General features: G+C 43.8%; 3 protein-coding genes across 6 annotated transcripts; all 3 read left to right on the forward strand.

Moving 5' to 3' along the window:
• Window positions 1–383: 383 nt before the first annotated feature.
• LOC120943991 (intelectin-1-like) lies at window positions 384–37,022 on the forward strand. 4 transcript variants are annotated; one of them, XM_040357710.1, is made up of 8 exons: window positions 384–443; window positions 7,193–7,278; window positions 17,181–17,342; window positions 17,677–17,924; window positions 18,291–18,449; window positions 19,102–19,222; window positions 31,168–31,274; window positions 36,503–37,022. In XM_040357710.1, exons 2-8 carry the CDS (start codon window positions 7,215–7,217, stop codon window positions 36,653–36,655), a joined length of 1,014 nt encoding a protein of 337 aa, XP_040213644.1. In that variant the 5' UTR covers window positions 384–443; window positions 7,193–7,214; the 3' UTR covers window positions 36,656–37,022. The 4 variants fall into 4 exon arrangements, with proteins under 4 accessions (XP_040213644.1, XP_040213645.1, XP_040213646.1 ...); XM_040357711.1 differs by having other exon boundaries at window positions 413–443; window positions 7,182–7,278; XM_040357712.1 differs by lacking the exon at window positions 384–443 and adding an exon at window positions 4,680–4,711.
• Window positions 37,023–39,414: 2,392 nt separating this feature from the next.
• LOC120943992 (acetylcholine receptor subunit alpha-1-A-like) lies at window positions 39,415–72,501 on the forward strand. Its single transcript, XM_040357714.1, has 9 exons — window positions 39,415–39,719; window positions 53,573–53,718; window positions 60,268–60,312; window positions 62,173–62,282; window positions 63,755–63,950; window positions 65,892–66,129; window positions 68,292–68,515; window positions 69,530–69,769; window positions 72,141–72,501. The coding sequence occupies exons 1-9, from the start codon at window positions 39,680–39,682 to the stop codon at window positions 72,270–72,272; spliced, it is 1,371 nt and encodes a 456-aa protein (XP_040213648.1). The 5' UTR covers window positions 39,415–39,679; the 3' UTR covers window positions 72,273–72,501.
• Window positions 72,502–87,828: 15,327 nt separating this feature from the next.
• Window positions 87,829–130,312, forward strand: LOC120943993 (acetylcholine receptor subunit alpha-1-B-like). The gene is made up of 9 exons (XM_040357715.1): window positions 87,829–88,046; window positions 94,073–94,230; window positions 94,317–94,361; window positions 98,228–98,337; window positions 104,828–105,023; window positions 108,521–108,758; window positions 111,392–111,615; window positions 114,031–114,270; window positions 129,406–130,312. The coding sequence occupies exons 1-9, from the start codon at window positions 88,004–88,006 to the stop codon at window positions 129,535–129,537; spliced, it is 1,386 nt and encodes a 461-aa protein (XP_040213649.1). The 5' UTR covers window positions 87,829–88,003; the 3' UTR covers window positions 129,538–130,312.
• The last annotated feature ends 13,867 nt before the right edge of the window (window positions 130,313–144,179 follow it).

Below are 144,179 nucleotides of genomic sequence, written 5' to 3' on the forward strand. Positions count from 1 at the left end.
TTTTTTTGTTTATAGCACAAAAAATAACCGCAGAGGTGATCAAATACCACCAAATGAAAGCTCTATTTGTGGGGGAAAAAGGACGCCGATTTTGTTTGGGAGCCACGTCGCATAACCGCGCAATTGTCAGTTAAAGCGACGCAGTGCCGAATCGCAAAAAATGGCCCGGTCATTGGGCAGCCAAATCCTCCGGGGGTGAAGTGGTTAATGGTGCAGTAGACCCTGAATTTGTACCTACTTTTTAAAGGTATTCCAATGTATATACCTAAATATATAGAGCGTAAATAGGAATGTCCTTACAACAGCAGTTATGCAACAATGGTTTCTTAATCATCATGTTAATGAACACAAGGAATTTGGTGTTCATTTACAAGTTGTTGTGTCATACTGGAAATATCAGACAGATATAACAAGGCTTTCATGTAAGCAAGCAATATCAGCAGGTAAATCAATTCATTCTCTTTTTTCTTCTTTCAAATTATATTTTTTTGTTAACATGTCTTTGCTTCTCTCTTTGGTCGGGATCTTTAGATTACGCTGTGGAGTTTTTGGTATAACAGATTTCAGTTCATGAAAACTTTGACCTGATCTAGATATTCTCAGTGTTATATCTGCCAATTCAGCATGATAAGCTTTGTATTTTCAATGAGTTTGTTTTGGGGGTTAATTTAGATTTTGTTATGTTGGATATCTTCAGGGTAAGTAGAAGCTTACATTTGGGGGTCATTAAAGGAGTTGTAAAGGAAAATGTTTTTTTACTTTAATGCAATCTATGCATTAAGGTGAAAAAACATCTGATGCTGCTGCCCCCCCCCCCGAGCCCCCCTTATACTTACCTGACCCCTCGAAAGTCCAGCGCGGTCCCAGGATCCTCTTCGCCGCTCAGCCTGGCCGCTGATTGGCTAGAGCGGATGGATTGAGAGCAGCACAGCCATTGGCTGTGACGCGGCACGCCAAGGGGCTGGGGCCGAGTGATACAGTGAGCGGCTATGGGCGCTCGCTGTATCACGGGAGTGCGCCCGCAATTAGTGACCACCATGCGAGCTCTCGCATGACTGTGGTGACTAATTGCGGGGAGGACCAGAGACAGCCGCCGAGGGACCCCAGAAGACGTGGATAGGGGCCACTCTGTGCAAAACGAACTGCACAGTGGAGGTAAGTATAACATGTTTGTTATTTTAAAAAAATAAAAAAAATTCCTTTAGTAACCCTTTAAGGATATGGAATATGTTTTGTAAGGATAGGTTAAGAGTATGTTTAAATTATATTTTAGGGTTGAGAGATTGCTAAAACGGTATTAAACCAAAAACAAAAATGTATTATAATGCAACATTGCACCTATTCTTCAGTGTGGCGATTGCATTTGTCTTCTTTTTTTTTTTTTAAATCCTTCTTTCTTTTATGTTCACCTAGTGATCTGGCCAGTAGGTCTGTTATTTTCAACAGAGAAACTTGTTCAGCAAAAGTAGCAGTTAGAGCAGGGGTCTCCAAACTTTTGAAACAAAGGACCAGTTTTGTGATCTTAAGACTTTAGGAGGGCCGAATTGTGGCCAGCGGAGATGGCAAATGTCTCAACATTGGTGACAATAAATATGGCCTCAAGGTTGGTCTCAGTAGGAGGTGAAGTAGTGCCCCTTTCAGGAGGAATAGTATCTCATCATTGGTATCAGTGGAAGAAATAGTGCCCCCTTGTTGGTGTCAATGGAATGAATAGTGCCCCATATCAGTTGGAGGAATAGTGCCCCAAGGGCCGGATAAAGGCTAGTAAAGGGCCACACCTTGCCCTCGGGCCGCAGTTTAGAGACCCCTGAGTTCGATTTTTGAGACAAATTAACACTGACAAGGGTTGTTACAATGGTCAGCTTTCATAAATTTATATAAAACCTTTATTCTAAAAGGAAAAAAAAAATACTGTTGCTGTAACTGCCTGTAACGGGATGGCCCGTGGAACCCAGAATCTCTTGTAAAGTATGAGATACCCTTGCTTCAGCTCCCCATGCACCCCTTATGTCTAAATCACCCTATTTCCATTAGGGGCATAGCATGTCTGAGAAAATATATCTTGGACTACTTCAAATGGGACAGTAATATTCATTAAAGCGGTTGTAAACCCGCATCAAAACATTTTTTTTTCTCCTGCAAGGCAAAAGTCATAATGAGCTAATATGCACCGCATATTAGCTCATTATCAAATACTTACCTCGGAACGAGGTGTGTAGAACTTACCTGGTTCACGCCGAGCGAGAAATCATCTTGACTCGGCGTGTCTTCCGGGTATCGCCGCTCCAGCGCTGTGATTGGCTGGAGCGGCGATGACGTCACTCCCGCGTGTGCGCGCGGGAGATTTAAATTCGGCAAGGTCCGGCGGCTGCCGGTCCTTTAGCCGAGGATCCCCCCTGCGCATGCGCCGCTGCAATCAGCGGCGCATTGCGAGGGGAATATCTCCTAAACCCGTGCAGGTTTAGGAGATATTCTTTATACCTACAGGTAAGCCTTGTTATAGGCTTACCTGTAGGTAAAAGTAAAAAAAGTGGATTTACAACCACTTTAACAATATCTCTCAAGAAATATGAAGATGTTATCTCCTGTACACTGTGAGGTCTATGCCCAGGAAGTATAACTCCTTATTTGGGCATTTCTAGGAAGTTCAATGTAACAGGCCGACCATCTATTGCTTAACAATGCTAAGGTGACCAGATTTTTTAAATGAAATCCGGGGACATTTTTTTTATTTTTTTTATTGGCAAATGGTAAACTATTTAACCACTTAAGGACCGCCTCCTGCACATATACGTCGGCAGAATGGCACAGCTGGGCACATGTACCAGGCCATTTTTTGCGATACGACACTGACAGTTGCAAAGTCATACGATGCTGTACTCAAAATGTATGTCCATTTTTTCCCCACAAATAGAGCTTTCTTTTGGAGGTATCTGATCACTTCTGCGGTTTTCATTTTTTGCTCTATAAACAAAAAAATACTTAAATATTTTTTTTTTACTTTGTGCTATAAAACATACCCATTAAAAAATCGAATTTCTTCATCAATTTAGGCCAATATGTATTTCTTTTGGTAAAAAATTCCAATAAGCATACTGTATATTGATTGGTTTACGCAAAAGTTATAGCGTCTACAAACTATGGGAGAGATTTGTGGAATTTTTATTTATTTATTTATTCTACTAGTAATGGCTAGGAATGAGCCGAACACCCCCCCCCCCCCCCCCCCCGGTTCGGTTCGCACCAGAACCTGTGAACGGACCGAAAGTTTGCGCGAACTTTAGAACCCCATTAAAGTCTATGGGACTCGAACGTTCGAAATCAAAAGTGCTAATATTAAAGGCTAATTTGACAGTTATTGTCCTAAATAGGGGTTGGGGACCCGGGTCTTGCCCCAGGGAGCATGTATCAATGCAAAAAAAAAGTTTTAAAAACTCTTTTTTCGGGAGCAGTGATTTTAATGATGCTGAAAGTGAAAAAAAAATGGTGAAATATTTATTTTAAATATTGTACCTGCTGGGTGTCTATAGTATGCCTGTGAAGTGGCACGTGTTTCCCGTGTTTAGAACTGTCCCTGTAAAACATGACATTTCTATAGGAAAAAAAGTCATTTAAAACTGCTTGCGGCTTCAATGTAATGTCTGGTCCCTGCAATATGGATGAACATCATTGAGAAAAATGGCTTGTATGGATATTAAGAGGGAACCCCACACCCAAATTAAAAAAAGGAAAGGCGTGGGGCCCCCAGGCCCTATATACTCTGAACAGCAGTATACAGGCGGTGCAAACAAGACAGGGAGTGGTATTAGTATGAGAACACCAGCAATTGTAGTCAGGTAGATTTAGGTGGACACTGTGCAGAGGACACAGTACAATAAGTGAAAATACTGCAGCTAGCACAATCACCTGTCAGTATATTAGGAAGAGAATACAGGAACTGATCTAGCTAAACTGAATACAGTGTATAAATGTGTGTGTATGTATGTGTATATATATATATATATATATATATATATATATATATATATATATATATATACCTGGGATGCATCCTCTACATACTGTAACTGCAGCTAACTGACTGGCCTGCCTGCTCTATCCAATTCAATTGAAATGACACTGTCTCTCTCTCTCTCTCTCTCTCTCTCTCTGTCTTTCACCACTGCCGCAACACACGCAGGTGGCCTTATATAGTGTGGGGTGTGTACTATACCCCCTGAGACATAATTGGCCAAAGCCACCCTGGCTTTGGCCAATTATGGCTCTCTTAGCTTACGGTGCTGTGATTGGCCAAGCATGCGGGTCATAGTGCATGCTTAGCCAATCATCAGCCAGCAATGCACTGCGATGCTGCAGTGAATTATGGGCCGTGACGCGCCACTTCAATTTGGCGCGAACGGCCCATAATGTTTGAAATTCTGCGAACGGCCGAACAGATGATGTTCGAGTCGAAGATGGGTTCGACTTGAACTCGAAGCTCATCCCTAGTAATGGCAGTGATCAGTGACTTTTATTAAAAGGTATTCCAATGTATATACCTAAATATAGAGCGTAAATAGGAATGTCCTTACAACAGCAGTTATGCAACAATGGTTTCTTAATCATCATGTTAATGAACACAAGGAATTTGGTGTTCATTTACAAGTTGTTGTCATACTGGAAATATCAGACAGATGTAACAGGGCTTCAAGTAAGTAAGCAATATCAGCAGGTAAGAAATACATTTATTCTCTCCTTTTTCTTCTTTCAAATTATATTTTTTTGTTAACATGTCTTTGCTTCTCTCTTTGGTCGGGATCTTTAGATTACGCTGTGGAGTTTTTGGTATAACAGATTTTAGTTCACGAAAACTTTGACCTGATCTAGATATTCTCAGTGTTATATCTGCCAATTCAGCATGATAAGCTTTTTATTTTCAATGAGTTTGTTTTGGGGGTTAATTTAGATTTTGTTTATTGGATATTTTCAGGGAAAGAAGAAGCTTACATTTGGGGGGTCATTAAAGCGGTAGTTCACCCTCACTTACATCATTTTTCCATCGAGACAGGCATTGTAGCGCGAGCTACAGTATGCCTGTCCCGATTTTTTTACCCCCGTACTCACTGTGTACTTGTACATTAAAGATTTCTGCTCCCGCGGGGAATGGGCGTGCCTATGGAGAGGGAGGATGATTGACGGCCGGCCCTGGCACGTCACTCTCCCCGAAGACAGCCGGAGTAGGTCTCGGCTCTTCACGGCGCCTGCGCACAGGCTATGCGCAGGCCCCGTGAAGAGCCAAGCCTATTTCGGCTATTTCCGGAGAAGCGTGACGCGCCAGAGCCGGCCGTCAATCATCCTTCGTCTCCATAGGCACGCCCATTCCCCGAGGGGAGTCGGCATCTTCGATGTACGAGTACAAGGTGAGTACGGGGATAAAAAAATCGGGACAGGCATACTGTAGCTCGCGCTACAATGCCTGATTTTATGGTATAAGAAATTTTTTTTTTTTTTTTGCGTTTATAGGGTGAACCCCCGCTTTAAGGATATGGAATATGTTTTGTAAGGATAGGTTAAGGGTATGTTTAAAGGGTATGTTAGGTTTAAGAGTTATGTTTTGAGAGATTAGGCTAAAACGGTATTAAACCAAAAACAAAAATGTATTATAGCAGGGCTCGACAAAATCCGGTTGCAATTGCGACAAGAAATTGTGACCTCGCGCCCGCCAGTAATTGAGGCCTGCGGCTTTGCGGCCTTCACAGAAGGAAGCTTAGGCCGCAAAGCTATGGACTCAATTACCGATCGCGTAGGGCGGGGGAGGTGGGGGCACACGGAGACACAGGATCCGGTGTCTCCGTGCGCCCCCGCCGCGCCCGTCAGTAATTTAGGCTGCGGCTTTGCAGCCTTCTGCAGGCCTGCAGGCCTTCTGTGATCTGGCACCATCTTGTGGTGGCCGTTTGGCATTACAAGTAAAACAGTTCTAGCAGTTCTAATGTGTTTTTTCACTGTTTTCACTGCCATCTCCTTCCCTCTAATTTAGAACCCCCAAACATTATATATATTTTCTATTCTAACACCCTAGAGAATAAAATGGCGGTCATTGCAATACTTTCTTTCACACCGTATTTGCGCAGCGGTTTAATAAAAAAATAAGACAACAGTAAAGTTAGCCCAATTTTTTTATATTGTGAAAGATAATGTTACGCCGAGTAAATTGATACCCAACATGTCACTCTTCAAAATTGCGTCCGCTCGTGGAATGGCGACAAACTTTTACCCTTTAAAATCTCCATAGGCGACGTTTAAAAAATTCTACAGGTTGCATGTTTTGAGTTACAGAGGAGGTCTAGGGCTAGAATTATTACTCTCACTCTAACGATCGCGGCGATACCTCACATGTGTGGTTTGAATACCGTTTACATATGCGGACGCAGGCGCTACTCACATATGTGTTCGCTTCTGCGCGCGAGCTTGGCGGGACGGGACGCGTTTTCTGGCTCCTAACTTTTTTAGCTGGCTCCAAGATTCCAAGCAAATTTGTCAAACCCTGATTATAGGGCCAGTTCACACCAGATGCAGTTCTGTGCGCTTTTTTTCTGCACAAAATGCATGCACAGGGAAAACTGCATTTACAGCTCTCATGCTCTGTGTGAGAGATGAGTGGAGGAAAGGGACAAAATGCATGTTGAAATTCTGCAGAGAAACCGCTGCTTCCAGAGGACTACGGACCTTCTCTAAAGCATACAAGCAGGGGACAGGCTTTTTAAATTGGGCTGTGGCAGCTTTCTAAAGAAAATTAACCGTAATGCCTCGTACACACGATCGGAATTTCCGACAACAAATGTTTGATGTGCGCTTTTGGTCGGATATTCCGACTGTGTGTATGCTTCATTAGACATTTGCTGTCGGAATTTCCGACAACAAATGTTTGAGAGCTGGTTCTCAATTTTTCCAACAACAAAAGTTCTTGTTGACAATTCCGATCGTGTGTATGCAATTCCCGGAGCACAAAAAAACATGCATGCTCTGAATCAAGCAGAAGAGCCGCACTGGCTATTGAACTTCATGAACTCATTTAATTGAGCTTTAAGGAAATGTAAACATTCCTGATCCCAAGCATTTTGTGTAACAAACCTCAAAACTGGCTCTATGCATGTATCCATGTAATATATGTGTATGTATTTAAAGCATTTTATTTGTTATAGTTAATTTATAGTTACAGCACTGCCAGATGAAAGATGTTGCTGCACGTTTTGGTTTTCTTTGGCCTGCTAGTTACTGAGGGACAGTCTGCTGCTTGTGGTAAGTACATATTAAAGTCCTTTAACCAGAATACAAATACTATAACTGCAATCCAATTTCCATGCATTTAGACGTTTTGCGGGCGCTGCATTAAGTGGACCAATCAGCTGTAATGCACCTTAATGCATGAAAAAATAGGTAATGCTGCATTTTTTGCTGCACAAAGCACCACAACACACATTGTGATAGTGTGAACAGGCCCTAAACTGTATTTAATAACCATGTTTTTCCTTTATTTTTGATTGAAGTGTGAAAGTGTAAAAAAAAAAAAAAAAATCACTGAGGTTTTTATTGCTGTCACTGCTCCAGATAACCTCTGTTACCAAGTGAGAGAAATTGTAAACTACAGGAGGTGAGGGGAAATATTCAATGTGGGACATTTGTCCATAAACTTCTGTCTACAAGGGGATTTTTCTTCACTTTGGTGAGATGACCTCTTACATCCTTTTGTATGTCCAGCATAGAAAGTGAAGGTAGATCTCTCACATGTGTTTTAATTATTTTCCATTTTAAATTTTAATTAATAGCAGGGGTCTCCAAACTTTATAAACAAATGGGCTGGTTTACGGTCCTGAAGACATTAGGGGGCTTGACTGTGGCCATTGGGGGTAGAAAAGGTCCTGACATCAGTGGGGGAAAAAAATAAAGTTTTCAAGTTTCAGTGGAAGTAATTGCACCCCATCTTTGTTGGTAGTGGGAGGAATTATGCCCCATCATTGATGTCATTGGACCCCCATTGTTGGTGTCATTGGAAGGAATTGCACCCCATCATTGGTGTCAGTGAGAGAAATTGTGCACCTTCGCTAGTGTCATTGTGAGGCATTTTGCCCCCTTTATTGGTGTCAGTGGGGGGGAATTATGCCCCATTGTTGGTATCAGTGGATCAAATAGTGCTCCAAGAGCCAGATAAATGCAAGCAAAGGGTCGTATCTGTCCCCCAGGCCTCAGTTTGGAAACCACTGACTTAAAGTAAATAGAAAACTGTATTGATGTTAGATACACCTTAAAGCTGAAGTTTAGCTAAAAAAAAAAATTCTCTACAACTTTAGTTACATTTCTGTAGAAAGCTTCACTACAATGCTGCCCTGTCCTCTTCCGGATGCTGAACTTCTGGGACTGTGGGGGTTGATAACTGCAGGTCTCCGTGCTGAGCTGCACAAATGACTTCTTCACACGGTTGTTTACATGCAACAAGCGAATTCTTGCAGCTGGAATGACTGGGGCATGTGAACAGCAGTGGCTGCTCAGCCTATTTAATCACTTAAGGTCTGCCCTATAGCAGTTTTACTGCCACAGGGCGGAACCTGTGTGCCGGATCACGTATCTTGCAGGTCCCCACACAAGACTTTCCAAGAACCCAGGAAAAGTCTGATCTTTCCTCCTTTGCAGGGCTCTCCTGGCTCCTGTTCACCCCTCTGCAGAATGGCACTTCCCTGGACTACAATTCCCATGTTCCATTACAGCCGCATCATCAGTTCCCTTGCCGCTCACAGGCTCTACTGTTGCCAGAAGGAGGGGAGGGTGAGCTGGGAAATCCACACACAACCCACAGTTAAGGCGGCGGGTGAAGGAGGAAAGCAGAGACAGAGATCACAACCTGCTCCTCCAGCTGGTGGGCTGTACCCGGCTACACTGAAAATTGTGTGGGCCTGTAAAACGGTGACAAACCTCAGCACCCAAAATTGACCACAGGCGGTGCTTTAAAGCCTCCACAGGTTATCAGTTCTCTGCTCAGTTAGACCCCTTCTAACAAGCTCTCAGGTCAGTTAGACCCCTTCAGGAAGATAGTGGGGAAGTTCTGGGAGCCCTGGGGTGATCTAGAAGGCCTGTCAGTACCAGTAAAAAAAAGTACATAAGTTCAAGCATCTTATAGTCATGGCTGTATAACCACTTGTCTACCAATGGCAGCTGGTAAAGCAAGTATTTTTTTTTTTTTTTTTCAGAAATGTTTTATTAAACAAATCAGCATTACAAAACACTTATCAGTAGGAATAACTTAGCCTATAGCTTATTTTAAATGACAGCTGGTAGCAAGGGCTTTTAAAACAAAACACCAGTCAGTCTGTTGGGAGTGATTTGGCCACCCAATCACTTCTACACCACCTAGACTCCTTATACTTCCTGTTGTGTTTATAGGACACAAGTGAAGGAAAATCTGTCGAAGGGGACACAAAAGAACCCCAACAGGGGTTTTATCCCTTCTGTACTCTATCTAAAAGCAAAAACCTTTGGGCTTTATGTATTCTTAAAACAGAAAATTGAGTTCAATACAGAAGACATTCAGGGATATGCTCTCTGCACTGGAGCAAGCTGGCACCAAATAATTAAAGGTGTTACTGAGTAACTTTGACTTTGTTAAAACATTACTACAGGGGGCGTGGCTTAGCTATGGAGTCCTCGTCCACCGCCGCATCTACAGCGCTGTTAGGGGAAGATACAGCCACCGGAACACCGGCAGCTTTGTCACAGGGACGGCGAGCGCTCTCCCAGCAATCGAGAGCAGATAGGACCCGGCAGGAGCAGCTCCATGCTAGAATCTCCTATTACGCAAACTGAACTTGAGATTACGGTGAAGTCCTTGCCTAACGGGAAGAGCCCCGGTCCCGATGGGTTTACCAAAGCTTATTACAAAATGTTCTTGCCTCTGCTGTCTGGGTCGATGTGCAGCTACTTCAACTCTATAGCAGATAGCAACGCAATCCCTAGTGAGGCTCTCTTGGCCCATATCTCAGTAATCCCCAAAGACGGGAAGGACCCTGCTCTGCCCCAAAGCTATAGGCCCATATCCCTCCTTAATGTGGATATAAAAATTTGGGCTAAGATCCTTGCGTCTAGACTTAAATATCTAATCCCACTCATCGTCCACCCGGACCAGACAGGGTTTGTCACAGGCCGTGAAGCTAGGGACAACTCCATCAGGACAATCCACCTTATCTATAAACAAGGAAAGAAGTGCGCTACTATCAAAGCATCAAAGAAAAAATGCAAAATTACAAAATGCAAAATTAAATAAAAATTAATTAAGTGAAAAAGAATAAAATGATTTTTGGCTATAAATTAAAGTCCTATGAAAAAAATCCACAGGCGGTGCAAACAATTAGTGAATAAGTCCTATCAAGAGACAACTGATTCTCAGGAATCTTGGGCTCTTCACAACCACATGCTGCTATGGAGACATCAACAGGCAGGTAACATATATCCCAAAGAGACAAATGATGGCCACTTACCAGAAGGATGTACCCACAAGGGGTCAGGCACTCAAAAGGGGTGTAGCTCCGTGGGTCCCGGGAGATGTTTAAATGCTGTCTTCCTGGAGACTCAGGTATGCAGATATCCCGTTCCTTGTGCTCCAGGGTATAGCAAGAAAAGCTCCTTGTGCTCAAGCAATGTGTGGGATTAAAAGGAGAAGAGGAAGATCTTCATGGTGCAGTAGGTTAGTTTAAAAGTTTATTTATGGAGTTTGATACTGACAAATTGTTAAAATTATTCCACACTGCATGCATAAATCCTCACATAACAAAAAGCCGGATAACAGCGTGTGTAATAGCTGTCGGCTGCGATGCAGACTGAACAGCTGATGAGCGTGGTGACGTCTACAGATGCTAAGCTCCACCCGACGCGGCGTTTCGTCCAAACGGGCTTCTGAGTGACACTGGGAAACCTCTCAAAACGGAAGTCTTCACAATGTCCTCATATAGTAACCAACAGATCCATCTCTACTGAATCCCACTCTGCCAAAGATTGACAGAAGGCACTGTTAAATTGCAAACATGCAGAGAATATAATCTGTGAGAAAACATATGATCTATAATCAAGACACATGATATTACACACATGCTAAAACACAACATTGTTCATAAGGATTCAAAAAGGAATTGATATAGCAAATGGGTGTGCATATATACAAAACCTCCATCTTGAAATAAAATTGTATTAAAAAATTAAAACATCCATTATGAAACATATTGAAATATTATAGAAAAATATATCGAAAATTCATCCAATGGAGCCCCTCGTACGAATTTAGGGGGAGATATGACAAAAACCTGATGGAATGCCCCCGTAATGTGCCTTTACAATCCACCTTATCCACTGGGCACGTACTTCTCTTGACCCCCCCCCCCACCTGATCCTGTCCACCGATGCGGAGAAGGCCTTCGATCGGGTGGGCTGGACCTACTTACGCGCTGTACTGGAGGCTCTGAGTTTGCGTACGCATATGTTAGCCTGGATCATGGCCCTGAACTCGGATCCGAGTGCTCAGGTCAGGGTCAGGGTCAATGGCTTTCTCTCCCCTAGATTCTCGATCAGAAATGGCACGAGGCAGGGATGCCCTCTTTCGCCAATTTTGTTTGCCCTGGTGCTGGAACCATTCTTACGCACTGTTGGGGCGAACATCGTTAATAAAGGACTGAAGGTGGGTCCAACGGAGCATAAACTCTTGGCGTACGCCGATGACGTGCTCTTCCACCTGACACACCCCCTGATCTCTCTGCCTAATCTGATGCGAGAACTCCAACTCTTTGGGTCACTCTCTAATTTCAAGATTAATTTTGCTAAGTCAGAGATACTACCTATCCAGTTACCCCCCTCTTTGTCCAGTAGTCTGCAAATTGCCTTCCCATTCACCTGGGCTAAATCGTCCCTGAAATATTTGGGTATATGGCTGGCTGATAGGTTTGACACTCTATACTCAAATAACTTCTCTTCCCTGCTGGCGGCTGTAAAGACTGATTTGGCCCTGTGGACTAAGACAGCTTTCACTTGGACAGGGAGACTCAATATCATAAGAATAAATATCCTCCCACGCATATTGTTTTATATGCAGATGATACCCATGTCCCTACCCAGGAGTTTTTTTGCACAAATGTCTAGTATGGTGTCGGCCTTTGTCTGGAATAATAAGAGGTAGAGAATTGCGCTAAGACTGTTAAGCCGTCCAAGAGAAGCAGGGTGTTTAGGCCTCCCAGATATACAAAAGTATTATAGGGCCATCGTCCTTCAGAGGATACTTAACTGGCGCTTCCACGCTAAATCCAAATTATGGGTCTCCCTAGAAAAATATATGGCTGGTAGAAACTTGTCTTGCCCCGTGGTTGGCCCGGGAGCACAGGGGGCTGTCTGATTTTGCCTCTCCACTGACGGTCCAGGCTCTTTGTTCCTGGGACCGCTTCAATGCTACGTTACAGCTGGCCCCTCCTGTGTCCCCACTGGCTCCATTGGGAGGCTACCTATGGTTCCAGCCTGGAGAACAGACAGCCTTTTTTGGCCCTTGGGTGGACGATGGCAGTGCTAATTGTGGTAAACTCATGCGGGACGGTAAGCTGTTCCCCTTGGAGACCCTCCGAGCCCGGACTGGGAGTTTTATAATGGACTTTTGGCGCTATAGGCAACTCCATTTTTTTAGGATTCGGGGCGACACCATACGGGATATCTCCACTCTCACGCCATTCGAACGCCTCTTTATAGCAGAAGAACCGACCCCACATATGATCTCAAAACTTTATCGCCTGCTTGGTTCCACTGCATCAGTAGTGAAGCCCACATACATCAGGGCCTGGGAACGAGACTTAGAGACGGATTTTCCCCCTACCCAATTGTCCCCTCTTTATCAACTTACTCGCTCTAGCTCTATCAATTCTAAGATGCAGGAATTGAACTACAAAATATTAATGCGCTGGTACCGGGTCCTGGCAGACCTAGCCAGAATTTACCCAATCCACGTCCGATCATTGCTGGAGGGGGTGTGGTCTCAGGGGCACTCTTCTGCATATTTGGTGGGAATGCCCGGCGATTAGACCCAGATTAAAGAGATTACGGGGCATAGACATCTCTCTCTCTCTCCGGTCCACTTCCTGCTACACATTCCTCCCATTCCAGTGAGCCAGTAGAAGAAAAGTGTGCTGCCTTACCTGTTGAATGCAGCTAAACGGCTACTTCCCATATATTGGAAGCGACAGCAAACTCCAGGTCGGGAGAAGTGGCGCTACAAGGTGGGTGACATCAGGGATGCGGAGGACTGGATTGCCACCTGTAGGGGTGCCTGGGACTGCTTCTCTGCTACTTGGTCGACCTGGGATGCACATGTTTTGGATCGAGGCCATGTGTCTACCAGTTTAGACATGGCCCTGTTGGAGCTCGCGGAGCCGTCCCTTAAGGGGCGGCCTCGGGGTCCTCATGCGGGAGCTGAGGGCTGATGCCCAGGGATATCACGCAGTTGTTTAGCTGATGGTGGGAGTTGGAACGAGTGGTCCTTTTTTCTTTTAGCTACCGAGTATGTGGCGATATGCTAACGGGGTTTGGAGTGGTGGCAGAGCTGGACGCGGGATTTCAGGTATGTTCTAGCCTTTCCTTTCCCTCTTCCTCTCCCCCCCCCCCCCCCTCTTTTATTTTATTTTTTTATTTTTTATGTGTTTCTATCTGCCATGGCCGTCTGTCCCGGGGCGGTCCACCTGCTGTGTGACGGGTGTTATGCGGGCTGGCTCGGTGGACTTAGGTAATAGGCCATCATAGGATTCCCGGGTCAGTTCCGGGGTCTGACGCTTTTGTGTGACCGTGGTGTGGGGGCCTTGGCCTGGGGGGATCTGGGTGGGTTGCGGGGGGAGGTCAGCTGGAGGCGTGTAGTCGCCCCCCTCACCTCGTGCCCGCTTGGCTCGCCCCTGGCTTTGAGGGCTCTGGCTGTCGTCTGTGTGTAGTCCGGGGAGCCGGTCGGCCTGCGCGTGCACCTGATTACTCCTCCTTGGAGGACAACTTAGCCCCACCCCCTTGTTGTGGGGGTGGAGGCCTCGCTACCGGCCTGTTACCTGAATACTGCACCTCCTATGTCTTTGGCTGTTTAACAGTTTTTTTCTTTTCATGTGATTGTCATTTCTGTTTTCTTTTTATTTCATTATTGTGGTATAGCAAAAAAAAAAGGATTGACCGGTGCACTGTTTGACCTCTACCTTTTTCAATTGTATACTGAGATGTGTTGCCTTGTCTTTCATAAATAAAGATTTTACAAAAAAAAACATTACTACAGTGTAGTTTGTACAACAAAAAAAATTGTCTTCACTAGAGCATGCTATAAATTAAAGTTTAACTAAAGGCAAACCTTTTCTTTCTTTGTTTTGGATAGAGTGGAGATGGATTAGAACACCCGTCAGGCTTTATTTCCATCTGTGCCCCAGTTTTCACTGAAAGTGAAACTAAAATTAAATTCCAAATTTTGTCTCTAAAAGAGGAATAGAAGGGAAATTTTTTAATTGGGTCACTAGCTTTTGGGACCCTGGATGCAACCAGGATTCCTCTCACTTTGGTGGGATTTCCCCTCACTTCTTGTTTGGTATAAGCTAGAAAATGAAGGGAAAATTTGCCAAAAGGGACATAGATGAAAAAAAAAACTCCATTCCTCTATCCAAAATGAAAAAAATGTTTTTCTTTTAGTTACAGTAGAACTATAGGCTAAACTTTTTTTTTTTCATTTTGGATGGAGTAAGGGAGGGTTATAACCTGGCTTATTTGTTGCCATCTTTACCCCATTGGGGAGATTTACCTTCACTTTCTGTTCTATAGTCAAAGCAGGAATTGAGAGGAAATCCACAAGGCCAACAGTACTAGTGGAAGGATTGGAAGGATTACCCTCTCACTTTTCTGGGGAACAACTACAAATTTGGGATTTTCTTTTACTTTCACTTTCAATGATAATGATAAACAGAACAAACAGAGTGAATGAATCTCCCTAACAGGGGCAAAGACAGAAATAAAAACTGACAGGTGCTCTAATCCCTGTCCAGTCTCTCCAAAAAAAAAAAAAAAAAAACCCACACGTTTTGCTTTCGGTTATACTTTAGCTTTCCATATGATTGTTATATGGTCAGGAAATATCAAACTTGAAAATGAAACAGTGAGATGAATAGAGAGAGCTCTGCCTATCTGTTACATCTAGACCATAGGTGTCAAACACAAGGCCCGCGGGCCTAATCCGGCCATCCAGGCCATTTCATGTGACCCTCGCACCTCTCCTGCAGCTGCAGGAGAGCTCCAGCCCTCCTCCAGACCCTTAATTTCTGTTTTTAAGCAATGCATCCAGCTTCTACCCAGCAGCAGCATTAGGAAAGGGGGGTGCACTGTGATGTAGGGGAGAGTGGGGGGACTCAACTTGTGATGGTTGGGTGGCTCTTTCTTGACATATAATGTAAGGGAAGGGGATTTGCTGGACATCTAATCTTACAGATACAACCGGCTCTTTTTAGGTCAATCATAATGTTGATGCAGCCCACAATGAAATTTAATTTGACACCCCTGATCTAGACAATTCTTTAGATCTAACCAGTTCATACTCTTTTGTCAGAAAACTTGTGATATTAGAACATATCTGCTTCTGATGCTAAATGCCCTTCATTCTGCCCATCACGTACAGTAAACTTGATGTTAAAATTCGTTGCCACGGCAGCCAGTCTGTTTAAAAACTGATCAGTGTTTCAGCTGCAATGAGTTTCACTTTTGTATCCAAGTTGTTTATAAGTTTGCCCTTTCCATTTCCAGTCTATGACAATCGGTCATTATGGTTTAATGGGGCACTTCATAGGCAGCTTTAATTTTTGCAAAAAAGACCTGCTCTGGGTGTCAAATACCCAAGCTACGCCACATTTTTTATTCTTTTATTTTAAACTTTCCACAACTTACTGATCATGCTAAAACTAAGTCATGAGCAGTAAATAAAAAAATATTTAGTAGAGATTCCCTAAAATCCGAACAGTATTTCAAGGGTTCCTTCACTGAAAAAAGGTTGACAGGGCCTGCTTTACAAAAAATATATTTTGATTATAGTATTACATAACTGATAAAATACAACATTGTGGCCTTAGGAGAAGTACAGTCAAAGCTTGTTTGGCTTTACTTCTCCTGTGGCTCACAGCAATGCAATTAGTTCTGCACTCCTGTGAACTGTTTTCAGCAGTCAGCGGGCTGAAGCCCGCTGTTGGCTGACATCGCAGAGCCCGCCCAGGCTCGGGTAAAATTGTGACTACATGTCTGGACCAGAACCACGCTCAGCCTCTTAGCGAGCTGCTGAGAAGCTGAGCTGGCCGCTCCCACCCCCTCCACAGCCCAGTACACCAGTGAGCGTGGGGGGGGGGCAGAGCAGACAGCCAGTGACTGACAGTCACCAACTCTTTGCTCACAGAGCTATGAGAACAGAGCAATATGCAGTTTTTGAATGTTTGGTTCTCAGTGTTAGAGCCAGCGGCAGGCAGATGCAGCATGATTTAAAAAAATATCCTATACTTCTCTTTTAGGACTAGTTTACACTTGCTTCAAAACAAGGCTTCGGACAGACTTTGTTAAAGCTCTCTGAACGCTAGTCAAAGCAACTGTCACTAAATAAAATGGTTAGCATACAGTCCTGTTTACACCTTGCTATTGCTCGGTGCTTCAATGAGGCTTCAGTGGGACTTTGGTGGAGCTTCAATGGGGCTTCGATGAGCCTTTGGTGGGGCTCCGATGAGCCTTTGGTGGGGTATCGTGGGGTTTACAGTCCTGTTTACACCTTGCTTTTGCTTGGTACTTTGGTGGGGCTTCGATTGGAATTCAATGGGGCTTTGGTTGGAGCTTCCATGAGCCTTGGTGGGGCTTCGATGAGGCTTCAATCAAGCTTTGCCATAGACTATTATGGGGATTCTGAAGACGCTAAATCGACATGGGGTATAATTTTTATAGCAAAGCCAAAACAAAGCAAAAGCAAGGTGTAAACAGGACTGTAAGCTAACCATTTTAATTAGTGACAGAGGCTTTCACTAGCGTTTAGAGAGCTTTAACAAAGCGTGTCCAAAGCCTTGTTTTGAAGAAAGTGTAAACTAGCTGTTAATGTGTGTTGAAGCCAAAGCAAATGTAAATAAGCCCTTAATGTTATGTTCCTTCAGATAATATCTCCATTCGTCAGAAGAAACAAAACATCTTAAATCTCTTGGCATGTTGGAATGAGGACCAAGCAAACAACATTCAAGATACATTCCACTCCAACATCAAGTATGAAAGGTACAGAAGCTGCAGGGAAATCCATCAGTATGACAATAACGCGAAAGGTGAGATTCAAGAAACATAAACACATACATTATACCTGTGCTGATAGAAAATTAAAAGTTTTGTTTTTAGGTGGAGGCAGGATAGGCTTCCCTGAACAGGTTTGTTTTCAGGAATCGCCTAAAGGTGTTTAGAGTAGGATACAGCTGGACAGATTGGAGTAGGGAGTTCCAGAGGATAAAAGAGGCTCTGGAAAAGTCCTAGAGGTGAGCATGGAAGGAGGAAACTAGAGAACAAGAGGTCTTGGGAAGAGCAGGGAAAAGATGGTTTGGGTGATATAATGAGACAAATCATAAAATATAGTGTAATGAATCATGATTATTTCTGTGACGACAGATGGGATTTATTCCTTGACTACTGAGCATGGCATTTCCTATCAGACCTTCTGTGACATGACTACTGATGGTGGAGGCTGGACCTTAGTAGCCAGTATTCATGAGAACAATATTAATGGAAAGTGCACAGTTGGTGATCGCTGGTCCAGCCAACAAGGCAACAATGAAAACAACCCGGAAGGAGATGGGAACTGGGCAAACTACAATACATTTGGTTTAGCAGATGGAGCAACCAGTGATGACTACAAGGTAACAAATACTAAAATGCATAATAACTAGTGAACGTTTACTACTGTTTTTGTGTCTATTTCTGGGGAACTAATACAATGGATTTATCTGTATCATTCTGTTCAAATTATATTCAAATTATTGTCCCTCTTACTCTTCTCTTCTCCAACAATTTACAACAATTTATCCTTGTTCCCAGTGCTATACCTTGAACTTAGTTTTGATAGCATTTCATGCATCAGAAAAAAAAAATTGAATATGCATGGGACCTTTAAGTTATCAAGAATTAGTGTAGAATAATATGATGACCAGATCAACCAAACATACAGCATAAGTAGGACAAATAAATGGAATTAATATGCCACTCTATGTTCTTTGTGCACGCAGAATCCCGGCTATTACGACATTGGTGCCAATAATGTGGGTTTATGGCATGTGCCAAACAAGACTCCACTGTCCCTGTGGAAAGACACTGCTCTTCTTCGATATTACACAAAAAGTGACATCCTTTCAGCCCATGGAGGGAATCTCTTTAATCTCTATAAGGTAAGCAAACTGCAGGGAACTACACATTTGATTATCTAGCATAGCGACAAATACTATACTGATTCCCAGTTTTCCCAGTGACAAAAAGATATGAGAAAGCAACTGAAATGTTAAAAAAAAAGTTTAAAATAAGTACCGTAAGTATAATATACTTTCCTATCTATTTACTAATGCTAGCAGCATAAGGACTAAAATATTTAATGATTGAGAGAGTCTAGTTCTGCTTTAAATCCTAACTCCAGGCCAGCTTTTTTTTAGAGAATGGTTAGAACCTCTGCGAGAAGGTCATTGCTGACTTTGTCTCCATTCCTCTTATTTATTGTTCTGTCCATCATCCTTCACATGGACAAGAAGTGAAGGTAGTTTTTCTTCATTGGGATAAAGGTGAAAAATAATTCCTGACAGAGTCTCTTGGGCAGATAAAGAAAACCGATGAGCAAGTCAACTCGCAAGTAAGACATTTCAGTTTTGTTTGAACCAACCCTTACATGTTCATAGAAAAACTATTTTCTCTGTTGTAATTTTATTGGTTATGACAGGGTAAATAACAGTGACACCCATACAGGGGTTAGAATATCCGATAGGAGTTTTTCCTGGTGCTCTTGTAACACTTATACCCTCACTTAATGTAAAACTATTGTGTTTCTTCTAGAAATATCCTGTAAAATTTAATGTTGGGACGTGTCCAGACAATAATGGACCTTCTGCACCAGTTGTTTACGATAAGGGAAGTGCACAGGAGACGGTCAGACTGAACGCGCCCAATGCAAAAAGTATGTTTATTATGTATAATAATGTGCAAAGTTCTATTCTTATTAAAAAGCTTCCCAATAGGTACTTGTGATAGGTCAGTAAACAATAGTTGTCCAGTCTTTTTTTTTTTGTGTGCACTAATTAGCCAACTTAATTGACCAAAACACTAATGCAATTCAAATTCTCAAATTCCAATTGGAACAGAAAAAAATCTGGTCGCTAAGTCAGGATAGGAAAAAAATCGAACTTTGATTCAGGAGGGAGGGGGTATCATATCTGAAGAGAGACCACCGCTTTCATGCCAAGATCAAGGGTTCTTCCCTATAGCATGCTAGCTGGGGACATGCCACAGACAAAAATGTTTGCCCCACCCAAACATAGATGGGAATCTATCCCACATCCCTGGCCTAGGCAACGTGCCTTTATTTGCTTGGGGAAAAGTTGATTGACCAGACTGGGTTTTCCCAGCCAATTGCTTATTGTAGAGCTTCCCCCTCTGTAGGAGAAAACATGATGTTATTTACAGTGGGAATCGAAAGTTTGGGCACCCCAGGTAAAAATTTGTATTAATGTGCATAACGAAGCCAAGGAAAGGTGGAAAAATCTCCAAAAGGCATCAAATTACAGATTAGACATTCTTATAATATGTCAAAAAAAGTTAGGACCAGATTCTCAAAGAATGATGTTACGCAGCGGCGGCGTAACGTAACCCATTTACGTTACACCGCCGCAAGTTTACAGCGTAAGTGCCTGATTCACAAAGCTCTTACCTGTAAACTTGCGGCGGTGTAACGTAAATGCGCTCGGCGCAAGCCCGCCTAATTCAAATGGGGCGGGCACCATTTAAATTAGGCGCGTTCCCGCGCCGAACATACTGCGCATGCTCCGTCGGGAAAATTACCCGACGTGCATTGCGCTAAATGACGTCGCACGGACGTCATTAACTTAGACGTTAACGTAAATGGCGTCCTGCGCCATTCACGGACGACTTACGCAAACGACGTGATTTTTAACATTTCGACGCGGGAACGACGGCTATACTTAACATTGGCTAGTCCACCTAGAGGGCAGCCTTAGTTTTACACGGCGCATCTCGACGGAAATGACGTAAAGTTAGAGCGACGGGTAACGCGGACGTTCGTGAATCGCCGTAACTAGTGATTTGCATATTCTACGCCGACCGCTATGGAAACGCCACCTAGCGGCCGGCCTAGAATTGCATCCTAAGATCCGACGGTGTAATTCTATTACACCTGTCGGATCTTAGGGCTATCTATGCGGAACTGATTCTATGAATCAGCCGCATAGATACGACAAGCGTATCTCAGAGATACTACGGCGTATCAGGAGATAGCCGTCGTATATCGGCTGTGAATCTGGCCCTTAGATTTTATTTCCATCATTTATACTTTCAAAATTACAGAAAACAAAAAAATGGCGTCTGTAAAAGTTTGGGCACCCTGCAGAATTTATAGCATGCACTGCCCCCTTTGCAAAGCTGAGACCTGCCAGAGTCATGGATTGTGCTCAATCATCGTCTGGGAAGACCAGGTGATGTCAATCTCAAAGGTTTTAAATGCCCAGACTCATCTGACCTTGCCCCAACAATCAGCACCATGGGTTCTTCTAAGCAGTTGTCTAGAAAACGGAAACTGAAAATGATTGACGCTCACAAAGCTGGAGAAGGCTATAAGAAGATAGTAAAGCGTTTTCAGATGTCAATATCCTCTGTTCGGAATGTAATTAAGAAATGGGATGCTGGGGAGGTTAGGTTTGATGGGACACAAATAAAAATCCTCCCAGACTTATCAAGGGCTACGTTACAAAGAAGGGCCATGTTGCGCCCGCTGCTGGATAAAATAAAGAATGTGGGAGGAAGCTATAGATGGGGGTACCCAATTTCTGTTACAGTCAAACGGGGGACTGAGTCTTACCAAGTGCAGCAATATGAGGATTTACCTGGTGTGTTTAAGTTTATGGGAATAGAGCCAATTGAAGTCCCAGATTGGCTACAGCAGCTCTCAAAATTAAGAAAATAAAGCCGGGAAAAAAAATAAGGAAGAAAGGCAGATCTTGGAGTGTGATTAAGGGGTGATTAAGGGGTCCTTGTCTCCCTACCCGGTTTCCCCCTCCCCTTGAAATTGTTTTTTCCCCCGCTACCGGCCAGGTCCCTCCACCTGGAATCACCTGAAACCACTAATAGTACTAATAGTACTAATCGCACTACTGCACAATTGACACTAAATCACAAATAAGACACAAACATAGAAGAGAGAAGAGAGAAGAAGAGACAAATGTCTGGAAAAATTGAAACACACATCACAAATTTGAAAGGAATTTTTTCCTTCTTTTTTTTGCTGTGGGGTTTTTTTTTTTTCCTTCTCCCCTTTTTTTTATAGGGGAGGAGGGGGGGAGAGTGGAGAGGGCGAGGGGGGGGTGGGAAAGTGGAGGGAGGAGGGAGGGGTATGGAATTTTGACTAAATTGTTTTTTTCCTCACAAGAGGTCCCAGTCCTATAGGACTTAAGGACTTATAAGACTCACAGGACTCACAGGAATCGCGGGGTATTATCTGCTGGCTCTGAGAAATAATGTGTGGAATGATGACTAATAGAGATATAGGAAATGAGTAGAGGTGTAGAGATAGGCAGAAAGTGGCAGATATGTATACACTTTTTGTGTTTGTTCTTTTCTTTTTTGCACAATGTGGGGTATGTGGGAGAGGGTGGGGTGGAGATGGCCGGGAGGGGGAGGGAGGGGGTCCTACCTCGAGCCTACGGGGCTATTCAAGGTTAAGATAGGGGGGGTAAGATAAACAACATACTTCCTCTTCACCTTTGCTCCCCCCTTTTCTATTTTCTTTTTATTTATTTATTTTTTTTTCCCCTTTTTTGTAGGAGAGGAGCGGAACTATAGAGGCGGTGGTCCCACCGTATGGGTCTTTCTTTTTTTCTTTTTTTTTTTTTTTTTGCTCTCTCTCCTATAGAGGAGGGGTAAACGCTTACCAGTTCAAAGGAGTATTAGATATGTAGGAATATTAAATACTCAATAATTTGGGGAAATTAAATGTAAAGAATAGAATTAAAAAGGAGAACTGGATAGAGGGAGAGAAGGGGAAGGGGGAGGGAAGGGTAGGAAGGTGGAAGGGCCGGGAGATAAGAATGGGGCGGGAGGGGAAAGAGGGAGAGACTGAAGAAGGAAAATTAAGGAGGGTCGGGGGAGGAGTGGAGGGGAACTGGGTGGAGCTACTCGATCGCCCAGTCAATCCCCCTAGAATAGGTATACACCCACGGTGAGTACTGGAGAGAGATCCAGTCTTGGGTGTTTTTTTTTTCCTTAGGGCCATAGGGGGAGGGGGGGAAATAAGGGAGGGGGAGAGGTGGAAATAAGGGGGGGGGCTGTCGAGGGTGTATTTCTTTTTTTTTTTTTTTTTTTTCTTCCCTTCTTCCCTTTTTTTCTCCCGAGATGGGGACAATAAAAGTAACCTCTCTGAATGCGAGAGGATTGAACATTCCTGAAAGGCGGAAAATGATACTAAAGGACTTAAAGAATTGGGGCTCGGATATAGCTTTCATCCAGGAAACCCATTTTAGGGGTGGGAGCCTGCCATTCCTCCAGAATAGATTTTTCCCCTTTGTGTACCATTCGATGAACCAAGAGGCAAAAACTAAGGGAGTATCAATCTTGATTTCAAATCGAGTGAATTGGTCTCTACAAGATAAACGTCTGGACCCGAATGGCAGGTTCCTATTCCTGAAGGGGAGTATAGGAGGGGTTAAGGTGACTTTGGCTTCGCTGTACGCACCAAATATTAAACAAGACAGATTTGTGAAAGAAGTTCTTACAGAATTGACTGAATTTACTGAGGGTAAATTAATTGTGGGAGGTGATCTTAATATTACGTTGGACCCCAGAATGGATGCATCCACAGGGACCTCGTCGATACCAGGGAGGGTCAGAAGGGGGATAATAAAGAAACTACACGAGGTACAATTAGTGGATGTGTGGAGGATTCTACATGGAGATGAAAAAGACTACACTTTTTTCTCTAATCCACACCATGTATATACCCGTGTGGATATGTTTCTTGTTCCTCACTACCTGATTACCTCTGTAACGGAGACAACAATAGGGAACATAACGTGGTCAGATCATGCCCCGATTAGTTTATGTCTCTCCCTTTCTAACGAGGTATTTGCCCAGGATAGAACCTGGCGTTTGAACGAGAGTCTGCTGCAAAACTCAGAAGTTAGGGATGATGTCGCTAAGGAGATTGCAGCATACTTTCAGGTCAATGATATTCCAGGGAGTAATACAGGTATGGTATGGGAGGCCCATAAGACAGTCATTCGGGGTATCCTGATAAAACATGGATCCTATCTGAAAAAAAAAAGGGAAAAACAGATCAGGGACAAATTAGAGGAAATTCAAAAATTAGAACTTCAACATAAAAAAAAACAACTACACGAGGTGGGGAGAAAGCTGGGACAATTAAGGAAGCAGATCTCAGAGATGATGCGGTTTAAAGCTAAGGCGACTATACAGAGAGGAAGGAAGGCTAATTATGAGCTGGGAGATAAATGTAGCAAACTACTTGTAGGGAAACTCAAAGAAAAGAACAGGTCGGTATATGTCCCATTGATTAAAGGGAAAGAAGGACAGCTCCTAAAAAAACCTAGAGAGATTGCCCAAGTATTTGGGGAATATTATGCGGCGTTATATAATTTACCAATAGAAGGAGATAAACAGGTAGAGATAGAGGAATACCTCTCTGGGGCAGGAATGCCTAGATTACCATCTTTAGTCCGAAAGAAGTTAGAGAGTCCAATAACTGTTGAAGAAGTTGGGGAAGTTTTAAAGAAGGTGAAGATAGGTAAATCCCCAGGTCCAGATGGATTTTCTGTAAGCTATTATAAGGAATTCTTAGGGATATTAAACGGACAGATGGCAAAGTTTTTTAACGCATTGGGAAGCTCGGCGGTATTCCCCCCGGAGGCACTTTTGGCCCACATTACTGTTATTCCTAAAGAGGGGAAGGATCCTGCTGAATGTGGCAGTTATAGACCTATCTCATTGCTAAATGCAGACCTTAAACTCTTCTCCAAAATAATAGCGTCCCGGCTTCAACCATGTATATCAGAATTAGTAGATATGGATCAGGTGGGATTTATCCCAGGAAGAGAAGCCAAAGATAACTCGATTAAAATACTTAACTTAGTGCATTATGTCCGTGAAAAAAAAATTCCCTGTGTGTTTTTAAATACCGACGCAGAAAAAGCGTTTGACAGGGTGAGCTGGCGTTTTTTGGAGGAAGTATTGAGACAGGTGGGGGTAGGTGAACAGATGATCAGATGGATAATGAGTATGTATACAGGCCCCCGAGCCTCAGTAAGGGTTAACGGAGTAATATCATCCCCGTTCAAAATTACAAACGGAACAAGACAGGGATGCCCGCTATCACCCTTGTTGTTTGCCCTTACACTAGAACCCCTATTGAACAGAATCAGATCGAACGGGGATATTCAGGGAATACAGATGGGAGATCAGACTCATAAAATCGCAGCATATGCGGACGACCTGCTCTTTTCAGTGACTAACCCTCATGTATCACTCCCTAACCTTGTAAGAGAAATTGAGAAATATGGTAGGTTATCAAATCTGAAAGTAAATAACACAAAATCGGAAGCAATGAACGTGGCAATCCCTGAACCTATGGGGGATATAATAAAACAGAATTTCAAGTTTAAATGGGGGAAGGTACTAAAATACTTAGGCACATACATACCTTCAGACATTAAAAATACTTATGCATTGAACTTTCCCCCATTGTACCTTGAAATAAGAAGACTGCTAGAAAAATGGAGACATGGAATGCACTCCTGGTTTGGGAGAGGAAGTATAATCAAAATGTGTATTTTGCCAAAGATATTGTATTTGTTCCAGGCACTGCCTATCTCCATACCAATAACCTATCTTCGACAGGTGAATTCTTTGTTCATGAAATTCATATGGGCAGGGAAAAAAGCCAGAATTAAAAGAGAACTGTTGAGAATGCCTAAAAGTGCTGGAGGGATGGCAGTCCCGGATATAATAAAATACTACAGAGCATCGCATTTAACTAGGTTGGTAGATTGGTGTAGACATGGGGAGCTTAAACGCTGGGTAAACATAGAGCAGTATGTGAGCCAGATTCCTCTGGCTAGAGCACCCTGGTGTTACGCGGTTCTCCCTAGATACCTTAAGAGACACCCTATAATAGGCCCCACATTGCAAATTTCAGCGAAAATCTGTGGAGATAAGAAATATACACCTAGTAAATCACCACTACTACCTATAATAGGTAACCCTAATTTCATTCCAGGAATGGAAAAAAATACAAAAGAAAAGTTTAAAGGAAAGAACCTCTGTCAGGTCTCAGATTTCTTGAGGTCAAATGTTTGGCCATCAATCGGGGAACTAACAGAGGAAGGAGGTAAATTTGAACTTGCATTGTGGCAGGCACTTCAGGTAAGTAATTTCCTAAGATCTTTGGGTCCAGTAACAGAATTTTGTAGGCAATTGACAACACTAGAGAGATGCTGTGATGGGGTGGAACCTCTACCGAGAGTATTATCTAAAATGTATGGGTTTCTGAACATGCCAGCTGAGGATTTTGTGATGCCAGGCATTCGGAAATGGGAAAAAGATCTGGGGAGGATTTTCACCCCAACACAGCATAAACAAATAATATACCTGGCAGTCAACTCGTCGGTATGTTCAAAAACGCAAGAAGCTAATTACAAGCTTCTTGTACAATGGTATTACACCCCAGAAAGATTACACCAATTTGATAAAGAAGTAGATGAAAGGTGTTGGAGGTGTGGTAGAGAACAAGGAACTTTGTTACATATTTTTTGGTATTGCCAAAAAATAAGACATTATTGGGAGGAGGTGAGAAGAATCTCGCAAAAATTTTCGGAAGTATTGCTTCCGGACGATCCTGCTCTTTTCCTGTTACATAGTTCAGAAGTACCGGTGAAGAAGTATAGGAAGTCGGTAGTGTGCCACATGATCAATGCGGCACGGGCAGGAGTTACATTGAAGTGGAGGGACATTTGCCCGCCATCTATTGCAGGTTGGCTTAAAAGGATTGAGGAGGTAGGCGCAATGGAAGATTTGGTGCGTACAGCGCAGAATAGGAGGATACAGTACGAAGAAATATGGTCCGGATGGAATGTATTTATGAGATCAGAAGAAGGAAAGGTGTTAATAGAGGGAAACTAGACTCTTAGAGAGAAAGATTTAAAGTATTGGTAGATGACTTGGAATTTAGAAGTGTATGTCCAATATCTCGGGAGAGGAGAAGGGGAGAGGAGGAGGGGGCGGGAGGGGTGGGGGGAATTTATTTATTTATTTTTTTTTTTTTTTTTTTTTTGGAGAGGGGGGGGGGGAGGGGTAGGGAGGGAGTATCAGATGGATGGGCAATAGGAGTAAGGATGGCTTAGGGGAAATATAGTGACGGATTAAAATGTTAAAATGTGTGGAAAACGTATCTATAGTTGTAAACATTTTTTGTTATCTGTGGAAAAATAAAATAAAAGATGAGTAAAAAAAAAAAAAAAAGAAATGGCAGTCATCAGGAACAGTGGAAGTTAAAGCAAGTTCTGGAAGACCAAGAAAAATATCAGACAGAACAGCTCGCAGTATTGTGAAAAAAGCAATTCAAAACCCACGTTTGACTGCACGATCCCTCCAGAAAGATCTGGCAGACACTGGAGTTGTGGTACACTATTTCACTATAAAGAGATACTTGTACAAATATGGTCTTCATGGAAGAGTCATCAGAAGAAAACCTCTTCTACGTCCTTACCACAAAAATCAGTGTTTGAACTTTGCAAATGAACATATAGACAAACCTGATGCATTTTGGAAACAAGTTCTGTGGACCGATGAGGTTAAAATAGAACTTTTTGGCCGGAATGAGCAAAGGTACGTTTGGAGAAGAAAGGGCACAGAATTTAATGAAAAGAACCTCTGTCCAACTGTTAAGCATGGGGGTGGATCAATCATGCTTTGGGCTTGTATTGAAGCCAGTGGCACAGGGAACATTTCACGAGTAGAAGGAAAAATGGATTCAATAAAATTCAGCAAATTTTGGATGGTAACTTGATGCCATCTGTGAAAAAGCTGAAGTTAAAGAGAGGATGGCTTCTACAAATGGATAATGATCCTAAACACACCTCAAAATCCACGTAGAATTACATCTAGAGGCGTAAACTGAAGGTTTTTCCATGGCCTTCACAATCTCCTCACCTCAACCTAATTGAAAATCTATGGATAGACCTTAAAAGAGCAGTGCGTGTCAGACAGCCCAGAAATCTCAAAGAACTGGAAGACTTTTGTAATGAAGAATGGGCAAAGATACCTCAAACAAGAATTGAAAGACTCTTGGCTGGCAACAAAAAGCATTTACAAGCTGTGATACTTGCCAAAGGGGGCAGTACAAGATATTAACTCTGCATGGTGCCCTAAATTTGGGGCACCCTGCAGAGTTAATTGTGAAGGCCATGGCAAAACCTTCAGTTTACGCCTCTTGATGTAATCCCCCATGGATTTTGAGGTGTGTTTAGGATCATTATCCATTTGTAGAAGCCATCCTCTCTTTAACTTCAGCTTTTTCACAGATGGCATCAAGTTACCATCCAAAATTTGCTGAATTTTATTGAATCCATTTTTCCTTCTACTCGTGAAATGTTCCCTGTGCCACTGGCTGCAATACAACCCCAAAGCATGATTGATCCACCCCCATGCTTAACAGTTGGACAGAGGTTCTTTTCATTAAATTCGGTGCCCTTTCTTCTCTAAATGTACCTTTGCTCATTCCGGCCAAAAAGTTCTATTTTAACCTCATCGGTCCACAGAACTTGTTTCCAAAATGTATCAGGCTTGTCTATATGTTCATTTGCAAAGTTCAAACACTGATTTTTGTGGTGAGGACGTAGAAGAGGTTTGCTTCTGATGACTCTTCCATGAAGACCATATTTGTACAAGTATCTCTTTATAGTGGAATAGTTTACCACAACTCTGTGTCTGCCAGATCTTTCTGGAGGGATCGTGCAGTCAAACGTGGGTTTTGAATTGCTTTTCTCACAATACTGCGAGCTGTTCTGTCTGATATTTTTCTTGGTCTTCCAGATCTTGCTTTAACTTCCACTGTTCCTGATGACTGCCATTTCTTAATTACATTCCAAACAGAGGATATTGACATCTGAAAACGCGTTGCTATCTTCTTAAAGCCTTCTCCAGCTTTGTGAGCGTCAACTATTTTCAGTTTCAGTTTTCTAGACAACTGCTTAGAAGAACCCATGGTGCTGATTGTTGGGGCAAGGTCAGATGAGTCTGGGCATTTAAAACCTTTGAGATTGACATCACCTGGTCTTCCCAGACGATGATTGAGAACAATCCATGACACTGGCAGGTCTTAGCTTTGCAAAGGGGGAAGTGCATGCTATAAATTCTGCAGGGTGCCCAAACTTTTATAGACACCTTTTTTTTGTTTTCTGTAATTTTGAAAGTGTAAATGATGGAAATAAAATCTAACTTTTTTTGACATATTATAAGAATGTCTAATCTGTAATTTGATGCCTTTTGGAGATTTTTCCATCTTTCCTTGGCTTCGTTATGCACATTAATAGAAATTTTTACCTGTGGTGCCCAAACTTTCGATTCCCACTGTAGTTACAAATATTGTTCAGCTAACTGTCACATATGGCCACTGCCTAATGTTTTGGTATGAACTTTATTTCATAGAAAATCTGCCGCCACCGCCACTATGACTTCCAAAGCTCTGGCCATTAAAAGTGATTGTAGATGTTGTTTTTTTTAAAATTAAAATAACAAACCTATCATACTTACCTCCTCTGTGCAGTGGTTTTGCACAAAGCAGAAGGCATTCTCCTCTTCTTGGGTCCCCCTCTGGCACTCCTGGCTCCTCTTCCCCCGGGTGCTTGCTTTATGCTCGCTCCCAAGCCCTGCTCTGTGTGTCCATTGACACAGAGCTTGACTTGATCCTACCCCTTTTTTCCTCACTTCCTGTCATTGACAGCAGTGGGAGATCCAATGTCTCCCACTGCTGTCTCTGAGCCAATGAGGAGGGAGGGGGCCAAGAGAGTACTCTCGTGCACATCGCTTGATTGCGGCCCGGCTCAGGTAAGTATAAGGGGGGCTGGGGAGCTGCATGCAGATGATATTTCATTCTTAATGCAGGGAATGCATTAAGGTACAAAACCTTCTGCCTTTAGTGCTATTTTAACTATACCCGGGAAGTGGAACGGCTTATGCATTCACTTTCTCAAAAAAAGAAACCTACACAAATTTCTCACCTCACGGTGGCTGCATTGGGACAAGGACATTTTAACAAGTTGCCTAGAGCAGAGAGACCTTGCTGTCATTTAAAAACCCATACTTCAAAAATAAAACATCAAATTCAACTGTTTGCCATGAGTAACAGCTCTAGAAACCAGTGGTAGCTGGTTCTCAATTTTTTTGGGGGGGTGCAAACAAACTGATAAATTAAACGGTTAGTAACACAGGACTGTAAATAGCCATTTATCAGGTGATTATGTACTACTGTAAGATAAAACTGTGTCCATCTAATGCAGCCTCACTGTGCTCATGAATTGCAGCCTCACTGTGCCCATGAATTGCAGCCTCACTGTGCCCATCAATTTCAGCCTCACTGTGCCCATCAATTGCAGCCTCACTGTGCCCATCAATTGCAGCCTCACTGTGCCCATCAATTGCAGCCTCACTGTGCCCATCAATTTAAGACCCACTGCCCATCAATTGCAGCCTCACTGTGCCCATCCCAGTAGGCCAATCACACCCACATTTCCCCCTTTACAGCAGATGTCACCACCAGAGTTCCCCTTCATATCAGATGTCCCAATCACATTCACATTTCAAGTAAAATAAAATAAAACCACTTAACATAAGGTGTCCTCGTTAGAGCCCCCTTTTACATCAGATGTCCCAATCACATTCCCCCTTTACAGCAAGTTCCCACCTTTACATCAGCTGTCCCAATTAGAGTCCCCTTTGCATCAGACGTCCCCATTAGAATCAACCTTAACATAAGGTCATCAGAGCCCCCTTTCACATCAGATGTCCCAATTAGAGTCCCCCTTTACTACAGGTATCCCCATCAGCATCCCCCTATACATCAGGTGTCCCAATCAGGGTCCCCTATTACAGCAGGTGATTCCCTTTACATCAGATGTCCCATCAGAGTCCCCCTTTAGAGCAGATGTCCCCATCAGAGTCCCCCTCTACAATAGATGTCACCATCAGAGTCCCCTTCACATCAGGTGTAACCTTCAGGGTCCCCCTTCACATCAGATGTCCCTATCAGAGTACCCCTATACAGCAGATGTCCCCCCCCCCCCCTCATACTCACAGCAAGTTGCCTTCCATCCACCTTCGAACCGGCCGGGATGAGTCGGAGAAACCGGAAGTGAAGGCACAGAACCTGTCAATCAATACCACAGCAGGGAACAATGCTATAATAGGAGTGTTCTGGGCACAGAACTCAGCGCCTTGAGGACTTTCTAAAGGAAGCCAATAGAGCTTATTGTTTGCAACGTGATTGCAAACATCATGATTCCCATAGCAGCTGTATGTCCGGTGTTCCGCACAAACTTAAAGGGCCAGTATTTTTTTATTATTATTTTTTCATGATCAGTAGCTTTGGGGGGCGGCATCCCTGCGCCCCCTATGTGCGGGCCACCACTGCTTGAAACAGTATTTTATGTAATAAATCCAATATGCATGGACTTTTCAATGGGCTATTATACTGTATGTCATATATATATATATATATATATATATATATATATATATATATATATATATATATAATATAATATACTGTATAAAGTATATCTAAGTAGTTATTTCTATGGATAGTGAATCTAAAATTGTATTCTACAGATGAAATTACTGGCGGTTTTATCCAGTTCCGAGTAATTAACAATGAAAAGGCAGCAATTGCTTTATGTCCTGGAATGAAGGTCACCAATCGCTGCAATGCAGAACATGTAAGTTGTAACCACTGAAAGAGAAAAACTGTATTTGTTACCTTGTAACATCCAGGATAAAGAGACAACAGAAGTGTCATCACCGGCTCCTCCCGACGTGTTGCGTCACAGGTCACGTGACTTTATTAAGGGAAATTAAGTCATGTGACGAACGTTGCGGTATAAGAGATATGATTTGTGTATCCGTTGCCACCGTGATATAATAGTCATTGGGTCATCTTGCCGTCAATCACACTTCAAATACTCTTAATTGTGTGAAATATATACATAGTATTACACAGTCCGTATAGCATTAAATTACTTAAAATATTATAAGCTGTTAAAATAATATAACCTTATGACCCATTTTCTTAAAAAAATAAAAATAAAACCTCACTCCTATCTAAAAAGGTTATTTGGCTCCATCTAGTGGCATATATCGAAAACAACTATCAAAAAACAGAAATAAAACAGTTCAAATCAAAATCAATATTTAACCCCAGTGGCGAGAAAGTGTTGAGCTCAAAAATCCATCTTCTCGCTTTTGCTTAGCTCTCTCACTTTATTGCTTTCCCTCCAATGGTGTTGTATTTATCAATTGCCCAAAACTTAAGACCTGTAGGATTTCTATTATGACACTGTGCAAAATGTCTGTAAATGCTGTGTTTCGGAAAGCCATTCCTAATATTCTGTATATGTTCTTGTATTCTCTTCCGCATTGGTCGTTTAGTTCTTCCTACATATTGCAATGAACAAGGACATTACCTCTTCTGTTCTGCATGATATTAATTATTTTATTATATATGCTTTATTTGTGGTACTAGAGATGAATTTATTGCATTTTTACCCATTTAGATTGGTGTTTATACAAGCATAGCATCTTTTACAGGGAAAGAAACCTTTTCCTTGAAAGAAGGTAAATTCATGTGATTTTGTCGGAGGATCTGGGACATTTCTTGCTATTTGATCTCTTAGTGTAGGCGCCCTTCTGTAACAGAATGGCCTGTGATACCCAGAGACTTTTGAAGGATGCGGGGTACTCCTGTGCCAGCTTCACTAATGACTCTTGGGTCTAGGGTCATCCTATGTCCCTTTTGGGCATAGGATGACTGAGAAATGATAATTAATGTTTTGCAGGATATATTGACATGTTACAGGTTGTTTATTCTGACCACAACAGGTGGAGTGTCTTCAATGTGGAACATAGACTGTTGAGGTGCTAATTAAGTCTGCTACTGTGGTGATGTGAAATGGAGCTTGGTAGCCAGTCTGGCTGCCTATTATGGGATGTTTAAGTGTCCTGCTGTGATTACTGTCTGTTGTCCATTGTGTTAATTAGGTCTACTCCTAAGATATTTCATTGTGTATACTAATGACACTGTTTTGTGTGAAGATGCTATTGATAATAGATGTGGAATGTGACTTGTCAGCTGTAGTAATGAACTCCTCTAGATTCGGTGCCAGAAAGTCTAACGTTTCAGGGGTTGGGAATTAGCATGTCAATTATGTTTAGTAAAGGAATGTGTTTTGTGTAACAGGTGAGGATAAATTGTCGCAGAGCCAGACCGTCTGGGTAATGAGTAGTAATTAACTCACCTGAATGTCATTATCTAAAATAATGTGTAAAGTGGTGGGTGGAGTTGAGTCATTGTCCACTCTTAGTTTCAACTGTATATAACAAGCTGAGTGTACCATTAAAGTATTAATTTGTTTGAACCAGAGAGAACAGAGCGTGTGTCTCGTCTTTCTGGGGTGGAATTCTTATGGATCGTGTCTGCTGGATTGTTGGAGTGTCGGATAAGCTGTCGTGGGTTGGTGGAATGGAGTATCATAAACGGTGTTAACCCCTGAATGTTACACTGACTATATACAAATTTTGTTTTTTCCTGTAAAATAGTCCGTAACTGTCTATCCACTCTAAGGAGTGACCAATGTTTTCTAAAAATTTGTTCTATTTGTCTATGTTGAACATTATAATTTAAAATCATGGATACTCTTTGATATTGTGGCTCCTTTCTTTCTTTATGCTTAATTAAAACCTTCCTTAATTAAAACATCCCTCACAAATAAAGTGAGAAGGCTTAGTAAAAGCGATTCAAGATGGATTTTTGAGCTCAACACTTTCTCGCCGCTGGGGTTAAATATTGATTTTGATTTAAACTGTTTTATTTCTAATTTTTGATAGTTGTTTTCGATAAATGCCACTGGATGGAGCCAACATTTTTTTTAGATACAAGGTGAGGTTTTATTTTTAGTTTTTTTAAGAAAAGGGGTCATGAGGTTATATTTTAACAGCTTATAATATTTTAAAAACAGATTTAGTTTTAAGTAATTTATCGCTATACAGACTGTGTAATACTATGTGTATATTTCACACAATTAAGAGTATTTTAAGTGTGATTGATGGCAAGATGATCCAATGACTCTTATATCACCGTGGAAACCGATACGCAAATCGTAACGTTTGTCAATTGGCTTAATTTTCCTTGAGAAAGTCACGTGACCTGTGTTGCAAGGAATGAGCAGGAACATGTTTTTTTGACCATTAAGTAGTTCCTACATTGGACTGACTGGCAACTAAAGTCTATACTTTTTGTAAACATTTAAATTAACTTATTAAACAAGCATCATGTAGGCAATCTGCTAATTTGCTATCATATCTTATTTCTCAGCTATGTAGGCTTTCAACCAGCACATCATCCTAGCGATAGGAAGTAAAAACTCTCAATTCCCGCTAAATCCACTTAACTATTTGTGAAAAAAAAACAGCATACATTGGGTATAGAAAAGAATCACCCCCTTTAAAATCTAATTTTCTTGCTCTGCAGCCTGAAATGAAGACAGACACAGTTTTTGTTTTATCCAGCTGTATATATTTAGTGCAACTTATAACGTCCAAGTGAAAGATATAACACCATCATGTCAAAAACAGGATCACTGAGTTGGAAAAGGGATCACCCCCTTGTGTTAGTATTTTGTTTAACCACCTTTTGCTTTAAAGCAGAGGTTCCACTGAAATGTATTTATTTTTTTAAATAACGTTTTTTATTGTTCTTTGGAAAAATAAAACAGCAGAACATTGGTACAAATATGGCAAGCAGACATTGGCAGAATTAAAATAAGAGCATCGTCTAGCAAGCACATGTTATAACCCTGAAGGGAGGGTCCTTCTGTGAACTATGGCATCACATAGACTGATTTTTTTTTTTTAAAGCCAGCAGCTACAAATACTGCAGCTGCTGACTTTTAAAATATGGACACTTACCTGTCCAGCTCGCCCGCGATGTCGGCAGCTGAGGACGAGCAATCGCTCGTCCCTCGGCTGCACCCGCCACCATCCTCTGCGAGGGAATTGGGAAGTCACTGGTCCCGCTCTCTCCTGGGAACAGTGTGTATTGCCGGAAGTGGGTGCAAATACATTTTTTAACATCGTTTTAAAAAAAATCGTTTTTCGGGTTGTAAAAAATGATCGTGTGTGGGCTAAAACTACGTTTTAAACCTGCGCATGCTCAGAAGCAAGTTATGAAACGGGAGCGCTCGTTCTGGTAAAACTACCGTTCATAATGGAGTAAGCACATTCATCCCGCTGTAACAGACAGAAAATCGCGAATCGTCTTTTACCAACACGGAATCAGCTAAAGCAGCCAAAAGGCAAATTGAACTTTTTTTTTGCCGATCCGAAAAATGATCCGATCCGTAACTTCTGATCCAAGGAACGATCCGAACCGTGAATTTTTATGATCCGTTGCACCTCTAACAGATGGGGAAGACGGCGATCGCCGCAAGCACCCCCCCCCCCCAGGAGACAGACGGGGAAGGTGCCGCTGGAAAGATCAAAGCAGGTGAAGAAGGAGACAGACCGGCATGGAAGGTACCATATGGGTCAAAACATACACAGACCCATCTGCAGACAGAGACTGGGACAATGGGATAGAGGAGGGACTGCAGATAGGGACAGGGCAAGGGATCTCTCTCCTCCCCTCTCTCTCCCCCCCTAAAAAAACAACCAAAAAATGACAACCTAAAAAATGACAACCTAAAAAATGACAACCTAAAAAATGACAGAACTCCTTTTAAAAACTACGATTTTTTAAACAGTATAAACACAATATGGAAACACTGGCAATACACTGAGGGGTAGATTCAGGTAGGAGATACGACGGCGTATCTCCAGATACACCGTCATATCTCTGAGTGTGCGGCGTCGTATCTATGCGCCTGATTCATAGAATCAGTTACGCGTAGATTTGACTAAGATCCGACAGGCGTAAGTCTCTTACACCGTCGTATCTTAGTTGCAATTTTAGGCTGGCCGCTAGGTGGCGCTTCCGTATGTTTATGCGTCGAATATGCAAATTAGGTAGATACGCCGATTTAGAAACGTACGTTTGCCCGGCGCATTTTTTACGTTGTTTACGTTAGGCTTTTTCCGGCGTATAGTTACCCCTGCTATATGAGGCGTATCCTATGTTAAGTATGGACGTCGTTCCCGCGTAAAATTTTGGAAATTTTTACGTCGTTTGCGTAAGTCGTCCGTGAATGAGGATGTGCGTAATTTACGTTCACGTCGAAAGCATTGGCTTTTTGCGGGTTAATTTGGAGCATGCGCACTGGGTTACTTTCACGGACGGCGCATGCACCGTTAGTCAAAAACGTCATTTACGTGGGGTCATGTTTTATTTACATAAAACACGCCCACCTCTTCACAATTTGAATTAGGCACGGTTACGCCGGCAGATTTACGCTACACCGCCGTAACTTAGGGCGCAGGTTCTTGGTGAACCTGCCTCGGAGATACGCTACGCTCACACAAATTTGAGCCATTCTACCTGAATCTACCCCATAGCGTGTAATTTGCCTGGTTTACATATACAAAAGTCACAGCATGACAAATTATCAGCCTGATATTTACGGACAGTTGTAAAAGTCAATGATTTTGACAAACTTTCAGTACATTTACTGACAGTTGGCAACCCTGCTGACATGTATACACTTCCACATATATCCCCACCGGTACTAGCCAAAGTCTCAGTGTCCAACCAGAAGGTGTTCACAGCAGTTCCTGTGGAGTTCCACATAGCACACAATTTCATATGCAGAGCTTAGAATTAAGTATTTAGAGAGAATATTTTACAAGTATATGTGATAGGGAAATACACTTTTGCTTTTATTTTATAGTATTATGGAGTCAACATTTATTTTTCATTATTGGCCATATATAATGAATGATTACACTTCTTCTTCTACAGTACTGCATTGGAGGAGGCGGCTACTTTCCAGAGGTGAGCCCTAGGCAATGTGGAGACTTCCCAGCCCTGGACTGGAATGGTGTTGGCGCACACAAAGACTGGAGCGCTAGCAAAGAATTAACAGATGCCGCTGTACTGATCTTTTACCGCTAAGCTCCTGCACAAATATAGCACCACTAACCAGCTTCTGTTCAACCACAAATATTGCATTCTAAATTCAATATCCAGTTTTAATATTGTATGAGCAGATATAGATTTGACTTATACACCCTAATGCAGTGTCTTTTTCATATTAAACCATTTTCATGGCCATCCAATCCCCAATAGCTTGTATAAATATTACATTGATTTAAAGTTTTGTTCTTTAGAACATAGTAGGGAAGGGACAAGTCAGACTGAAGGAGCATTGCGGTCTATTAAAGAGAAATAATCCTTTTTACAACTTTTTAGATAAAATGTAAGTATGATCATCTTAATTTAAATAAGTCTATCAATAAAGACTGATGTGTTAAAACCCTTATTTTTGTATAGTCTGTAAATATATATACATGGGGCAGTTATATTTGCTCATTATATATTCAGGCTATGCTTCCTGCATAACAGTGCAGCACAGTGTTCATTTCTCACAGGCTAGGTGAGGTTTGACCTGAATGCAAGCAACAGACTCTCCATTAGGCCTACTAGATGTATATCAGTTAGTAATTAACCCTTTCACCAGGGCTCACTGAAGCCTGAGTGCCCAGACCAAATGTAGAAGTGTTAGCTAGTGTTAGTTAATGAGGGCCTATTCAGATCAAGCACTTTCATGTACAATACTGTTACAGGTGCAGTGTACTGGCGTCAACTGTCACTGTGCCTTTCTCTTTAAAAAGCGCATTGGCAGCTGAAGTCACAGATTAGCTGTCATGATGATCACATGTGTGATAGTCATGTCAATGGGTTACCATTTGTTAGTGTAGACCAGTGGTTCTCAACTCCGGTCCTCGGGACCCACTTACAGGCCAGATTTTAAATATTACCTTGAGGAGATGCAAACTAAAATACTGCAATCACTGAGCAGCAAATGATATCACCTGTATAACTGTATTTCAGTTATTTTGAAAACGTGACCTGTAGTGGGTCCTGAGGACCGGAGTTGAGAACCACTGGTGTAGACCAAGCAATGATCTGTGAGAGTGTGGTCTTAGAAATTGAAATTTACATCCTTTGCCCTCTGTCTCGCCAGGTAAATGTTGACTCTAAAGAGCGTCTAAAGACTCCAAAGAGTGTTCACCAAAACACCAGGCAAGGGATAATGACCTTTGCTATGGATGGCTCCAAGGTTGTGGCCCTCAGTTAAAGGCCGTGGTCAAACAGCAAAAAGGTCAGGGCAGGTGGATTACAAGAACAATAGAAAAATAGGCAGATATTTTAAATGGATCTCAGAATTGGAACAAAGATCACAGGTACAGGAACTTGGGATACTCAGAGAGGTCTATTTTAGGTAACTCCTGAATGCCCTAAGCCATAGGTGCCCAACTAGTGGCCCAGGGGGCCACATGTGGCCCCCGGAGCCCTCTGATGTGGCCCACGACCTCCTGCTCTGGGGTTTATTACTAAAATCACACTATATATATGGGCATATTTGTTCTGCAGTGGTTACTGGGCTGCTTTCAAACTAATCTGCAGGTGCAGAGCATTGCACCTGAGGGTTACTTGCACTGAGCCATAGGTCCCTTTCACACAGTTAGTCCGACCCAATTGGACCCTCCATTCACCTCAAAGGAGTAGCAGATGTAAATGGACTTGCTGCCATGCACCCGCTCCGCTCATTGGGGCCCACGACCGGTTACCAAGTTGCTTAGGTGTCTCTCGCTCTTCAAAAGGTTGAGCACCCCTGCCCTAAGCAGATTAACATAGCTTTCCCAGACATGACCTCTGAAAGTTTCTAGCAGCACTTTTCTCCAGACACCAGCAGGGGGAGAGTGAGTTTGTCTAAATATACGGATGGAAAAGTCCTGTGGGGAATTTGAAATGAGTTGCACAGATGAACAGAAATCAAGCATCAGACCCAGGTGCAAAACAGCAGACTGATTCTGCAGACAGTAACAGTGGTTGGTTTTCGGAGACTTCAGCCTGTAATACCAATATCAAGTTTGATTTAACCACTTGAGCCCTTTGGACATACTACATAGGTCCAAAGTGGGAAGGGCTATTAACAAGCTGTAGTAGCCGCCATTTAATAGGTGTACTGTTTATTTGATTACTTGATGAAACATATATAATTTTTATGTTGCCTTGTGACTGTAATCTCAAGTTTTTATTGGCCAACTGTATTGTTCTTTCCGTAAATTCTTGCTCCGTGACTGTTAAACTGTGTCCTCTTTCTTGACCAAATGTTGCAGCCTTATGATTGTCAATTGCATTCTCACTTATTAAAGCGGGGGTTCACCCTATCAACGCAAAAAAATATTTTTTTTTTCTTTTACCATAAAATCAGGCATTGTAGCGCGAGCTACAGTATGCCTGTCCCGATTTTTTTACCCCCGTACTCACCTTGTAATCGTACATCGAAGATACCGGGGAATGGGCGTGCCTATGGAGACGGAGGATGATTGACGGCCGGCTCTGGCGCGTCACGCTTCTCCGGAAATAGCCGAAATAGGCTTGGCTCTTCACGGCGCCTGCGCATAGCCTGTGCGCAGGCGCCGTGAAGAGCCGAGACCTACTCCGGCTGTCTTCGGGGAGAGTGACGTGCCAGGGCCGGCCGTCAATCATCCTCCCTCTCCATAGGCACGCCCATTCCCCGCGGGAGCCGAAATCTACAATCTACGATTACAAGGTGAGTCCGGGGTTAAAAAAATCGGGACAGGCATACTGTAGCTCGCGCTACAATGCCTGTCTCAATGGTAAAATCAAGTCTGAGAGGGTGAACTACCGCTTTAAATAAAATAATGAAAAAAAAGCGTTCATGTGCGTCACCACAATAACACAACAACAATCCCTGAACGGGATATCTCAGTGAATCCCTCACCACATTCTTCTTAACCTTCAGCTGTCTGGCTGAACAGGTGTGAAGCCACAATAGTCCAGTTATGTCCTTCCTCATAGTGGAATGGAATACACAGGGACCGTCCCCCTTACAGGAACTTTACAGACTTGTAACCAGAGAGTGGGAGCCAAGAGAGCTGCGAGGAAATGGATTTCACTGCCATACATTTTATTCTCCTCATTACAGGTATTGAACTGATTGTGCTTTTTACATTTACAAGGATGCCAATTTCAGAGTGATGAAATAGATAAATAGATTAATAATGTAATTGCCTTTTATATTAGAAATGTATGTGCATTTTTTATATAGGCACACGACATCTGTCTAATAATACACTTGTTTTTGCCTGTCCACTTAATCAGTAATTGTAAAGCTCACAATCTAACCTATTGCAAGTCAGTAATTGTATTTCTTTAGGTAACTCTCGGTTTGCCGTAGAGTGTATTTTTGCACTTTAAGTGCAGCTATGTTTGGTTTTAGCCGAGTTATGTTCAGGAAAATCATTTGTTTATCACACTTGGAATATTATAAAATGTATGTCTTAAAGAAAACTTTTCCTGTTGGCCACAATAATCGAATAGTCTGCATTGTCCCTGTGCAGTAAAGGAAGAATAAACTTGATTCTGACTTTCTATGGGCAACAAAGCCTGTACTTCTATCAGACAGCTCACATAGAATTGTCATGTTCTGTCTATCCTCAGCAATATAGTTGTATTTTCTTTGAGGAGATCCTCGTTTTTAGAGGTGTTTTGTCTTCATTGACAATAATGCATTCCATCCTGGAACATAATCCAGAGACATAGGATGCCTGAGTGGGTGGAGCGAGCGCTTACATTCTGTCTGCAAAAGACGATGTCTGGATTTGTATGTACATTATTGAAATATACAGCAGCAGAAGAAAATAGACTTCAAGAGTAATCTGACTGAGAATGTAGCAAAAGTCCTTCCATTATTTTATTAATGTGTTTATAAATATATGCAACTCAAGCTTCATAAATGGACGTTGACAGTATTTCCTAAATTATTAATAAGAACATGGTGAATAAGTGTACTGGCCAGTAGCAAACCTTTATGCTGTGTACACACGGTCGTTTTTCGGCATGAAAAAAAACAACGTTTTTAAAAACGAAATTTAAAATGATCGTGTGTGGGCTTCACATCGTTTTTTCGGCTTCTGAAAAACAACGAAAATTTTTTTTGAACATGCTGCATTTTTTCACGTCGTTTTTTAAAATGTAGTTTTTCGTGTTGTTAAAAATTATCGTGTGTGGGCAAAAACAAAGTTTTAAACCCGCGCATGCCCAGAAGCAAGTTATGAGACGGGAGCACTCGTTCTGGTAAAACTACCATTCATAATGGAGTAAGCACATTCATCACGCTGTAACAGACAAAAAAGCGCAAATCGTCTTTTACTAACACGGAATCAGCTAAAAGCAGCCCAAAGGCGAATAGAACTTCCCCTTCAGAGTGCCGTCGTACGTGTTGTACGTCACCGCGCTTTGTTCATCTTTTTTCAAAAATTATGGTGTGTGGGCAACACCCTTTTAATGATGAAGTTGGAAAAACGTAGTTTTTTGGACATGCTGAAAAACGTCGTTTTTTTTTTCATGCCGAAAAACGATCATGTGTACACGGCATTAGAACTCATTTACATTACCAGTTGGGAGACCATAAAAACACAGTTAAGCTGCGTTTTTACTGCTCACAACTTCCCCCCATTAAGCTGCAAAGGCAGTGGATGCGATGTATGCCTTGGCAAAACTGATCCTCCTTGTTGCGTTTGCCAGGTAGTGCCACTGTGTAACAAGACCCATTCAAGGGAATGGGGCCACCCCGAAACCACATGCATGCATGTAAATGTGGTGCGACATTTACAGGGTTAAAGCTGCAAAATTACCTGTAAAATGTCTCTGACAAACAATCTGACCATTGTATGCTTTTTAGAGGTGTGACAGTGACAATATCACGTGTAAACATAGTCTTGCATATTTTAGCATCAAAACTTTATTTTTTAATACCGTTTTTCAGAACCCTCCCCCCCCCCCCTCCGGTGTCACATTTGGCACCTTTCAGGGGGGAGGGGGTGCAGATACCTGTATAATATTTCTAGGCATAGATAGCCGCAAGAATCTGCAGGTATCTACGCCACTTGCCCCCGCTGTGTTCTGGGAAACACAGTTCCCAGAACACAGCGGGGACCAGTGAAGATGCGCAGCACGACTCGCGCATGCGCAGTAGGGAACCAGGCAGTGAAGCCGCAACGCTTCCCTTCCTAAATTCCCTCACCGAGGATGGCGGCGGGGGCGATTGCTTGTCTTCTGCCGCCGACATCGTGGCCACCATGGACAGGTAAGTGTCCATTTATTAAAAGTCAGCAGCTGCCGTATTTGTAGCTGCTGGCTTTTAATATTTTTTGTTTAGGTGGACCTCTGCTTTAATGCTTATGAGTACAATGAAAAGCAAAAAAACAACCACAAGTCAGAGCAAGAAAAGTAAAGCTAAACTAAATACCCAATACTAGAATATATTTGTCAAGATTATTTTCAAGAAATATTATAGATGGCCACATGCAGCAAGATTTTGATCTGTTACAACATGTAGCATTAGGTCCTACATAAACAATATTTTTTTTGTATCTAGAGAGGTATAAGCTTGCTTTGCACATTTGTTGATGAAATGTGTTGGTCTGAAAGATTAGAGTGATTGTAAATGAAAATGTAAAAAAAAAAAAAGACAAACAGGTTTATACTTGTCTGCTCTGTGCAATGGAATTGCACAGAGCGATCTCAATCTCCCTCTTCTCAGGTCCCCACCGGCACTTCTGGCTCCTCCTCTCCAGTGAGTGCCCCCATATAAAGCTGATTTCTAGGTGGACGCTCTGGCGGGCTCGCTCCAGAGTCTTCCTGTCTGCGTATATGACACAGACAGCGGGACTCGGCCCTACCTTCTGCTCCCCCATCACTGGCTTTGATTGATTGACAGCAGCAGGAGCCAATGGCTCCTGCTGCCTCAGCAAGCCAGTGAGAGCAGGAAGTGAGGAGAGAGAAGAGCTGTAGACATGCACAGCGCTGGATTGAACGAGAGCTCAGGTAAGTAAGAGAAGGGATGAGGGGGGATACTTATGCCTAAACATTTTTTATCTTAATGCAAGGAATGCATTAAGGTAAAAAAAAATGGTTTTAGAACCTCTTAAAATAAAAATATAATGAGCATTAGATTCAGCAGACAAGTAAAAAGTGTTAAACGAGCTTCGTACATTAGCATGAAATTTAATTTTTTTTAGTTTTAGTTGGCAGAGTGAATTTAACTCCAGCTCCTGGAATTACAAAAAACAACCTTTGCAGTGAAACCCCTACACCACCCCTTGCACTGCACTGCAAGAGTTGAGAAATAAGAGATGAGATGAGACTTGTGGAATAAGATGTAACACTTACCTTATTCCTTGCTCTGCTACTCTATTCTGGTCCCGGTTGCGAGAAGGCTATTACCTTCTTCACATATAATTCAGGCTTTTGGGCCTGCATTGTACTTGATGTTGTCATTGTTCAACAGCCTGCCAGAGCATATTTCATGAAGAGGCTTCAGGGGACCAACCTCACAAATAGGGGAGCTTGCCAGGGTGAGGAATAAGGCAAGACTTAGACCTTATTGCTCTACCTCTAACAAGCGTTTAACCATTGCAGTGCTTAGGCTACAAGGGAATTTCCTTTAGTAAATTTCAAGAGATTGGCTTCAATAAAGATTTTTTGCAAAGTGAGTTTTAACTTTGTTTCACCACATTCCATTTGATCAGTGAACATACACTTCCTGCTCTATCAATGTTATTTCCCTGGAATCCGCCTAAAAAAAGTGATGACCAGATGGTACATGTAAAAGAAAAAGATGGGAATGGTGCGCTTATTCAATAATGTGCCATAAAGTAATATACTCAAAGAAAAAATATGATGAGTATCCAAACATACAAATAAATAAAGTCCAATGGTAGGAGTTAGTTAATATAAAGGCAAAAATCTCATAGAGATAACTTGATAGAAGAAAAACAGATAAAACATCTATCCAAACATCGACTGTTAAATTTATGAATTGGCCGCTCACCTCCAACAATGACCCAAGGGTCAAACAAAGCTCATCAGAATCCTGCTGATGGATCTGTAAAGGCATCCAGGTTCCAGGCAAAGATAAAGAACTACGTCCGAAACTTGGCATCAAAACATCTTGGGTAATTCCACATATAGAGGAAACGGCTCGCTCCAAGGAATGGCACTTCTTGTATAAATGGCGTCAAAGGAAACAAAGAACAGCCATACTGCAATATTGCCAAATGAAAAGTAAATTTATTTAGTAAAAAAACTGCTTACATCAAGTAAGGATAAAAACCACAGTAAAAAGCAATGGGGGTAGTGACACACAGGCCTCCTCACTGTACTTCTGTTCAAACACCATCAGAACTGACATCACAAGGCTCCACCTGACACGTTGCGTCACTGGTCACGTTTTGCTATATTGACCAATTGTTGACCGTGCCACCTTGCTGTTTGTACCATTCTTGCTAATGATCACTCTTTTGTTGATGTACTGGTTGCTCAGCTTTTGGGCATCGATTTGTAAACTGTATTTGTACCTCTCTTTAAAACGAAATAAAACATATTGGAAAGAAAAGTGAACATACTCTACTCCTTTAGTAAATCTGCCTCACTATATGACCATAAGTAGTATACTAGCTTGTCTTTTTTTTATTTTGTGTATCTTAAAAAAGTATACACAATCACATTTTTTTTTTTTATCACAAGGCCCTAAATACCTGAAAATGTTACCTTTCTAAAATGTTTTAATGTTGTGTTCATACAACAAATGGAAACCTATTTTAGATGTACGGTGGAAAGGATAAGCTTGACTGGCAGCTGCAGGTGAAAGGAAGCAATGAGTATTTTTAGCTTGCATCCAGAAACCTGAGAATCACATAGTTATCCTTCATTTCATGAATGGTAATTGGGAAACACCTAATCTGTGTTTTGACATGTGTTCCAGTATACTGGAGATGTCTAGAGGTTTTCATTCAAGTGAAACAGTAACTCCAGCAAATATTGGATAGAACTGGGAGGAATTAAAACTTCTGCCGGCATTTTATTGCTGTCTGTCTCCCCACTGAGGAAGATTTCTACTTACTTCCTGTCTTAATTAATGTTTAATTTGTAATTCTTTATTTAACTACTAGCCGACCAGCCGCCGTCATTCTACGGCGGCAGGTCGGCTCTCCTGGGCGAGAGCCCATCATACTACATCGGCTCTTCGAGCGGCCACTAGGGGTCTAATGTCGCAGTACCGAAAAAAAATCGCTGATCGCCGCATTTACTAGTAAAAAAAATATATTAATAAAAATGCAATAAAAATACCCCCTATTTTGTAAACGCTATAACTTTTGCGCAAACCAATCAATAAATGCTTATTGCGATTTTTTTTTACGAAAAATATGTAGAAGAATACGTATCGGCCTAAACTGAGGAAAAATTTTTTTTTTATATATATTTTGGGGGGATATTTATTACAGCAAAAAGTAAAAAATATTGAATTTTTTTCAAAATTGTCGCTCTATTTTTGTTTATAGCGCAAAAAATAAAAACCGCAGAGGTGATCAAATACCACCAAAAGAAAGCTCTATTTGTGGGAAAAAAGGACGCCAATTTTGTTTGGGAGCCACGTTGCACGACCGTGCAATTGTCAGTTAAAGCGGCGCAGTCCTGAATCGCAAAAAGTGCTCTGATCTTTGGGCAGCAATATGGTCCGGGGGTTAAGTGGTTAAACAAAGACAGGATGGAACACAATGTTACAACTTACAATCAACATAGTAAGACAGTGCCAGAATTACAGGCACATGTTACAATTATATACAGTTGTGCTCATTGGTTTACATACCCTGGCAGAATTTATAATTTCTTGGCCATTTTTCAGAGAATATGAATGATAACACAAACATTTCTTTCACTCATGGTTAGTGTTTGGCTGAAGCCATTTATTATCAATCAACTGTTTAATCTTTTTAAATCATACTGGCAACAGAAACTACCCAAATGACTGTGATCAAAAGTTTACATACCCTTGTGAATTTTGACCTGATAACATGCACACAAGTTGACACAAAGGGGTTTGAATGGCTATTAAAAGTAACCATCCTCACCTGTGATCTGTTTGCTTGTAGTAAGTGTGTGTGTATATAAAAGGTCAATGAGTTTCTGGACCACTGACAGACCCTTGCATCTTTCATCCAGTGCTGCACTGACTATTCTGGATTCTGAGACATGGGGAAAGAAAAAGAATTGTCAAAGGATCTGGGGGAAAAGAAGTTGAACGTTATAAAACAGGAAAGGGATATAAAAAGATATTCAAGGAATTGAGAATGCCAATCAGCAGTGTTCAAACTTTAAGCAAGACATGGAAAATTAGGGGTTCTGTTGAAACCAAACCAGGGTCAGGTAGACCAACTAAAATTTCAGCCACAACTGCCAGGAAAATTGTTTGGGATGCAAAGAAAAACACAATTAACTTCAGGTGAAATACAGGACTCTCTGAAAACATGTGGTGTGGCTGTTTTCAAGATGCACCATAAGGAGGCATTTGAAGAAAGATGGACTGCATTGGTCAAGTCGCCAAAAGAAATCCATTACTATGCAAATGCCACAAAGTATCCCACTTACAATACGCCAAACAGCACAGAGACAAGCCTCCAACCTTCTGGCACAAAGTAATTTGCAGTGATGAGACCAAATTTTCGCTTTTTGGCCACAACCATGATGCTAAATTTGAAAAGCAGTCAACAATGATGTGTTGGGGATGTGTGAGCTACAAAGGCACAGGAAATGTGGTCAAAATTGTTGGCAAGATGAATGCAGTATGTTATCAAAAAATACATTTATCAGACAGAACATGGGATGTACTTGGACATTTCAACATGACAATGATCCAAAACACAAGTCCAAGTCGACCTGTCATTGGCTACAGCAGAATAAAGTGAAGGTTCTGGAGTGGCCATCTCGGTCTCCTGACCTCAATATCATTGAGCCACTCTGGGGAGATCTCAAACGTGCAGTTTGTGCAAGACAGCCCAAGAATATACAGGAACTGGTGGCTTTTTTCCAATAGGAATGGGCAGCTTTACCATCTGAGAAGGTAAAGAGCCTCATCCACAAATACCACAAAAGACTTCAAGCTGTCATTGATGTTGGGGGCAATACACGGTATTAAGAACTGGGGTATGTAAACTTGTCAGGGTCATTTGGGTAGTTGCTGTTGCCATTATGATTTAAAAAGAGTAAACACAGTTGATTGATAATAAATGGCTTCAGCCAAACACTAACCATGAGTAAAATAAATGTGTTTGTGTTATTCATATTCTCTGAAAAATGGCCAAGAAATCATAAATTCTGCCAGGGAATGTAAACTTATGAGCACAACTGTACAAGTAGAGTACTGTAGTTGTAATCAAGCATATTCACACATATAGGCAGGTAACAGGTATCTTTTAGCTCCTACATTTAGGCACTTTGGCCCAGATTCTCAAAGGGCTTACGACGGCGCAACGCCATTTGCGCCGTCGTAAGTCCTAATCTGGGGCGTCGTATCTATGCGACTGATTCTTAGAATCAGTTACGCATAGATATCCCTTAGATCTGACAGGCGTAAGGCTCTTACGCTGTCAGATCTTAAATGCAATTTTTTTTCCTGCCGCTAGGTGTCGCCTCGTCGTTTTTCCCGTCGTCTATGCAAATTAGCTATTTACGCGAGATTCCCGAACGTACGCGCGGACGACGCAGTGAATTTACGCCGTTTACGTAAGCGTAAACTTACCCCTGCTATATGAGGGGTAAGTTTACGTAGATCCGTCGTATGCCATGTTAAGTATGGCGTCGGGTCAGCGTCGTCTTTTTCCGTCGTTTACGCCGTTTTCCTAAGTCGTCCGCGAATACGACTTTACGTCAATGACGCTCACGTCGGCGTCATTGACGTTTTCCGTCATGAGCTGGAGCATGCGCACTGGGCTATTTTTCCACCCGGCGCATGCGCAGTTCGATCGGCGCGGGGGCGCGCTTAATTTAAATACAAGCCGCAAATTACAGAGCAAGTGCTTGGAGAATACGGCACTTGCTCCAGTAATTTGTGGCGGCATAGTGTAAATGGCTTACACTACGCCAATGGCGATTCTATAAGAATCTGGCCCATACAGTATTTTCCATTTTCTCCTAAGTGGTAGCAACCGTTATTCCTCCCTTAATTTTCCATTTTATAAGCAGTGGCTCTTAACCCTTTTTGAGTCATAGACCCCTTTAAAAATCAGCCAAGCATGCCAAGTAATGACATTACAAATATCAAACACAATCATCTTGTGCAAATGAAAGTGGTTGTAAAGGCTGAAGGTTGTTTACCTTAAAGGAAAAGTATAGCCAAAGCTATTTTGGCTATGCCTCTCCTGGAGATCACAGGAGTGCAGTTCAATCTGCACTCCTGTGACCTATTTTCATTTTCTAAAGCCTGCTGTTGGCTGAAGTGGTTCAGGATCCATCCAGATGCTTGGAGTGCCAGCTGGCGCAGCTTCCACAGCTCAGCACTCCAGTGAGCGCTGGAGGGGCAGAGCAGAGAGCCAGCGACTTAGTCACCACCTCTCAGCTCACCGAAGGCTGAGAACTGAGCGATTAGCGGCAGGGGACAGATGCAGCATCAGATCGATGCTACATCCATCTACCAAACCATTGAGTGGGCCAAAGTGGAGAAATGTATATCAAATGTAAATGTGTTTTTTTTTTTACCCTCATGGTCCCCCTAAAACCTATCCACGGACCACTTGGGGATCCATGAACCCCAGGTTAAGAACCTCTGTTCTAAAGGGATCGGTAAACTATGCTAGGTATACATGTAAGTAGGAGGTGAAAAAGTTTGAGGGAGGGATCAGCCGGAGAGGAGGAAAAGCTGGAGGGAAAACAGCAGTGGAGTGAGAGAAAAAAAAGGTGGGTGGGGGTGAGAGGAAGGGGTAAATATTTCCTCCCCATCTCACATCTTAGGTCCATGTGACCTAAGGATTCCAGCTGGTATTGTGATCCCTGGCTAAGGAGTCCTTGTAAGGGCTTGTTCACATGTGCTGTGCTCTCTGAAAAACAAGCATGTTTGAAAGGAGAGGTCAGCAATGGCTGCCTACATCTCTTTATACAGGTTTCCTTTAAGGAATCTGTAAAATGGTATCAGACACCGTTAACATGACCAGATTAGTTATGTCAAAATCTGACTGTAGGACATTTTAGGCAGTATAGTGTTGTGAGGAAATAAAGTGTTTCATTTACACACCCAAATTTTCCTTGATCCTTTAAATGCCACTTAAATTCCAGAATTACCACCACCCCAGCGCAGCAGTGTCCTTAGCTCCCTTACTGGCCGCTGACCTTGTCGGTCAGTCTACTTCAGGGTACTAATCATTGATCGTTTTCATTGGCCAGACCAAGATGATGAAATACAGAGAGGACTTTGCCTTAGGCCCTGTTTACCTTTGCAATTGAAGCGGGATGCAAAAACACATGGTTGTGGTGCATTTTTACTGCCCCCCAACCATGCCCCTTTAGGCTGCAAAGGCAGCAGGTGAGGGGGGCACACAGGGCTGCAACAATTATTCCCCTGATGCATATTGTGGAAGGAATAGGGCCGTGCCACAATTGACCCACAACCAAGTGGGATGCATATGGTTCCAGCACTGTGGTGCGGGTTTTTAGGGGTTAAAACAGGGGGCCCTGGAAAGCCATCCTCCACAGATTGCTCTTCAGGAGCGACGCATGTATAAATGAGCCCAAAATCTCTCTTGGCTGCCATGGTCACAGCAGCACCATAGTTTTTTGCATTCTTGTCATTCAAGGTCACAGATCTATGTGGAAATTTCTGATGTTTACAGCTTTTCAAATTCAAAACCTGGTATCCTTTCGAGGTGCCCCAGAGAAAACCACATTATAAACTTAGGGGGGGATATGCACCCCTTTGTAATTTGTATTCATACAAAAGCTAAAGTCAAACATATAAAGGTCTACGCACATATAAAAGCAAAACTGCATAGGCAACTTCCTTTCTATTGTCAGAGGCTCTCCATCTCTACTGCTAATACAATAATTTCAGAATAGAGTAATAAATCCCCTTGACCTCTATTTATCGATAACCATTATACAATATCATAGTTCATTAAAAAAATTCCTCTGAACATTTGGCGGGAGTTAATACCCACTTCAACAGGTAGATACAGAGTAGAGAGGCCAGTCGCTACACAGTATTGGTAAAAAGTAATTTTCGCGCCAAAGAAAATATATTATAATCGAAATATAATCTAGATATAGGTGAAATAGTCACAAATAAAATGTGATTAAATAGGAGCTGCTCCCCGAAAAAAGAAGTGTATACCTCCTAATTGGTGGATGATAAAGTGGTAGGGGGCGCTGGTGAACACAAGGAATAAGTAACACTTTAGCAGTGATAGTGGTGGGTATAGTATATAATAGTTCTCCTCAACAGGTGAACATAAGCAATTAAATAAATAAATTATTTGACAGTGTACATGATAATAAAGTAAATTGAGTGAAAAAGGTACAATAACATATATAGTAAACTTGCAGCAGCAATGTGATATGACACACAAAGTCCCAAAATAAACTAAATGAATAAAGTCCAAAAGGAAAGTGATGACTCGATAGCCGTGAATCCCCAATCAGGAGAGTAAGTGTGTCAACACAAACAAATAGGAAATCACTGTGTAATCGAGATATTCAATCATAAATCTTCTCATTAAATTTGTGCCTCAAAGTGCTCCTTCACCATTTACAGCGATTGACACCCAAGCGTGTTTGGTAATGGTAATATGCTTACCAGAAATAATGGACCTCTTTAGTGAAAAAGTCGATCAATCTCACTTGTGCAGGATAATGCCTGCATGCATATGGTGCGTCCACAGATAATCAGATAGACACCTCTTCCTCCAAGGAATTCAAAGATGGGACATGGAACAGAAAAACAACTCCATCGTGCAACCGGTTTTATTTAAAAAAAGTAAAAACAAACATGGGCCAAGTGGCCACTTACATTAAAAAGTGCCCTGGGTCTGCAGACTTATCGGTAATACGATGGAAACCTCCACCTTCGTGTCGGCGTGTGAATGCGTTCCACCGTCAGCTGCTAGGGAAGTCGGATGGTTGGGGAATCAAAACAAACGTGACCAGGCTACGCCGCCGACGCACGTTTCGTAAGTATTACACAGTATAACCTAATATTATAAAGAACAAACAAAGAACAAAGCTCCTGAAAAAACATACATGTCAAATGGTTTACTGCATAAATATTAGTGTAGGACACTAAAATCATACAATTAAATTAGTTTGCACTGGGAATAACCCCATAAGGTAACATCCAACACCACCAGGTAGGGATCTGGGACACCAGGACAATTAGAAGGTAGGTATCTCCCAAATGCAAAATGCAGGGAACATACAAGAGCCCTGAGACAAACAAATCAGAAATAAATCTGTATTAATTAGTTGTCAGTAAATTAATCAAAAACATTAAATGAGTCAACCTCCCAACAGGCCATACCGAACAGCCCCTAGAAGTGGGGAAGAAAGAAAGACGGAGAGGGAAACATTCTCCTAAAGCATAATCTCAAGGGACTGAATTCTAATTCTACTACCTGCGTGGGGGGGGGGGGTATGGGTATTCCCAGACAAACTATACATGGAAACATCACTGTTCAAATTTTTAAATACACATACATCAAAAGACAGCATATGAATGAATATATGAACACAACACATTGGAATAAAATCCAAATAACCTACTGTATACCCCTATAAGTCACTTAAGGGTCTTTCTTTTTATTTCCCTTTTTCTTTTAATTTTTAAACCATAACATTTTTCCTTTTTTTGATTAAAGGAGTTGTAAAGGAAAAAAATGTTTTGCCTAAAATTAATGTCTGCAAGGTAGACAGACAGAATAGTGTAATGATTCTGTTAAAAAACATGTAAATACCTATTAAATTCCTTCATCTATATCACCTCCGGCATTCTAGTTTCTGTTCTCTCATTCACTTCCTAGTTTGCGGCGCTCATTCATGTAAGGACTACATTTCCCAGTATGCATTGTGGCACGCCCAGTAATTCACACCTCCTTGAAGTCTCTAACACGTAGAGAGCATCCTGCCACACAGATGTAGGGGGTAATCCACAAAGATCCGGCGTAACGTAAATTTTCCCATTTAAGTTACGCTGCCTTAAAATTTCTACCTAAGTGCCCGATCCACAAAGCACTTACCTAGAAATTTTTGGCTGTGTAACTTAAATTCCGCCGGCGCAAGGCGTTCCTCTTTTCATGGGGGCGATTCCCATTTAAATTAGGCGGGCTTCCGCGCCGGCCGTACTGCGCATGCTCGTGACGTCATTTTCCCGACGTGCATAGCGCGAAATTACGTTACGCCGAGCTTTGTGGATCGCGACGGGTCAATAAAGTTGCGTCAGGAAAAAAAAAAAGATACGGCGAAAAAAAAAAATTTCAAAACAAAAAAAAAAAACCCGTCGCTGGACAGAAGGGTCTGCTTTTACATGGTGTAAACAGTTTACACTTTGTAAAAGCAGCCCTAATTTTGCGTTTGCAAACTAAAACTTACGGAGAAAAAACGAAGCTGAAAAGCTTTGTGGATCTCCGTAAGTGCTAATTTGCATACCCGAGGCCGCATTTCGACATGAAATGCCCCCAGCGGCTGATGCGGTACTGCATCCTAAGATCCGGCAGTGTAAGTCCCTTACACATGTCGGATCTTCTGCCTAACTATGGAAAACTGATTCTGTGGATCAGTTCCATAGTTAGAAACAGGGATACGACGGCGTAACAGCAGTTACGCCGGCGTATCCCTTTTGAGGATCTGGCCCGTAGTTCCCAGGAGGGGGGTGAGCATGTCACTGACCACCGCAGTAAAGCCTCCCTTCACTGTGGTGAGTTACAATCAGAAAAGCAGGAAGTGAACAGAACAGAGAAGAAATAGAGCCACTTCTGAGCAAAAACGCACAATGAGGAAGTGAAAAGAGGAATGTCTGCTGGTAAAGGATGCTTATTATGAAAAACATTTTTTTCATTTACAACCCCTTTAAAATTGTAGGACATACTCCCCCTTTTTTGTTCTCCTTGGATTTATGTATGCTGAATGAAACGTTTGTATTTACTTCACGTGTCCCATGGGTAGCCCTCTGGAGGATGTGGATGCCATTGGATGGCTTATCGTTTTTTCTGGATCCCTAGTAGTTGGTAGGATAACTGCATATATATTCATACCTCTGCTCTGTTGGAAGTTTGACTCATTTAGTACTTTTTGGTTCAATTACTGACAACTGATTAATACAGATTTTTTTCCTGATTTGTTTGTCTCAGGGCTCTTGCATGTTCCCTGCACCTGGTGGCCCAGATTCCTACCCAGTGGGGCTGGATGTTGCCTTCTGGGGTTATGCCCAGTGCAAATTAATTTGGTTGCATGTATTTAGTGTCCTACACAGTATACCATTTGACATGCATGTTTTTTAAAGTGTTTTGTTCTTTGTTCTTTATAATATTAGGTTATACTACATAGTGACTGGCCTCTCTACTCTGTATCCTCCTGACTAAATGGGTACTTACTCCTGTCAAGCATGTGCAGGAAGATCAAGGGGATTTATTACCCCATTCTGAAATTACTGTATTAGCAGTAGAGATGAAGAACATCTGACTATAGAAAAGAAGTTGACTATACAGTTTCTCTTTTATATATACATAGACATTTATATGTATAATTTTAGCTTTGGTATGAATAAAAATTACAAAGGTAAGTGTAATTTCAATTTTGCATTGTGGTTTTCTCTGGAGCACCTCAAAAGTCCACTCGTGATACAAGGTTTTGGTATTGTTAATAGGATGTGGTGCCTCTGCTTTTTGCCGCTAGAATTCCATACATATACAATGTGCTAGAGTTTCCAATTCAACTTTTTTTTTCTTCATTTATTTCCAGCTGGGACAGTCCTCGGCTCTGATGATGAATCCCGTCTTGTTAAAAACTTGTTTGAAAACTATAACAAAGTTGTTCGTCCAGTCATGAAGTTTAAGGAAGCAGTTGTTGTAACAGTTGGTCTTCAGCTTATCCAGCTTATTGATGTGGTATGATCAATATAACAATTTGAATATGGAATCAAAATTTTACTAAAAGATTATGGTGAAGTAGAACTGGTAAAAACATATCTAAAATACACAGATCCTTGGTCTATAAACTAGGGTCCATCGTGTTTCATATAGCAATCTTTAGATGCTCTGCTCAACCATTGAAATTTTTTTATAAAACTTTTTTTTGAACATTGTTTGGTCTGTATAAGTTGACTAGAGGCTCAGACATTTACCGTTCCCGACCATCTCACGCAGATATACGGCGGCAGAATGACTCCCCTGGGAGAAATTCTGTATCGGTACGTCCATTCCTTTGGCAGCCACCAGAGGGCGTGTGCTCGCCCACTGCACAGTGGGGAACCCGATGTGCGTGGCCGGCGGGCACGATCGCAGCAGGCCATGCGAGATCGCATGCACGAGCACCAGAATGGGGATTTGTGTGTGTAAACACACAAATCCCTGTGCTGTCAGGGAAGAGTAGACATTTCGTTTGTTCCTACTAAGTAGGAAAAACAATTTGTTTCCTCTCCTAGTCAATCCTATCCCCCCACAGTTAGAACACACTGAGGGAAAACACAATTAGCCCCTTGATCGCCCCCTAGTGATAACCCCCTTCCCTGCCAGTGACATTTACACAGTAATCAGTGCATTTTTATAGCACTGTTCGCTGTATAAATGCCAATGGTCCCAAAAATGTGTCAAAAGTCTCCGCAGATCACCGCCATTACTAGTGAAAACAAAATGCCATAAAAATGCAATCAATTTTTCCCATAGTTTGTAGATATTATAAATTTTGCGCAAACCAATCAATATAGGGTTATTGCATTTTTTTTTACCAGAAATATGTAGAAGAATATATATTGGCCTAAACTGATGAAGAGATTTGTTTTTAAAAAACTATTTGCGGGGATATTTATTATAGCAAAAAGTAAAAAATATTGCTTTTTTCTTTCAAAATCGTCGCTCTTTTTTTGTTTATAGTGCAAAAAATAAAAAACGCAGAGGTGATCAAATACCACCAAAAGAAAGCTCCTGGGGCTGAAGTGGTTAATAGAAAAAGTGATATGAAAGGAAGATAAATTCTGTTGTATAGAATGTATTGTGAGCACCCAGTTGATGGTGGCTTCACATGTGGACTCTCTGATCAGAAGTGCATTCTTTGATCAAAAGTGCGAGTTAAAAACCAGGATTTGGCTATCATTTGCTTCTGCTTGCAGATTTTTTTTCCCCTCTTTTTCTCTGACATTTTTTAAACAGCTTTTTTTTCTTTTTCCTTTCTGCTAATTAAGGGGAGGGTTTAATTGTTCACAGGTGAGTATAAAGTGGCTGTACAAGCTCCCAGAGGAGCTGGCTCCCAGTTGATGGTGGCTTCACATGTGGACTCTCTGATCAGAAGTGCATTCTTTGATCAAAAGTGCGAGTTAAAAACCAGGAGTTTGAAACAGGAGGTAAGACAGGAGTCTTCATTATTTTTTTCAATCACTGATCCAGAACAAGCTTGCAGCTAATAAAGTTGGAACTCTTGCTATATAGATTCAGCGGTGCAGCAGACGCTCTCATCTTAGTCTGCTCACCCCAGGGATAGTGAGAGCAGGACGCTCTCAAACGAGTCGGCTCTCCCCAGGGATAGTGCAGCCAGGCAGGGTCCACCACACCCCCCTAGCCAATTGATCCAGGGTTGCACCGATCGCCGTTAAGGGGTCAGGAAGGAATTTTTTCCCCCGATCGCTGCAGATTGGCACAGCACGCCTGGGGTTTTTCGCCTTCCTCTGGACCAATCGGGGAGAGAAGACTCAACGAGTGACGGCTCACTTGGACAGTCTTCCACCCATCACGTCCGGCGTCTCGCGGCTCTTCCCGCATCCGCGCCAGACCAGGCCTCATTCGCGGCCGCCGCAATTAGGAAAGACTGACGACAATGTGACTGGCGACAATGGCTAATCTGCGATACTCTGCGCACTCTATTCGGGGTCTGAGACAATTCGCAACAGCATTACCAGCCGTCACCAAAAAGGCCTTAAAAATAGAGCAACTTTTGAGATTCGATCGACGATCGACCATCAAAAATTTTAACTATTTAACCCAGCTCGAGCACATATCATGTGCTTTGATCAACACAAGATCGGCAGTAAAACACCGATTAGAAATCCACGATTTCTTACTACAAAACGATCTAGACTGCCTCTTTATTACAGAAAGCTGGCTCTCAGACGACTGCAACACCATTCTCGGAGAATTGGTGCCAGAAAACTATCGCATTATAACGGAAAACAGAATAGGGCAAAGAGGAGGAGGCCTGGCGGTGATTCACAAGAATCGCATTACAATCACTAAGCCAGCCCTTCAAAATCCTCTTCCATTCATGGAAACCCTTACTCTTCAACTTCAAACTTCCCCCAGGAGACTGTTCACATTCTCCTCTGCTATAGGCCACCTGGGCCAAAATCGCAGTTTTTGCCATCATTAACGGAGTTTATATCCACTTATACCCTTAACAGCAAACACCTTTTGCTGCTCGGGGACTTTAATCTGTGGGCCAACTCCGCACAGGATCCCATTGCGGACGCCTGCATTGATCACCTGGAGGGATTAGGGCTACAGCAACTTATATGCGGGCCAACACATGCTTCAGGTCACACACTCGACCTAATTTTCAGACAAAATCTGAAAATAAGCATTTTAGAAAATGAACCATTGCCATGGACAGACCACCATGCAATTAATTTCATAATCTCCAAAATTCCCCCAGTGATAAAAGCACCCAAGCCGGTGACAATACACTGGGCTAGATCTCAGAAGAAGCTCCATTCGGAACTCTTCAAATCTACCTTGGGAAACAGAATCAAAACAATCCAGCCTCAGCAAACAGCCGCAGATACACTGGATGCCATAAACGCAGCCCTGCTACAGTCAGCCGATTTAGTAGCACCGAAACGCAAAGCCTGCATCCGAAAAAGAAAGTCTGGCTGGTTCAACAACCAGCTGTCGCTTCTGAAGCAAGAGCGCAGAAGGGCGGAAGCCGCCTGGAAAAGAAGCCCTGCAGAGGATAACCTCATCATCTACAAGGCAATAACAACACGATATCATAAAGAAATCTTCAAAGCCAAGAAACATCATTTTTCTATGGCGATTAACAGCGCCCTAAACCGCCCCCGCGAACTCTTCAAGATGGTCACCCAGACCATGAATCCAGGATGTCTTGAAGTCCCCAACTCAGACACCCAAGAGTTCTGTAATGAACTATCGGATTTCTTCATCAACAAAATTGAAAGAATCCGGGAAAGCATCTTGCAAAACAATACCCCCCTCAACCCCACCGTCAATCAACCACAAAACACCCACAGAAACGCTCTACAATCAACAAAGTTCACTCTGGAACCGATCTCCATCGATACCACAAAAAATATCATTGGTGCTTTGCGGAACAGCACATCGCCCAATGATATCATCCCCACCAAACTGCTGAAGGAATGTGCCGACATCCTGGCACCACCCATCACACAGCTTATAAACCAGTCATTTAAGGAAGGCACAGTGCCATCCCTGTTGAAAGAGGGCACAATCCAGCCCATCTTGAAAAAACCTAACCTGGATCCCAAGGACCCAACTCACCGCCGTCCCATAACAGGCCTAAATGTTCTCTCCAAGATAATGGAGAAAGTAGTGGTACAACAGCTGCAACAGCATCTAGATACCCACAATCTACTGGATCCATTACAATCAGGCTTCCGTCCCGGACACGGGACAGAAACGGCCTTACTCAAAATATGGGACGATGCCCTCGAGGCCGCAGACGAAGGAGAATCTTGTCTCCTGGTTCTGCTGGACCTAAGCGCAGCCTTTGACACGGTAGACCACAAACTGTTACTGATGCGACTAGCCAAGGTAGCAGAAGTCGCAGAAGGTGATTTACCATGGTTTTCTTCCTTTCTTGAAAACCGATCACAAACAGTTAAATTGGGTTGTTTCACGTCGGAAAAGCGCACGGTGTCATGTGGAGTCCCCCAAGGATCCCCCCTGTCACCGGTGCTTTTCAACATCTATCTTCGCCCTCTCTTTGATATTATCAGTAGCCAAGAACTACTCTATCACTCTTATGCAGACGATACGCAACTGTATTTTCGCATCTGCAACAAAAAGGATCATCATCTCAGTTTAGAGAAATGTCTCTCTTTGATAGAAAACTGGATGACTAAGAGTTATCTTAAACTCAACAGTTCAAAAACAGAACTCCTTATGTTTCACGCCAGCCGAAAGAGTCAACTGGCAACAACCTGGACACCCCCGCCCATTCTGGGCCAAATCATCACCCCTAGCTCCAAAGTCAAAAGTCTCGGGGTCATCTTCGACACCTTCATGACAATGGACGCACAAATAGGGTCAGTAGTCAGCGGAGCGCACCATCTGTTGCGCCTACTACGCAGACTTATTCCATTTATCCCCAAAGAAGACGTAGCAGTCGTGGTGGGAACAATCGTGAATTCCAGACTGGACTATGCTAACGCCCTGTACCTCGGACTCCCAAAGTACCAAATCTCCCGTCTGCAAGTCGTTCAGAATACGGCCGCCAGACTGGTGACTGGGAAAAAAAATGGGAATCAATCTCACCTACGTTGAGAACCCTTCACTGGCTGCCAGTAAAAGACAGAATTGCATTTAAAGCACTCTGCCTGACACATAAGTGCATCCATGGGAAGGCTCCGCAATATCTTTGCGACAAGATAGAACCTCACAATTCGAATCGCGTTCTGCGATCCACCGACCAAAATCTGGTCAGGGTACCAAAAACCAAATACAAGTCCAAAGGAGAAAGAAGGTTTGCTTTTCAGGGTCCTAGACTATGGAACGCTTTACCAACCAGCATTCGGTTGGAGGAAAACCACCTGACTTTCAGAAGACGAATCAAAACTCTGCTCTTTTGATGTCATGAGACACGAACAACTAGCGCCCAGAAGCGATTCAGTTCGCATGCGCCGCGCTTTATAAGTTTTTCATTCATTCATTCATTCACAACTGTTTAATACAGGGATAGGTTGTGCCCCACCGACTTCATAGGTCCAGGAACAATTGTACCCTCTGCAGTTTCTGCTGCTAAATTATAAATAGTGGGCCAGATTCAAGAAGCACTTGCGCCCGCGCAACCATAGGTTGCGCGGCGCAAGGGCTTACTTGCTCCGGTGTAACGAGTGCTCCTGATTCAGGAACCTCGTTACACCGACTGCAGCCTAGGATGTGACAGACATAAGCCTCCTTATGCCTTCACATCCCAGGCTGCAGTCTTGCGTTGGCCGCTAGGGGGCGCGGCCATTGTGATCGGCGTATAGTATGCAAATTGCATACTACCACCGATTCACAAAAGTTGTGCGGGCCCTGCGCACGCAAGGTACGGAGTTTCCGTACGGCGACTTTAGCATAAGGCTGCTCCTGCTAATAGCAGGGGCAACCAATGCTAAAGTATAGCTGCGCTTCCCGCTCGTGAAATTTAAATTTCACGTCGTTTACGTAAGTGAACCGTGAATGGCGCTGGACGCCATTCACGTTCACTTAGAAGCAAATGACGTCCTGGCGACGTCATTTGCCGCAATGCACGTCGGGAAAGTTTCCCGACGGAGCATGCGCTGTTCGCTCGGCGCGGGAGCGCGCCTAATTTAAATGATTCCCGCCCCCGGCGGGATCATTTACATTAGGCAGCCTTACGCCCGGCTGTTTAGCATATCGCCCGCGCAATTTACGGAGCAACTGCTCCGTGAATCGCGGGCAAAACGCAATATTTGCGTGGGCGCAGAGAAAAATATTTGCTCTTTGCCCACGCAAATATTGCTCCATTCTACCTGAATCTGGGCCAGTGAATTTACAGTCACTTATGCCGCGTACACACCATCACTTTATGTGATAGAAAAAAACGACGTTTTCTGTGATGAAAAAAAACGACGTTTTTGAAACTTCAATTTTCAAAAACGACGTTGCCTACACACCATCGTTTTTTCAAAATGCTCTAGCAAAGCGCGGTTACGTTCAGCACTCTGTTCCATTGAAGCTTGCTTCATTACTTGCTTCTGAGCATGCGCGGGTTTAAAAACGTTGTTTTAAACGTCGGTTTTGCCCACACACTATCATTTTAATTGACACAGAAAACGACTTTTTGAAAAACGACACAAAAAATTGAAGCATGCTTCAAATTTTTTTTGTCGTTTTTCACAAGACATAAAACAACGTTTTCCCCACACGCGGTCATTTTAATTGACGTTTTTCAAAACGTCGTTTTTTTTCATCACATAAAGTGATGGTGTGTACGCGGCATTAGGGTTGTTTGTTCTGTGAAACTACATGTACATTTTTTTTATTGGTGTTCAGTTACTTTTTTCAATGATAAAATGTACAGATTGTTTTAAAAATATACTCTTATTGTATATTGTGTAATGTCAGGAGATTATATATGTAGACTAGTGGTTAACCTCTTCCCATATTGGTGATCATGGAAGTGACAGTGGCACTGGCATTACATCCATTTCATTAAACCTACATGTCTTTTCTTCTTATTTCAAGGATGAAGTCAATCAAATTGTGACAACTAATGTTCGACTTAAGCAGGTTTGTAACTTGTGATTATCTGTTCAAAGTTTTTTTTTATTAGGTTTACATAGGGTATGAGAGCAATGGTGCAATCATATTATAATACAATAAGAACACATGATTATCTATATAAGAGAAATACAATAATGTAGTTTCATAGTAAAAAGACATTACGTAAGGGGGTTATATGAAACACTATGAAACAGAGATGATAAAAATTACACTTCGGCAGGGTTTGTTCACATGTGTGGCTATTATTGCCACCCTTTTCAGAGGGCATTTGACACGCATCGGTAAGGCGAAAATGCTGCCGCAGTTGCAGAGCAGGTGCACCGCAGCTCCATTCTGTCGAATCAGTCGCATTTGGCAGTGTCCATCCAATGCGACATTAAAATGCTGATGCAGTTGCAGAGCAGTTGCACCACAGCTCCGTTCTCTCGAATCAGTCGCATTTGGTAGTGTCCATCAAATGCGACATACCTTTTCATTTTTGGCACTACATTTATATAACCCTGAGCAACTGCATCTTTTGAGATCAAATGATTTTGATGACATTTTCTGATGATCTTCAGATAGGGTGACCACATTTCCAAACTGCCATTCAGGGACACCCCCCATTCCTAAAAATCAGCTTGTGCTGTAACGAATCACAGCACAGCTGGGGCAGCGGGTTGCGTGCTTTACCCAGAAGCACTGATCAGGCCCCTCCCAAAAAAGGCCACCACATCACCCCTTTACTCACTGATAGTACTTGTCCTGGCAAGCCGAGGCCGGTTTTACCTTGTGCCAATGCTTGGCTCTACAGTGATTACACACAAGAGGCGGGATTTATGATTTCTCCAATCACAAGCAGGGGGCGGGGATTTTGCCTCTTCCCTGCCTGGACAAGTACTGTCTGTGAGTAAAGTGGCAATGTGGAGGCCTTTTTTGGGTGCATCAGATCAGCTCTGGGGTGTTGGTTGTGTCAGTTTTATTCTGGGACACTGTATTGTCCTGGTATTACGGTGCCCGGGACAGACCTGCAAAATGCAGGACTGTCTCGGGCAATCCGGGACACTTGGTCACCCTATCTGCAGATGACTTCCTCTTGATCTGTATTTGACATCCTTCAAAGCTGCAATAACTTGCTTTAATCTGCTGTAGCAATCCCATTGACTTAAAAGAGTAAAAACGTTTTTCTGATGTAAACTAAACAAAAGCCTGCGAACAAAAACCCTTATAAAGTTTCAGTTCATGCATCACAGGCATAACAAGATGTGTATTGGGATCTGGCTCCTGTTCGCCCCATTTCAATGAAAACACTAAGGCCGCGTACACACGATCGGTCAAAACCGATGAAAATGGACTGAAGGACCGTTTTCATTGGTCCAAACCGATCGTGTGTGGGACCCATCGGTCAGTTATCCTTCGGTCAAACTTGCTTTAAAATTGATCCGATGGACGCCTAACCGATAGGTCAAAACCGATCGTTAGTACGCATGACCATCGGTTAAAAATCCACGCATTCTCAGAATCAAGTCGACGCATGCTTGGAAGCATTGAACTTCGTTTTTTTCAGCACGTCGTGTTTTACGCCACCGCTTGGTTATTTAACCTATGGTGTGTAGGCACATCAGACCATCAGTCAGCTTCATCGGTTAACTGATGACAACAGTCCTTCGGACCGTTCTTATCGGATGGACTGGTCGTGTGTGCAAGGCCTAAAGCAACTTTAGAAGGAGGTCAAATGCAAGCCAGAAGGTGATCTCAGAAGCATTTAAAACTAAAAATGCAAGTGAAATGTTCCTAAAAGAATGTTTCATTTGCCAATTGACATAATCCCCAAAAGGACATAAATCCCTCCATGTAGAGACCTAAAAATATATTCTTCTTCTTCAGCAATGGGTGGATGTTAATCTCAAGTGGGACCCTGCAGAATACGGAGGGATAGAAAAAGTTCGGATCCTTTCTGGTGATATCTGGCGCCCTGATTTAGTTCTGTATAACAAGTAAGACATGTTATTCCTTTCTTGTGATTACATTAGTAGGTAAAAAGTATGGGGGAAATTAGAGGCGAAATAGGAATAGGCAGATATTTAAAGCAATGTTAATTAAAGCGGTGGTTCACCCTGCTGAACAACATTTCAGCATAAAATCCGGCATAGTAGCGCGAGCTACACTATGCCGGTCTTAATTTTTTTATCCCCGTACTCACGGTTATATCGTACATAGACGATTCCGTCTGCCGCGGGGAATGGGCGTTCCTAGCAAGAGGGAGGGTGATTGACGGCCGGCTCTGGCACGTCACGCTCCCCGAAGACAGCCGGAGTAGGTCTCGGCTCTTCACGGCGCCTGCGCACAGGCTATGCGCAGGCGCCGTGAAGAGCCAAGCCTATTTCGGCTATTTCCGGAGAAGCGTGACGTGCCACGGCTGGCCATCAATCACCTTCCCTGTCCATAGGAACGCCCATTCCCCGGAATCTTCTATGTACGATATAACAGTGAGTACGGGGGAAAAAAAATACAGACAGGCATACTGTAGCTCGCGCTACTATGCCGAATTTAATTTTTATATAGGGTGAACCCCCGCTTTAATCTCCGCAGTCCTGTATAAAACTGGTGTCTACACTAATCTACTAACTAACTAATGATTCAAAGATATGCACTGTGAGAAGGACAGTAAAGCAAAACCACTGTGTAGCAGTGCAAAGTAAGGAGAAGAGCCTGTTTATGCAGTGAACAACTATGGTTGCCCCCTTCTACTTAGTAATTACAAACTATACAAGGAAACATGTACTGTATATCTAAAACAACAATAGATAATTCCTTTAAAATGCAAGTAAAAATAAATAAAACATATTTATAAAGTAGGGATGATGATGGGTTTGAACCACTGTCAATGTTCCATTGCTGACTGTGTCCCATTTGAGGAGATTTAAAGTCCAAAGTACAAATACGCATGCTCGGAAGCAATGCTCGCCAAACACAACATTAGGAGAAGTTGCCCAAAGGGTGGCACTAAAGATCTAAAAACCAATTCTTTGCCGTTTTTTACAATACAAGTTCATGGCCAACGCCCTTCCGATAAAGTCCTACGTTTTGTCCGATGGAAATCCGATCGTGTGTACAAGGCTTTCCAATGGGTAAACCTATACCTGTGACAACTGTATAAGAAAGACGATCCCTTCACTTTGTAGAGATCTTCTCTCACTTAGTACTGTATTTCTAGGACAGGAAGTGAAGGTAACTTTCCTCCATCCAAAGCTAAAAAAAATGGGTTCGTATACACTTTAACCCGGACCAGTTGCCAAGATAATTTACACTCCCAAAATATAATCATATTATTATATTAGCTTTATAATTTGCATAGTCATTCAAAATATTATAATAAACATTGTGATCTTGAAAAACTCATCTTATGAATGACATATAAACTCATTGAGTGGATATTATTTTATTTGTACGGTTTGGTTATTTACAGTGCAGATGGTGACTTTGCAATAGTCCAGGAAACTAAGGCTCTTCTGGATTACACAGGGAAAATTGTATGGACTCCACCAGCTATATTCAAAATCTACTGTGAAATGATAGTCACTTATTTCCCATTTGACCAGCAAAACTGCAGCATTAAGCTTGGAACATGGAGCTATGATGGAACAGTTGTTGTTATAAATCCAGTAAGTATTTGAAATTCTCCTTTATGGCTTATAAAAACTGCTCATAGGCCTTAATGTCTTTATCAGCCATATACTGTATGATGTGCCTAAAGATCATTGATGCCAATCCCTAGGCATTTGGTTAGGTGATCTCTCTTGAATAGGAGGATCAGATTAGATGATCCTGTCCATCAGCAAAAATCATGTGACTATGCCAAGACTTTGGGGCATGTGAAAAGCACTAGACTCAGGGGTGTCAAACTCAATTTCATTGTGGGCCGCATTAACATTATGATTGCCCTCAAAAGGGCTGGTTGTATCTGTAAGATTAGATGTCCAGCACATCCCCTCTCCTTTACATTACTGTAGCTGTCAGGAGCCACACCACCATCAGAAGTTGAGTCCCCCACTCTCCCTTATATCACAGTGTACCCCCCTTTCTTTATGCTGCTGCTGGGAAGAAGCTGGATGCATTTCTTGAAAGCAGAAAGTAATGGTCTGGAGTAGGACCAGAGAAAGGCTGGAACTCTCCTGCAGTTGAGGTGCAAGGGCCACATGAAATGGCCTGGAGGGCCGGACTTGGCCCGCGGGCCTTGTGTTTGACACCTGTGCACTAGAGGAATCCCAGTGCATGTTTTGCCTGTTCATGACTTATGATAATTTCCATTTAAGATATGTTTTTTTTCTATGTCTGTTCTGACCATTAGCCTACTGCCACTCTTTGTTGCTTGCTTTAACCATCTGTCTGTGGATGTCTTCACTGTAGTGTATAACCTGACTGTTAAGCAGCTGTCACCCCTCTAGCATAGCACTGTTTCCAGCAACATTCTTCTGTGAGCCCAGGCATGGGCATCCACAGAACTTTTTTCAGGGGGGGGCATCATTTTAGGGTCACCCATGTGCCGCCCCTTTTCGACAATGTCATTATCACATTATCATGGTTATAGACTGCAAATGTTCTACAGTCCCTAGGATAAGTAATGGATAATTGGCCGACAGGCCCTCTTACCAGACCCAGTGAAACTACAGCAGTGATCCCCCCGGCTGGACGATTCTTGATGGTGTCACCCCACTGGTGGGTGGCACCCAGGTGTGGGCTACCCGCACCCCCAAAGAATTTAACAGTGCTGATCCGATCCCTAATTCCAGGGGGGGCATTTGACCCCCCTTGCCCCTACCTACGGACGCCCATGAGCCTAGAAAAGCCTTATTGACATACCCCTAGGAGTCAGGTCCTTGAAGCTCTAGGCTTACAGGAAGTGTATTGAATGAGGATGGGCACCATTTGACCTGTGAAAAAGTAACCAGTGCTAAATCATAGAATAGTGAGTCTCTGGGGGACAGTACTGCAGATAGGATAAGTATAACAGCCATAGCTGTTTTTATTTTACAATCAAAAAATGTGAGGGCAATGGCGCTATACACTTTTCTTTTAACGGGAGTTGGGTTTTAGGTGTGGCATTGAAAACCAAATGTATTTGCGTTTTCTGCAGCTTATGAGGGGTTTTCTTTATATTATCAGCTTAAATATGAAGCAATAGGCCTGAAAATATGATGATTCATTTTATTATGTGAAAAATAAACTGTACCCCTTGATGATCTACAGAGTTTTTCCAGCAGTGCTGAAAAACTTTTATCCCCTCTAATGAAATGATTAGTCAAAAGCATCAAAATAGGTCCTCACAGCATCAATAATGTTTTCATGCATTCTCAGATTCACACCAACTGTGCATTTTTAGATCAGGTAACAGATACTCATGCATGGCCACCATGGCAGCTGCTAATGTGCAGTGTGATAATTTGCCCAAGATTATACCCCAATCCAGGTACAATCTTGGGCAAACACCCCTTTTGCGCATTTTTTTTATGGTTTTTATCCTTTAAATTATGCCACAGCTATTCTAGTATAGGCTGCTCCAGAGATAGTTGGCCACTTTACATTTTTGAAAATAATTATTTCAGGAGAGTGACCGCCCTGATATGAGCAGCTTCATGGAGAGTGGAGAATGGTTAATGAAGGATTATCAATGCTGGAAGCATTGGGTCGTCTATGACTGCTGTCCTGACACACCATACTTGGATATCACCTATCATTTCCTCATGCAACGTCTTCCTCTATACTTCATTGTCAACGTTATCATCCCCTGTCTTCTCTTCTCCTTCCTTACTGGCTTGGTGTTCTATCTGCCCACAGGTTCAGGTATGTATTCTACAATAAGTGATTTCCATAACCTTTTAGCGATGCTGGTGGTATATTCACTAAGTGACCAACATCTGCATGTCCTGAATGCAAGCCCTTTGGGCTGCTTTAGCTGATTTTGTGTTAGTAACAGACGATTTGCTCTTTTCTGTCTGTTATAGCGTGATGAATGTGCTTACTCCATTACGAGCGGTAGTTTTACCAGAACAAGCGCTCCCATCTCATAACTTGCTTCTGAGCATGCGCGTTTTTTTCACGTCGTTAAATCCCACACGCGACCATTTTTTACAACCTTAAAAACGACAACGTTAAAAACGTTGTGAAAAAATAAAGCATGTTCGAAATTTTTAATGGCCATTTTTCAGATCGTGAAAAATGCTCTGAAGCCCACACACGATCGTTTTTAATGACATAAAAAAAAAAACGTCATTTTTTAGAACCCGAAAACGGTTGTGTGTACGCGGCATAAGAAGTCACCATTTCCTGTTGCAATTACCAGGATGGAATGGTGGTGCTTTTTTTCTTAATAGTCTTTTTCTTATAGTACATTCAATTCACCATTGCATGGTACAATTATCCACATCATGCATACATACATCATACAGCAGCACCACAGAAATATACATTATATTATCAAAAGTTTTGGGACACCTGCCTTTACACGGATATGAACTTTAATGGCATGGGGACATGGATGAGCGAATTTGGGGTGAATGTACTTGACTGGACTGCACACAGTATACACCTTTATGAATAAGAGTGGAGACTGTGAGCCAGGCCTTCAGGTCCACATCAGTGCCTAACCTCACAAATGCACTTCTGGAAGAATGGTCAAACATTTCCATAGATACACTCCTAAACCTTGTGGACAGCCTTCCCAGGAGAGTTGAAGCTGTTGTAGCTGAAAAGGGTGGGCCAATTCAATATTGAACCCTATGGCCTAAGACTGGGATGCCATTAAAGTTCATGTGTGTGTGTGTGTGTAAAGGCAGGTGTAAATACTTTTGACAATACAGTGTATATGTCTAGCAGCAAAATATGAGTGCAGGATTCACAAGTTTAGGTAAAGAGAACTGTAAACATATAATAAAACCTTACCAAACGAGCTTCAGAAAAGTATGCAGTTGTGTAAGTGTTCTATATAGACAGTAGACATTGATATGGAGTGAAATGGCATTCTCACTTCTAAATGAATTCTACATGGTCTAACAAAATATGACAGAAAAAACAGTATTACGAATGGTGTGTTCAATATGATTAGATTGTAAAGGATGTGGAATTTGCTAACAAGCCAGTCACCCCCCCCCCCCCAATCTTATTACATTTACTGGGGCAATCCCTAGCTTCATATGTTGGGAGGGTGGTACTAACTAGCTCAATGCTGTATCCTGGCCTAGGCCAACAAGGCCCAGGCCTGGGGCAGCACTTTGCAGGGGGGCAGCACGGAAAGAGTCCCCACTGACTTGCGCTACACTGTTAGTATAGCGCCAGTCTTATGGGGTGGACTGGGCTGAGAGACAAACTAGTCTAGCGCCCCATAAAGTGGCCCACTGCTTCCAGTATGTGGATGGCCGGTCTCCCGCAACTGGGGGGGGGGGGTGCTTCAAATTTTGACTGTGCAATCATCCTTGACCGCAAACCTTCCTCACTGTGCTATATGTTTTCTGCTGCACTATTGGCACGGTTATATCTTCTTAGTCCTCTCCATAAAATTATCTGAAATTTGTGCTTAATGTAGAACTATAGGCAACACTTTTTTTTGCATTGTGGATAGAGTAAGGGAGGGTTATAGCTCCTGTCAGTTTATTTTTTTAACCATCCCTGTCCCTTTGCAGAGATTTCCCTTCACTTCCTGTCCCATAGCCAAACAGGAAGTGAGAGGAAATCTATGCAAATTAAGTGAATTCATTGCCCCCCCCCTCCCCGGGCCCTCAGAACTAGTGTCCCCACTCAAAAATGTCAGGGCGGGTCTTAAACAGAAAGGGGTGTAGTCTTGATAGAAAGGGGTGGGTAATTTTTAAATTATGGGGTGCACGAGTTTAGTCAGGCCTAGGGCAGCACAAAACCTAAATACCCTACTGAACTAGCTTATACTGATTTGGAAAAAAGAAGGCCCTCAATTTTTCATAAAGGTGTACCTAACCCCCAACTTTCTCTTTTAGGTGAAAAAATAACTCTAAGCGTCTCTGTTTTGCTGTCCCTGACTGTGTTTCTTTTGGTCATTGTTGAGCTGATCCCATCCACCTCGAGTGCCGTGCCACTGATCGGAAAGTACATGTTATTTACAATGATGTTTGTCATAGCTTCCATCGTCATCACTGTCATTGTGATCAACACTCATTTCCGCACCCCAAATACTCACATCATGCCCCAGTGGGTAAAAAAGGTACTGCACTTGATTGTATCTTATATCAGAATAACCAATGGAATTTTTTGTTTGTTTGAATATTATTAATAGTTTTTTAAATTTCAGGATGGATGTGAGCAAAGACGCATACAATACACGTCTTACAGTAAAAGAAATGTCCAAAAAAACTAGAAAATAAAGGTCCCGAAAATGTGTCAAAATTGTCCAAAGTGTCCGCCATAATGTCGCATTCACGGAAAAAATCGCTGATCGCCACCATTAGTAGTAAAAAAATAATATCTAATAAAAATGCAATAAAACTATCCCCTATTTTGTAAACGCTATAAATTTTGCGCAAACCAACCGATAAACGCTTATTGCGATTTTTTTTTTACCAAAAATAGGTAGAAGAATACATATTGGCCTAAACTGAGGGAAAAAAAGTTTTTTTATATATTTTTGGGGGATATTTATTATAGCAACAAGTAAAAAATATAGCATTATTTTCAAAATTGTCGCTCTATTTTTGTTTATAGCGCAAAAAATAAAACCCGCAGAGGTGATCAAATACCACCAAAAGAAAGCTCTATTTGTGGGAAAAAAAGGACGCCAATTTTGTTTGGGAGCCACGTTGCACGACCGCGCAATTGTCTGTTTAAGCGACGCAGTGCCGAATCGCAAAACCTGGCCGGGTCCTTTAGCTGCCTAAAGGTCCGGGTCTTAAGTGGTTAAACGTTGGAAATCAAGGGGAGAGTCAGCATATTTTTATCCACCAGAAAGTTTTTTACCCAAATTGGTTATAAAAAATTAAAGAGTTGAATAAGTCTATATTCAAAAATTATGGCAGCTTAACTGTTAAATTGAAAGAACATTATTTGCCTGATATTTCCAAATTACATGGAAAGTTTCCTTTTATTTAATTTAATGTCATCGTTTGGTATTTATGATGTAACCATTGTAAAGCACACAACATGGAACATATACAATACATACAGTACTGTTTTTTTAACTAGCAGTGCATTTTTTAACCAAAGATATATTTTTTTTCATTAGATTTTTATTGAAACTATTCCAACTTTGATGTTTTTCTCTACTATGAAACGTCCTGCACAAGAGAACAAAGGAAAGAAGATTTTTACAGAAGACATCGATATATCAGACATTTCTGGAAAACTGGGTCCTGCCAATGTGACATACCAGTCTCCAATCTTAAAGAACCCTGATGTCAAAAATGCTATAGAAGGAGTCAAGTATATTGCAGAGTCCATGAATTCTGACCAGGAGTCAAATAAGGTAAAAGAAAAGTAACATTTTGCCAAAGTTACACGGCAATAGAAGAGAGGCTAAAGCTGGCCACACATCTGAGGTGGATGCAGGAAAACTCCCCACTGCGCTATTGTATCCTGACAGCGGGAGACTTCCCCGCTGGCAGAATACACTAATCAGCATTGTAGCCATTGGCTGCAGCTGCTGCTCGAGCGGCTTTTATCCGACAAGATGGTTGAACAGAAATGTCCACACATGGATTGAAATTCTATCCCTCTATGGCCATCTTAAAATGGAAATAAACCCTCCATTACAACTTTCATCTACAGGTTAGCATAGATTAAGGCTTACCTGTAGGTGTTTGCAATATCTCCTAAACCTACACGGTTTAGGAGATATTTGACAAAAATAATGCACCGCTGTCTACGGCGCAGGCGCACTGAGAATGCCAGTTTTCTGAATGAAGAATGCCGGCTTTGAAGTCAATGCCGCTCCGGCCAATCACAGCGCCGGAGCGGCGATACCCAGAAGTAACCTCCGGGAGATATGTCTGCGGCTGGAGAGGAAGACGAGGACGACTTCGGGGGGCTTCAATCTAAGGTAAGTAAATGCATAATGAGCTAGTATGCTAGTCATACTAGCTCATTATGCCTTTGTCTTGCAGGTTTTTATTTTATTTTTTAACTTTTTTGGGGTTTACAACCGCTTTAAGGCTCAATAAATAAATTGAGTACGGGTCAGAAGGCTTAATAGTACTACATTGTTATACATGTCATCTGTGAAATCAGTGGCATTAAAGTGATTGTAAAGGTTTGTTGTTTTTTTTTTTATAACAAACATGTTATACTTACCTCCTCTGTGCAAGAGTTTTGCACAGAGCGGCTCTGATCCTCTTCTGGGGTCCCCCGGCGGTGCTCTTGGCTCCTCCTCTTCATTGAATGCCCTGACTAAAGCCGGGTACACACGACCAAACATGTATGCTGAAACTGGTCCGCGGACCAGTTTCAGCATACATGTTCGGTCATGTGTAGGCGCGAGCGGGCAGAATTCCACGCATGCGTGGAAGCATTTAAAAGGCAGGCCCGGCCATGTCGCCGCGTCATTGCCGCCTCATTGTCGCGGCGACGGCGTGGACACGCCCCGCGTATTGTTTACGCGCGGACTTCTGTACGATGGTTAGTACAGCCATCGTACAGAAGTCCCCGGGCAGACATGTACGGTGAAAACGGTCCGACGGACCGGTTTCATTGTACATGTTTTCCCGTGCGTACCCGGCCTTAGAGACACATTCCATGGGGCCACTCGTGTGGGCGCGCTCCCGTGTCCTGCTGCTCCGTCCATTGACACAGACAACAGGACACGGCCCCGCCCCTGGCTCTCATGTCACTGGATTTTCATGACAACAGCGGAAGCCAATGGCTTCTACTGATATCAATCTATCCAATGAGGACCCGAGACATCGGCTGCAGCTGCTGGGCTCGTCCTCAATGCTGGAATGATCGGGTTCAGGTAAGAAAAAGGGGGGCTATGGGGGGGGAGCTACACCTCAGTAGGTTTTTACATTTTAATGCATGGAATACATTAAGGTGAAAAACCTTGAGACTTTACAACTCCTTTTAAAGAAAACATTTTTTTGTAAGATAAAAACATAGCAAGTAAAGTAAACTATATATAAGGAATGCACTTACTACACTCCCCAGCCCCTAGCCTGAGCAACAAGAATATTTTTGATGGAATGTCCCTTATTTGGAATCAAATTTCCATGTCCCTCTTTCCTCCTCAGTTGTCATTCTCTTAAAGTTTGATGTAAAAACTTCAATGTGCTGTTTACTAAAAATGTTTTACACCACTAAACCTTTCATTGTATGTGTAAAGTCCAAACTTGCGCTACTAAACTCTGTAAACAATTGTCATTTTGCAACAAAGCTAAGAATAGCTTGAGGAAACATGTGACAATTAGCTTAGGGCTCCCCCTGCTGACTGGAATTTAAAATAATATATATTTCTTTAGACCTGGGTATAATAGTGACTTATGAGTCATGACCGCATCTTTAACACGCTTCAGCCCTTGAAGGATTTACCTACCTAATTTTGCGATACAGCACTGTGTCGCTTTAACTGACAATTGTGCAGTTGTGCAACGCTGTACCCAAACAAAATTGATGTCCTTTTTTATCCCACAAATTGAGCTTTATTTTGATGACAGGTCTAATTTAAATTGATCCATAGATGAGGAAATGGTTGCTACCCACTTGTACAATGATTTTTCCAGCACAATAAAATATTTGTGTGTAATGACTGCTTCTCCATTATAAATGTTTAAATTCTGGAAAACGCAGTCCTTGAACTGATTATTTTAATTGTCTTTATTAATCACATTTGTTTAATTATTTTCCAGGCTTCAGAAGAATGGATATTTTCTGCAATGGTTCTAGATCATCTCCTTCTTGCAGTCTTCATGATTGTGTGCATCATTGGAACAGCAGCAGTGTTTGCCGGACGTCTTATTGAGCTACATTTGCAGGGCTGAAAAAGGACATGTAATTGTAACTGCTTTCCAGTATCTGGGTGCATTGTCTTCCAACTGGTGGCCTGCTTTCAGATCAGCGTAGAGTGACTGTTACATAACAAAAACTTCTAAGAAACACTGTGCCAGTAAAGAAAAAAGCAAATACTTATCCTCTTGGTGCTGCTAAGCATAAATTACAGACACTTCCAGGAATTTCGATCTCGTTGGTCCCCCCATCATTCAGGGGTTCCTCCCGGCTCCCGCTGACCTTAATGCCACTACTGTGTCCTGAATGTTGAAGTTGGAGAAACCATTTGGTGCAGCTCGAGTCTTAAAGCGGAGTTCCACCCTGAAAAAAATTTTTTTTTCCATTTTCCCAGTCCTTGATCAATAATGACAAACATTTGCAAATGCGCGAGATCGAGAGGTGCATGCTGGTTACCCAGCATGCACCTCTAGATATGTTTTCCAGGAGGAGGTTGCGAATAGGCTTCATATGACCACACTTATCATGGCAACGGCCAAAAGAGGATCAAATAAATCATAAGTAAAAAAAATAGGGCTGTTACTGATTAAAATGTTTGTGCTCGATTAATCAATTTTTTTATTAATTGACTAACTTCGATTAATTATAACGCACATACATTTTTCGGATCACCACCATATATAGTCCCCACTGTAATATCCACAGACATCTCCCCCACTGTTATCCACAGACATCTCCCCCACTGTAATATCCACAGACATCTCCCCCACTGTAATATCCACAGACATCTCCCCCACTGTAATATTCAGACATCTCCCCACTGTAATATCCAGACATCTCCCCCACTGTAATATCAAGACATCTCCCCCAACTGTAATATCCAAAGACATCTCCCCCTACTGTAATATCCAGACATCTCCCCCCACTGTAATATCCACAGACATCTCCCCCACTGTAATATCAAGACATCTCCCCCACTGTAATATCCACAGACATCTCCCCCACTGTAATATCAAGACATCTCCCCCACTGTAATATCCACAGACATCTCCCCCACTGTAATATCGACAGACATCTCCCCACTTTAATATCCACAGACATCTCCCCACTGTAATATCCAGACATCTCCCCACTGTAATATCCACAGACATCTCCCCACTGTAATATCCAGAAATCGCCCCCACTGTAATATCCACAATCTCCCCCACTGTAATATCCAGACATCTCCCCCACTGTAATATCCAGAATCTCCCCCACTGTAATATCCACAGACATTTTCCCCACTGTAATATCCACAGACATCTCCCCCACTGTAATATCCACAGACATCTCCCCCACTGTAATATCCACAGACATCTCCCCCACTGTAATATCCACAGACATCTCCCCCACTGTAATATCCACAATCTCCCCCACTGTAATATCCACAATCTCCCCCACTGTAATATCCAGACATCTCCCCCACTGTAATATCCAGAATCTCCCCCACTGTAATATCCACAGACATTTTCCCCACTGTAATATCCACAGACATCTCCCCCACTGTAATATCCACAGACATCTCCCCCACTGTAATATCCACAGACATCTCCCCCACTGTAATATCCACAGACATCTCCCCCACTGTAATATCCACAGACATCTCCCCACTGTAATATCCACAGACATCTCCCCACTGTAATCCACAGACATCTCCCACTGTAATATCCACAGACATCTCCCCCACTGTAATATCCACAGACATCTCCCCACTGTAAAATCCACAGACATCTCCCCCACTGTAATATCCACAGACATCTCCCCCACTGTAATATCCACAGACATCTCCCCCACTGTAATATCCACAGACATCTCCCCCACTGTAATATCCACAGACATCTCCCCACTGTAATATCCACAGACATCTCCCCACTGTAATCCACAGACATCTCCCCACTGTAATATCCACAGACATCTCCCCCACTGTAATATCCACAGACATCTCCTCCACTGTAATATCCACAGACATCTCCCCCACTGTAATATCCACAGACATCTCCCCCACTGTAATATCCACAGACATCTCCCCACTGTAATATCCACAGACATCTCCCCACTGTAATATCCACAGACATCTCCCCCACTGTATAGGAAGATTAGTGCTTGCTTAGTCTTACCAGAGAAGCCGGCTTTACACGGGCAGTTTAGGCCGGGTGATGACATCAACGCGCCGCTCTAGGCTCACCTAGGCCGGCGCTCGGTAGACCAAGATGGCCGCCGCTCCGGGAGCTGGGCAGAAGCCGCGGCCTTTCCTATGGCCGAGGCAGCAGTGGAGCCCCGCGGATCACGTGGTGTGCCGATCCGCATATGGTGACCCGTTCGGATCGTGGATCATTTACGATCCGATGCACCACTAGTACCGATCAAAAACATTTACGATTAATCGAGGAATTAATCTTTAATTTCCACAGCCCTTAAAAAAAAAAAAAAAGCAGTACTATCAACTAGCACATACATATATAGTTTATGTGTATTATTATGCAGTGGGAGGTCATGCCTATAAAAAAAAAAATCGGTGGCCAGAACTCTGCTTTAAGGAGATTGTCACTTCCAGAAATGTTGCTTTCAGATGAAGCTTCATCCAGAGATTTCTCTTTAGCAGTATTCGGTGGCAGGAGAGGTAAGTATACGTGTTCTTTTTTACAGGCACAGCATTTCATGGAGGCTTTAGTTATGTTTTAGGGTCACTTTAAAGCAAGCTTCTGTACCTACAGACTATGTAATATGGATTGCTTTGTAAATAGTGCTATAATATATTAAAAGAAAAAGCGGAGAAATAAAATCATTTATTAAAAACTGTTTCATAACACTGTGATTAACATAATAACTTGCATTCAAAAATAAAATGTATTGTTTGTTCTTTAGATCTGTATGCAAAGCATATACAATGGTTTATTTATACAATAAAAGTAACAGTTTCATTTAAGTGTCAGTATTACCCTAAAGTAGTTGTTAACCCTTACATATGCCCAGTTAAAGTGGAGGTTCACCCGAAAAGTTAATTTTTAACATTAGATTGAGGCTCATTTTGTCAAGGGGAATCGGGTAGTTTTTTTAAAATCGAAGCAGTACTTACCGTTTTAGAGAGCGATCTTCTCCGCCGCTTCCGGGTATGGGCTGCGGGACTGGGCGTTCCTATTTGATTGACAGGCTTCCGACAGGCTTCCGACAGTCGCATACATCGCGTCACGATTTTCCGAAAGTAGCCGAACGTCGGTGCGCAGGCGCCGTATAGAGCCGCACCGACGTTCGGCTTCTTTCGGCTATTCATGATGCGATGTATGCGACCGTCGGAAGCCTGTCGGAAGCCTGTCATTCAAATAGGAACGCCCAGTCCCGAAGACCATACCCGGAAGCGGCGGAGAAGATCGCTCTCTAAAACGGTAAGTACTGATTCGATTTTAAAAAAACTACCCGATTCCCCTTGACAAAATGAGCATCAATCTAATGTTGCAGCCTGGATCCTCCTCTTCTCAGGTCCCTCTTCGGTGCTCCTGGCCCCTCCCTCTTGTTGAGTGGCCCCACAGCAAGCTGCTTGCTGTGGGGGCTCCCAAGCCGAGCCACAGCTCCTTGTGTCCATTCAGATATGAAGCCGCGGCCACCCCAAATGGTGCCACACTGCCAATGAGGAGGGGAGTCCTGGGCAGCCGAGACACTGCTGCAACATCGCTGGATCTAGATGGGCGCAGGCAGGGCCGGACTTACCATTGGGCTTGACTTTTTTTTTTTAGGGGTCCAGAGATCCCCAGGGGCCCGGAGGCAACCCCCCTTTTTTTTAATTAATTTTTTATAAAAAAATGTTTTTTTATATATTTTTTATTTATATATATATATATATATATATATATATATATATATATATATATATATATATATATATATATATATATATATATATATATATATATATATATATATATATATATATTTTATTATTATTATTATTATTAAAGGGCCCAGGGGTCTCCAGGGCCCCCGAATGGCAACCCACTTTTTTTTTTTTATATATATAAAAAAATTTAATTTTTTTTTACATATATATTTTTTTTATTAAAGGGCTCAGAGGTCCCCAGGGCCCCATGTGGCAACCCCCCCCTTTTTAATTTTTTTTATAAATGTTTATTTTTTTATTTTTGTTTATATTTTTTATTAACCAGTTAGCAAGCGCCCTATAGACGAAATACGTCTACAAGGCGGTTGCTTAATTCTAGGAGGGCGTCAATGTACGTCCTCCTAGAATCGCGCTCCCGCGCGCCCTGTGGGGCGCGCACACGGGAGTCTCCGTGACCGCCGGGTCCTCCGGACCCGGCTGATCACGGATCACGGTAAATCGCCGCTGATAGCGGCGGTTTACCACGTGATCGCTCCGTCCAATGATGGAGCGATCACTAGTAAACAAACCGGCGTCATGTGATGACGCCAGTTCCTCCCTCTCCTCTCTGTACCGAACGGTACAGTGTGAGAGAGGAGAGGGGAGAGAGTGGAAGCAGCAGCAGCTGCTGCTGCTGCTGCGGGCTGGATCTGTGACACATGCAGTCACAGATCCATCCATCCCTCCCTGTGCAATACTCTGCAATATTACCCCCATACTCTGCAGTGCCCCCATACTCTGCAATGCCCCCATACTCTGCAATGCCCCCATACTCTGCAATGCCCCCATACTATGCAATACCCCCATACTCTGCAATGCCCCCATACTCTGCAATGCCCCCATACTCTGCAATGCCCCCACACTCTGCAATGCCCCCATACTCTGCAATACCCCAAAATACTCTGCAATGCCCCCATACTCTGCAATACCCTGCAATACTCCGCAATGCCCCGCAATACTCCGCAATGCCCCACAATACCCCGCAATACTCCGCAATACTCCGCAATACCCCGCAATACCCCGCAATACTCCGCAATACCCCGCAATACTCCGCAATACCCCGCAATACTCCACAATACCCCACAATACTCCGCAATACCCCACAATACCCCGCAATACCCCACAATACTCTGCAATACCCTGCAATACCCCACAATACTCCGCAATACCCCACAATACTCCGCAATACCCCACAATACTCCGCAATACCCCACAATACCCTGCAACGTCGTCTATGGGGATTTTTAAGTAGCAAAGTTTGGCACCATTCCACGAGCGTGTGCAATTTCGAAGGGTGACATGTTGGGTATCTATTTACTCGGCGTAACTTCATCTTTCACATTTATGCAAAAGAATGAAGAAAAAATACTAAATTTGCCAAATTTTATAACAGAAACAAAGAAAAATTTTTTTTTTTTACAGAATTTTCAGTCTTTTTTCTCTTATAGCGCAAAAAATAAAAAACCCAACGGTGATTAAATACCACCAAAAGAAAGCTCTATTTGTGTGAAAAAAAGGACAGAAATTTCATTTGGGTACAGTGTTGTATGACTGAGTAAGGCCCCTTTCAGACTGGGGCGGGAGCTGCGGTGGCGGTATAACGCCGCTAAAAATAGCGGCGCTATACCGCCGGAATTGCCGCGGGTATCAGCCGCTAGCGGTGCGGTATTAACCCCCGCTAGCGGCCGATAAAGAGTTAATACCGCCCGCAATGCGCCTCTATAGAGGCGCATTGCGGGCGGTATTGCCGCGGTTCCCATTGTTTTCAATGGGAAGGAGCGGTGAAGGAGCGGTATACATGCCGCTCCTCTCACCGCTCCAAAGATGCTGCTGACAGGAGATTTTTTTGTCTCCCGCCAGCGCATCGCCTCAGTGTGAAAGCCCTTCGGGCTTTCACATTGAGTCTGCAGTGCAGGAGTTTTTCAGGCGGGATAGCAGCTATTTTTAGCGCTTTACCGCCTGAAAAACTCCTCAATGTGAAAGGGGCCTAATTGTCATTCAAATTGTGAGAGCACCGAAAGCTGAAAACTGGTCTGGTTATTAAGGGGGTTTACGTGCCCAGTGGTCAAGTGGTTAAAAGGCCCAGAGGTCCCCAGGGGCCCAGGATGGCAACCTCCCTTTTTTTATGTATTTTTTATAAATGTTTATTTTTTACATTTTTTTATTAAAGGGCCCAGAGGTTTATTTTTTCTTTTTATTAAAGGGCCCAGAGGTCCCGGATGGCTACCCCCCTTTATATATATATATATATATATATATATATATATATATATATATATATATATATATTTATATTTATATATATATATATATTCTCCTTCTTCTTTTCTTTTCTTTCTGCTTCTCAATTTGCGGCAGCCCCCCCCCCCCCCCCCCGCTTCTCAATTTCAGGCGGCAGCACCCCCCCTAGGTTCTCTGCTCCAGGGGGCCCATGCCTTAAGCTGTGTAAGGGGCCCCAAAATTCCTGATGGCGGCCCTGCGCATACCTCCCAACACGCACGGATTCTGCAGGACTTTCCTGCACAGACAGCTTCTTCCCGCAGTCCCGCAAAAGGGTTAATTTTCCCGCACTGCAAGAGGAGGCAGCATGGAAGCAGGAGGAACCAGAGCGGTGTTTGGAGGACTGTGGCTGCTGAAGGGAAGAAAGCCAGCCGACAGCCGGGCTAATGACAGTCTGTGGCCCCAGCTGTTGGCACAGGTGAGAGGTACCCCCCCGCTCAACAACTTTAATGCACACCCCCCTGCTCAACAACTTTAATGCGCACCCCCCGCTCAACAACTTTAATGCCCCCCCGCTCAACAACTTCAACTCGCCCCCCCCTCAACAACTTCGATCCCCCCAATTCTCAGCTCCAGGGGGCCCCTTCAACACTCAAGCCCAGGGGCCCCCACCACCCTAAGTCCTGCCCTGGGCGCAGGTAAGTATTAGGGGGGCTGAGGGGGGCTGCTGTACACAGAAGGCTTTTTATCTTAATGCAACCACTGACTTCACAACCACTTTAAATGGTCTGTCTGGTGGCAACCTACACTGTACACGTGCCTGTGTATGCGCATTCCCGACTGCCATTCTAGATTTCTATTAGTCAACGTCTCACAGGAATTCCCTGACATTAGCGGAGAGAATGGACACAGTCTCAAAGGGAAACATGCACAGCTTTGGCAGGGCTGCCCCCTCGGATTCTGTGGTGGAAGCATAACCTGTTAAGAGGTGACTAATGCAGATAGCAGAGGGAGGAGACAGCAGACAGAAAGCACATTAGGTACTTTAGATTGTGGTAAGTACACAACATGAAGGGTGTGCTTTGTTCATTTTTTTATTCCCTTTAACCACTTCAGCCCCGGAGGAATTTACAGACCTTCTGACCAGAGCACTTTTTGCGATACGGCACTGCACCCAAACATAATTGACGTATTTTTTTTCCAACAAATAAAGATTTATTTTGGTGATATTTAATCACCTCTGTGGTTTATATTTTTTGCGCTATAAACAAAAAAAAAAGGTCGACAATTTTGAAAAAAAGCAATATTTTTTACTTTTTGCTATAATAAATATCCCCAAAAATATATAACATTTTTTTTCCTCAGTTTAGGCCGATACGTATTCTTCTACATATTTTTGGTAATATAAATCGCAATAAGCGTATATTGATTGGTTTGCGCAAAAGTTAAAGGGCCAGATCCACATACATGTAGAACGGCGCAGCGTATCAGAGATACACTACGCCGCCGTACCTTACCTGGCGCATTTCCACGATTTCGCGCCGTAAGTTACGGCGGCGTAGTGTATTTCTGGCGGCGGATTTCAAATTGGGCGGGTTGGGGGCGGGTTTCATTTAAATGAAGCGCGTCCACCGCGCCGAATGAAATGCGCATGCGTAGTCAAGACATTTCCCGCCGTGCTTTGCGCGAAATGACGTCGCAACAACGTCATTTTTTGAACTTAGACATGAGTTACGTTAATCCCTATTCACGGACGACTTACACAAAAAAAAAAATTTCAGATTTCGACGCAGGAACGACGGCCATACTTAACATGGCAAGTCTATGTATACACCGAAAAATACCAGCTTTAACTATACGCCAGAAAAAGCCGACTACAGACGACGTTAGAAAATGCGATGGCCGCGCGTACGTTCGTGGATCGTCGTAAATCGCTAATTTGCATACCCGACACGGAAAACGCCACCCAGCGGATGCCGAAGTATTGCATCTTAGATCCGAAGGCGTACGAAGACGTACACCTGTCGGATCTAACCCAGAAGCCGTCGTATCTTGTTTTGAGGATTCAAAACAACGATACGACGCGGGAAATTTGAAAGTACACCGGCGTAACAGTAGATACGCCAGCGTACTTCGTCTGTGGATCTGGCCCATAGCGTCTAGAAAATAGGTAGTTTTATGGCATTCTTATTATAATTTTTTTTTTTTACTAGTTATGGCGGCGATCTGTGAAATTTATCGTGACTGCGACATTATGGCGGACACATCGGACACTTTTGACGCTATTTTGGGACCATCGGCATTTATACAGCATTCAGTGCTATAAAAATACACTGATTACTGTGTAAATGACACTGACAGGGAAGGGGTTAAACACAAGGGGGCAATGAAGAGGTTAAGTGTGTCCTAGAGAGTGATTCTAACTGTGGGGGGGGGGGCTGGGCTACAAGTGACACAGCAGTGATCACTGCTCTCGATGACAGAGAGCAGTAAATCACTGTCCTGTCACTAGGCAGAACAGGGAAATGCCTTGTTTACATCTCCCCGTTCTGCCGCTACGTGAGACGATCGCGGGCACCCGGCGGACATTGAGTCCGCAGGACAAGCGGGCAGGCTCACCAAGCATACAGCGGGGGGCGCGCGCCATTCTGTCGACGTATATGTACATGCGGCGGTCAGTTGTATTCCTATTACAAGGAATGTAAACATCCCTTGAAATGAGAAAAAAAGCAAGACAGAACCTCTTTAATGTGAGATCTGGGGTCAAAAAGACATTTACACTTAAATGCAATAAATAAATAAATGTCTTAAAAAAAAATACCCTTTAAGGCCATTGGACGGAAGTGACGTTTGACGTCGCTTTCCTCGTCCAATGTTATGGAGCCGAGTGGGGGCCATCTTTCCCTCAGTCGGCTCCATGCTACGGAGGGGAGAGGATTGGATTGTCTCAGCTGCTACCGGCGGGTCTGGTAAGCGGCGGAGACAACCGAAGTGCGGCGGGGGGCACCCCTCCCACCGCCGATAAGTGATCTTGTGGGGAATCCGCCACAGAGACCACAGAGACCACTTTTATCGTATAGAGCAGTGGTCATCAACCCTGTCCTACAGGGCCCACTAACAGGCCAGGTTTGCAAGATAACTGAAATACATCACAGGTGATATAATTTGCTCCTCAGTGATTGCAGTATTCTAGACTGCATCTCCCCAAGGTAATACATAAAACCTGACCTGTTAGTGGGCCCTGCAGGACAGGGTTGATGACCACTGGTAAAGAGGACCGCCCGCCGTTGCAGAAAATTCGGGGGTTTTGGCAGCTATCTGCTGGTATAACCCTGGTATTCTACGTCAAAGTACTGATGTACAGCTACGGCAGTTTGCGGTAAGTGATTGGCGCCATGATCACTGTCCCAGGTTTCCTATTTCAGGGTGGCTCCTTTTCTTTTGCAGCATCCTATGGATTCACCCTTGCAAATGGTTAAAAAATTCCACAATGCAAAACAAGGTTGGGAAGAATTAGGGTGCTTTAATAAATGGTAGCTGCAATGAAATTGAGGGCATGCATCACTCTGAGGGAACAAGGGTGTAACCAGGGCTTTTTTTCAGGGGGAACTTGGGGGAACTCAGTTCCACCACCTCTGGCTCAGACCCTTTGATGCCTGCTCACCACAATCACTTGTAAACACAGAAGTCTGGTTTCTGTGTTTACAAGTGACAGCTCTGCACTCTGTATGTAAACCCCTGAGTTCTGCACTATGTATGGAATGCAATCTTGGTATTTAAGGCCCCTTTAAGACCCTTCTACTGTTTGAGAAATATGAACGGGGTCGTGGTTGAGTTCCTGCACCTATTTTCTGAGAAAAAAAGCACTGGGTGTAACTGATATTCATACAGTACATAGAACATACATATAAGTGCAGGTATTCTGCAAAATGATGCAAACTAACATTCCGATGACAAAGTGCAACAATCACGTGCTCTGTATGTGAGAACATCTTCCTGTAAATGTACATTGTTATCCATGCAGCTTGCTCTCCGATCACACTGTGGTTGCTTCTACTTGTCACAGGAACATAAACTAGATCCCATCAGATACAAGTAACAAAGTTCCCACCAGAACCAGTAATGAAGTTCACACCAGAAACAAAGTTCACACAAGAAATAAGTAACTAAGTTCCTCTTTCCACTTACTGGGCACCAAGTGCTTTGAGAAATGTGTTTTCCTTCTAAAAACAGAGTTTTAGTTGCAAGTTCTTATTATGAGAATATAATAAAATTGTATATTTGGGGTTGCCAACTTTTGCATCCTACACAAAGTTTTATGTAGCCGTCAACATAAGCAGATATGATATGGTCACTGTACCATCAAACGCAGCCATTGTGCCCTCCAAAGGCAGCCACTGTGCCCTCCAAACTCAGCCACTGTGCCCATCAAATGCTGCCACTGTGCCCATCAAATGCTACCACTGTGCCCATTAAATGCTGCCACTGTGCCCCAAATGCTGCCACTGTGCCCATCAAATGCTACCACTGTGCCCATTAAATGCTGCCACTTTGCCCCAGATGCTGCCACTATGCCCATTAAGCGCTGCCACTCTGCCCCAAACGCAGCCACTGTGCCCTCCAAACATAGCCACTGTGCCATCAAATGCAACCACTGTGCCCATTAAACACTGCCACTGTGCACCAAATGCTGCCACTGTGCCCATTAAACGCTGCCACTATGCCCCAAATGCCACTGTTCCAATTCAATGCTACCACTGTGCCCCCCGCCTGCCATCTGACCAGCACTTACCCTGTCTCAGTGGGGCACCAGGTGACGGCGACGAGCAGTGTCCGGTGTCCGGTGTCCTCCGTGCTCCTCCACAATATATCTTCTCCCGTCTGCTCCTTCCGTCCTCGCCAGATAGGGGTCCAATCACAGTGCCTGTCATTTCAGCCAATCAGGTGACAGGTAACAGACCCAAGCATCTGATTGGCGGAGAGGCGGTTCAGGATAGGAAAGCGAATATTCCTTTGCTTTCCTAACACACAGCTGAGTAAACTGCAAGCGCCAAGCATGGTGCTCGCTAGTCACATTTTTGTACACCTATTAGAGCCTATGGTTCTTATCAGGTGCTTAAAAAAAATATTCCGCCGCTGTAATTCAGGTGCCCGGTGCTCAAAAAGGGTCCCGGCATCTGAATAGGGGTTGTCAGCATTGGCCATAGATAGATTCATGCAATGCATGAATCTATCTATTTGTGATAGAGGGGGTGGATGGAGAGAGGGTGTGGTGCCCATGCACCCTAATGGATATGGTACAACATAATTTTCTTTATAACAGTATCTTTAGGAAGTCAGGGGTAAGTAGCAAGCTGTGTTCCTCGAGGAAGCATCCTTTCTGTGACAGTTGCTCTCAAATGCATTAAAGAGGACGTAAACTTAAGTTTTACTTATAGGTAAGCCTATAATAAAGCTTACCGGTAGTGTAAATATTTCCTAAACCTGCACCATTTAGGAGATATTAAGGCCTCATACACACAGGCTAGGGGGTCCCGCCCCCCAAGATCCATACCAGACCCTTATCCGAGCACACAACCCGGCAGGTCAGGAAAGGGGGGAACGAGCGAGTGCCCCCCCCAGACCATACTAGGCCACATGCCCTCTGCTCCCCCCACCCCAAAGCACCTTGTCCCCATGTTGATGAGGACAAGGGCCTCTTTCGACAAACCTTGCCGTTGGGAGCGGGGGTGCGTAGCACAGCAATTGTGACCGTGCAGTGTTTCTAGGATATGGCATGACTCCGATCTCTGTAAAGAGCCATTGACCTGGCTCTTAAACCATGTGATCGGCTCTGTCCGATCACATGTAAACACGGAAGTGCCAGTAATTGTCTCTCATCGCCTCACACTGATAGAGTATGTGGCGAGGAGAGCCGATTAGTGGCATCTTCTCGCAGGGGACAGCAAGACAGGTAATCAGAGCACTGACTATTAGTGCCCTGATTACTATAAAGCACAATTAGTGCCCATTAGTGATGACAGTCAGTGCTGGCTTTCAGTGCCACCCAATCAGTGCCCATCAGTGCAGCCTCATCAGTGCACATCAGTGAAGGAGAAAAATTACTTTTTTACAAAATTTACTGGCAGGAACTAAGAAAAACTTTAAAGCTGATCTCTGAGCAATACAAAACACTTCCCTTGCTGTGTAACCCCCACCACTGTAAGGCCTCGTACACACGACCGAACATGTCTGCTGAAACTGGTCCGTGGACCAGTTTCCGCGGACATGTCTGACCGTGTGTAGGGCCTAGCGGACCGGTTTCCTGGCCTAGCGGACAGGTTTCCAGCGGACAAAAGTTTCTTAGCATGCTAAGAAACTTGTCCGCTGGAACCATGTCCGTCGGACATGTCCGATGGTTAGTACGACTCATCGGACATGTCCGCTGGTTATGACGTATAACCAGCAGCCCGAAATCCCACGCATGCCATCTCATTCTTGTACCTCTAGACCAGGCAAGTCCAAAGTCCGTGTACGAACACACTTAGACCGATTTGTAATGGTTCTAAGAATGTCAGGTAAAATGGTCGGCCCTCGCACATGTTCACTTCATCAAATCTGGCCCTCTTTGAAAAAAGTTTGGACACCCCTGCTCTAGACTTTACAAGCATTTAACTCTAGCAGAATGGAGGTGCCCACTGCAAGGGTAGTTTACGAGTTTAGCTTTTTTATTTTTTTCCGGAAAATACATTTTATTTGAGTTTCCATAACAATACAGAAAGAAAAAAACAGAACACATTTGAGTACATCCTGAATTCCAGGCGACACATGACACATTTAACATACAACACTTCCGCAACAGGCCAACAACTGTATAGCTCCAAGGCTATAAATATCTGTAATAACAGTAATTCCATATTGCATTTATCTCAGATTCAGATTTGTATAATGTGACTTCTTCCGGCTCCCAGATCTAATAGCATTTTATGGATCCAGAGAATTCATTCAACAGACCCTGGAATACGAACCCAAGTACCCAACTTACATCAAGAAAATCTCGAAACAAAACCCCAAAATAACAGTATCTGACTCCACGTGTATAAGATATTGCAACTATCAAGACCCTTATATCATACCAGTTTATTCAGACACTGTAGATACACTATTCGTCCACCCGCCACACACTTTGTCAAATTTATTGGGTATTCCCCTACTAGTATATGCAGCTTTATACAAAGTAAGGGCTTTATTAATAAGGCCTTGCAGGCCTGAGCAACAGGAGATGTAGGTTTTTTTTTCCAAGAGAGAACTATCATCTTTCTAGCATAATAGAATGGTAATGTCAAAAGTGGAGTTCAGCTTTAATGGGATTGTAAAGGTAAAACATGTATTGAAAGTGATTCTGCGCAACGTATCTCACATTGCTGTGACACATAAATATAAACACAAAAAATGTGAAATAACACTGAATTAGATAAAAATATAAATATACTGAATAGTCCGTGTATACAGGTGGTATAAGAGAGCTAATCCTGCTCAAATAGTGTAACAGAATAAAAGTGCAAACCAAAATCCTAATAAAGAACCAAACAAATGGTAAATAAAAATGATGTGGAAAAGAACCAAAACGAGTCCTTCAGTGAAACAAATTCCATACAAAATTGTATAAAAGCTGCCAGATGATCCGATCAATATGCTGAATCAGGTGTTGAATAAGTGACTAGCAGATGAAGATCACATCCTTCACTAGGCTCACAAGCCTCTTACCTCTAGGTAGATAAAGATGAGCATCGAATCTCTCACACCGTGGCAATCCTTTAAGGGTAATCCCTGTCCTTTCTCCCCTTGAGCTGGCACCTCGTCTCTACGATAAATTCGTATAGTACTCCGCCCAGATAAATAAATGGAGAGAGGGAACAAGAAAAGGAACCTCCAATAGTGAAGCACAGTAAACCAGGTTGTAATTTATTCAATGAAAAAACCTGTGCTTACATTTAAAAAGTAACAAATGTGCAGCAATTTAAAAATGAGCGGCGTTCACAGCGCCGGCTTACGTCACTCCAGGTGTACGCCAATCCCTACGCGTTACAGTAAATTGGCGTACACCTGGAGTGACGTAAGCTGGCGCTGTGAACGCCGCTCATTTTTAAATTGCTGCACATTTGTTACTTTTTAAATGTAAGCACAGGTTTTTTCATTGAATAAATTACAACCTGGTTTACTGTGCTTCACTATTGGAGGTTCCTTTTCTTGTTCCCTCTCTCCATTTATTTATCTGGGCGGAGTACTATACGAATTTATCGTAGAGACGAGGTGCCAGCTCAAGGGGAGAAAGGACAGGGATTACCCTTAAAGGATTGCCACGGTGTGAGAGATTCGATGCTCATCTTTATCTACCTAGAGGTAAGAGGCTTGTGAGCCTAGTGAAGGATGTGATCTTCATCTGCTAGTCACTTATTCAACACCTGATTCAGCATATTGATCGGATCATCTGGCAGCTTTTATACAATTTTGTATGGAATTTGTTTCACTGAAGGACTCGTTTTGGTTCTTTTCCACATCATTTTTATTTACCATTTGTTTGGTTCTTTATTAGGATTTTGGTTTGCACTTTTATTCTGTTACACTATTTGAGCAGGATTAGCTCTCTTATACCACCTGTATACACGGACTATTCAGTATATTTATATTTTTATCTAATTCAGTGTTATTTCACATTTTTTGTGTTTATATTTATATGTCACAGCAATGTGAGATACGTTGCGCAGAATCACTTTCACTATTTTTTCTTTATTTTTGTGTTTGGTATAACACTGTTAGATTTTGCTGCACTGTATATTATTTGTTGAGGCGTTTTTATTTCAAGGATCTATAGTAGCGCGGAAGCACTTGTCACTTTAAAACATGTATTCCCTAAATAGCTTCCTTTACCTTAGTGCAGTCCTCCTTCACTTACCTCATCCTTCCATTTTGCTTTTAAATGTCCTTATTTCTTCTGAGAAATCCTCACTTCCTGTTCTTCTGTCTATAACTACACACAGTAATGCAACACTTTCTCCCTGGTGTGGAGAAAGCCTCTTGAGGGGGGAGGGGGCGAGCAGGAGTGTCAGGACACTCTACTTTGCAGATCGAGAAAGGAGCTGTGTGTTAGTGGGCATCCTGACACTCCCGCTCGCCCCCTCAAGAGGCTTTCTCCACACCAGGAAGAAAGCCTTGCATTACTGTGTGTAGTTACAGACAGAAGAACAGGAAGTGAGGATTTCTCAGAAGAAATAAGGACATTTTTAAAAAGCAAAATGGAAGGATGAGGTAAGTGAAGGAGGACTGCACTAAGGTAAAGGAAGCTATTTAGGGATTTTTTTTTACCTTTACAACCCCTTTAAGGTATGTTTGTTAATGTCATTTCCTAACAGAGAGGCAAAAGCTTTACGGACAAGTAAGCTGTCAGAGAACTGTCTGCTGGATCTTTTCTAAAGCTGCCAGAAGCTCAGCTGTCCTGTGAACAGGTGGAGAGCAATAATAGCCCAGTGGTTCCATTCCAATCCGTGCAACCGGAAGCTGAAGAGAGCCTCACAGCAGACAAGGTTCAACCGTCTAAAATTTCATCATTCCCACCATCAATCCAAACAGTAAGAAAGTAGGTACAGAAGGAAGGAAATGGATTTTACTACAACGTGCCTTATTGTTCTCTCCATTTCAGGTACACCTACTCTTTAAACTCCGTTTTAATTCTCTTTTAAAGCCTGTTTATGTGTTTTTTATGTTGATTGTTTTACTATTACTAATATCTAGCTTGTTTTGTATTTGATATCCAGATAGAACAATCATATCATCTGTAGCAACTGGCAAAAAGATATTAATTATTTGATTGCAGGTCTTTAGATTACCTTTTTTTTTTTTTTTTTAATGGATGTGTATATTTTCTTTCTTGTGGCATTATTTTGGCATGAAAATTTGGCCTATAATTACCAAGTGGTTAAGCTACTCATGCATTTAAGGGTCCTATGATAAATGTACTACAGTATACATTGTATTGTTATTTTTTGTTACTTTGCCAGTATTAAATATATTTTTTTCTGCTGGTATTATAGAAAAGCTAGATGTGGAACTGGAAATATAAATAGCATTTTTGCAAAGGTCCCCATTTTCCTCCCCAAACACTAACTAAATAATTGGCTGGGAGGTGGGGGCGCAAACTGACGCAAACAGCAGGAAGCTGGGTTGGCCACCAATCAGTCCATTAGATAATGTATGGTGGGGAGGGGATGGGGTGGGAAACATGTTGTCTGTAATTTTAATTCCTCTTTGAAGTTAATTTCTTTGTTAATGTGGGATTCAGTTACAGTCTATATTTAAAAGTGTAAAAGTGCACATGCCAGTGAGTTAAGATTTTAGACTTAAAGTGAATCTAAACTCAAACACTTATCATGTGTGGTAAAAGCCAAATATGTTATTGTAATATGCAAAGCTAAATAGCAAAGCTCTTGTACACAGGCAAAAAACAAACAAACAAAAAACAAAACACGTATGTAGATATGTAGATCCTTAAGTCTAGGTTCTCTTTTTTAACTGATGGTGTGTAGGCACGACTGATGAAAGTCAGCTTCATCAGATATCTGATGAAAAAATCCATCAGTCCGTTTTCATCGGATGAACCAATCGTGTGTACAGGGCATTAGAGTGTAAGCTCCTTGAGGGTAAGTTCTGATATGAATGTACAATGTATATGTAAAGCACTGCGTAAATTGACGGTGCTATATAAGTACCTGAAATAAACAAATAATTAAACTTAAGACTATGTAAATTCTATATTTAGGACAGTTTCTCCCTACCTCCTGTTGTTTACAGTGCTCAGTTACTCAAGTGAATCAGTCAGAATAGTGGCAGCCCACTACTCCTTCCATATTGCTCGGTCCAAGGTTTCAGTGACAATGCTAACACACCAGGAATAGTAGCTTTGGGCCAGATTCACAGAAAAAGTACGCCGGAGTATCTGCTGATACTCCGGCGTACTTTCAAATTTGCCGCGTCGTATCTTTATTTGTCATTCACAAACAAAGATACGACGGCTTTTGGCTAAGATACGACAGGCGTACGGCTTCGTATGCCTTCGGATCTTAGGTGTAATTTTCCGGCGGCCGCTGGGTGTCGTTTTCCAGCGTCGGGTATGCAAATTAGCTGATTACGGCGATCCACGAAGATACGCACGTTCGTCGCAATCTCTTACGTCGTCGCAAGTCGGGTTTTCCCGTCGTAAAGTTAAGAGTGCTATTTAGATGGTGTAAAATTACACCATCCATGTTAAAGTATGGCCGTCGTTCCCGCGTCTAATTAAAATTATTATTTTTTGCGCAAGACGTCCGGGAATACGAAATTACGTTACGCACGTCGCCGTTCAAAAAACAGACGTCGGGGCGCCGTAATTTCGCGCAAAGCACGGCGGGAAATTTCCTAACGGAGCATGCGCAGAACGTTTGGCGCGGGAACGCGCCTAATTTAAATGGTACACGCCCCATTTGAATTAGGCGGGCTTGCGCCGGACGGCTTTACGCTACGCCACCGCAAGTTTACAGGCAAGTGCTTTGTGAATCAAGCACTTCGGCTGAAAACTTGCGGCGGCGTAACGTAAAGGGGATACGTAACGCCGCCGTAGATATTCGTGAATCTGGCCCTTTATTTTCAAAATAGCAATAGTTTTAGGAGTGATTAAATAACCATCTACAAAAAAAAAGTAAGACTTCAGTTGGACTTTAATAAAAATCAGCAACGCTCAGAAGATGGTAAAATCTAGAGAAAAAAAAATGAATGCAATGATTAAAATTCCAGCAATGACCCTGCAATGACCTTGGTTAGTACAGCTTTTGTAATGCCATATATGCTCACCAGGTGGCGATCACACAGTTGTAAAGCTGAACTATGAATCCTGTATTTTAGATCCGATATGTTACAAAGCTGGAGGAAAAGGAAAGGGGTTTGGATATACAAATTCTAAATCGAGAGATTTTCTGTCATTTCTAATATGCTCTGCAAATTAGAGGACAGTGTCAAAACCCCAGTAAGGCTGGGTTCTTACTACGGTTTTCCCGTCCGTCAGCCGCATACGATTTATATGAAAAAACGTATGCGGCTGAAACAGACGGGAACTTATGGCACCGCACATATGTGCGTTTTCCATTAACATTAATGTTAAAGGAAAACGTATGCGTTTGCCATACTGTTTTAAAAACGACCGCAAAACCGTGGTTGAACACGGTTTTGCGTACGTTTAAAAAACGTTTTGCCAGCAAATCGTACGCACCCGGATGCATCCGAGTGCATACGATTTGCAATGCATTGTCTATCTCTACGTTTTCCCGTCCGGGCCCGTACGTTTTCAATACTGAAATCGTATGCGGCTGACGGACGGGAAAACCGTAGTGTGAACCCAGCCTAAGATTTTTATTTGCTCTTTGCTTTCCTGCTGAGGAGATTCAGGCCTCCTTCACACAAGTGATTATGTGCATACAGCAGTTTCTAGCACAAAGAATCATGGGATTTTTGTGACTGGGATCACAGGTGCATGCAAACAGTGGCAGACGCTAAACAATTCTGATAGGCTAGATAACATTGAATGTGTTCAGGGGCTGTTGAAAAAGGTGTCCAATTGCCTCTCAACGTGAGTTTAACAGCGTCCCGTGTACATGGGGCCTTAGGCCCCGTACACACGACCGAACATGTCTGCTGAAACTGGTCCGCGGACCAGTTTCAGCAGACATGTTCGGTCGTGTGTTCGGTCGTGTGTACGGCCGACCGGACAGGTTTCCAGCGGACATTTGTCCAGCCGACCGTTTTCCAGCGGACAAATGTTTCTTAGCATGCTAAGAAACATGTCCGCTGGAAGCCTGTCCGTCGGACATGTTCGGTCGTCTGTACAGACTCACCGTACATGTCCGATCGGCCGCCATCCCTCGCATGCGTCGAAGTCATTCGATGCATGCGTGGAAGCATTGAACTTCCAGGGCCGCGCACGTCGCCGCGTCATCGTCGCGGCGACGGCGCGGCCACGTCACTGCGTATCGTGTACGCGTGGATTTCTGTCAGACAGAAATCTCCGGGCGGACATGTCCGCTGAAAACGGTCCGGCGGACCGTTTTCAGCGGACAGTCCGTCCGTGTGTACGAGGCCTTAGAGTGACAGATGACAGATGAGTGACCCTGGACTCCTCTGTCTGCATCCCGGGTCGCTCATCCATCCCTAAACACAGATAATCACTGGGTGGTGGCGCCTCTCAGCCTGTCATTGCTTTGTATTGGTTTAGTGGCTGCTGCTGTTTGCATGCACATGTGATCCCAGTCACGAGAATCCCATGATTCTTATGCCACGTACACACGACCGTTTTCCATGACGAGAAAAATGCTTTAATAATTTCCTGCTCTAGCCAAAACTATAAAGAAACATTTGGGGTTTAGATACTAAAGCCTTGTTCACACTGGCATTAGAAACAAGCGTTTGAGGTGCATTTTTGCTAGTAAAGTAGCCTGCGATGGATAATATGGACAGTGGACAGAGCTGTTCACGTAAAAACGCCTTCCATTTAAGTCTTTGGTAACACACTGTAAATGTGCCTGTAGCATTTAGTGCGTTTGCCAAGCGTTAATCAACAATCAGTGAGGTGGAAAAAAATCACTTGAAGGGCATCTGGGGTGCATTTTTATTTTAATATTTTTTTACACTCCCTAAATGCAATTAACTGCATCAAAAACATGTATGTTGACGTCTTGCTTCTGGGTTTGGTGTGTGCATGAACGCGCCTCCTGCTGACCTATGATGTGATTGGACACAGGATGAGTCTGGCAGCAGATTTCAGCCAATGATTTCAGCTGAAACCTGCTGATCATCTGTATTCAATCACACACAGAGTTCTGTGTTTACAGTGAACAGCAATTTGCCTATTTCTTGAAAATTAGAGAGAAAAAACAACCAGATTAGTACATAAAAGCACACACATTCCACTTGTTGGGCACACTTCGGTCATTTTTTTTATCTTTCTATCTATTAAATCTTCTGCCCTTGTAATTTTGGATAGTAAAACATTTTATTTCTGCAGGTAAATATCTTATACAGCCCACTTCCTGCTTTCTTGTCTTGTAAAAAGCCTAGGCTTATGACATCATGCACAGCTCACAATCTCACTTTCGTGAGAGTTTACCAGGATGGGGGGGGGGGTGTGAGCCATAAGAGGGCCAATGAGAAATGCAGAGCTAGAGGTGTGTGTCTGTGTAAATCCAGGAAGTAAACATGCTGCAGCTTCAGCTGCCCACAGTTAAAATGATTGCAGCCGTGATGCCCGCCACCCGGGTGAAACGCTGCCCGCCATAGATGGGGTAAGTGCTCCGGACCCGACCGACCAGACCTGGGGGGGGGGGGGGATTGGCTGTGGGTGCACTGTTTGTCACCACTGAACCAAAATAATCTATTTAACTTTAACGGGTCACATTTAGTGGCAAAACCACCTGCCGAAAGCAACATGCTGTTCAATTTTTGCCATGGCATGTGTACAGTGCTCAGTGGCTGCATGCCCTAGGGGGGGCCATAAAACCGTGGCTTAACCTTCTGCTTTTGCTGCCCACTGGCTGCCTATGTGAATGAGCGCTTACACCGCAGGCATGCAGCCTGCATGTTAACACATGTGTAGGTGTGAAAGGACCCATAAAGTTTAACTTTGTCTTTAACCCCTGCCCCCAGTTACCTTCAACTGGGCTATTATGCCTGTGGGGGGGGCAGGAAGGTGAGCGCACTCTCAGTACAGAAACCTACGCCGCCTATAGACATATATGTGCGCCATGTGGGTGGTAAAACTCCCCCCCTTTTTTGCTGCTGCGCATATGTGTTACGTGGGCAGCAAGAGGTTAGCACTAAACTGCAGCACAGAGATGTGAACCAGCCGCATAGGAAAGAATGGGATTTCTACTAGACATGCATTTTCTTTTATCAAAGCGCAAAACAGACGTGTAAATGATATGTAACTAGATCTAGAAATACATAGAGATATTAAATGTATGTAAATAAAAACCTCTTATTTAAGCTTTTGTATACCCCGCTTGGTGATTTTTACCTACAGGTAAGCCTATAATAAGGCTTACCTGTAGCGCAGGGCTTTGGTGCCTGCTCACCACAATCACTTGTAAACACAGAAGTCTGGTTTCTGTGTTTACAAGTGACAGCTCAGCACTCTGTGTGTAAGCCCCTGAACTCTGCAATCTGTATGTAATTCAATCCTGGTATTTAATGCCCCTTTAAGACCCTTGTACTGTTTTTGAAATCTGGTCGTGGTTGAGTTCCTGCACCTATTTTCTTAGAAAAAAAGCTCTGCCTGTAGGTAAAGCTAATATCCCCTAAACCTACATGGTTTAGGAGATATTTATTCTGCATGCAGCCGCTTATACACTCTCAAGGTCCAGCGTATTGTGCCGGAACTTCAGAGCTTATTGCCGGAACTTCATCGCGGCTCCAACCACTCACAGCGCCAGAGCCTGCGAACCCGTTAAAAACGCTAGGAGAACATGTCTGCCCCCTAAGCAGTGACTGCGCGCCGCTGCAGGGGCTTCGTTCTAAGGTACGTATTTCATAATGGGCTAGTATGCATTATGCTATTGTCTTGCAGGTTTTTTTTAAGGTTTACTACCGCTTTAATAATAGAAGTGATAAAATGATTGTATTCCTTAAGTCTTCTTTAATTCTCTGCAGCTGGATTGGTCCATTCTTATAAACATTCCTATGAACATGAAGCCAGCTTGATTGATAACCTCTTTGAGAACTACAACAAAGTTGTACGTCCAGTCGAAAACTTCAGCGACAAAGTTGTGGTGACAGTTGGCCTGCAGTTCATTCAGCTTATTAATGTGGTATGGAAATGGAACCAATTTTTAAAACCCAAACGTATTCTGCTTATTGGAAACAACCTAACAAAGTTATCTGATTTATTTTAAAGGATGAAGTGAATCAAATTGTATCAACAAATATTCGCCTGAAACAGGTACATTGACTAAGTAGTTTTCAGTTTTGTGTCAGAATGAATGATAAAATAAAGTAGAACCGGAAACACAGCACACAGCTCGATAATTACATTTGGAAAGAAATACAATTCAGCTATGCAGGGCCGCCATCAGGGGGTACAGGCAGTACACCTGTAAGGGGCCCGGATGGCATCCCCCTTTTTTTTTTCGTCAGCACCCAAAGCCCCCCGACCTCTAAGGGGCCCGGTGGTCCCCAGGGCCCCGGATGGCATCCCCCCTTTTTTTTTTTTCTTTTTTTTTTCATCAGCACCCAAAGCCCCCCCCCGACCTTAATTTGTGGCGGCAGCACCCCGAGGTTCTCGAGTTGCAACGGCCCCCCCATTCTCAATTCGCAGGCCCCCCCACTTCTCAACTTGTGACACTCCCCCTGCTTATCAATTTGTGGCGGAAGCACCCCCCAGTTTGGTTCTCTGCTTCTGGGGACCCATGCCTGAAGATGTGTAAGGGGCCCCAAAATTCCTGATGGCGGTCCTGTCTGGAATCTTCTTTCTGGACATACACTTTATTGCCAAATGTATTGGGACGCCTGCCTTTACACGCACATGAACTTTAATGGCATACCAGTCGTAGTCTGTAGGGTTCAATATTGAGTTGGCCCACTCTTTGCAGTTATAACATCTTCAACTCTTCTAAAAAGGCTGTCCACAAGGTTTAGGAGTGTGTCTATGGGAATGTTTGACTATTCTTCCAGAAGCACATTTTTTTTAGATCAGGCCAGTCAAGTCCCTCCACCACAAACTTGCTTATCCACACTATATTGCCAAAAGTATTGGGCCACCCCTCCAAATAATGTGTGTGGGGGGGGGGGTGATTATGGTGTGGGGTTGCTTTTCAGGGGTTGGGCTTGGCCCCTTAGTTCCAGTGAAGGGAATTCTTAAAGCATCAGCATACTAAGCCATTTTCAACAGTTTTATGATCCCAACTTTGTGGGAACAGTTTGGGGATGGCCCTTCCTATTCCAACATAACTGTGTACCAGTGCACATATCAAGGTCCATAAAAACATGGAGGTTCTTGCCTGACCCGCACAGAGTGCTGATCTCAACCCAATAGAACACCTTTGGGATGAATTAGAGTGGAGACTGCGAGCCAGGTCTTCTCGTCCAACGCCTTACCTCACAAATGCGCTTCTGGAAGAATGGTAAAACATTCCCATAGACACATTTCTAAACCTTGTAAACAGTCTTCACAGAAGAGTTGAAGCTGTTCTAGTGGGCCGTTACAAAATTATGTTACAAAAAAGAGTCATGTCTGATTTTTGGTATATTACATAGTAGAAAAAGTTAAAAAAAGATCTGGGTTCAACAAGTTCAACATTTGTGTGCTTGGTGCTTGTCAGTGTGAGTTTTATGTGTTTGATCCAGAGGAAAACAATTCTACAAGCATAGTCCAGTTTTGCTTTGAGAGGATGAAAACAATTTATTCCTGACTTCATAGTAGCAATCATAGATGCGTAACTAGAACCATCAGGGCCTTGGTGCAGGAAACCATGGCCAGTGCCCCCTCTGTCCAAGCCCAGTGGTGGAACCTTTCAAACCCTGGTAGTTCTGCCACTGGTGTTGGTAGTTTTTTTTCTTATTATTTACATTTTTATGATTTTATTGTATTTTATTTCATTTTTTTTTTATACTTTTTTTTTTTCTTACAATATTTTTAAGAGCCACGTTAGGGGGCTTTGGTGAAATATCAGGGGTCTAGACAGACCACTGATGTTTCACCTTTGAGACAGAGAAAGCTGATTTAGGACACAGCCCCCAATCTTCATATGTGCAGCTTCAGCTACACAGAATGAATGGACAGGAAAAGCTCTGTACAGATGCTTCCTGTTCATTTACAAACTGAAGCATAGTACACACAGTTACTATGCTTCAGTTATGAATGGACAGAGTCAATAATTGGTACAGATCACTGAATGTAGCCACCCTCTCTTGCTCACTTCCACAAAATAGACTAAGGACCAAGGGATGTCTAGTGTGCATAGAGCAGTGCACTTGACCACAACTAACATGCACTGACCAGTTCAAACAAACAGTAGTGAAGGGGAAAAGGAGATGTTTGGGAGCTCTCAAAGGATGTTACAAGGAGGCAGACAAAAACACAGAAAACACTAGATCACAGAGTCATTAAAGTGGATGTAAACCCAATTTTTTATTTTTATTTAAGGCTTGCACATTGTACAGTATAGGATTTCATGTCATCTGTGCCCAGTCTTGCCACGAAGAGTTAATCCAGCTCTGAGCAGTCCTCTTATCTTTTTTCAGTGAGATAAAAACAGTCAGACAGAGAAATAGATGTCTGTTTTCCCCCCTTGCTGTGAGTGACAGGTGATTTACATATCTCATGCACGAGTGTGAGAGAGACATTCTCTGTACTTCAGATCCCCTCCTCCTTTCTTCTCCAGCTCTCCCAGGATTGGCAGCTCCACACCTCAGCATGATTGGGCATGCTGAAGTCATGTGGGGACTTTTCTGGGTTTTGACTGGATGTTGGGGCATAATCCACAAGACCAGCAGAAGTTCAGTGTAAGAAATATCAATGCCTGTCCAAGGAGGGTGTAGAGGTGGGCGGAGAGTCTACTGACATGACGACTCCACCCACCAACAGACCCGCCCACAGAATCTGCAGTTTTTCTGGTCTGATAACAGAGGGGAGACATTTGACAGGTAAGGATACATGCAGGAGGTTTGTATATCCTTATAGATAACCACTATGGGCCATATTCTCAAACAAGTTACGCCGGTGTATCTACGGATACACAGGCGTAATTCGAAATTCCCGCCGGCGTATCATTGTTTTGTATTCACAAAACAAGATACGCCGGATTTAGGCTAGGATCCGACTAGTGTAAGTCACTTACACTGTCGGATCCTAAATGTAATTCGCCGCCGGCCGCTAGATGGCGTTTACGTTCAGGTCTCATTTGTTTATGCAAATGAGCCTGATACGCCGATTCCCGAACGAAATTGCGTCGCGTAACCGTCACTTATGTCGTTTGCGTAAGCGTAAGGTTACCCCTGCTATATGAGGGGTAACCTTACGCCAGTCCCACGTATGCCATGTTAAGTATGGCGACGGGTCCGCGTCGTCTTTTCCCGTCGGGTACGTCGTTTTACTAAGTCGTTCTTGAATACGACTTTACGTCAATGACGCACACGTCGGCGTCATTGACGTTTTCCGTCGAGAACTGGAGCATGCGCACTGGGCTATTTTAAGCCCGGCGCATGCGCAGTTCGAACGGCACGGGGGCGCGTTTAATTTAAATACAAGCCGCCCCCTTGGAATTACGCGGGGATACGCCGGGCCAATTACACTACGCCGCCCCAAACTACGGAGCAAGTGTTTGGGGAATACAGCACTTGCTCCTGTAAGTTGGGGCGGCGTAGTGTAAATGGCTTACGCTACGCCCGCCTCAAATCTACAAGAATATGGCCCTATGGCAGTAGTTTAGAAAGCATGAGAGTGGGTTTACATCCACTTTAAGCAGTGGACATGTATGGATTATTTTTGGAGAATAATGATATTGTTTAGTGTCAATTTAATGCAGTGTTTCTCAATTCCAGTCCTCAGGCCCCCCCAACAGGTCAGGTTTTCAGGATTTCCATTATTTTGCACAGGTGATTTGATCAGTTTCACTGCCTTAGTAATCACCACAGCCTTTTCATCTGAGGGAAATCCTGCAATTATATTGGGAACTCGTAGTTGCAGCAATAACTGATAAACTCATAAACCTTTGATGCTTAGCTTGGTTTTTAACCCAAATAGTAAAGTGAATGCGGCTAGTTTATTGTTGTTACAATTGTATTTCATTTTCTTCTTTAATTGCTTAGCAATGGGTGGATGTCAACCTAAGATGGAATCCAGCAGATTACGGAGGAGTACAGAAGATTCGGGTACCTTCAAGTGATATTTGGCGTCCAGATTTAGTTCTGTACAACAAGTATGTGAAATAAGTAAGCTCCATTATATTATTCAGTGACCACTACATGAAATTCATTGGTTAGTAAAGTAATTCAAACGCTTCACTCATCATGCAAACCCAGGTAATACAGAGTCATAACTACCCTATATAACCTGGTCCAATTACAAATTGGAAAATATGTGGTATTATCATTACATATAAATCCCACCCTTGAGCTTTTATAATAGTGAAGCCTGGATTTATATTTTTATTTACTTCTATTCTCTTCTTGTCTGAAAGGAAGTAGTGATGGGCTGCAAGGCCAACTCCTGTCTGACGCACGACAGTTTGCAGAATTCTGAAAAAAGATTAATTGCTGAAGATGAGCAGATTTTAACTCTATTTAGACACTATGGCCCGGATTCAGATACAATAGTGTATCTATCGGCGGGCGTTACGCCGCCGTAAATTAGGGCGCAAGTTCCGTATTCATAAAGAACTTGCGCCCTAAGTTAAGGCGGCGTAACGTATGTGGTCCGGCGTAAGCCTGCGGAATTCAAATGTGGATGATGTGGGCGTGTTTTATATAAATAATTGTGACCCCACGTATTTTACGTTTTTTACGAACGGCGCATGCGCCGTTCGTGAAAGAATCCCAGTGCGCATGCTCGAAATTACACCGCAAATCGTCAGGGGAGGGCTGGCAGCCTTAGGTCCGGGGGGCAAGTCCAGTCAAGTGGCCCATAGAGCGTGGAAAAGTGATGGATCGAGGAAAACAGTCTAAGATTTTTTAAGATCGCAAGAGTCCGCACAGAGGCCCCCCTTACATCAGAGTCTGCACAGAGGCCCCCCTTACATCAGAGTCCGCACAGAGGCCCCCCTTACATCAGAGGCCCCCCTTACATCAGAGGCCCCCCTTACATCAGAGTCCGCACAGAGGCCCCCCTTACATCAGAGGCCCCCCTTACATCAGAGGCCCCCCTTACATCAGAGTCCGCACAGAGGCCCCCCTTACATCAGAGGCCCCCCTTACATCAGAGTCCGCACAGAGGCCCCCCTTACACCAGAGTCCGCACAGAGTCCCCCCTTACATCAGAGTCCCCCCTTACATCAGAGTCCCCCCTTACATCAGAGTCCACACAGAGGCCCCCCCTTACATCAGAGTCCGCACAGAGGCCCCCCTTACATCAGAGTCTGCACAGTGGCCCCCCCTTACATCAGAGTCTCCCTTACATCAGAGTCCCCCTTACATCAGAGTCCCCCCTTACATCAGAGTCCGCACAGAGACCCCCCTTACATCAGAGTCTGCACAGACCCCCATATACATCAGATCTGATGTAAGGGGTGTTCTGCGAAACTTGATTTAAGGGTGCATGCTGTGGACTATTGTGTAAAGAGGGTCTCTGCTCACCAAAGCCAGCTCCCCCCTCCCCTTTAACAAAGTCCACAGGGCACCCCTTTTTATACACTGGGAGGCAGGAGAGACTAGAGAGGATGAGCTTACCAGGATGGAGGCTGAGGTGCAGGCAGGCTGTCTGATGCTTTTTTGGGTTCAAACTTCCTGTCCAGTGCCCACACATGCCCGGGGAGTGTGGGCAGGGCAGACTCAGAAGGAGGAGGAGCAGATGAGCTCTATCTCTTCTCGTGTCTGTGCAGAGAGAGAAGGGGATGTCAGCGCTGGTGTGCGCTGAGGCCGAGCTATGTGTGAGACGAGACATAGCTCAGCTCTGCAGCCATCTACCTCAGAGCTGCTGCAGGCACGGCTGCACAGTGGGAGGTGAGCAGCGGCCGTGACCTGTGTTAACAGAGCTCCAGCAGGCATATTCCTGCTCTCCAAAAACAGCATTTGGTAGTGGCGGCCGGTGGCTGTGCATAGTGTCACCAGCCTGGGGGGAGATTTCCACCCTGCCCCCCCCTGCCAGCCCTCCCCTGCAAATCATCATTGCTTTAGATGTGAATGTAACTTACGTACAGCCCTATTCGCGAACGACTTACGCAAACGACTTAAAATTTTCAAAATTCAACGCGGGAACGACATCCATACTTAACATAGGATACGCCTCATATAGCAGGGGTAACTTTACGTCGGAAAAAGCCTAACGTAAACAACGTAAAAAAATTCCCCGGGCGGACGTACGTTTCTGAATCGGCGTATCTACCTAATTTGCATATTCCTCGCGGAAATCTAGGGAAGCGCCACCTAGCAAACAAGCGTAAATATGCAGCCTAAGATACGGCAGTGTAAGACACTTACGCCGGTCGGATCTTAGGGAAATCTATGCGTAACTGATTCTATGAATCAGTCGCATAGATACGACCCCGCAACTCAGAGTTACGACGGCGTATCCGGAGATACGCCGTCGTAACTGCTATCTGAATCCGGGCCATGATTAGATAATGGTCAGGGTCAGGCAGTCAGCAGCTATAAGAGGAATTTATGACTCAATCTATAATGCTGAAATATGTGTACCTCACTGCTTCTGTTTAGCATTGCTTTCTCATGCGACTGGATAGACAAATGTCCCCATAATTCTCAGTGAGACAGCAATAATACCTTAAATCGTTAACTTAACCACTTAAGCCCCGGACCATTGCTGGTCAAAGACCAGAGTACTTTTTGCGATTTGGCACTACGTCGCTTTAACTGACAATTGCGCGGTCGTGCAACGTGGCTCCCAAACAAAATTGGCGTATTTTTTCCCCCCACAAATAGAGCTTTCTTTTGGTAGTATTTGATCACCTCTGCGGTTTTTAATTTTTGCGCTATAATCAAAAATAGAGCGACAATTTTGAAAAAAATGAATATTTTTTACTTTTTACCATAATAAATATCCCCCAAAAATATCAAAAAAATTATTTTTTTCCTCAGTTTAGGCCGATACGTATTCTTCTACATATTTTTCGTAAAAAAAGTTTACAAAATAGGGGGTAAAAAAAATATTAATAAAAATGCCATAAAAATAACCCCTATTTTGTAAACGCTATAACTTTTGTGCAAACCAATCAATAAATGCTTATTACGATTTTTTTTTACGAAAAATATGTAGAAGAATACGTATCGGCCTAAACTGAGGAAAAAAATTGTTTTTTTGCATATTGTAACCATATTGCTACACTTAGAGGCTTCTCTCTACTTTTTTATACTCAGTTGTGACATGACACTACTCTTATATCAAGACATCGCTTGTATATCAAGGCAAAATTGATTAAAACATTTTGCTTGTCTTGCAAAACGCTCTCAAACCAGGTTACTCTCTTTACTGTATTACACAAATTGTTCTGTTGTGTGATTGCCAGCTGCTTTTTTTGATCACTTATCTCTTTCACCTGCGTAATTCCAACTCCCCTTTTTTACAACTGTTAAAATAAACCTAACATTAAAATTATAGACTGATCATTTTTATGTTAGTGGGCAAACATACAAAATCAGCAGGGAGAACATGCAAACTCCATGCAGGGGATGTCGTTTTTGGACAGATCTAATGACCGCAGATACACTGATGCAATTGACAGATAGTTTTACACTGAATTCATTTATTTTTGCATGTTGTTATTGGGTGCTGTTAATGAATTTTTGTATATATAAAGAGGTGGAGATTGGGAAGTTTTAAATGTAATGTAGAATTGAGAGTGGTTATATATAATTTCTAGCACGCGGGACATTACTTTCTTTTCTTTTTCATAATTTATTCATATTGATACATGTTTACAGCAGCACTTGGCTTATAGAGGTAACATTTTAGGTCTGGTGTGGGAACACGCCAGTGAGTGAGCTACTGACAATATACTTTTGCACATTTGTGGTTATTATTTTATTTGAAAAGAAAGAGTATTTTGGATTGGTTTTAACCCTTTACTACACATTCAGGATTACAGGTTGCTTGTCATGTAATGGACTGTCTCAGAGCAGTACCTAACCAATGATTCTTACTAGGGTTGTCCCGATACCGATACCAGTATCGTATTTGCGGGAGTACTTGTACTCCCGCAAATACCCCCGATGCCTAAATAGAATACTATCCACCCCCCCGCACTGCCGCCGTCGTATTTCGCAAAGCTGCCGCCGCGTTAATCACCGCGTGGGGAACATTACAGGCAGCTTTCGTTTGAATAGCTGTTTTCCCCCCGCGCATAGACACTCCCCCTTGCTCGGGATTAGACGGATCTGTCCAATCGCGAGCAAGGGGGAGTGTCTCTATACACAGCGCGGCAGGGAAAACTGCTTATTCAAACGAAAGCTGACTGTAATGTTCCCCGCGCGGTGATTAACGCGGCGGCGGCATCATTTAGGTATGGGGGACATGGCTGGATATGTGAGGGGACATGGCTGCATGTGGGGGGACATGGCTGGATATGTGGGGGGACATGGCTGCATGTGGGGGGACATGGCTGCATTATGTTTGGGGACATGACTGCATGTGGGGGGACATGGCTGGATATGTGGGGGACATGGCTGCATTATGTTTGGGGACATGGCTGCATGTGGGGGGACATGGCTGGATATGTGGGGGACATGGCTGCATTATGTTTGGGGACATGGCTGCATGTGGGGGGGGACATGGCTGGATATGTGGGGGACATGGCTGCATTATGTTTGGGGACATGGCTGCGTATATGGGGGACATGGCTGCATATGTTTGGGGACATGGCTGCAATATGTTTGGGGACATGGCTGCAATATGTTTGGGGACATGGCTGCAATATGTTTGGGGACATGGCTGCATATGTTTGGGGACATGGCTGCATATGTTTGGGGACATGGCTGCAATATGTTTGGGGACATGGCTGCAATATGTTTGGGGACATGGCTGCAATATGTTTGGGGACATGGCTGCATATGTTTGGGGACATGGCTGCATATGTTTGGGGACATGGCTGCAATATGTTTGGGGACATGGCTGCAATATGTTTGGGGACATGGCTGCATATGTTTGGGGACATGGCTGCATATGTGGGGGGACATGGCTGCATATGTGGGGGGACATGGCTGCATTTGGGGACACATTTAAAAAAAAGTATCAGTATTCGGTATCGGCAAGTACATAAAAAAAGTATCGGTACTTGTACTCAGTCCTAAAAAAGTGGTATAGGGACAACCCTAATTCTTACTGCCAGGGCTGTCTTAATGAGAGGGCACACCTGGGCACTGCCCAGGTGCCCCAGCTGTATGGGGGGCCCCTGCACTTTCCCCAAAGTAGCTGGTCCTTGAGCCCACGCTGCCCCAAAATTGGGGGCCCCATGATGGTACTGAGAGTGATGGATACACAGGGGAGGCAGGCTGGCAGCAGTACCCCATGCTGTGCAGAACGATACCTATTATTTCACAGCCAGCAGGGAGGTGCGGGGCCGAAGCGCCACTGATGCTCTGACCCCACCTCATGCAGATTGAATGCTCGGGACTTGAAGGAGCTGGAGTGGGAGCTGCTGAGTCGGCATCACTAAGAGCCCACCTGTGGAAGTAGCATTGTGGATGGTGTCATGGTGAGCCCAGCTGTCCAGCACTGTTTGAACCGAAAGGCTTGGAATGCCCGGAGGGATACTCCGTCTCCATTGTAGGGGTCCCAGAGCATTACTTTGTCCAGGGGCCCATGATGCTATTAAGACAGCCCCAGGCCCAGATTTACTTCCTTTGCCGCCCCAAGGCCAGGTCCTTCAATGTCCCCCTCCCCACCATCACATGGGGGGGGGCGACACGCGGGGGGTAAGCGACTGGTGTTAGTGCTTTAATCATTCCGGCACCATGGTTGTTATGGTGTCAGGATGATTGAAATGCATTATTTCTATCATTACATTGTAATATAAAATTAAATAGTTCAACTTACAAAGCAGAATGAGTGGGAGCCCTGAGTGTGTCACCTGCCACCGTCGCCTGCCACCAGATTGGGATGTCACTTGTCACGCTGCTTACCACCAGATTGGGATGTCACTTGTCACGCTGCCTACCACCAGATGGGGATGTCACTTGCCATGCTGCATGTAAAATCAAGCCCCCCCAGCATTGCAGAGTACTTGCAGCTAGGTACGACGCTGTAAGCCTCTTCTCTCCCACGCGGGGAAACTAGCTACAGGTAAACCGTGAAACCGAGGCACACGAGCCTGTAAGGGCGGAAGATGGAACAGCAGTGCAGGCAATGAGAGAAGATTTAATCTCTCTTCACCGCCGCATGGCCCGCATCGTTGAAAAATTACTTGTCTCCCCTGCACACAGTGCCGCCCCGAGGCCTGGCCTTGTTGGCCTTGTGGGAAATCCGGCCCTGGACGGCCCTGCTTACTGCACTGTCTCCTATGTAGATAGAATTGGGTGCGTAATTACAGTTTATTGTATAAGATCATGAAAAGTTAAGACCGCACACATCTAAATGTTCAATATCGGTCAGAGTATCAAAACTACATGTGAACACTGCATAAATATTTGTTCTCATTAACTGCATATCCTTTGTATAATGAAGGTAAGAGACTAAGGAACTTTTAATGGATCTACTCAGCCTTTGCACACACACTTGTAACCCATAGTATTGTTTCTTTATAGTGCTGATGGTGACTTTGCTATTGTCAAGGATACCAAGGTCCTTGTGGATTACACTGGAAAAATTACATGGATGCCCCCAGCTATTTTCAAAAGCTACTGTGAGATTATAGTCACATATTTCCCGTTCGACACACAAAACTGCAGCATGAAGCTTGGTTCATGGACCTACGATGGCAATATGGTGGTTATAAACCCGGTAATTTATATATTTGTTATTAATATTACATAGATTTTGAAATTTGAAAATGCTATAATGGGACTTCACTATTAACAGTCATGGAGGAAGTTCCCACGAAAAAAAAAAATGGTTGTCTAAACAGAAATATATTTCAAGCCCAACTCTACTTAAAAAAAATGCTCAGCCCAAGACCTTCGTTGCTGTCACCCGCGGTAAGTATTATCTGCCAGAAAGTTCTCTGGGATGCCTCCGGTCTTCGAGATTGAATGATGCCCAGTGGCATTCAAACCACCTTTTGTGACCAGCTTGGGCACACAATACTCCTGAACAGCACAGCACTGATTCATCATTGTCAGTAGGTACCACGCTGTCTAGCGTGTGGCACTGTGGACCACCCACCACCTCCACTAAGGAAGAAAAAAAGAAAGTGCCATGATGTCATCTGACCAGCCAGAATACTGCAAGAAAAAATATAATATAATATACAGTAATAAGATTTTTTTTTAAGTGGTAGAGGGAGAGAAGTTGGACATTAAAGAGGAGTTCCACCTAAAAATGGACCTCCGCTTAACCCACTCCTCGCCCCCTTACATGCCACATTTGGCATGTCATTTTTTTTGGGGGGGAGTGGGGGCTTCAGGAGAAGGGGACTTCCTGTCCCACTTCCTCCTTCCGCCGAGGGGCTGAAAAGGCGATTATCTTAATCGCCTTTTCACAGCCCCTCCCTGTAGGCGAGCGACTGTCCAATCGGACGGCGCCGCTCGCGCATGCGCACTGCCGCTCGCGCATGCGCAGTGGGTGCCCGGCCGTGAAGCCGAAAGCTGTCACTGCCAGGTGCCCACACTAAGAATGAAGACGCCGTGGAGCAGGTAAGTGTCAGTTTATTAAAAGCCAGCAGCTACACTTTTTGTAGCTGCTGACTTTTAATAAACTTAAAAAAAAGGTGGAAACCCCCTTTAAAGTGTTTTTTTATGAAGCACCTACATATTGTAACATTATAATAACAAAAACATCATTCCCCCTCCCTTCATTTTCATAGTCCTACATTATTACCCCCTACACCATCTCTCCTTTACTCTTTATTACCCTTATGACCCCCCCCCCCCCCTTGGCAAAACTCCTGTTTTTTATTTTGCCTATTTACACCTACACCATTAGCAAAATATGTATACCTAACTCTTGTGGAAACCATTGTTGTTTTGTACATTAATATATACAGTTGAACCTTGGATTACGAGCATAATCCGTTCCAGGAGTATGCTCGTAATCCAAAGTACTCGTATATCAAAGCGAGTTTTCCCATTGAAGTCAATGGAAACGAAAAAGCCTATTTTCAGCTCTGCTCGGCTTCTGCGCCCCCGTACCTCAGGCCAAATGAGGTACTGCAGCCCTATTTAGCTTGACTTTTGCTCGTCTTGTGAGTCAACACTCGCAAACCGAGTCAGAATTAAAAACAAGAGTTGCTCGCAAATCAAAACGCTCTCAAACCCAGATGGAAGACTGGGTGAAATAGAAGCCCTGTCAGTGGTACAAGCTGGACGATTTTGTTATTAAGGTAAGTACAGTAAAACCTTGGATTGTGAGCATAATTTCTTCAACAAACATGCTTGTAATCCAAAGCACTTGTATATCAAAGCAAATTTTGACATTTAGAAATAATGGAAACTTAGATGATTCGTTCCACAACCATTTATTCATAGGTCTTTCAGTTTATAGTCCATATATATATGATTATAGCAATGTGATAGGTTGTTACCATAAATTGTCCATCCACAAATGTCAGCCTCCACATGGGGATTAGAAGCAAAATCCAGCAGGAACTACAGAGTATAAAAGAGAAGAGAGGCACCAAGTGTAGCAATATGGTTACATTTAATGAAGGTACAACATTTAGCAACTCACATGGTTGATGATTAAAACAGGCACATCTAAGTATGCAGGCATCAGGGGTAAAGCTGTCCACTGTGCAGTGAGGTGGTTTCACCTGCTGTCAGAGGTAGAGGTAGGTCTCAGAGCCCACAGCGGCCGCATGATCACCCAATCCAGGCAGAAGGAAGGAGAACGTGTCGGGTCATAGCTCCAGACAGAGGGACAGTTTCGATCTGGTGCTAGTAGTAATCGCCGCACGCCCTAGCAGTAGGTTGTGTGGCTCCTAGCCCCAGGCAGGCAGGTCCAGCTCAGGGGTGCCCCAGTCAGTGCTCCCAGCGTCTAGCATCCAGCTCTCAGGTATTCATCCTCCAGCCTACGGTCCTTCGGCCTCATCTGCTTCAGCCCCCTAGGCTATCCATTTTTTTTCCCACAGGTGCCGACCGCAGCCACCAAGACCGTCCAGGTACGGCCTCCTAACAGCTGGCAGCTAGGACAGTCCGTGGCTGCGGCCTGCAGGTATACACAGCCTGCCTCCTCTCTTTCCCTCCATTACACGATGGCGTAGAATGACGGCGGCAGGTCGGCAAGTAGTTAAATCAAAAAGTAAAAGATTTTGTGTTTTTTTTCCAAAATTGTCGCTCTTTTGTTTATAGCGCAAAAAATAAAAACCGCACAGGTGATCAAATACCACCAAAAGAAAGCTCTATTTGTGGGAAAAAAAGGGCGTCAATTTTGTTTGGGAGCTACGTCGCACGACCGCGTAATTGTCATTCAAAGTGCAACAGCGCTGAAAACTAAATGTTGGTCTGGGCAGGAAGGGGTGAAAATGCCCTGTATGGAAGTGGTTAAATAAGATGTTATTCTACTTTTGACTTTAGGTTCTAGTTTCCTGTTTGTTCAGTCTGAGGTATTATGATTATACAGTATTTAGAAAAATTCAGTATATCTCAAATAAGAAAACTGATCCTAGGTTGGTGCTTAATATTTATTTTAAAGTATGAAAATTTTGGCGAAATGTTGAAAAAATAATTGCTGGTAGCTCTACTTTGTCTTAGTGCCCATTCACACCTAGGCGTATATACGCCTGAAGTGCGACGCCGCAGCAGCCCCTGATACGCTGGAGGGGTGAGTTTACATTGTCGGCTATGGAGATGGTTCACATCTCCACGCCGAACGCCGAAACGCCTGAAGCCCAAAACAAGTCCCGGACCTTTTTTTCAGGCGGCTATCGGCGTTCGGCCATAGCCGACAATGTTGATCACCCCTCCTGTGTATGTTACCGCGGCGCATTTTACCGCGTTTTGTCGCGGCAAATCGCGGGACAAAACGCCGCAATTTGTCACGGCAATCCGCTGTAAAATACGCCGCGTTGTAGTGTGAATGCAACCTTACAGTATACAACATAATATCTCTTTCTTTTGGGTTCTTTATCCATGTTGTGGGCCCATTTGTTTTAATATCTGTGCTGAGCCCATTTTTATGAAGCATCACTCTAATGATTTGGAAATTGTTGCTTGTATGGGTTTCCACAGAACAGTCTGCTTTTAATGTAGATGAATTAACCCCTATATGAGGCCAACAATAATATGCGCATCTGGGGGTGTTATAAGTGTGACCAGTTATTTTTCGAATTCTATGTATTTCAGGAAAATGACCGTCCAGACCTCAGTAAATACATGGAGAGTGGGGAGTGGTTGATGAAGGATTATCGCCTCTGGAAGCACTGGGTTTTTTATACTTGCTGCCCAGATGTTCCATACCTGGACATAACCTATCACTTTATTCTGCAGAGGCTGTCTCTTTACTTTATTGTCAATGTCATCATTCCTTGTCTGCTCTTCTCATTTCTGACTGGTTTGGTGTTCTACCTTCCCACTGATTCAGGTATGTAGGACTATTATGAAAATTGTTTTGTCATATGAGTTTCAGATTCCAGTTACATGAGCCTCCTAAACTTTTTTTTACTGTCACTCATAAGGCTGCAGATTTTAGAGGGCAGATGGACACGCAGGCTCAGAAACCTGCAGAGCAATCTATAAACATGCACTCAGCCAAGAGGGCCTGTTTATGCTGATTGCGAAATGAGAGAGAAAGAAAAATCTTAAAATCAACTGCTGACAGTGTTTGCAGCCTGCATAGACCCCTAGACATTGGATTATTAACTGTTCATGCTGTAAACAGCTAAAGAGTGCACTGCAGAAGGGTCCTGTGCGTCCTTGGCTCCGTTTCAGGTCTGAATTCAGGTAAAAAATCATAGTTACACAGTTAGTCAGGTTGAAAAAAGACACAAGTCCATCCAGTTTAACCATAAAAAAATAAATAAATAAAATAAAAAATACCGTACAATCCCATATACCCAATTCTGTACCCACAGTTGATCCAGGGGAAGGCAAATAAAAACAGCAGAGCATGAACCAATTTGCTACAGCAGGGGGAAAAAATTCCTTCCTGATCCCCCGAGAGGCAATCAGATTTTCTCTGGATCAACTTTACCTATAAATGTTAGTACTCAGTTATATTCTGTACATTTAGGAAAGAATCCAGACCTTTCTTAAAGCAATCTACTGAGCTGGCCAGAACCACCTCTGGAGGGAGTCTGTTCCACATTTTCACAGCTCTTACTGTGAAGAAAGCTTTCCGTATTTGGAGATGATTTTTTTTCCTCTAGACGTAAAGAGTGCCCCCTTGTCTTTTGTGTTGACCGTAAAGTAAATAACTCAACAACAAGTTCACTATATGGACCACTTATATATTTGTACATGTTGATCATATCCCCCCTTATTCTCCTCTTCTCAAGAGTGAATACATTCAGTTCCTCTAATCTTTCCTCATAGCTGAGCTCCTCCATGCCTCTTATCAGTTTGGATATTTGCATATTCCAGATATTCAGACCTGATTCGCACCTGAAACAGAGATCAGGCACGCACCGGACCCTTTACTGGGAACTGCTCCGCAAATAGTGTGAACACAGCCTTAATTGGTGTTTTCCTTCCCCCCTACAGGTGTCACATGTAGGGAAAGAGGAAAAATCTCCAGTATAAGGTCACAGGCAGAAATCAAAACATAGCACACATTTTGACTTGGCCCCACTCTATCCAAAATTAAGAAGAAAAGACTGTCCGAAATAGGGGCTCTACCCCATCTATGACACGGGCAGCGATTCCCTCCAGTACTCTGCGTCCCGAGCCCACCCTTTTTAGAAGCCTATTAGAGCCTCTGGCTCTAATCACATGCTTAAAAAAAACTCATTGGAATCAATGTGTCCGTTGCCCTGTATGTAGATTAGAGGGGCGGCACCCCTGTGCCCTGCATTACGGGCCGCCAGTGCTCTTCACACCCGCAACAGTGGGCTGTGTTGGGCAGCGTTGTGAACAAGCCCTTGTGCTTTGAAGACAAGATCATACTGAAGACCTTGGGCAAACTTTAACTTAAACTTTAACCCTTATCTTCTCTTCCCTATTTTTTTAATAGCCGTATATAATTTTTTGGATAACACATTTCACAATGTAAACCAGTGGTCTCAAAGTACCGGCCCGCGGGCCATTTGCGGCCCGCGGACCAGTTATAAATGGCCCACAGGAAGGGTGGAAGTGGGGGGAGCAAAGAGTAAAAAAAATATATATATATTTTTTTGTGAGCTGGCGCCATCTGGTGGTGGCCGTTGGTATTACAAGTTAAGTATTACAAGTTAAACAGCAATTCTAATGTCATTTTACACTATTTTCACTGCCATCTTCTTCCCTCTAATTAGAACCCCCAAACATTATATATATTTTTTATCCTAACACCCTAGAGAATAAAATTGCGATCGTTGCAATACTTTCTGTTACGCCGTATTTGCGCAGCGGTCTTACAAGCGCACTTTTGTTGGGAAAAAAATTACACTTTTTTTTTATTAAAAAATAAGACAATAGTAAAGTTATCCCCATTTTTTTTAATATTATGAAAGATAATGTTACGCCGAGTAAATTCATACCCAACATGTCATGCTTCAAAATTGCGTCCGCTTGTGGAATGCCGACAAACTTTTTTACCCTTTAAAATCTTCATAGGTGACGTTTAAAAAAATCTACAGGTTGCATGTTTTAAGTTACAGAGGAGGTCTAGTGCTAGAATTATTGCTCTCGCTCTACCAATCGCAGCGATACCTCACATGTGTGGTTTGAACACCGTTTACATATGCGGGCGCTGCTCGCGTATGTGTTTGCTTCTGCGCTCAAGCCCGTCGGGACGGGGTGCGTTTTCTGGCTCCTAACTTTTTTAGCTGGCTCCTAGATTCCAAGCAAATTTGTCAAACCCTGCCTTACACCAGTGCTGGTGGTAATAATGCGCTCGCTGACACCAGTGCTGGGGGTTAATAATGTGTTCGCTGACACCAGTACTGTTGTTTTTGAAGTTTGAAAGTTTGCATGCGGCCCCCCATGGCTTATGAAAACTTGTCTTGTGGCCCTCAGGTAATTTGAGTTTGAGACCCCTGATGTAAACTATGATTATCAATCTTTTTTTATGATCTGCAGGTGAGAAAATGACCCTAAGTATCTCTGTCCTGCTATCCCTGACTGTGTTTCTTCTGGTCATTGTTGAACTGATCCCATCAACCTCGAGTGCTGTTCCCCTGATTGGAAAATATATGTTGTTCACTATGGTGCTGGTCATTACATCAATTATTATTACTGTCATTGTGATCAACACTCATCACCGCTCTCCAAGTACTCACATCATGCCTCCCTGGGTCAGGAAGGTAAGCTGGACCTTAAAATTGTACATAACAATGTATTAGATAATTGGGTGTTCTTTTTCAAGCAGACCACACACTATGCAATCTGCTTGTACGAACTTCTTTAGATTTACAATCAACTATGTAGTGCAAGGGTCTTCCTGATTGGATATTGTCCTCATTCTACATAGTTTTAGTAACTCCAAATAAAATTGATCAGAGATTGTGCAACTGGATTGTAATGAATATGGCCAGCCTTAAAGCAAAGGTAAATATCAAATAAATAATTGAATGGAACTTTGTATTCACTGCATGTATTTGTTTAAATGCAAGCAGTGTAAGTACCTAAATTTGGCTTATGGCTGTACACATGATCAGAAAATTATACAAAAATCATACCGCTTTCTAAACGATCATACGATAATCTGATTGTTAGTACACAGCTTTGGTTTTGTAAAGGTTGGGCGATTGCCCTCTCACCAATGACCAGGCCGATTCAATGCCTTCCGGGCAGTAGCTTATGTAGCGACACTCGTGCAGCAGATCGGCTGTATCGATCTCCCAATGTGAAGCTCAGGACACGGGTTGGCAAACAAACGGAGCTAGGCCCCTCTCACCCAGGTTGGAATGTAGTATACCACGTGGTAGGTCTTGACCCCTCTCTCCATGCACGGAGAGGTCCGTCTCACGCAGGGGTCAAGTCCTGGGGAAAAAAGTGTGGGAACTCCCACCCAAGATCCACTTCCCCAAAAATGATACGCTCATATGCATAATTACTAAACCGCATGTTTTTTTTTTTTCGATCCACTGTACCTTAGTAATCCTTTATGTTACTGGCTGCAGTAAGTTCTTTCTAAATCCCGTGATAACTCGTGGCAGACCTCCGCAATGTCTCCTGGGAACAATGACAAAAGCTCCCAGGAGACATTGCGGCATCGAGGAAGTGACGGAATACCCGCACACTACCCGATGAATCCATATACAGGAAGCGGCCATTCTTTGTGCAGTGTGTCACCCACCTTTAGGGTGACCACATCACGGCGCCCCGGCGTTATGGCCTACCTGGCCAGGGCGTGCATGCCACGTGTTGTTCCTGGTTCCGGGACCATGTTGGTCCGGAACATTTGAGCAGCGACGGGGACCCAGTGATCGACTGGGTTCCCACTTTTGAGGATCCCAAGCGGTATAGCTGTTCAGTGGGGAGTCTGTCTGAGGAGCGCCAATGAGAGGCTAAGACCGGAGAAAAGACTGGACAGCCGCACTTCCACGAAATTCTTAAAAAGTTGCTTTTAATTGTAAAAAATGGAAACAGCACTACAAGTCACAGCAGACAGTGGGGTGGATAGCTGACGCGTTTCGCACTGGGGTATCAGCGCTGATACCCCAGTATCATTGCCAGCACCCACGCTTCTGAGAGGACACTGATTGCTGAGTGCACTCACCTAGAGCGGCAGTTCCCCTTTCTCTGCCAATGAAAGGCTGGCGGTCCAAAAGGTTTTAGGAAAAACACTGGGGATCAAGGTAACCGGACACTGAAAGATTAATCACCTGTCAGTTGCTACCTGGGCGACATTAAAAAGGAGATCCAGGCTTAATTCACCTAAGGAGGAATGCCTCCGTAACTGCAATCAGAGAGGGCCTGTGGCAGAGGTGTCTCCCTGACGTCTATTTCAGGAGGGTCTGTGGCAGAGACTTTTCCTCAAGTTCAAGTTCATTCAGGAGGGTCTGTGGCAGAGACTTTATCCTACTAAGGTTCGAGTGACATAGTTTCCCAACATTTGTCCAGGGACACTTTGCAGCACAGCTATTAATTAATTACCACACTGACTTCCCCGAAGCTCCACCCACTACGCATGATCTTCGCCAGGCGAAGATTATGCGGAGTGGGTGGAGCTTCGGAGAAGTCAGTGTGGTAATTAATTAATAGCTGTGCTGCAAAGTGTCCTTGGAAATTTTTAAAAAATGTTGGCAACTATGGAGTGATACTCCGGCTGCCAGGTCAGTGAGAGAGGCCTGTCCGGGTACACTAAACCCACTCAGGCAGGAGTGGTGCGGAAAGTGTTATATATGGGAACGGCACTGTTCCTAATACTACACCTGAATCTGCTGTTCTCCTTCTTCCTGCAAACTCTATCCCTTTCATCACAAGTTCATTGTTTTTACCCGGCTGGGTAATAAAAAGCACAGCAAAGACACTTGTTGCGGACATTCCTTTACTATTGCTATATGCACCATTCACCCCTAGGAATTTGGAAGAGCCACGAGGTAAATGTGCCACCCAAAACAACCAGCAGCTCCTTCGGGGCTAGTGCTACACATGCTATGCTGAAGGAATCCTAAATGAGTTTCTATGTGGGACCTGCATTGTATGAGACAATTCTTCTGTCAGATAAAGAAGGCCATAGATGCCTAAACACATTTATGTCTCTATTTTTTCAGATATTCATTGAAACAATCCCAAATATGATGTTCTTCTCTACCATGAAACGACCTTCCCAAGAAAAGCAGAGCCCAAAGGTTTTTGCAGAAGACATTGACATATCAGAAATTTCAGGAAAACTGGGTCCAGCTGCTGTGATCTACCAGTCACCAATCTTGAAGAACCCTGAAGTCAAGAGTGCTATAGAAGGAGTCAAGTATATAGCAGAAACCATGAAATCTGACCAGGAATCCAATAAGGTATTTATCACAGAATTTTTCATCCATGTTCGACTAAATAAAATAAAGATAAGGTCTACTGCAGTGGCGGCTGGTGCTCAAATTGTTTGGGGGGGCGCAAACGAAAAAAATAAAACAATTGCAGCCTCACTGGGCCCATCAATTATCACCACTGTGCCATGCCATCAAACGCAGCCACTGTGCCATGCCATCAAAACGCAACCACTGTGCCATGCCATCAAACACAGCCACTATGCCATCAATTGTCACCACTTTGCCATGCCATCCATTGTCACCACTTTGCCATGCCATCAATTGTCACCACTTTGCCATGCCATCAATTGTCACCACTTTGCCATGCCATCAATTGTCACCACTTTGCCATGCCATCAATTGTCACCACTGTGCCATGCCATCAATTGTCACCACTGTGCCATCAATTGTCACCACTGTGCCATGCCATCAATTGTTACCACTGTGCCATCAATTGTCACCACTGTGCCATGCCATCAATTGTTACCACTATGCCATCAATTGTCACCACTTTGCCATGCCATCAATTGTCACCACTTTGCCATGCCATCAATTGTCACCACTTTGCCATGCCATCAATTGTCACCACTTTGCCATGCCATCAATTGTCACCACTTTGCCATGCCATCAATTGTCACCACTGTGTGCCATCAATTGTCACCACTGTGCCATGCCATCAATTGTTACCACTGTGCCATCAATTGTCACCACTGTGCCATGCCATCAATTGTTACCACCGTGCCATGCCATCAATTGTTACCACTGTGCCATCAATTGTCACCACTGTGCCATGCCATCAATTGTTACCACTGTGCCATGCCATCAATTGTTACCACTGTGCCATGCCATCAATTGTTACCACTGTGCCATCAATTGTCACCACTGTGCCATGCCATCAATTGTTACCACTGTGCCATCAATTGTCACCACTGTGCCATGCCATCAATTGTTACCACCGTGCCATGCCATCAATTGTTACCACTATGCCATCAATTGTCACCACTTTGCCATGCCATCAATTGTCACCACTTTGCCATGCCATCAATTGTCACCACTTTGCCATGCCATCAATTGTCACCACTTTGCCATGCCATCAATTGTCACCATTGTGCCATCAATTGTCACCACTGTGCCATCAATTGTCACCACTGTGCCATGCCATCAATTGTTACCACTGTGCCATCAATTGTCACCACTGTGCCATGCCATCAATTGTTACCACTGTGCCATGCCATCAATTGTTACCACTGTGCCATGTCATCAATTGTTACCACTGTGCCATGCCATCAATTGTCACCACTGTGCCATCAATTGTCACCACTGTGCCATGCCATCAATTGTTACCACTGTGCCATGCCCTCAATTGTTACCACTGTGCCATCAATTGTCACCACTGTGCCATGCCACCAATTGTCACCACTGTGCCATGCCACCAATTGTCACCACTGTGCCCACCAATTGTCACCACTGTGCCCATCAATTGTCACCACTGTGCCCATCAATTGTCACCACTGTGCCCATCAATTGTCACTGTCCAGACATCCATCCACCTCGGAGCTTTATATTATAACCTGCTGGGACTTGTAGTTCTCCATCATCTCCTGGGGCTCAGGTGCATGCAATAATAAACAAAACAATAAACAAAACAATTGCAGCCTCACTGGGCCCATCAATTATCACCACTGTGCCATGCCATCAAACGCAGCCACTGTGCCATGCCATCAAAACGCAACCACTGTGCCATGCCATCAAACACAGCCACTGTGCCATCAATTGTCACCACTTTGCCATGCCATCCATTGTCACCACTTTGCCATGCCATCAATTGTCACCACTTTGCCATGCCATCAATTGTCACCACTTTGCCATGCCATCAATTGTCACCACTTTGCCATGCCATCAATTGTCACCACTGTGCCATGCCATCAATTGTCACCACTGTGCCATCAATTGTCACCACTGTGCCATGCCATCAATTGTTACCACTGTGCCATCAATTGTCACCACTGTGCCATGCCATCAATTGTTACCACTGTGCCATCAATTGTTACCACCGTGCCATGCCATCAATTGTTACCACTATGCCATCAATTGTCACCACTTTGCCATGCCATCAATTGTCACCACTTTGCCATGCCATCAATTGTCACCACTTTGCCATGCCATCAATTGTCACCACTTTGCCATGCCATCAATTGTCACCACTTTGCCATGCCATCAATTGTCACCACTTTGCCATGCCATCAATTGTCACCACTGTGCCATGCCATCAATTGTCACCACTGTGTGCCATCAATTGTCACCACTGTGCCATGCCATCAATTGTTACCACTGTGCCATCAATTGTCACCACTGTGCCATGCCATCAATTGTTACCACCGTGCCATGCCATCAATTGTTACCACTGTGCCATCAATTGTCACCACTGTGCCATGCCATCAATTGTTACCACTGTGCCATGCCATCAATTGTTACCACTGTGCCATGCCATCAATTGTTACCACTGTGCCATCAATTGTCACCACTGTGCCATGCCATCAATTGTTACCACTGTGCCATCAATTGTCACCACTGTGCCATGCCATCAATTGTTACCACCGTGCCATGCCATCAATTGTTACCACTATGCCATCAATTGTCACCACTTTGCCATGCCATCAATTGTCACCACTTTGCCATGCCATCAATTGTCACCACTTTGCCATGCCATCAATTGTCACCACTTTGCCATGCCATCAATTGTCACCATTGTGCCATCAATTGTCACCACTGTGCCATCAATTGTCACCACTGTGCCATGCCATCAATTGTTACCACTGTGCCATCAATTGTCACCACTGTGCCATGCCATCAATTGTTACCACTGTGCCATGCCATCAATTGTTACCACTGTGCCATGCCATCAATTGTTACCACTGTGCCATGCCATCAATTGTTACCACTGTGCCATCAATTGTCACCACTGTGCCATGCCATCAATTGTTACCACTGTGCCATGCCCTCAATTGTTACCACTGTGCCATCAATTGTCACCACTGTGCCATGCCACCAATTGTCACCACTGTGCCATGCCACCAATTGTCACCACTGTGCCCACCAATTGTCACCACTGTGCCCATCAATTGTCACCACTGTGCCCATCAATTGTCACCACTGCGCCCATCAATTGTCACTGTCCAGACATCCATCCACCTCGGAGCTTTATATTATAACCTGCTGGGACTTGTAGTTCTCCATCATCTCCTGGGGCTCAGGTGCATGCAATCCACCATATTTGTTCAGTTTTTCTCACTGCTGGGACTTGTAGTCCCATAGATGGTGGATTGCATGCCCTGAGCCCCAGGAGATGATGGAGAACTACAAGTCCCAGCAGTCTAAATACAATAACAGGCTCCAAGGTGGATGGGTGGGGATCAGGCAGTGCACCGCTGTCCGCTGATGACCTAATGGGGCGATCAATCAAATCCATTTTGAACTGAATTCTGTGGCTTGGCTGGCTTACCTTAGCAGCGCCAGCTCCGCTCGGGCAGTGTGAACTTTAGAGAAAGTGGGGGGGAGGGGAGGAGACTTACACAATGACAGGACTCGGAGTGAACTAGGGGGGGAGGGGGCCCGGGGGGAGGGGGCCCCTCCCCTCCCCCCCTAGTTCACTCCGAGTCCTGTCAGTGTGTAAGTTCAGTGACAAGCAGAAGCAGTAGCCCCCCCCCCCCCAGTTCACTCCGAGTCCTGTGATCTAAGTTCAGTGACAACTGACAAGCAGCAGCCCCCCTCCCCTCCCCCCCCCCCCCAGTTCACTCCGAGTCCTGCCGCCCAGACCCACTCCGCTCCGGATCAGCAGTGTGCACTCGCAACAGCTTCAGGTCCCCCCCCCCCCCACCTCAATGTGCCGATCAGACGTCGGCACATTGAAGTGGGGGGGGGGGACCCGAAGCTGTTGCGAGTGCACACTGCTGATCCGGAGCGGAGTGTGGCGGCGGGACTGAACTCTGGGGGGGGGGGAGAGGGGGGGCCGCCGCTGCTGCTTGTCACTGGCAGTACTAGCGCAGAGAGAAGTATTCAGCTGCGGTGGGGCTCGGTGATGGTGGCGGGGCTGGCAGGCAATGGATGCTAGGGTGCTGCTGGTGCTGGAGTGGGGGAAGGAGCCGGTCTGTTCCTTACCTTTAATGGTTGGCGCCGCTCCTCTATGATGCCCCCACACGCGCTCCAGATATCACCAGATGATATAATATTAATGGCACTGCCCACTGACCTCTCCTCCGGTCCCCGCCGAGCCAATCCCATGACAAACCCATGCATTCTAGCAAATCAAATGACAGTGGGAGTGTGTGCGGGCGCACAGCTTGCGCCCTGCACACGCCCTAAACACGGGCAAATCAGCTTCCAAGCCTGCGATCAGCTGATTGCAGGCTGGGAAGCTTCCCATAGACCGCCGCATGTCCGGCGCCTGGTCACTCTTAAAGTGACATTTTTTTTTAAAAAAATTTTTTTTTTTTTTTTTTTTTTTTTTTTTACAGCTTGGGGGGGGCGGCGCCCGAGCGCCCCCTATGGACGGGCCGCCACTGGCTACTGTTCTCTAGCCAAATAGCGTAATCTTAAGGGCTAAGGGCCAAATCCACAAAAGGGATACGACGGCGTAACTGCTGTTACGCCGTCGTATCCCTGTTCCTAACTATGGAACTGATCCACAGAATCATTTTTCCATAGTTAGGACGAAGATCCGGCATGTGTAAGGGACTTACACTGCTGGATCTTAGGATGCAGTACCGCATCCGCCGCTGGGGGCATTTCGTGTCGAAATGCCGCCTCGGGTATGCAAATTAGCACTTACGGAGATCCACGAAGCTTTTCAGCTTCGTTTTTTCTCCGTAAGTTTTAGTTTGCAAACGCAAAATTAGGGCTGATTTTACAAGGTGTAAACTGTTTACACCTTGTAAAAACAGACCTTTCTGTCCAGCGACGCGATTTTTTTTTAATTTTGAATTTTTTTTTTCGCGCCGTATCTTTTTTTTTTCCCGACGCAACTTTATTGACCCGTCGCAATCCACAAAGCTCGGCGTAACGTAATTTCGCGCTATGCACTTCGGGAAAATTACGTCACGAGCATGCGCAGTACGGCCGGCGCGGGAGCGTGCCTAATTTAAATGGGAATCGCCCCCATGAAAATAGGAACGCCTTGCGCCGGCGGAATTTAAGTTACACAGCCCAAAATGTCTAGGTAAGTGCTTTGTGGATCGGGCACTTAGGTAGAAATTTTAAGGCAGTGTAACTTAAATGGAAAAAATTAAGTTACGCACGATCTTTGTGGATTACCCCCTAAATGTATAGGAGTAGGTCAGAAAATAAAAATAAAATTGGGGGCATCATTATATTTGTGGCAGGCATGCAGGGGAGAGAACTTCTATAGAAGCTTGTAGCAGCTTGTAGCAAGTAACATGAGGACAAGTCTACAGTGACTTTTCGCAATTCGGGATTTTCCTAGTTAACATGACGGAAAATCTGAGTTATATGATGACAGGAGGCGAATATCTTGCATTAAACTTTCTTTTTAATGCTCATAGCAGAAAACCATAAAACACTTATTTCTTTAATACAGAGAAAAAATCTTCATAGGACTACAATACCCAGCAGCCCCCGGGGCCCCTCCCCCCTGACATAGTCTCTATATAAAGGGCTGTCTGGGTCTCCTCCTCCTCTTTCTTTATGCGATCCTGGGTAGTCACGGAACATCACGTAAGTCTATCCTTGTGGATCTCGTTCAGTTGGTATCGAGGAAGCTCCATCGACTTTGGAAAACAGGGCCAACCGGGCCGTAGAAGCGAACATCACCTGGGTGATGGTTATGCGATCTGAACTGTGTTCAACTGGAACAAAAAACAGAAAACCGTCATACGTGAACTTCGGAGTGTTTTCTTAACGTCCGCATAGGCGTAGACTCCACCCATCAATAGCCTGAAAGAGAAAACATATTATGATAGGGTGGGAAGGGTGGGAAGATATTCGCCTCCTGTCATCATATAACTCAGATTTTCCGTCATGTTAACTAGGAAAATCCCGAATTATATATCAGACAGGAGGCTTCATATCTTGCATGTTTAAAGCTAATCACCATAATATAATACATGCAATATATCTAAAGTATTGAGGAAGAGACATGGTTAGAAGGTCTGAAATAATACTGTCTAAACGTCGTTTCTGATGACCAGTCCGCCGCTAGTAGGAGGTCCGAGAGGGAACCCCCCGAAGTGACTACTTTGGTAGCCATGGCACCCCTGGTGGAGTGAGCTCCGAAAAGCGAGGTGTCGATTCCGGCCATATCCATGGCCGATCTCACCCACCTGGCCAGTGAAGCCGGGGAAACTGGGAGGTGTGGTTTCACATATGAAACCAACAGTTGATTCAGGTTTGGTGACCTTAGGTTCGCAGTCCGAGATTCATATTGCTGCAAACACCGAACCACGCAGATGTGTGGGTGGTCAGGAAAAAAGGGGTAGAACACTGTATGGATCCCTGTTTTCGTACGGCGAACCACAGAGAACCGTACACCCTCCGGCGAGAATTGACGCCGGGAGATGTCCAATGCTCTAACATCTGAGACCCGTTTTATGGATATAAGGCAGCCGTCACTAAATGGCGGCCCGCGGTCCGAGTCCGGCCCGGGTGGCGCTTCTGCCCGGACCGCCATTATCATTTTAAATTTCAGCGTTGGTTTGCTGGGGCCGCGGGTTTCCCCAGCAACCAGTGACGCTGAGAGCGGAGAAGACAAGCAGTCACGGGCCGCGAGGTAGGGGCGTGACGTCACGTGCGTGCCCCGCCCCCTGCTGCATGCGGGTCCACTCCTGGCTCTCCTTGCGAGATTGGGGCGTGACGTCACGCGCGCGCCCCGCCCCCCTGCTGCTCGCATTTCCCGGGCTCTCCTTATCGCGCAGCATGCAAGGTATGTGACAAGTTAATTAGTTGTCACGAATGGGCAGATTTTTTTGTAATTGTGCTGTCATTAATGGTCACGCTGATGGGCACCTTTTTTTTATGTTAAGGGGCACTCTGATGGACGAATTTTATTTTAAGGGGCATGCTGATGGGTATATTTTTAATGTGCACACTGATGAGCATATTTTGTTAAGGGGCACACTGATGGACACATTTTGTTGTGCCCATCAGAGTGCCCCTTAACATAAAATATACCCATCAGCGTACCCCTTAAAATAAAATGTGCCCATCAGAGTGCCCATTAACAAAAAATGTTCCCATCAGCATTTCCCTTAACATAAAATAAGGGTCACGCTGATGGGCACCTTTTATGTTAATGGGCACTCTGATGGGCACATTTTATTTTAAGGGGTATGCTGATGGGTATATTTTATGTTAAGGGGCACTCTGATGGGCACAACAAAATGTGTCCATCAGTGTGCCCCTTAACAAAATATGCTTATCAGTGTGCACATTAAAAATATACCCATCAGCATGCCCCTTAAAATAAAATGTGCCCCTCAGAGTACCCCTTAACATAAAAGGTGCCCATCAGCGTGACCCTTATTTTATGTTAAGGGGCATGCTGATGGGAACATTTATTGTTAAGGAGCACTCTGATTGGCATATTTTATTTTAAGAGCAACACTGATGGGCCCTTTTTGTATTAAGGAGCACTCTGATGGGCAGATTTTATGTTAAGGGGCACATTTTCTTGTGCCCATCAGAGTGCCCCTTCATATAAAATGTGCCCATCAGGATGTCCCTTAACATAAAACTTGTCCATTAGAGTGTCCCTTAACATAAAATGTGCCCATCAGTATGACCCTTATTTTATGTTAAGGGGCACGCTGATGGGCACATTTTATGTTAAGGGGGACTCTGATGGGGACAGCTGATGTAAAGAGGGACTCTGATGGGAATGCCTGATGTAAATGAGCGCTGTGATGGGGACCCCTAATGTAAAGGGGTGCTGTGATGGGGACCTCTGATTTAAAGGAGTGCTGTGATATGGACACCTGATGTAAAGGAGCTCTGTGATGGGGACCCCTGATGTAAAGGGGCACTGTGATGGGGACACCTAATGTAAAGGGGCACTGTGATGGGGACACCTGATGTAAAGGGGTGCTGTGATGGGGACACCTGATGTAAAGGGGTGCTGTGATGGGGACACCTGGTGTAAAGGGGCACTGTGATGGGGACACCTGGTGTAAAGGGGCACTGTGATGGGGACACCTAATGTAAAGGGGCACTGTGATGGGGACACCTAATGTAAAGGGGCACTGTGATGGGGACACCTAATGTAAAGGGGCACTGTGATGGGGACACCTGGTGTAAAGGGGCACTGTGATGGGGACACCTGGTGTAAAGGGGCACTGTGATGGGGACACCTGGTGTAAAGGGGCACTGTGATGGGGACACCTGGTGTAAAGGGGCACTGTGATGGGGACACCTGGTGTAAAGGGGCACTGTGATGGGGATCCCTGATTTAAAGGGATGCTGTGATGGGGACACCTGATGTAAAGAGGTGCTGTGATGGGGACCCCTGATTTAAAGGAGTGCTGTGATAGGGACACCTGATGTAAAGAGGTGCTGTGATGGGGACCCCTGATTTAAAGGAGTGCTGTGATAGGGACACCTGATGTAAAGAGGTGCTGTGATGGGGACCCCTGATTTAAAGGAGTGCTGTGATGGGGACCCCTGATTTAAAGGAGTGCTGTGATAGGGACACCTGATGTAAAGAGGTGCTGTGATGGGGACCCCTGATGTAAAGGGGCACTGTGATGGGGTCCCCTGATTTAAAGGGATGCTGTGATGGGGACCCCTGATTTAAAGGAGTGCTGTGATGGGGACACCTGATGTAAAGGGGTGCTGTGATGGGGACACCTGATGTAAAGGGGCGCTGTGATGGGGGCACCTGATATAAAGGGGCGCTGTGATGGGGAAAAATGGGGACTTGAGATTCGGACCTCGGCCCAAAGGAAATTTTAGTGACCGGACCTCCTTGAATTTTAATTCAAGACCCCTGATATAAGGCATAAAAGGGTAGAAAGCTTGATAGAAAGGTTCTTCAATGAGAGGGTATCATTTTCCCCCCAAGATGTGAAGAGCCGCAACACCTGGGAGACATCCCATGTGGATTGATATCTAGGTCGGGGGGGGCGGTTATATTTTACCCCCCGTAGAAGTCTGCAGATCAGCGGATGTTTACCCACCGGTGAAGCTTCCACCGGGCAGTGGTAGGCCGAGATGGCAGATCTGTAAACATTTAATGAGCTATAAGACTTGCCCGCCTCATACGCGTCTGCTAAATAATTCACTATATCTGGTACAGGTGCATGAACGGCATCAATTTGCCGTTGATCACACCAACGCACCCACAGGGTCCAGGCCGATCTGTACGCCGACCTAGTCCCTGGGGCCCAGGCCAAGGCGAGGAGGTCTCTAGCTGATTGTGAAAACGTGTTATCAGGAATTCCGAACCTGAGATCAACCACGCTAGAAGGGTAAGGTTGCCGTCTCTCAACAGAGGATGACAGCCTAGGGTTGCGTTCGATAGGAGATGAGGTGTGAACGGGAGTAATCGGGGGAAGTCGATCGACATCCCTAGAAGGAGAGGAAACCACGGTTGTGTCGGCCACCAGGGTGTGATCAACACAACCGTCGCCACCTGGGTCGCTACCTGAAGGAGCGTCCTGGTGAGCATGTTGAACGGGGGAAACGCATAGTGTGTCCCCCGCGTCCAAAGTTGTCGGAACGCATCGACTGCCAATGCCTCTGGGTCCGGTCTCCAGCTGTAAAAGCGGGGTAGTTGCCGGTTGAGACGAGAGGCAAAGAGGTCCGTCTGCAGAGGGCCCCACAGAGACTGCAGTGTCAGGAAGACCGTACGATCCAGCGTCCAGTCGCTGGAATCCGTAAGGTAGCGTGAATTCCAGTCTGCAACGGTGTTGGAAATCCCGGGCAGGTATTCTGCCATAGGGGTGGTATTGATGGAGAGGCAGAACTGCCAAAAGTCGGATGCAATATCCGCCAGGATTTTGGATTTTGTGCCTCCTAAGCGATTGACGTATTGCACTGCTGCAATATTGTCCATGCGTAAGAGTACGCATTTGTTGGAAGTATGAGGGAGAAAACTTTTGACCGCGAAGTATGCTGCCAAAAGTTCCAAGGCATTGATGTGGAGGCGTGTTTCCTCCACGGACCATTTCCCTCCGGTGGTGATCTGGCCGCACCGGGCACCCCAGCCCTGGCGACTCGCGTCTGATTCTATGATCACCTCCAGGTAGGAGTTGAAAATAGTCCTGCCGTTCCACTCGATGGCGTGGCGAAGCCACCATTGTAGTTCCTCTATGGCATCCGGGCTTAACGGGACTTCGTCCGCGTATCGTAGCCCTTGTAAGTGGAGAGTTTTTAGTCTTTGTAAAGCACGATAATGTAAAGGTGCCGGGAAAATGGCCTGGATAGAGGCCGATAGGAGGCCTACTATGCGAGCCAGCAAACGAAGGGAGACCCGACCTTTGCGTAACGTGGCCCTGATTTCTTTGCGAATCAGAGCCAGTTTCGCTTTCGGTAACAGGAGAAGAGCTTGTTTGGTGTCCACCAGAAACCCCAGGAATTCCATCTCTTGAGAGGGTTCCAGGACTGATTTCTTGAAGTTGATGAGGAAACCGAGTTCCTCCAACAGGGACACCGCCCATTGGCTGTGTAGATAGGCTAGCGTTCTGGATCGAGCCATGATCAGCATGTCGTCCAGGTATATTATTAGGCGCACACCTCTGCTCCTCAGAGCGGCTATTACCGGTTTGAGGAGTTTGGTGAAACACCATGGGGCTGATGACAAGCCGAATGGGAGGCAGGTGAACTGCCACATCCGGTCCCGCCACTGAAATTTTAGGAATGATTGAGATTCGCTGTGCATAGGAACCGTGAGGTACGCGTCTTTCAAATCTATTTTTATCAACCAGTCTCCTGGCCACAGGAGATCGCGTAACAGGTGGATACCCTCCATCTTGAAATGGCGGTATGCCACATGCTGGTTGAGATCTCTCAGATTTATGACGGGGCGATGGCCGCCGTCTTTCTTCTTCACCAGGAAGATGTTGCTGATGAAACCGGGGGAGAGGGGGTCTACCTCCTGAACCGCTCCCTTGGACAGGAGCTCTCTGAGTTCCTTGTCGATCAGTTCTATGTTTTGGGCCGAAAAATGGATAGGATGGGGCATTACGTTTAATGTCGGGAGAGACAAGAACTCTATCCGATAACCCGTTACCGTTGAGAGGATCCAAGTATCCGTCGAGATTTTGGACCAGGCGTGGGAAAAATACATCAGTCTGCCCCCCACCTGTGTGTGTGGAATGAAAGATGGAATTAAACTCACCGGTCGGTGGCCTAGACCTTGGGAATCCACGTCCTCCGCGTCCCCTCCAGGGGCGTCCCCGTGGGGGGAAAAAGGGTGCGGGTTGAGCCATCGGCAAGGTGTACGGTTGTGGAGCAGGAGTGTACTGCTGATTGGGTGGTCTTGAGTAGGGCCTGTACTGAGCAGTGCGGCCGGTAGATCGCCCTCTGCCTCTACCGGCCTTCCCAAAAACCCGGCCGGGTTGGGATTTTCTCAATGATGATTGTGCCTTGTCCAGGCTCGAAAAGAGGCTCACAAATTTATTTATATTTTTAATGAGGTCATCTCCGAAGAGAAGACCCCCTGCAGAAGGTCCCGGTTCATTTTCTGCCAGATGGCTGAGTTGCGGGTCCAACTTCATCAGGATGGAGCGGCGGCGCTCCACCGAGCAAGTTGTATTAGCGGTGCCCAGCAGGCATATCGCGCGCTGGGCCCAGCCCCTGAGTTGTGTTAAATCTACAGGTTGGGCTGATGAGGCCGCCTGTTCCCCCAAATTTAGAATTTTTGTGAGGGGACCAAGGATATCTAGTATACGGTCCTGGATAATTTTAAAGGACCTTTCAATCCCTTTCTTTGCATATTTCCCGGATCTTGTCAAATATTTGAGCAATACCGGATCTATCTCGGGGGTGATAGCCACTTTGTTTGCCACATGTGGTCTGGGGCATTCTGACCGCAGCTTGTTGCGGTTCACCCTATCCAAGGACCGTCTGGTCCATAGTTCCAAATACTGCGCCACGTGGGGGAGTGGAGCCCAATCCCCCGAACGCGGGTGAGAAATCTCGTCCGGGTTGAATAATGTTTGCCCTTGAGAGTCTACAATGGCATTTTGTGACATCTCAGCATTGGCGTCATGGTGGATCGCCGTAAGCCCCGCATCCTCCTCGTCGTCTATGAGTGAGTCAGAGGATTCGGCTCCGTCAGACACTTCAGACTCGTCATCGGATGTGTCATATGAGTCTGGTTTAATCCGCCTGGCGGATCTATGCCCTTTGCTTATCTCCTTGGGGCCCAAGGGTCGGATGTGGTCTGAGATGTGCGGGGTGTGGCAGGTCGGATTGGATCCTGCTTGGGGCACATTGTAAACTTCCCCTGCCGGGGAGTCGAATTGCACTGACAAGTGCTTGAGTTTTTGGGCCACTTTACCTTTAGTCGGGGGGTACCCCGAAGTGGATGGGACTGAGGTTGGTCCAGTTGTATTGGCCGACAAAGCAGCTTGAATGGATTTGGCAATCAGTTCCTGTATCAGGTTCGTGGATAATAGATGCGATGCATCCATTTCCACTACCTCATTGCCCAGGCCCGAGCCATTGCCATCTGTAGCCATTATATAAACTATATATATTAATTCTATGAACTAGCAGGAATTTATTTGTCAGGGATAAATCACTGACAAGCAATCTTTTAGTGACAGTTGATATAGCAAAAGTTAGGGACTGCAGACTGCAGCAGTAAGGTCACTGCAGCCGTAAGGGTCGATTACTGCCCTGTCCGGGTGATAGGATCCCCTGATCTGCCCTGGTACCTGACCGTGGTTGAGGTCTTGGGTCCGAGTATTGCGGCAGTAGAGGGAGAAAAACTTGGGCAGCTAGTCCGCAGCGCGCTCCTGCTCCTTCCGACCGTTGCTCTGAGGTGGAAGGAATTGCAGGGAATCGCGCCTCGCTCCTACGGCCGTAATCTCGCGAGATTACGGCCGTTCGCTCTGATAGGACGCCAAATGGAAGGAGGCGTGCCGAGGAGCAGCGTCTCTCGGCCGCGCCCCTCCACAAACCAAAGCCCGCGAATTGCGGCGAGAGGGTGAGGGAGGGAAGTTATGAGGAGAAGGGGAAATGGCGCCTGACAGGGAACAGAAAAAGGACAGTGAGAGAGTCTATGTGATAAAGGAGCTGGACTAACGGCGCCAGCGCGGTAGTCCAGCCAGAAGTATTTACATAAGACAATACTAGCAATACTGTATAGGGTCAATTACACAATAATAAAAGATAATGTCAGAATATAAAATCGATGTACTTATCTTATGCCATGAGCAGAAAGAAAGAGGAGGAGGAGACCCAGACAGCCCTTTATATAGAGACTATGTCAGGGGGGAGGGGCCCCGGGGGCTGCTGGGTATTGTAGTCCTATGAAGATTTTTTCTCTGTATTAAAGAAATAAGTGTTTTATGGTTTTCTGCTATGAGCATTAAAAAGAAAGTTTAATGCAAGATATGAAGCCTCCTGTCTGATATATAATTCAAGTATATCTAAAGTTACAGTGGTCACATTCTGTACATCAGGAAGCAAGGAGAAACTTGCAGTAGGACTTAAGCACATTGACTTAGATCATGAACATAGGGGGCCAATACACTCTCTCCCCATACCTTGGACAACAATGAATGGTCTTTGCTGCTTCAAGTGTTTTCGGAATATCCGATGGAAAAAGTCTGTCTGACTTTTTCCAACTGAAACTCCGATCGTGTGTACAAGGCATTAGACATTTGGCAATGTTTCATCAGATTAGGCGACCCATCAGAAAGTGTCGGAAGTAACGTTTCGTCACCGCCACCTTGCTACACCCCGCACTCGTCCATTGTAAGGATACACTGAGATGGGGTAAGTGGACATCTTGTTACACCCACCAGAGTTTTGCATTCTACACGTTTTTGTAACAGTAAACTGAGTTTATATAGTGAAATACAGTACTTAAAACTCCATGTAAATGTTTACATGTTGAATTTTAAAAGCAGCAAACTTCTTTCCGATTGACAAACCTGTAAGATCAGCACACTTGCCGCAGCTTTTAAAATTGAAAATATAAAGAATAAGACAGAGTTGTAAGTACTGCATGTCACTATATAAAGTCGGTTTACTGTTAAAAAACTTGTAAAATGTAAAACTCTGTTGGGTGTAACAAGATGTCCGCTTATCCCCTTCTCAGTGTATCCTTACTATGGAGGAGTGCAGGGTGTAGCAAGATGGTGGCGATGAAACGCCACTTCCGTTACACTTTGACGGGTCGCAATATCTGACGAAACACCACCTGAGCTAATGTCCCCACTGAAATATTTTTCTTCTATTCCTGTTTTGATGACAACTCGAGATATTGTATTTTCCCCAAATTTAATTTCTGGTGATAATGGTCAATAGAACAAATAGTGAGGGTGAATCTCCCATATGAAGGCACAAACATCAACAAAGACCTGATAGAGGTTCTACTCTCAAGCCTCGTACACACGACCGAGGAACTCGACGGGCTAAACACATTGTTTTTCTCGTCGAGTTCCTTGTTAGGCTGTCGAGGAACTCGACAAGGCAAGGTTCTCCATTCCCGTCGAGGAAAAAGAAGACATGCTCTCTTTTTGGCTCGACGAGATCCTCGACAGTTTCCTCGTCAAAATGTACACACGACCGGTTTCCTCGGCAAAAAAAAAATCCCAGCAAGTTTCTTGCTGTTTTTTTGCCGAGAAACTTGGTCGTGTGTACGAGGCCTCACACCAAAGCTATAAACAAAATCATCATTACATCATATGGCAGCTATCTGCAGCGTTTAGGGTATACCCACCACCAATTAATGTTTTTACTGATTTTTTTTAAGGGTGAAGGGGTAAGAAGGAGATGGTTGGGGTTCCTTACCCAGAGCTGGGCTTTAACCGCTCAACCACCAATAATTTGGAGGCGAGAGGTCTGATTTTAGACCAATGGGTCCATGTAGAATCAGCCCAAGTGTGATTCTCAGTGTGCTATTTACTTCAGTTTTCTATATAACCCATGTGTTCTCTGCAGGCATCAGAAGAATGGAAGTTTGTGGCAATGGTGCTCGATCATGTCCTCTTGGCAGGCTTCATGATCGTTTGTGTCATCGGAACACTCGCTGTATTTGCAGGACGCCTTATTGAGCTAAATTCACAGGAATGAATATATCTTGGATTTCATGATATTAAAAAGAAATGGCCAAGAGGAGGAATATTATGACTGTGATGCATCTTCATCATTCTGTATGAAGTATTACAGAATATATGCCATTCATATAAATAATATTGGTAATGTTCTTAAACAAAAATTCCAGTCTGGTGGAAAAACAGAATATTTTTTTTTACATTCAAATTATTGTTAAAATTCAATTTTGTTTTTCTTTTCCATGCAATGAGGGAGCATTTAATGGGTACTCCAGGATCTGACACCCTGAAAGATGTTGTGCCTTTGCCCACCCCACCATTGTACCATGGTTACTGACAGCATGGGAGTGGAGCATTTTTTCCCGGTTTATACACCCACATAGCATTGTGAAAACATGGACCCCCACAGGTCATATTTTTTGACTAATTCTTCTATTGTGTTTGTATGGAAAAGACATGGGAACATCTAAATAATTATTGCCTACAGGAAAACCTAATACAGTATTCCTGTGAGAGCATCAGGTCATCTTCCCAACTGTATTGCCAACATACTGACTTTTGGGTTTATTTCATGAGGTCATGCAAAGTGAAATAACAATGTGCAACATGTATCCATCGGATTTACTGTATGTTTACTGTACTAACATTGGATAGGAAATGAAAATGTATGTTCAGCTAAAACTGTTCTTAGTTTGGATTGAATGAGGAATAATTATAATGCCTGTCTTGGGAGTGATCAGATTTCTCCAACAGCAACACGGGCAGAAATAAAAAAATATTTTCTGATATCTCTATAGCGTCACCCACTCTAGCAACACTCTGTGACAGTGACTAGTGACACTCTGGCAGAGCTACCCAAAGTGAAAATCACCAGGGTGCCATGAGTCACATTCTAGCATGCTGGAATTCACCCTGCCACTTATGTTAGTAGTTGAGGTGGGTCTGGTTTGAGGTCTAGATCTAATATTGCACGCAGCCTACACATACTGTAGGTTTAATTATATACTTCTCAAGGGGTTGTACAGTATTCTCCAATCTTCCTGGTATGGAAGAAACCCAGGGATTGGAGGCCAGTAATCAACCTCAGGAGACCCAATGAGGACATATCCAGATATCGATTAAGATGGATTCACTGCAAACCATCTCACATTCAGTTCTTCCTGAAGATTGGATACTGTCTTCTATCTGCATAAAGGAGGTGTATCTTTACTTAATATTTTAGTTGTATCTCTGATTTGCAGTTGGAGATATCCAGCTTCAATTCATACATCTGCCATTTGTCCCCCTGGACTATTTCAAAGTTTTCTGGCAATCATACTATTATTGCAAGATATCAGAATCCACAACTAACTTAACAATGTACTCCTACTAGCACACAGCTCACAATTGGTCTGTGAATTGTAAAATTCTCATAAAGTCACCCAGATCTCACTCAGACTCTGGCTTACTTTCAATGCTATGATACTTATGATAACATTGTCCTAATCAAACCCTTATAACAGGGGTTGCTGTAACAGTGGTTTGGCAGATCCCTGAAAAAAAAAACAGATCTTCTTTACTCAGCCCATGAAGGCCAGCATGGTGGATTCTTCGGGCTTTCACACTGGAGTGAATAGAGAAGCTGTTTAAGGGCGGATTGCAGGCGCTATTTGTAACGCTATAGCAGCTGCAAAACGCCCTCAGTGTGAAAGGGGTCTAAAGCTTCCTATACTGACCCCACTTGCACTTTGTAATGACACAACAAGCCCTTTCATTGACTTACAAAATGTTCATTATAGGGTTGCTGCTACCCAAAATAAGGTAACATATAGTACATATTTAGTTGAGTGTGTCATATTATATAAGCTTTGCTTTCATTTGAATTGCTTTTAATGATTTTTTTTATATAGTTCCTCTTTAGTTTTCAAAAGTTCTGCTTACATAAAATATTTGCAGAGTTCCTAGGATATAATACATTGGGGGGGGATTCTGCCACAAGGGTTTCTCTGTTTGCATATTAACAGAGTTAAAAGGAAAGGTAGGAGATCAATCACTGGAGCAGATAAAGGGAGTACATTTTTCTGTATGTTGCTTCCTGCCCTCCATTCTGACATTTTGGGGAGTACACAGGTTTATAAGAGACAAAGTCTCGCTCTGTATTCATTTTGACATCAAACATATTGTGTGAGCTGATCATTTATATATACATGGAACTATACTAAACACCTTTAAAGCCGTTTTATTGGCATATTTTTTCATTAAAATAAGAAACGCGGCATACTTACCTGCTCTGTACAATGATATTGCACAGAGAAGCCCCTTACCTCCTCTTCTGGGGTCCCCCCCCCCAGCATTATCTGTTCCTCCTCTTCTCTGAGTGCCGCCATAGCAAGCTGTGCACTGTGGGGGCACTTGTGTCGGTGCACTCCTGTGCCTGGCTACATACGTTCATAGGCACTCATAGCGTGACTCGGCCGCGCCCCTGCTCCCTCATGACAGGATTTGATTGACAGCAGCAGGAGCCAATGGCTCCCACTGCTGCTTTGTTACAGTGAATACAGGGAGAGAGAGCAGTACTGCTGCAGAGGTGCACAGGCCTGGATCGAAAGAAGAGCCAGGTAAGTATTTAGGAGGCAGCTGGGGGGAAGCTGATCATGGAAGGTTTTAGAGCTCCACGATTAATCTTTAAAAAATCGTGATCTCGATTCCACCCCCCTCACAATCTTAATCCTGCATTTTCCCGATTCATGTTAAACAAGTGCAGAACCAAGCAAATCTTTCAAAAGAAAAAAAAACTCAGCCGGAAAATGTTTATCAACAGCGATAAACAGAAAAAATGTATCTCTCTGTTCTTTTAGATCAAAATAATGAACTTTAGTCTGTAAATGAGGTCAGTTTAACCACTTAAAGACTAGTGCTTAGTTAAAATCTGTATTTTCTTTCTAGAAAATTACTTAGATCCCCAAACATTATTTATATTTTTTTAGCAGAGACTCTAGAGAATAAAATGGAGATCGTTGCAATATTTTATGTCACACTGTATTTCCGCAGCAGTCTTTCAAATGCAATTTTTGGGAAAAAATATACTTCAATTAATTAAAATAACTAAACAGTAAAGTTAGCCAATTTTTTGGGATAATGTGAAAGATGATGTTACGCCAAGAATCATGACCTTTATTCTTATAAAGGGGAAGTTCCATTCGATTGGGCGCCACCTTTTGGGCTTGATTATGCAAATTTCCCTTCTCATAACTTGCTTCTGAGCATGCACGTTTTTTTCCCGTCGTTAAAGCCTACACCCGACCATTCTTCATGACGTGAAAAACGGCGACGTGAAAAACGTTGTGAAAAAATAAAGCATGTTGTAAATTTTTAATGCCCATTTTTCACGTCGTGAAAAATGCTCTGGAGCCTACACACGATCGTTTTAAATTTTTTTTATTTTTCTCGTCATGAAAAACTGTTGTGTGTACACAGCATTATAGTTAGCATTTTCTATTGAGGGGGCTGTGACATAAGCAGACCTTGCAGTTTCATACAAAGGAGACTGTATATTAAAAGGAGACTGTATTTACTGTAGCTGCTGACTTTTAGTATTAGGACACTTACCTGTCCAGGAATCCAGTGGTGTCTTCACTGGAGCTGATTTTTCAATCAGCTATCGGTTGCTGCCACCGCCAGGGAAACTTGCAGGGAAGCATTGCGGCTTCACAGTCAAGTCCTTACTGCGCGTGCGTGAAGTGCACTATGCTCTCTTATTGGGCAGGGGAAGGATTGGGGGGGGGGAACTTCCGGCAGAGTTTGCCACTCAGCCGGAAGTGGGGGGAGGAGGCAGACCAGCAGAGCTTCCCTTTTTTGGGTGAAGCTCGGCTTTAAGTCGTTTAAATAATTTCTTTTATTGTTATCTTTAATTTAAAAATATCTGTTTCAGACCTGAGTCTGAGAATTTGACACAAAATAAGTTACTTGCAATGAAAAAATAAAGGCATCTGAAGGGGCAAGTAATCTCTTCTTTTCCTATGAAAATAGAACTTGGTTCTACCCGTATCTCAAGGCTCCCTATTGGTCCTTTAGTTTGATGGACAGCTTTACTGATTAATGCAAAGTCTTATGCCGCGTACACACGATCATTTTTCGGCATGAAAAAAAAAAAGTTTTTCGGCATTTAGAAAAAACAACGTTTTTCCAACTTCATCATTAAAACCACGTTGCCCACACACCATCGTTTTAAAAAAATGCTCTAGCAAAGCGCGGTGACGTACAACACGTACGATGGCACTATAAAGGGGAAGTGCCATGCGGATGACGCCACCCTTGGGGCTGCTTTAGCTGATTCCGTGTTAGTAAAAGACGATACGCGCTTTTCTGTCTGTTACTGCGTGATGAATGTGCTTACTCCATTACGAATGGTAGTTTTACCAGAACGAGCGCTCCCGTCTCATAACTTGCTTCTGAGCATGCGCGGGTTTTTAATGTCGTTTTAGCCCACACACGATCATTTTTTACAACCTGAAAAACGACATAGTTTAAAACGTCGTTAAAAAATGCAGCATCTTCGAAAAAAAAATAATCGTTTTTCAGAACCCGAAAAATTATGTAAAGCCCACACACGATCGTTTTAAATGACATTTTTTAAAAACAACGTTTTTTTCATGCCGAAAAATGATCGTGTGTACGCGGCATCAGAGGACAGTAGAGGGGGTTGGAGCAATATACTGTAGATGTCTTCTGTCATGCATATGAATTCAGCTGCCTATGTCTTGGGATCTACAGATCATTCTGACATCACTCAATGTAACCTCCAATTATACATTGTTTCATCAGATGCCCGGTTTGACTTGCACAGGTGTATGACGGGTTTATGTCAAGCAACAGAAATAATATGTTATTAGATTTCTTTTTTTAATTGAAGAAGGTTTTTATTATTAAAACATGTATGAATACTTACCTGGGACTGAGATATTATTTGATGATAATTCTAAACAATTTTTTAAACTATCAGTATAAGAACAATGCACATTAATGTTGTGTCCTGGTATCTACTTTTACTGCTTAGGCCTTGTTCACATGGGTGTGAGTCCCTGCTGCCCCTCTGAAAAGCAATAGGTGGTGGATCTATTTTCAGAGGCAGATTGCAGGTATTCAAAAAAACAATAATGCCACCTCCTGGATGCTTGTTTTATTCCAGACAAAAATATTTGCTTTTGCCCACCAACACAGGAAGAAGTGAGTGGTTGGGAGGGATGGGGTGGGGCCCTGAGAGACCAGAGCAGAGAGGCCAGGTAGACCCTAGAGGCCATAGTTGAGGGGAAGATCAGAAGGGGTACCTATGCTTTGAAGAGGGTTTCCTCCACTTCTCACTTGTCTCTTTCCTCCTTTTTGAGGAAGAAAAGTGATATAAATGGATGTAAGGATACGCTTCTAGGAGATACACCTTGTATTATATATTTATTATTTGTTTGTAACTATATATATATATATATTGTCGCTTATATGAAACCCTTATGGTTGCTTATTTATTTTTATTAATTTTTTGCTTATTTTAGGAATATTATTTGGGTTTTTGATTGTCTTGTATTGTTGTTATGTCCTTTTTTAATCGAATAAAACAAATATTTGATGTTTATTTGGTGTTTTTTTTAAATTTGTATTTATTTCTTATTGTCTATTGACTATTGTCTAATACACAAGGATAACAAGGGGCCTTTTTTTGGCACAAGAATAAGTCATGGACAGTTAAAAGGCATTTCTTTAAAGTGATTGTAAAGCAGCTTGCTATAGGGGCACCCGAGCCGAGTCACAACTCCCTGTGTCCATTCAGACACAGAGCTGCGGCCAAGGCCCACCCCCTCTCTCTCCTGACTGGCTAGCTGATTTTGATTGACAGCAGTGGGAGCCAATGGCACCACTGCTGTGTCTTAGTCAATCAGGAGGGAGAGTCTCGGACGGCCGAGACACTCGTGGACATCGCTCGACAGAGATGGACCTCAGGTAAGTATTAGGGGGGCCGAGGGGGGCTGCTGCACAAAGAAGGATTTTTATCTTAATGCATAGAATGCATTAAGATAAAAAAACTTCTGACTTTACAATCCATTCACCTCTCAAGAGCCATTTATTAACCAATGTTCTCCTAAATACAGCTAAATCCACTTTAATTTTGCTGTCCCCATTGACATGAACACATTTTGCAGCAATTGCAAAATGTTGCCTAAATCTCGAAATTTTTGGTGAAATTAACACTTACAATCTTGCGCATCCCTAGCAAGGATGAACATTAAATTAAAACTATTCTGGAGTAATGGAGTGATACTTTGTTTCAATGCAGATACATTTAATAATGAAATAAATGTAACAGTTCTGGATTATGGCTAGGAGATTTTATGGGATAGAATCATTTTACATGAGTCATGATTTAGCTCTGCCAAGAGGTGCACATGATTGTATGATGACAAACAATATATATTCTGCACTTCTCAGCATGTTATTTATAGACAGTCGTGTCCGGTCGCTATATCGTATGAAATCACTCATATACTGTATCATACATGAGTTCTGAGTATTTTTTTAAATGACAGTCAATGTATGCATTAACTCAGCATTTGAATTCCTTATTATTATTACAAGCCATGATATACTGTATGTATATTGTGGACCACAACTAGTCTAGTCAAGTCATAGTGATAGGGTTGGACTATAACAAAGTTTTAACTTTTAATTCAATCTTAAAAAACAAACTTAAATAAAAATTTAACTTTTCAAGAACCTCCCAGCTAAATAAGGCTGCATGCTCATGGCCATATTTAAAATTCTCGAAATTATGCTGGATCTTTATATTAAGAGCTGGAAGAAAAATCCAACGTAACCATGCTCATTTTGGTACATAATTACACAGGTTTATGCAAGTGAGCAAAACATGCAGACATATAGGTGGATTCACGTAGGGCGTCGTATTTTTGAGCCGGCGTAGCGTATCGTCTTTACGCTATGCTGCCGTAAGTCAGGAGTTAGGAGGCAAGTGCTGTATTCACAAAGCACTTGCCTCCTAAGTTACGGCGGCGTAGCGTAAATGAGCAGGCGTAAGCGCGCCTAATTTAAATTGTGAAGAGGTGGGCGTGTTTTATGTAAATAAACCATGACCCGACGTGATTGACGTTTTTAACGAACGGCGCATGCGCTGTCCGTGGACATATCCTAGTGTGCATTGCTCCAAAGTACGCCGCAAGGACTTATTGGTTTCGACGTGAACGTAAATTACGTCCAGCCCCATTCACGGACGAATTACGTAAACAACGTAAAATTTTCAAAATTGGACGTGGGAACGACGTCCATACTTAACATTGGCTAGGCCAGCTATTTGTTCGACTAACTTTACGCCTGAAAACACCTTACGTAAACGGCGTATCTTTACTGCGACGGGCATGCGTACGTTCGTGAATAGGCATATCTCGCTGATTTACGCATTCTAGGCGTAAATCAGCGTTCACGCCCCTAGCGGCCTGCGGAACTAGGCAGCTAAGATACGACGGCGCAGGCCGTCGTATCTTAGCTACATATAAGTGTATCTCAATTTGAGAATACACTTAAATGTATGACGGCTTAGATTCAGAGTTACGACGGCGTATCTACTGATACGCCGGCTTAACTCTTTGTGAATCTAGCTATAAGAAATCAGCAATGGCAGCCACCATGATTTTTTAATGCAGCACTAACTCCAGAGGAGCCACTCTGGGTCCCTCCTGCCCTGCACCAGTGATAAATCACCTTAACCATGTTATGAGAGACACCAACACATCAGCCCAGTTTCAATGGGCTTTATCAAAGACAAAAACCTCTGAATATGCAAAGGTTAGACTACATTTCAAACAATGTGAATGAAATATATAGAGTACTGTTGCAGGCAATTACAGACAGCAACACAGTTAATGCTTTGTGGAAGCATTGCCTGTCTAGAAATACCAGGCCCTACCTAAATCACTGACCATGATTCACCCAGACAGTTCGGGTTTTGAATCATGTGTCCGGGTTTCAGACCTCCTAAAACCTGGACACCCTATTCATAATGAACTCTGGCTCCCCAAGTAACCGAGTACCACAACCGCTGAATGCATAGGGGTGTGCCCAGAACCCATTCCCATTCATGGACAGGAGAGGAGAGAAGACTTGATCTGCTCTTCCTCCTCCCACTACCCCTTTGTCTGCCTACGCACACTCCAATCCCCGGAGTTCTGGTCCTCAGGAAAGGGATGTGTGGGCTGGAAATCTGAAGTTTAACAACTGGCATATACATGGTGGATGAAAGGTGTTGATACCTGAGCCTCCATCATCAGGTGAGTGAGCTCGCCAACCATTGTCTGTGACTGAAGTCTCCCCCCACCCTCCCTTCTCTCTCTTGCCTCCGAGCAAGTGAATCCACTAAGGTAAGAGGGACTCATAGAGGGATGCCTTGTGGACTCTGATTTAGGGGGTACTTGGTAACCCTAATTTAAGGGGAATGCTGGGAACTCTGATGTAAGTGGGAGGTTTGGTGAGCAGAAACCCCCTTTCATCAGAATTCCCCTTTACACCAGATTCCACAGCATTCCCCCTTTAAAATTTTTCAGCTGTGACCCGCTAAAGTGTTCGGGTTTGGCTTGAAGAAAAGGTGGCAACCCTAGATGCAGTACTACTGGGTTTTGGGCCCTTTCTTGTGATGGAGGGCTTTTTTCCCTAATGGGGCATTTGTTATCCACAGCCTAGAGAAATAACACTGCCCCCTAATGGCATAACTCTTCATATTTATAAACAGTAGCACTGAATGCCACTATAGTTGCCAGTAGGCCTCTCACCAGACTGGAACTAGGGTGAAGTCCTCCTGGACCTGTATTATCTCTTCCAAGCAGGACTAAAGCACAGCCCTTGTGTGGAGACAGGTAAAAGATAGCCTGTCAGACCTTGGGCCTACCTCTCATGTCTGCATTAGATGGAGGTTCTCTCTGTGAGTCCCAGGGAAATATGATCGTCTCCCATTAGTTCCAGTGAAGTGGAAGGAAAACTGGAACACTCTGGTCACTGGAACAAGTGGATGCTGGAACAATTGTGATTCTGGAACAGCAACACATAGCCACTGAGACTTTTCAAGTCCCAAATCAGCAGTCTATTCTTTGCAGTATATGATACAACAGTACAGCAGAATTCCCTCTCACAATATATGATACAATAGTCCTCAGTACAGCAGCATTCCCTCTCACAGTATATGGTACAACAGTCCTCAGTACAGCAGAATTCCCTCTCGCAGTATATGATACAACAGTCCTCAGTACAGCAGCATTCCCTCTCACAGTATATGGTACAACAGTCCTCAGTACAGCAGCATTTCCTCTCGCAGTATATGATACAACAGTCCTCAGTACAGCAGAATTCCCTCTCACAGTATATGGTACAACAGTTCTCAGTACAGCAGAATTCCCTCTCACAGTATATGGTACAACAGTCCTCAGTACAGCAGCATTCCCTCTCACAGTATATGGTACATTAGTTCTCAGTACAGCAGCATTCCCTCTCACAGTATATGGTACAACAGTCCTCAGTACAGCAGCATTCCCTCTCACAGTATATGGTACAACAGTCCTCAGTACAGCAGCATTCCCTCTCACAGTATATGATACAACAGTCCTCAGTACAGCAGCATTCCCTCTCGCAGTGTATGGTACAACAGTCCTCAGTACAGCAGCATTCCCTCTCACAGTATATGATACAACAGTCCTCAGTACAGCAGCATTCCCTCTCGCAGTATATGGTACAACAGTCCTCAGTACAGCAGCATTCCCTCTCACAGTATATGGTACAACAGTCCTCAGCACAGCAGCATTCCCTCTCAAAGTATATGATACAACAGTCTTCAGCACAGCAGCATTCCCTCTCAAAGTATATGATACAACAAACTTCAGCACAGCAGCATTCCCTCTCACAGTATATGATACAACAGTCCTCAGTACAGCAGCATTCCCTCTCGCAGTATATGGTACAGCAGTCCTCAGTACAGCAGCATTCCCTCTCGCAGTATATGGTACAGCAGTCCTCAGTACAGCAGCATTCCCTCTCGCAGTATATGGTACAGCAGTCCTCAGTACAGCAGCATTCCCTCTCGCAGTGTATGGTACAGCAGTCCTCAGTACAGCAGCATTCCCTCTCGCAGTGTATGGTACAACAGTCCTCAGTACAGCAGCATTCCCTCTCAAAGTATATGGTACAACAGTCCTCAGTACAGCAGAATTCCCTCTCACTGCAGCATGTGGTCCAATACAGCTCACAGCAGTCTATCCAGCCTTCTTCTTAGGCAGTACACAATAACAGCCCTTCACCCCCAAGCCCTGTACACATGTTTTGGGGTGCTACCAGCTCTACAGGCAGGTCCCTGTGTTCTGAGTCTTATTGGGTGGTGGGATGAGCAAAATTCCCCTGTGCGGTGACCATGCCCTGCTCCCCCTAGCCCTCAGTCAATGGGAAGTTCCCATGCCCAACTACTAAGGGCAGGCATTGTCCTGGCTGCAGCATCAGCCAATAGGAGTCCTTCATTATCTTCCTGCCCTGTCACTCACGCAGAGAGGGTAAAACAAAATACAGTTCAAAATTGCGCTGATGGACAGAGCCAAGGGAGCCAAGCCAAGGTGTCAGCATACCAAGACATTTTGGACAATTTCATGCTCCCAACTTTGTGGGAACAGTTTTGGCATGACCCCTTTCCATTTCAATATGACTGCTCACCAGTGCACAAAGCAAGGTCCATAAAGACTTGGATGAGTGTGTCTGGGGTGGAGGAGAGTCCTGACCTCAACCCAATAGAACACCTTTGGGATAAATTAGAGCGGAGACTCTGAGTCAGGCTTTCTCCTCCATCATCAGTGCCTGACCTCATAATTGCGCTTCTGGAAGAATGGTCAAACATTCCCATAGACACACTCCTAAACCTTGTAAACAGCCTTCCCAAAAGAGTTGAAGCTTTTATAGCTGCAAAGGGTGGGCCAACTCAATATTGATCCCTACGGACTAAGACTGGGATGCCATTAAAGTTCATGTGCTTGTAAAGGCAGGTGTCCCAATACTTTTGGTAATATAGTATATATGTCCACTGATATACAGAGAAATTAATGGGCAGGCACTGGGGACATGCTGCAAAAGGGAGTGCAAAGTAGAAATCACTTATTACCCTGTACAAATCAATTTTTCCACTCCCGCTACCGACTACTGTAGTCTAATGCCACGTACACATGATCGGTTCATCCGATGAAAACGGACCGATGGATTTTTTCATCAGATATCCGATGAAGCTGACTTTCATCAGTCTTGCCTACACACCATCAGTTAAAAATCCGATCGTGTCCAACGCAGTGACGTAAAACACAACGACGGTGCAGAGAAAAATGAAGTTCAATGCTTCCGAGCATGCATTGACTTGATTCTGAGCATGCGTGGATTTTTGACCGATGGATTTCCCCACAGACGATTGTTTTTCTCCATCAGAAAATTTTAAAACAGGTTCTATTTTTTTTTCACCGATGGGAAAAAAAAAAAACAATGGGGCCCACACACGATCGGTTCGTCCGATGAAAACGGTCCATCGGACCGTTTTCATCAGACGAACCGATCGTGTGTACAGGGCATAAGGGCCACAGAAAAAGTACCAAAGGGCCGCATGAAGACCTTAGGCAGCAGTTTGGGCATCAGGGAGCCAGAAGATGACTACTTCTTATATAACTCTAATGCCAAGACAGTGACAAACATCTATTCATTTTTATATATATTTATTTATATATATATTCAATATTTATAAATGGCTTCCTTGTTGGCTTTTCAATGGAAGTGAGATCCTTTTAATAGGAATTAAAGCACCAATAGGGCAATTTGGAGAGGCATACATAAGCAGAAGAGGTTTTACTGTGTCGCAAATGTGACTGTGAGCAGTCATTACACCATATGGAAGTGCTTTGTTCTGCAAAAACTCCCTTTCTTCCACCTTTCATCTCTAGAGAATTTCCTGATCTGTCTTCTGTAAATAGTTTTCTTTTTTGTGCAGAATGTTTTCCACATCATTTCTATGCAGCTTTGTCTATCCACAGGGCCAGATTTTAAAAAATTCTCTACCAAGTGATTGTACTGTAATGTAATATTGAATCCTTTCTTCTGAAAGCTTACATAAGAAAACAATACATAAAATAGCAACACCCAGACACAATGATATCACATTTGGGTTAAATTACTAAACAGGATGTTCACATACAGGGCTTTTTTTCAGGGGGAACTTGGGGGAACTCAGTTCCACCACCTTTGGGTCAGACCCTTTGGTGTCTGCTCACCACAATCACTTGCAAACACAGAAGTCTGGTTCCTGTGTTTACAAGTGACAGCTCTGCACTCTGTGTGTAACCCCCTGAACTCTGCACCCTGTATGTAATGCAATCCTGGTATTTAATGCCCCTTTAAGACCCTTCTACTGTTTGTGAAATCTGAACAGGGTCGTGGTTGAGTTCCTGCACCTATTTTCTGAGAAAAAAAGCTCTGTTCACATATAATAGTGAGGTAAAGCTTTTTTACATTAAATACCCATTAATATGCATGGGATATTAAAGAGAACCTGTCCCCAACCTAAAATATTATGTGAATGCACTCTCAATGCAAAAGCTGCACCCACCTTTCTTTTTAGTATTTTTTTTTATAATTGCATGCAAATAAAATCAATATTCTGCTGTTCTGTCATCACTTTCAGGGAGGTTCAGAGATGTGTTGTTTTAGCCTGGAGCTTTTGCTTCTTCTTTTCAACCCTGATTCCACCTGTGCTCTTGCCAGTGGCTGGAGAGTCCTTGTGTGATCTGCATATGTAGCACCCACTAGTGTGCTAGAATAGGAATTGTTATGTTTAGGCTTGGCTGGCATCCAAGTCTGTGTTTTATCTGGGTCAGGGGAGTGTTTCAGGCCTTGTACAGACAAGCAGACATGTCCGATGAAAACGGTCCTGGGATGTTTTGGTCTGATGTGTGTACACACCATCAGACCAAAATCCCCGCGGACAGAGAACGCGGTGACGTAGACGACACCGACGTTCTCTGACACGGAAGGTCAATGCTTCCACGCATGCGTCGAATCAATTCGACGCATGCGCGGGATTTCGGGCCAGCGGACATGTCCGATGAGTCGTACTAACCATCGGACATGTCCGACGGACAGGCTTCCAGCGGACAAGTTTATTAGCATGCTAAGAAACTTTTGTCCGCTGGAAACCTGTCCGCTAGGCCGGGAAACTGTCCGGTAGGCCCTACACACGGTCGGACATGTCCGCGGAAACTGGTCCGACGGACCAGTTTCAGCGGACATGTTCGGTCGTGTATACAAGGCCTTAGGGAGGCTGGTATGACTAACAGGCAGCATCTCTGATACCCTCCCCTACTTCTAGAAACTTGGAGAAGTTTCTAGAAGAATGGGAGTGGAGGTAAGGAAGAGCTGCCTGGATTATTCATGAGGGCACTGGTTAATCCCCAACAAATACTCTGGGTCAGCCCAGCTGGGGCAGTGGAGTTTGGGTGTAAGATGGAGATTGAGTGTTAGGAAGCTGTTGAAGACCCTTGAGGGCAGACCCTTAGTCTGGGGGGGGGGGGGGGTTCTGGGAGCCCTGGTGCCTTGAGGCAATTCAGTTTGCATATGTAGCGCTATACAAGTTTCTCACTCACTCACTCACTCATAGAAAGGACCCTAGAGGATAGGGAAGCTGCAGCCAGGTCAGCTGGCAGTGCCCAAAGAGGTGGTGCTGGGATCAGTAGCCAGAGAAGGACAGCTAGGCACTAAGACTTTGCTGCACTACCAAAGGGGCCCGCGATCCATGCCTGTAAGAGGCATTTGCTACTAAACTGACTGAGCGCAATTATCAGATCACCTAACATTGTGCCAGCTGGTCCTTTTAGTGCTTCAAGAAAGTGTTGTGCTGGAGGAAGCTGATGAGTGTAAATAGTTTGTACAAAAGAAGTTGTACCTGGAAAGTTCTGCTAAATTCAAGTGAGCATCCTATAATACCCCTATCCCCATCCAAGTTCAATACCCCTAATAAAAACACAAAAACAAAGCCACAAGTACTGTTTTCTGACTACTGTGTGTTGTGGAAAAATCCTGCGTGCCTGGCTGTGCAGGGTGGGGGATACCTTATTTACCAGCGACACCTGCAGGGGTAGCGCTACACATAGATTGTGTTTGTATATCCTGCAAGGCTTCCTCGGCTGCTGCCAGGAGCCCAGGTGACATCAGGGCCAGTGAGATCCAGCTACAGCATCAGGTTGGCAATTATAAAAGTGGTGGTAATAAGAACTACCTGGATCTGGTGCATGTGTTGGTTCTGGTACCAAAACTGGCGCAAAGCTTTCATAAATTTGGTGTAAGTCATGTTAAATGGACCATATCTCCAGAAAAGTAGCATTACTTTATTGAATTCCCCCATTATGTTTTGTACTGTGTGACATATGAATGTAGTCAGTGAATTCAGCAGCTCCTCTCCTATAACCATATCTTGCTTCTCAGTTATCAGATAGCGAGTTGTTGTGGTATGAACAACGTTTTGCATGTTACTGGCAGCTGATGCATCCGTGTCAATGGTCGTGTGTTGGCTCATGCTAATATCACCCTTCTATTTTTATTTCTCACAGTAGCTGTAAACCATTTCCT

This window comes from Rana temporaria, chromosome 6, assembly GCF_905171775.1.
Source record: "Rana temporaria chromosome 6, aRanTem1.1, whole genome shotgun sequence".
NCBI lineage: Eukaryota > Metazoa > Chordata > Amphibia > Anura > Ranidae > Rana > Rana temporaria.

What these genes read in the sequence shown, in the direction of transcription:
- LOC120943991 (XM_040357710.1), top strand. Translation starts at nt 7,215, where the DNA reads ATGTTGCTGCACGTTTTGGTTTTCTTTGGCCTGCTAGTTACTGAGGGA. An exon ending in GTATGACAATAACGCGAAAG is followed by an intron (nt 17,343 to 17,676) that starts GTGAGATTCAAG and finishes CTGTGACGACAG; the next exon opens with ATGGGATTTATTCCTTGACT. An exon ending in ATCTCTTTAATCTCTATAAG is followed by an intron (nt 18,450 to 19,101) that starts GTAAGCAAACTG and finishes TGTTTCTTCTAG; the next exon opens with AAATATCCTGTAAAATTTAA.
- LOC120943992 (XM_040357714.1), top strand. Translation starts at nt 39,680, where the DNA reads ATGGATTTCACTGCCATACATTTTATTCTCCTCATTACAG. An exon ending in CAGTTGTTGTTATAAATCCA is followed by an intron (nt 63,951 to 65,891) that starts GTAAGTATTTGA and finishes TAATTATTTCAG; the next exon opens with GAGAGTGACCGCCCTGATAT. An exon ending in CTATCTGCCCACAGGTTCAG is followed by an intron (nt 66,130 to 68,291) that starts GTATGTATTCTA and finishes TTTCTCTTTTAG; the next exon opens with GTGAAAAAATAACTCTAAGC.
- LOC120943993 (XM_040357715.1), top strand. Translation starts at nt 88,004, where the DNA reads ATGGATTTTACTACAACGTGCCTTATTGTTCTCTCCATTTCAG. An exon ending in TCATTCAGCTTATTAATGTG is followed by an intron (nt 94,231 to 94,316) that starts GTATGGAAATGG and finishes TTTATTTTAAAG; the next exon opens with GATGAAGTGAATCAAATTGT. An exon ending in TGCCTCCCTGGGTCAGGAAG is followed by an intron (nt 111,616 to 114,030) that starts GTAAGCTGGACC and finishes CTATTTTTTCAG; the next exon opens with ATATTCATTGAAACAATCCC.